Raw genomic sequence first — 144,179 nt, 5'->3', positions numbered from 1 at the left:
ATTTAAGTTGAGACAACAGTTTGTTGACATCTAATGAGACAAGTATTTTAAGCTGGGTGACTTGGCTGCCCTTGTTGACATCTTAAGTGCTTTGTACTCACCAGTCCCGCCTGAGCGAACAGTAACTGGACGGCGGTCTTGCAGGCCATTCTCCAGCTGGAAGGGCAGACCTGGTTGAGGACCTCAGTGACGGGGGAGTCGTCCCGGGGGGTCACTCCGTTCTGCCCCACTGCCTCTTTAATGAGCTGCAACATGGTGTGCTGAGGATACAAAACAGGGTGGCCGGTGTGAAAACACAAGACTTCTGCTGCAAGGCACTAATGTGGACCTGATAAAGATCCACTTTGGATTGAAACTAGAGGGCGACCGATTATGATTTTTCAATGCCGATAGCGATTATTGGAGGGCAAAAAAAAGCCGATACCGATTAAAATCGGCCAATTTTTTTTTACATTTATTTGTAATAATGACAATTACAACAATACTGAATGAGCACTTATTTTAACTTAATATAATACATCAATAAAATCAGTTTAGCCTCAAATAAATAATGAAACATGTTCAATTTGGTTTAAATAATGCAAAAACAAAGTGTTGGAGAAGAAAGTAAAAGTGCAATTAGTGCCATGTAAGAAAGCTAACGTTTAAGTTCCTTGCTCAGAACATGAGAACATGTGAAAGCTGGTGGTTCCTTTTAACATGAGTCTTCAATATTCCCAGGTAAGAAGTTTTAGGTTGTAGTTATTATAGTAATTATAGGACTATTTCTCTCTATACCATTTGTATTTCATATACCTTTGACTATTGAATGATCTTATAGGCACTTTAGTATTGCCAGTGTAACAGTATAGCTTCCGTCCCTCTCCTCGCTCCTACCTGGGCTCGAACAAGGAACACATCGACAACAGCCACCCTCGAAGCAGCGTTACCCATGCAGAGAAAGGGGAACTACTCCAAGTCTAAGAGCGAGTGACGTTTGAAACGCTATTAGCGCGCACCCCGTTAACTAGCTAGCCATTTCACATCGGTTACACCAGCCTAACCTCGGGAGTTGATAGGCTTGAAGTCATAAACAGCAGAGCTGCTGGCAAAACGCAGGAAAGTGCTGTTTGAATCAATGCTTATGAGCCTGCTGGTGCCTACCATCGCTCAGACTGCTCTATCAAATCATAGACTTAATTATAACATAACACACAGAAATACGAGACTTAGGGCATTAATATGGTCGAATCCGGAAACTATCATCTCAAACAAAAGTTTGTTCTTTCAGTGAAATACGGAACCGTTCCGTATTTTATCTAACGGGTGGCATCCATAAGTCTAAATATTCCTGTTACATTCCACAACCTTCAATGTTATGTCATAATTACGTAAAATTCTGGCAAATTAGTTCGCAACGAGCCAGGCGGCCCAAACTGTTGCATATACCCTGACTCTGCGTGCAATGAACGCAAGAGAAGTGACACAATTTCACCTGGTTAATATTGCCTGCTAACCTGGATTTCTTTTAGCTAAATATGCAGGTTTAAAAATATATACTTCTGTGTATTGATGTTTATGGTTAGGTACAGTCGTGCAATGATTGTGCTTTTTTTCCCGCAAATGCGCATTTGTTAAATCATCCCCCGTTTGGCATAGTTGGCTGTCTTTGTTAGGAAGATAGTCTTCACACAGTTCGCAACGAACCAGGCGGCCCAAACTGCTGCATATACCCTGACTCTGTTACAAGAGAAGTGACACAATTTTCCTAGTTAAAATAAATTCATGTTAGCAGGCAATAGTAACTAAATATGCAGGTTTAAAAATATATACTTGTGTATTGATTTTAAGAAAGGCATTGATGTTTATGGTTAGGTACACGTTGGAGCAACAGTCCTTTTTCGCGAATGCGCACCGCATCGATTATATGCAACGCAGGACACGCTAGATACACTAGTAATATCGTCAACCATGTGTAGTTAACTAGTGATTATGATTGATTGTTTTTTATAAGATAAGTTTAATGCTAGCTAGCAACTTACCTTGGCTTCTTACTGCATTCGCGTGACAGGCAGGTTCCTCGTGGAGTGCAAAGGCAGGTGGTTAGAGCGTTGGACTAGTTAACCGTGAGGTTGCAAGATTGAATCCCGAGCTGACAAGGTAAAAATCTGTCGTTCTGCCCCTGAAGGCAGTTAACCCACCGTTCCTAGGCCGTCATTGAAAATAAGAATGTGCTTTTAACTGACTTGCTTAGTTAAATAAAGGTGTAAAAATATATATATATATATATATTTCTTGCCAAATCGGTGTCCAAAAATACCAATTTCCGATTGTTATGAGAACTTGAAATCGGCCCTAATTAACCGGCCATTCCGATTAATTGGTCGACCTCTAATTGAAACTTTGTTAATTTTTTTGACAAATAAAGGCATGGTGGAGCAATAGTGAGTGTGGGTCCTATTCATCTCTTCTAAAACACGAACATACACCAGAACAGGAAACAGTAGCAACTACAAAGTCCAGGGACTTAGTCCCCTCTTGTTAAAGTGTCTAGGCTCTCTAGTTTAAAGGGTCCTGATGAATGTGCTGTTTATTTCTGAATTCGGTAAATGGTGAGTCAGATAACTGACAGATAGTGTGTGCAATTATCATACAAGTTAGTTTTGTCCCACAGACTGGGGGAGAATCCATCTGTAAACTAACGAAGCAGATGCTGATTCTATCCAGACCCAAGGCATCAGATGTACCATGGAATAAGTGTTAAGACATCCACGTCAAAACATTAAAGCCTTGCCAAATACAAGACTCACAGCCCACGTAAGTCATCAGTGGTTGAAATGACCGTCTAAGTGGCTCTCATTTCCTAGAGAGAGCAGAGTGATCCATTCTGGTCAGCAAGGTCGGACTATGAAAGACTTAGGAAACCACCCATCACAGTAGCCTAGCGCCAGGTTGAGAGCGAGCCAAGGCCAGGGGTGTATTCAGAATGTTGCAGATAGAAATGTAATAAATAGAGCTGAATTCGACTCCCGAGCTGATGACACCCAATTTAACATGACAGACAATCATATATGTTCTATGCAATATCTGAACATTCTATAACGTCAAGTCCTGCAGGGCATACCGTTTTCAGTTTGAGGTTGTCAGCCGCTGACTCGTTGAAGGACACTCCTTTGAGGAAGTGGGCGCCAATCTGCACAGGGATGGTGGGCAGCTCACACTGAATGGGCTGGGAGATGGTCTGCATCCTGCCAGCCTGCTGGGCCTCTGCCTCACTGCAGCAACCCTACATAGTAGAGCGAGAGACACAGGCGCAGACAAATAGGTTAGAGACAGGGTTTTGCCCTTATCACAGCCACTATAATCCAAGGCTTTACCATTCCTAATGAGCTGTAATACATCCTGTGCTTAGAGTAAACATACCTGTAAAGCTGCCTCCACAGATTTGGGATTGAGGTGAAAGCCAGCCTTCAGTGCATATTCACTGTGGCCCATACTTTCTAGTGCTGCTTTATAAGCCTGGCAAAAGAAAATATAAAATACATTTGTATAAACTCAACATGTACGTAAGTCAGGCTGGCTATTGCTTCATTCAGTCCTTTCATATCCAAGCCATCAACACATTGATTTGAAGCAGCCCTTGTGCTGTAGGGCACTATTGACCCAGTCAGAAATGGAACCCTATTTCATATATAGTGCAATACTTTTGACCAGAGCCCTGATAAAAAATATTCCACTTTACAGGGAAAATTACCAGGAATAAGGCTCTGGTCAAAAGCAGTGCACAAGCCTATATTGGGGAACAGGGTGTCATTTCAGACATTGACCAAGGCTGTGGTGGTCCTGCGGGGAGCACCATCTACCTGTAAGGCATTGTCGATCTTCATGTTGAGCTCCTTCAGATGGTGATCAGGGATGTTGGGGTTGTTGGAGCAGAAGAGCTGCTGGACCTGGATGCCTGCCAGGCAGCCATCACGTCCCCTCTCCCTCAGACGTCCCGTGGCCTGGAACACAGCACACAGTCTCAGGTCACATAGCAGTTTACACACAGCATCACATACCCTAGTACAACCCTTAGACACCCTGCATCTGCATTACAGCAATGTACACAATATGCATGAGAAAATGTGTCAGTGTTGTATTGTAAGGGAATGGTAAGTAGCTAGCTAACATCAACGTAAAGGAGTAACTAACCACCAAGTACACAGTAGATGTTAAACAAAAGGTGTGTACTAGAGTTATCAAGGCTTGGCCTCGAGTCTGACTCGAGTCACAAATTTGATGACTTGACATAAAATAACTTGACTGATTACTTGAAATTATCTAGCCGGGGGGGGGGGGGTCACGAGTGTGAAAAATACATATACCCTACCATTTGGATTTTATATACCTTCACCCATTTCATCTGGTTTCTAATATAGGCCTACGGTATTGCACTAAATTGTCATCTCAAAAACATCTCATCTGTGTTTCAGAACCAAAAAGTTGCACATATTGATTAATGACCAGACAAAAACAGAGTAGGCCTATGTTTGTATTATCCAGATAAAACACAGTTTAGAAATCTACTACGGAGGCATCTTTGCCAGAACAATAACAGGCAACCTGGAGATTTTCATATCTCAGATAGGCCTAGTTTGGGTGGCTACATGTTAAAAGATGGCTGTAACATCGCACTGCATTCAATATTATGGGATAAAGATATAACATTCTGGCAAATTAATTACGGTATTTGTGAGGAAGAAAAGGGCTACCCAGTTGGCAACTAGCAATTTAGTGCAATACCGTAGACGGCTCTCCAAAGTGATAGCGTGCAGTGCAGACAGACCATGCTTCCCATCCGATCCTGCAACCCCCGCTGTATACAGGTAGGCAGTATGATACTGCTTGCTCTGGACTCTAGAGAAGTGACATCCATACCTAGTTGATATTGGCTGCTAACAATGACTTTCAGCTGCAAATGCAAAATGTGTAAAACATAGTTTATTTCTGTATGTTGCGTTTGAAACTGCATCACCGTTTATGGCTGTAATGACAAGCTACATTGGCGCAGGCATTGTGCGTGCATGTACATGCGTGGGGTCACGAGCTTTGAACCACTGCTTTTTGGGGGTTGCGGGTCAAAGTTTGAGAACCAATGAGCCAACAAACAGATTGACGATTTGCTGTAGAGCTATAGGATTTGGTGCAGTGCAAATGTCAAACTGTATGGAGAATGGATTTCCATAAATATCCTTGATCACCAAACAATTAACTGTTTACTTTGCAGGCTTTAATTACTAGCATAGGCGTACTGGTTTTTCGGTTTGGCATGTCAAAATTGCTTGAAATGTATCATTTATTTATGAAGCTTGCATTTGGAATTTGTTCAAATTAATTGTTACATAATCAAAGTGTGTTGTAGACAAAATAATGGAAAGGGCTCTCTGGTAGCCTCGAACAGACATTTGTATTTGAACATGTATAGATTACATATTTTTACTTGACTCGCCTCGCACTTAGAACGCACGACTTGGACTTGATTTGAGACGTGACCCGTTCTAGTTGTGACTACTTGAGACTCGGATCTTGACTTTAGACTTGCTTGTGACAACAATAATAGTGACTTGGTCACACATCTGGTAGATTGTACATTTCAGAACAGTGTTGGGCCTAGATTTGTGAATAACTACTTCTATAGAGGGAGACCGACCGCCTCCCTCTATGGAAACTGCTCAACAGTGCAGTGAGGCCCGGCCTGGCCCAGCCCGGCCATATCACAGCAGCACATTCCAGCAGGATATCCAGCCCCAGTCCCTCCAGGGCTTAACAGATCAATCAGGCCACTCACTATTCTCCATTCTGGCTCCAATGTACAGAGCAAAGCTCCAAATGTGCCGGGGGGCTGTTATTAGCTACGGGATTAGCCAGCTAGCTCCGCTCACAAAACGGCCTCCATTTCAGTTATCTAAGGTTTGTTTGGGGATGTGTAGGCTTAGCTTAAAGTGGAGGAGGGAAAACTAGCAATACAGGCTCATATACTGTATATACAAACTTCTCAATGGGAAATAGGAGGAAATTGGCTGGAATGGTAGCTGACTGCATTTCATAGGACTGTATAACAGTCAGCTTGTCACGTTTTGAACACATCCTATTTCCACCAGCTAGTCACACCATGAAGCTCCTTGGTGAGTCCTGGGGGCGCCCTGGCCTCCATGTCCAAATACCTCGGCTGCACCCTTCCATGATCGTGAGGCCTCCTCCAGCTCCGTCAGGGGCCCAGGGCAGGAGCTCTGGGAGCGGACATTGCTGCGTCGCTCCTGGGCCTGGGCGAGGGCCTCTGCCAGGCACGACTGGGCCACAGGCTGCACCTTCTGCAGGGCCTGGGATAGGAACTGGAAGTGCACCTGCATCACTGTTAGGAAGCACCGACCCAGCACCTGGAGAGAACACAACATTCAAAGGTTGTGATCAGGACAACATAGAAAATCAGGAACACTAGTCTATTGGTTTGGGGGATTAGTCAAGGTCAATGATGAATGAAGTGAGACAAGGCAGAAAAGCAGGAATTCACTATAATATCAACAACAAAAAATCACACCCCTGACAAGATTACATTAGTGGGAGCCTTGATCATTCATCATTGTTTTCTAAGAACACTGGTTCTCAAAGCATATGGCCTTAGCATTCCTTGTTTTTCATTACTCAGACACTGTTACTTATGTGATGTTGGCTTCAGTGACTTGGTTGTTTAAAAGTCTCCTTAAAAACAATTACATCTTTGAGAACCCTCAGAGTCCTCTTAAATCAGTCCTAAATAGAGTCACATGTATTGCATCAATTTACTGCTTAAAGATGCTCTTGTTTGAGGAAAACCCAGCTTGAGAACATGACATTACCCACAAAAACAACTTGTAAGAAAGTACATTGAAGGGCTATAACCCAAAAACAGTTCAAGGCTGGATAAAGGCTGCATTACAGTGAGTCAGTGAAGAGAACTGTCTATTTAATAGTGCAATTTCAACTGGTTCATATCACTAGAACATTATGGAAAACATTTGACAGGCTAACATTGTACAAAAAAAAGCCACAGCTCAAGTTGTGGCAGGATGAAATAAAAAATGGCTCTATATCAAGGACATGTTCTGCTTGATAACACGTCCTCTCATTTTCCACACAACAACACCAGTCTACAGTGCAATGTTACCCCAGCAAATAACTTTCTACCATAATTGGGAAGCTCAGTTTGTGTTATAAAATCAGTCTACTCAGAGTCAAGGCCTAGCACTGTAGTCGTAAAGCACAACAAGCAATGCTTACAACTGGAAACAAAGTTTGCTCTTCTCCTTCAACTTAATAGTGAAGCAGATTTTTCCACATCATGATGGCACCGTTCCAGACCCTGTGCAATGGGTGATTCATATAAACAATAAGGTTCACATTTACATAAGTGAAGAAAATAATTGTAAAGGTGTAGGAGTCAGACATGTTTGTTTTCCAGTTAGCAAAAAGAGGAGCAAAACTAGAGCAACCGGACACCCCAGCCGGCTCACTGTGGTCACAGGGTTCTTTTCAGGTACGTGCTGAAAATATATTTTGGCTGAGTTGTTAAGGACAGAAATATGCCACCCTGTTTAAAAGCAGACAGGAACAACAAGGCTGGGCTGTCCTCATTCTTTAACACATCATGGGGGCACAGACACCGACTAGGCCTATACACTTACTGACCATTTCCAAGGCTAGGTCCAAACCCTTTAGAGCCCTCTTCAGCTCGGATTCTGAAATAGGACCAAATAACAGTTCACGTAAAGGAATTGGTCTTACATGCAGTATTAGTTCTGAACCATGAGTTATGAGGGTGTGAAACACGTACTGCTTATGTTGGACTGCTAATCACAGTATAAACACTGGTAACACCTCACTCTCAAATGACTAATGCATACCAAACACTGGCTCAATGAATAATGATATATGAGATGGTCCCTCTTCCCTCATTTTCCTAATGCAGACTATCAAACAAATTGTAGGCTGTCACGGAATTGAGTGGCGAATTGTTTAACATAAAATCTCTTAGCGGTCAAATTGAGTCCACTTGATCAGTGAATGTAACAAAAGCCCTATTATTACAGATTATGGTTAAACAATTTGAATGCTTTCTTCATTTCCAACAGATATTTTGAGAACAGTGTTTTCCCGGTGGTTTCCCGCTAATTGCATTTTGGAACATTCGCACGTAACCAAACAGCCATCTGCGCATTGTTGAGTTTATAATATGAAGAAATAAAAAGTTTACATTTTAAGCTAAAAATGGTCTGATCAGCCTCATTGCTTTTTTAAGTGCAGTGGTTGTATGGATTTTGGATGTGTCATCCCAGAACTGTCCCAGTGTCTGTTTTGAAACGTAGACATATTGATCGTCCCAGGGACACAAATGTGCCCTTAAATTACCAGCCCTGGAGGGAATTATTTTATAAAGACATAAAAAGTATTTGGTTGTAATTGTAATGTTGCAATATTTTTTAGGCTACCAAAGGTGGCCAACAATTTGAGACAGGCTTGAATATGAATAGCCAATAGAGTGTAGCCAACATTTGTCTGATTCTCTATGGTTAAAAAGATAGTAATGCATTTTATTTTGCAAAGTCATACAATGATGTACAAATGGTGTTAACCCATTTATTTATTTTAAGTGACTTACGCTTTTGGTTCAAATTTTATAAAATCAGTCCTACTTGTCCAAAGGCAAAATAGGTAATGAATAGCTCTGCATTCTGAAAAGTGATGTCAAATTGCTTATAATACCATTAATACTATTATTTTTGGACCAGCTGCACAGAACACTATAAAAGGACAGAACAGACAATCAAACTACAAAAGGACATGATTATGTAGCAAGAAAAATGTAAAGGTTGCAACAAAAGATTAGTCACACATGGGGGGATAAGATGAAATTTCAAATCGGCTCATGGAAAATATGAGTAATAAAACTACAGGGCCAAGCCAACTTTTAGCCGCATACAGGGCTGAAAGGCAGGCTTAAACAGTGAGAAGAATGAATCAAACAACTCATCTTCCCCATTAACGTGTAGTTCGAGGACACATCTATTGTCTTCTTGAAGGGGAAATCATCTATCCTAGGAGTGAGAGAATAAAAACCAGATGCCATTTCCAAAGGTAACATCGATAGACCCTTTTCCAGTACACGACACACTGACGTCACGTACAGATGCATGCGACTCTTGGCGGAGGTAAGAAAACCATCGCGATCAGTGTCCTTTCAACAGCCTAGATTTAAGGTATTTATTACTTCTAAACAAAACGTTCAGGGTTTTCATACTCTTATGACGTTTTGATTTTTGCTTGAACAGTCGCTAAGATTATATTTGGTTGTGATCTTTGCAAAATAACTGATTTTGGATGTATCAGTTTGCTATAATGCTAACACTCATTGATATAGGCTGTAGCAAAAGCTAGCCAAATAGGCATTTTACTGGTTGAAGTGCTTAAGTTTAATGTTGTCGATTTGTGATGTCTGCAAAATTAAGTAAGACATTCATACGAGCCTTAAAATCCAATCAGAATCCAAAAGTAGTTTGAAATGCACTCGTAAGCGACATGTAAACAGAGTGTTTTTTTGCCATTCTATTTTTCAGGGGTGTTTTGGGAGTGCTGCTAGTGCAGTTGTCTGCCTGGCTCTGGCCTCTGCCTGCACTATGGTTGCCTTATGTTCAGAACCAGGAGAAAATCTCAATTGCATTCTCCTCACGTCTTCTCCTCTCTCCTCCTCGAAGTGATACGATGCGAGGAGTATGCAATCGAGACCAGGACTCCTGTCTGGCTGGCCTGACCTTTGCTCCCTCTGTGGTTTCGCTCATACACTCAGTAGACTGCCCCCTAATAAACAGTGACATTTTCATGCATATTTGGCAGCTGAGACACTTTGAGCAGCCAGGGTAGCCAAGCGCCGATAAAAACACACATTTTGTTTTCCATACTGACTGGACTTTAAGATTTTTTTGGGAAAAGGGGGGGGGGGGGTATCCTGCTTCCTTCAACATTCCACAATCCCCCCCCCACTCAAAATATATATTTTTGTTCTTCATACAGACACAATTCTATCTTTTACATACAACTGCCAAGATAAATGTTCATACACACGCACAAATGGAAAAGTCCTTTCCGTCACAAATGTAGTAAATCTCTGGGGGCATGGAACTGGACAAATCTGAAGGTGTACCATGTGAAAAGCAATTTTACATAAACAATATTAGGCTGCTTATGGAGGAAATGGAGGTTGAATAAAAAGTAATGCCGTAATCTGTGGAATAGAGTGAAACTCACTGGTCTAGTAAAAATACAGTAGGCCTATGATGCACATGGCCATTTTGGACTTTGTCTGTTGATAGATTCCTTCTACTCAACCAGGTCTGAATATCTTATTCATTCCTCAATTCCTGCATATTGGCAAGAGAGGTAGAGCAAAAGCACACTTTTATTTAACAAACGCACTGTTGTTATTCACAGACGCTAGCTGAAGCCAGAGTGAGTCAGTGTGGCTGCCAGACAGTCCTGCCGCAGTCTGAACTTTCACTGAGTTGGGCTTCCCCTCCTTTAATATTTATCTGTGCATATCCAAGACCACAGAGTCAAAATTACAGATTGTGGTGCAAAAGTCTTTCCTGCTCTGGGCACAACCACATCCACTGAGGCCCTGCAGTCCCTCTCATAAAACAGCCCTGGCCTGAACATTCAGCTTATTCACTCACTGTCTGCCACTGAGTCCTTGCTCCCTAAATCTGTTTAATCTCCAGGATGAGAGCATAGACATCTCAAACATTCACTACACAAGAGGCAATTTGCTTGCTGCCTAACCAGATGTATTAAAAATAAATACATAAATTGGCATTTCTCTTGAGTACTATTTAGGAGTGAACTACCCTGGAACCTCTTCATTTCTGACTGGCTAGGCAGGAGGCACAGCTGTGGCATCAGGAGCACATAAGGCTTCTCATCCACGAATGCCAGTGAAGTCTAATTTCAGTTACTATTTTCCCAATCAAACACTCACTGCAACAAAAAAAAATACTTTAAGAGCAACATTTCACAATTGAGACGTAAGCAACTTTGCTGGCCTGTAATAGACAGACCGATCACCCTGCATGCTCAGTCAGACTGTCTCTCAGCATAAATGATGGTTCCTGCCCTCTTCTTCTCACATCCTCAGTGCTTTTCGCACCTCGCCCTCAGATCCTAGCACCCGCTTAACATTGGGCGTCAGGACCTAATTTCAGCCAAGAAATTCTGAATCAAGGAGCCATGCATTCTGAGAGACTTTAGCTGGGCATCTTAGCAGCAGCCTTGCCCTAGAAAAATGGAACATAAGAAACAAAGCAAAAAGTGCAAAAGAAATTGCATAAAATTCTAGTCTAGACCCTCATAACAAAATGTGGTATTTTTTTTAAAGTTCCCTTTTGGCAAAACATGCTTTATTGACAGCAGGTGGGAGGAGCTATAGGATGACAGGCTCATTGTAATGGCAAAAATGGAACTGTCAAACATATGGAAACCACGTTTGACATCCCAATTCCAGCCATTACAATGAACCTTTCCTCCTATAGCTCCTCCTACCAGCCTCCCCTGATTGACAGGGAAATGGAAAGGAGGGGAATGGAAAAGACTCAACATGTTATTTTACAGGTAGGCCTAATTGTCAGGATAATGTAATAACTTTACTTTGACAGGTGTTCAGTGTGTGTCCAGGTTGGTAACTGTAACCCTGGCAACCCCTTACCTCCACATCCTGCAGGCTGAAGTCATTCTGGTCTTTGAAGTTGGCAGCCCCAGCGCTCAGCTCCATCAGCATCTTGGCGATCTCTGGCTTTATTGCTGCAGTCAGCCGGCTGGCCGCCTCCATGACATGTTCCTGCACGTCCTTAAGTTGCATAGCTGCTTTCGAGTAATGGGAGTTCCTGAACACGCTGCTGAACAGGTCCGTGAGAAAGGCGCTGGCCCGGCAGAACACATTCAGTGCATCCAGGTACTTGGAGATGCCCTGCTGGATGTCGGCGACCGCAGTGGTGTTGGGGGTGGAGGGAGGTGGTTGGCAGCTGCCGGGCATGCCCACCCCGGTGGAGCCACCCATGGGGGAGCAGGTGGAGCCCAGGGGGGCACTGAGGGTCCGGCTCAGCTCAGGCATCTGGTACTGCTGGTGCTGCTGCACTTTCTGCTTGGACCCGCCGAGCAAAAAGCGCCGCTTGTAGTCCATTTTACTTTCCTGCGCACTACAACAATACATAAGTGTCAGGCTGACTCTGGAAGCTCCGGATTTCAGCCAAACAGAAGCTCTTTTTCACGCTCTTATAGAAACAACCCAATTGTCCTGGAATTTATGTAAAAAGACAACTTAAGGGCTCCATCTACCAGAAGCTCATCTCAAAATGCTTTGTAACTAACAGAGCGATGCACGGTAGAGACTTGTTGACTAAGTGTGATGTTTGTGTGCAGCCCTGCTGCAGCTCACGGTGGACAGTCCCAGCAAAAATAGAAAGGTAGAAATACACCTTCCCGAATCTGTATTTTCTGCCTCAAAAAGGAGTCAATGGTTTATGAGAGGACAGAGCAAAAAACAGAAAACACTCCACGATTCTCTCATTCCAAGACAAGATTCATGTGCATAACAATTCCTTCAAATGGAAGCAGAAAATGTCATTTTGTATAACGTATATAGTTTTTATATTTATAGATAGAAAATCTTTAAAAGCTGTAAGCAAAAAACAAAGCGAAGAATCTGAAAAGAAATGTGGCACTGGTCAACAGCAAGGAGTCTGATAATAAAAAGAGACAAAATCTGTTATCCAGTAGGACAATGGTGCCTTGTCACTTCACTTCCTCTCTGTGTGTATGGAGCAGAGCGGAGGGCAGACAACCAGTCCCTCAGAGATTCTCTTCACACCGTCTGTGGCGGTGAGCAGAAGCCAGCTGATAGGACTGCTGTTGGAAACTTTGCCGGCCTCCTCAACGTCCTCGCCGTTTCCTTCTGCTGGCTGAGGTAGTTATTAATCACTGCGGAAACAAAAATGTGCTCCCAGATCTCACCCCTTCTCCTCCACAAAATGCAGATTAGAAGAGCGACAAAAGCACAAATATATCTGTAAGGCCTCTAGGTCATTTCCTAAGGGAGGAAAAGGGAAAAACAAAAGAAAGTTACAATGATTTCAGAGGAAGGATTCAAATGTGCTCTTTTTTCCAATAAAACGTGGCAGTTGAAGCAGTTCTTGGGAAGATAAGAAAAATTATTGTGAATGCTTAGAAACTCAAGTAAGCATTTAGTCTAATGAATTACACTAGGTTTTGTGACAATATTGTGCAACTACTTACAGTAGCCCAACTCAACAGCAACAAAATCGAACAAGAGAAAACAGAAGAAAATTTAGGTGTTAATTCTTTATCCCATTATTAGACTAATTTCATATTAGCCTTCATAAATAAATGGTAGACATGACCGCACTGTAGAACCCTACATACACAATCAACACTTCTAGACTGGTACTAATGTTGTACCTCATGAAGAACAGCCCTGAAGAAGAATTCACCCTAGCACTTACTAATAACTCCTCTACAAAAGGAAATACAGCCACAGACAAATGTCTGCAAGCGGTCATTGTTGGAAAACAGTGGCGATCTGTCTTAAATGGAACACACAGTGGGAGTTAACAATATCCCCTTTCAAAATCTAAGCAGCAAATTGTCCACAGAAACCTGTTTCTCCCCTTGGTAGTTATGTAATTATGCAAATAAGCATAATCCTATTTGCATGTTTAGGAGAAACAAATGCCAGCATGTATCATTACCTAGCTTGAGAACAATGGTGATAATATGTCACAGTAGTGGAGAGATGTCCATGTCAATACTTGGAAATGTTCCTGTTTTTTTTCTAGATGTAGGCCCTAGCTAGCATAAGGCTAGGAAATTCAGACGCACACAAGCAAATTTGGCAAGTAATACTAAAACATTTGCAATTGTTATCTGGGGTGTTGCTGTACTGTTTGTTGATATTAGAATCCCCTGATGAGATCACACCTTAAATGGCAAAAATCAAAGTAAATCATACTGGATAGGCCAGTCCCACTGTGTAGGCCTATCTGTTATTAATTCTGTTGTGGAACGCTCCGAGTTATCACTCAGCCCCATGCTTACAGCTACAATGTTTTGGGATGAGGGAGCAACTCCTGGAAAAAAAAACAAGCCACAGCTTTTCCTCAGGATAACACCAAGACACCCATCAGTGTGCTGCTCAGACAGCCTGTGCATTGTCCATGGCCTTCATCAACCACACAAACATTCCACCACTGTTTGTATCTACAATGTCCCACTGACCTTACCCTCTTGCACCACAGTATCTCTACTTGCACATCTATCACTCCAGTATTAATGCTAAATTGTAATTATTAGGCCTATTTATTGCCTACCTCCCTACATTTGCACACACCGTACATAGATTTTTCTATTGTGTTATTGGCTGTACGTTTGTTTTTGTTGCACTGCTTTGCTTTATCTTGGCCAGGTCAGTTGTAAATGAGAACCTGTTCTCAACTGGCCTACCTGGTTAAATAAAGGTGAAATACAAAAATAAACCTTCAAACTTCACTGTCTTTCACAAACAGAGTGGTGTGTAGACCGAGCCTGACAGCCTACACCAAAAGAAATTACCCTGCCTTGGAGACAGAGGGGACCTGACATGCAGGGAAGCCCATGGTCCTTCCATGTCATGGGAGGCAGCAGCGGAGAGACAGACATCAAATCAAATGTATTTATAAAGCCCGTTTTACCTTAGCAGATGTAAATAGAGAAACCCAGCCTAAAACCCCAAACAGCAAGCAATGCAGATGTAGAAGCACGGTGGCAAGGGAAAAACTCTGAAAGGCAGGAACCTTGGGAGAAACCTAGAGAGGAACCAGACTGAGGGGTGGCCAGTCCTCTTCTGGCTGTGCCGGGTGGAGATTATGAGTACATGGCCATTAAGGACAGATTATTCTTCAAGCTGTTCAAACGTTCATAGATGACCAGCAGGGTCAAATAATAATCACAGAGGTTATAAAGGATGTAACAGGTCAGTACCTCAATTTCCAAGTGAGCAAACTGGTTCCAAAAACCATTAAGGCCATTACACCTAATGTCAAGTTTAACAGTTCTCATTATAACCAAAGGTAAAATTTTGCTCCTTATGTTTTCTTTTGGAAAAAAGAGATGAGCAGTCTACTTCAAACACGGTGCTTTGAGAGAGGTAGTCTAACTAGTGAAACGAGCAGTCTCTAGTGTCGCAAAATCCCATGGATTACAGTGACTGCGGTAACTGCCAGATGCCCCACACTCCCTGCTGCTTAAAATAGGGATATTAAGGCTACCGGAGGAAACAGGAATCGGACTAGCCAGGTCCAGCCCAAAAGGTCCTAAATCCTAGAAACTGCAGAACAGAAAAGGGAAGTTACGTCAGAGGTCTATGAATCCAATAAGGAAACTTGTGAAATACAGTAGGAATCAGGTCATAACAAAAGGAGGCAGAGCCAGCCAAGTATTGTGATGAATAAACAAAGCCAATATTGCCTCTGATATTCTCATTTTGACTTATCAAACCATGAAGTGTAGGCTGTCAGGTTTGTTGTTCTGACTCCAAAAGTGAGTTTGTGGGACTTGGTGTCCTGCTGACTGTATAAGACGCCCAGCCAGCCATCACACCATTAAAAACTGTTCAGTTTGTGTCCAAGTGTCCATGTGAAACACTGCTGCCCTGCCTGCCTAAGGTCTGGCTAAGATGAGCAGGCCAGGCCGGGCACTGGATCAATATTGATGTGACCCGTCCCACTATCCTCTCTATTGGCAGCCAAGCTTCTTGTTCCAATGCGGAAAGTATTAGAGCTTACACCCAAACAAACACATGTAATAGGAGGGTCCCCAGTCTGTTCTGCTGGCTCAGCGCCCGGTTTAATGTCCTTCCTTTGGCAGGGTGCACTCAGGGCTAATGTTAGTGCCGCCTCCACCCCTCACTGTGTATCTCAGCTGCTGCTACTTGGACAAGGAGCTTAGGTTTCCTGAAGCAAGCTCTGTCGCCAGATACAAAATGAGCTCCCAAGTATGATTTACCTGAGCTAGATCTTCAAGGAATTTGTCAGCACTAAAAAGTCAACTGAAATGTAAAATAATGGCACAAGCAGCATATAACAAATGTGTATGCATTACTCTTTTCAACATCAACGACTAAAGGTAGCCTCATGGTGGTGGACGGGGCAGCTGTTCCTCAAGCTGACAGCTCCTTCTGCCACTGAGGCACCAGGCCCACCGACGGCAGGGTACAACCACATGGCCACCATTAAACAACCCCTCAGTCTCCCCTCATGAGGTCTATTTCAGCCTCCTCGGCCAAACAGCTGCCCTACAGTAGACAGTACCATACCGCTTTTAGGACTCAGTCTCAGCTCAAAAATGTCCTCTACATCTGTTGCCAATGAAGCAAAGGAATGATTTTCCCCCAGAATGCTCTTATGTGGATTCAAACAAGAACACGTCAAAAACAGGTAGAGCGACCGTTTCAATCCCATCATACCCTTTTATATAGTATGTGCCCCATTTCATTGATATTCTTCAAACATTTATAGTATCTAAGGTAATGGGTATCAACCTAAATATGCAACTAATATGACAAGGAAACATCTCAAAAAAGCAATAAGCACAAATTGCTCTACAACAATTAAAATGAGCAGGAAAACCATTCAAATAGAAGATCTTACTAGTATTTTGTTGGTAAACATTCTTACATAGTCACATTGTAGATGGATGGGATATGGGGTAGCCTAGCCCCAGACACCGAGGCAGCAGACAGGTCAAATGTCAAGCCAAGTGGCAGGACAAGTGCTGCAAGCAACTGTGTGACAGGAGCAGAGCCAGGCTCTGCCTGCCCAGAAAACACAAGGAGGGCATTGTGGCAAGCACCGGCCTCCTCCATACCACCACACAGGAAAAAAAAAAAAAAAAAAAAAAAAAAAACTCAGCCAGCTGCAGCATTCTCATAGGAAAAAAGGGCAAAATATGGTCTATGATTTTAATGTTCATCTTCAAAATACGTAGTATACGGGAGAGTCTCATTCTGAAATGAGGTTGGCTAACTGGCTGTACGCTAGTAGGCCTAGATATTATAACATGTGATATAAGAAGCTTATGCCTGTAACAATAGCAGGCTGGCTGCTGAAACAAAGGAGGGGATATGCTTGGAGACCAAAAAGGTCTGAGGCTCCTAACTATGTAAGCTTACATTCCGTCGCCAACAGTGCACTTTTTTATATAGCTCGAAGGACAAAATGTTCGCCCTGGTGTTTAAATCGTTTCCTAGACCATAAGGAGATGCTTATTTTCAAATTGTTAACCAAAAAATTTCCGACTGTCTTACACATACCGGAACTTCCCTTATAGGTTTCACAATGTTGACAAACTGGTATAGGTGGCTTGAGTAACTATTTGAAGGCAAAACGCAAACCTAAAATCGTACAAGCGGTCAGCGGCAACTTCAACCCAACAACTACTTACAGGATGTATGGAGAAACTGAAATGACTTTATAAAAGGATTCCTACAGTTCACTATGACTGAGTTATAAAAATAAACAAAGATCTGAATAGAGGAATGCTCAGATAAATCTCTTACCAATGGTAGTCATGAGTAAAGCACATGAACTGTGTTGGGCATAGATAGAAGCACAACGCCCAGCCCTGCCCTGGAGACTACAGTGACCTCCTGACTCGAGCAGCTTCCTATTCAAAGCCTTCTAACTACAGCTCCGTTTCAGCAACAGGCCAATAGCGAACGCGGCTCACATTTCACAGACCTCTCACGAGGCACAGCATTGGAAGAGGGAGCTCTGCTGGCTAGCCTAGCGGATGGAGTTTGAGTTTCACTTCTACATAAGCAGCATGACATCTGTAAGCATCCTTGAATAAGGCAATGTTATTCTTTAAAAAAGGGGAATGTGTGTGATATGAAGCTACTTTTATCCCCATATGTAAAATGGCACAACTTGAAGGCTACAGAACCACAAAATTGGATGTCATATCCATTCAAGACATACCGTGGAAGATGGCAATGGCTCACTTAAAAAGAGTAAGGTCAAAAGGTTTCATGATTTGCCAAACACCATTTTATTTTTAGCCAGTACAAAATACATTTCTATTTAACTCCAGGAGTGGACAGGATATGGGGTTCCTATGGAAACAGAGCCCATTTAGTGACTTTCACAACAGATTTCCCATTGAGCAAATCTGATATCATTCCTCTTACTACACAGAATGAGAAACCTACTGCCCTTTGGTAAATAAACAGTACACTATGTAGCCAATACAACCCTTCTCACAACTGTTACCTAGTAGACTCAGTACCATGATTTACAGATGACAAACATCTGCCATTTAATTTGTACATGATGTGCATATTAAACGGTGAGTAATTTCATTGACAACACTTCCATGCATCACACTGGGGATGAAGCAAAAAACAAAACGAACATGAGTGAAACTTAAGTCGGTCTCAGATCGATTGTCTAGGACCATGTAAACCTCCCCTTTCATGTAAGGATCGGTAGGATAGTCCGTTTTACTAGGGTATGTTTGGCAGCATGAGTGAAGGATGCTTTGTTGCGAAATAGGAAGCCCGATTCTAGATTTATTTTTGGATTAGAGATGCTTAATGTGAGTCTGGAAGGAGAGTTTACAGTCTAACCAGACACCTAGGTATTTGTAGTTGTCCACATATTCTAAGTCAGAACCGTCCAGAGTAGTGATGCTGGACGGGTGGGCAGTGATCGGTTGAAGAGCATGCACTTAGTTTTACTTGCATTTAAGAGCAGTTGGAGGCCACGGAAGGAGAGTTGTATGGCATTGAAGCTTGTCTGGAGGTTAGTTAACACAGTGTCCAAAGAAGGGCCAGACGTATACAGAATGGTGTTGTCTGCGTAGAGGTGGATCAAAGAATCACCAGCAGCAAGAGCGACGTCATTGATGTATACAGAGAAAAGAGTCGGCCCGAGAATTGAACCCTGTGGCATCCCCATAGAGACTGCCAGAGGTCCGGACAACAGGCCCTCCGATTTGACACACTGAACTCTATCTGAGAAGTAGTTAGTGAACCAGGTGAGGCAGTCATTTGAGAAACCAAGGCTGTTGAGTCTGCCAATAAGAATGTGGTGATTGACAGAGTCGAAAGCCTTGGTCATTTAAGAATGATGGAGGTGACTGTGTTCTCAGGGATCTTCAACGCTGTAGAAATGTTGTTTTGGTACCCTTCCCCAGATCTGTGTCGAGACACAAACCTGTCAGAGCTGTACAGACAATTCCTTCGACCTCACGGCATGGTTTTTACTCTGACATGCACTGTCAACTGTGGGACCTTTATATAGACAGGTGCGCCTTTCCAAATCAGGTCCAATCAATTGAATTTACCACAGGTGGACTCCAATCAAGTTGTAGAAACATCACGGATGAGCAATGGAAACAGGATACACCTGAGCTCAATTTCAAGGTCCATAGGAAAGGGCCTGAATACTTACAGTACCAGTCAAAAGTTTAGACACACGTACTCATTCAAGGGTTTTTCTTTATTTGTACAATTTTATATATTGTAGAATAGTGAAGACATTAAAACTATGGAGAAAATAAATACATATTTGGAATCATGTAGCAACCCCCGCCTTGACAGCTTTGCACACACTTGGCATTCTCTCAACCAGCTTCATGGAGGTAGTCACCTGAAATGCATTTCAATTAACAGCTGCACCTTGTTAAAATGTTTGTTGTATTTCTTTCCTTCATAATGCGTTTGAGACAAATCAGTTGTGTTGTGACAAGGTAGGGGTGGTATACAGAAGATACAAATTGGGCTAAAAGACCAAGGAAATATTATGTCAAGAAAAGCTCAAATAAGCAAAGAGAAACGACAGTCCATCATTACTTTAAGACACGAAGGTCAGTCAAGCCGGGAAGAATAAACATTCGAAGTAGTTGAAATTAAGTGCAATTGCAAAAACCATCAAACGCTATGATGAAACTGGTTCTCATGAGGACCGCCAATGGAATGGAAGACGCAGAGTTACCTCTGCTGCAGAGGATACGTTCATTAGAGTTACCAGCTTTAGATATTGCAGCCCAAATAAATGCTCCATAGAGCTCAAGCAACAGACATCAACATCAACTGTTCAGAGGAGACTGAAATCAGCCCTTCATGGTTGAATTGCTGCAAAGAAACCACTACTAAAAGGACACCAATAAGAAGACACTTGCTTGGGCCAAGAAACCGGAGCAATGGACATTAGACAAGTTGAAATCTGTCCTTTGGTCTGATGAGCCCAAATTTGAGATTTTTGGTTCCAACCGGCATGTCTTTGTGAGACGCAGAGTAGGTTAACGGATTATCTCCGCATGTGTGGTTCCCACCGTGAAACATGGTGGTGTGATGGTGCCATGCTGGTGACATGGTCAGTGATTTATTTAGAATTCAAGGTACACTTAACCAGCATGGCTACCACAGCATTCTGCAGCCATACACCATCCCATCTTGTTTGCGCTTAGTGGGACTATCATTTATTTTTCAACAGAACAATGACCCAACACACCTCCAGGCTGTGTAAGACGCTAACGGAGTCGGTGCAGCCAGCTGGTTTCTTCATGCATCGCGCCGACAGAAACAAACATCTTTCTGGTAAGAAGAGGGGCGGGGGGGTATGCCTTATGATTAACGAGACGTGGTGTGATCATCATAACAACACACAGGAACTCAAGTCATTCTGTTCACCTGATCTAGAACTCCTCACAATAAAATGTCGACCGCATTATCTACCAAGGGAATTCTCTTCAATCATAATCACAGCCGTATATATTCCCCCCCAAGCAGACACATCGATGGCCCTGAACGAACTTTATCTGACTCTTTGTAAACTGGAAACCACACACCCTGAGGCTGCATTCATCGTAGCTGGGGATTTTAACAAGGCTAATCTAAAAACAAAACTCCCTAAATTCTATCAGCATATCGATTGTGCTACCAGGGCTGGAAAAACCCTAGATCATTGTTATACTAATTTCCGCGACGCATATAAGGCCCTCCCCCGCCCCCCTTTCGGAAAAGCTGACCACGACTCCATTTTGTTGATTCCAGCCTACAAACAGAAACTAAAACAACAAGCTCCCGCGCTCAGGTCTGTTCAACGCTGGTCCGACCAATCTGATTCCACTCTTCAAGACTGCTTCGATCACGCGGATTGGAATATGTTCCGCATTGCGTCCAACAACAATATGGACGAATATGCTGATTCGGTGAGCGAGTTCATTAGGAAGTGCATTGACGATGTCGTACCCACAGCAACGATTAAAACATTCCCAAACCAGAAACCGTGGATTGACGGCAGCATTCGCGTGAAACTGAAAGCGCGAACCACTGCTTTTAACCAGGGCAAGGTGACCGGAAGCATGACCGAATACAAACAGTGTAGCTATTCTCTCCGCAAGGCAATCAAACAGGCTAAGTCCCAGTACAGAGACAAAATCGAGTCGCAATTCAACAGCTCAGACACAAGAGGTATGTGGCAGGGTCTACAGTCAATCACGGATTACAAAAAGAAAACCAGCCCCGTCGCGGACCAGGATGTCTTGCTCCCAGACAGGCTAAACAACTTTTTTGCCCGCTTTGAGGACAATACAGTGCCACTGACACGGCCCCCTACCAAAACCTGCGGGCTCTCCTTCACTGCAGCCGAGGTGAGTAAAACATTTAAACGTGTTAACCCTCGCAAGGCTGCAGGCCCAGACGGCATTCCCAGCCGCGTCCTCAGAGCATGCGCAGACCAGCTGGCTGGTGTGTTTACGGACATATTCAATCAATCCTTATCCCAGTCTGCTGTTCCCACATGCTTCAAGAGGGCCACCATTGTTCCTGTTCCCAAGAAAGCTAAGGTAACTGAGCTAAACGACTACCGCCCCGTAGCACTCACTTCCGTCATCATGAAGTGCTTTGAGAGACTAGTCAAGGACCATATCACCTCCACCCTACCGGACACCCTAGACCCACTCCAATTTGCTTACCGACCCAATAGGTCCACAGACGACGCAATCGCAACCACACTGCACACTGCCCTAACCCATCTGGACAAGAGGAATACCCATGTGAGAATGCTGTTCATCGATTACAGCTCAGCATTTAACACCATAGTACCCTCCAAACTCGTCATCAAGCTCGAGACCCTGGGTCTCGACCCCGCCCTGTGCAACTGGGTCCTGGACTTCCTGACGGGCCGCCCCCAGGTGGTGAGGGTAGGTAACAACATCTCCACCCCGCTGATCCTCAACACTGGGGCCCCACAAGGGTGCGTTCTGAGCCCTCTCCTGTACTCCCTGTTCACCCACGACTGCGTGGCCATGCACGCCTCCAACTCAATCATCAAGTTTGCGGATGACACTACAGTGGTAGGCTTGATTACCAACAACGACGAGACGGCCTACAGGGAGGAGGTGAGGGCCCTCGGAGTGTGGTGTCAGGAAAATAACCTCACACTCAACGTCAACAAAACAAAGGAGATGATTGTGGACTTCAGGAAACAGCAGAGGGAGCACCCCCCTATCCACATCGACGGGTCAGTAGTGGAGAAGGTGGAAAGTTTTAAGTTCCTCGGTGTACACATCACGGACAAACTGAATTGGTCCACCCACACAGACAGCGTCGTGAAGAAGGCGCAGCAGCGCCTCTTCAACCTCAGGAGGCTGAAGAAATTCGGCTTGTCACCAAAAGCACTCACAAACTTCTACAGATGCACAATCGAGAGCATCCTGTCGGGCTGTATCACCGCCTGGTACGGCAACTGCTCCGCCCACAACCGTAAGGCTCTCCAGAGGGTAGTGAGGTCTGCAGAACGCATCACCGGGGGCAAACTACCTGCCCTCCAGGACACCTACACCACCCGATGTCACAGGAAGGCCATAAAGATCATCAAGGACAACAACCACCCAAGCCACTGCCTGTTCACCCCGCTATCATCCAGAAGGCGAGGTCAGTACAGGTGCATCAAAGCAGGGACCGAGAGACTGAAAAACAGCTTCTATCTCAAGGCCATCAGACTGTTAAACAGCCACCACTAACATTTAGCGGCCGCTGCCAACATACTGACTCAACTCCAGCCACTTTAAAAATGGGAATTGATGGAAATTATGTAAAAATGTACCACTAGCCACTTTAAACAATGCCACTTAATATAATGTTTACATACCCTACATTACCCATCTCATATGTATATACTGTACTCTATATCATCTACTGCATCTTGCCATCTTTATGTAATACATGTACCACTAGCCACTTTAAACTATGCCACTTTATGTTTACATACCCTACAGTACTCATCTCATATGTATATACCGTACTCTATACCATCTACTGCATCTTGCCTATGCCGTTCTGTACCACCACTCATTCATATATCTTTATGTACATATTCTTTATCCCTTTACACTTGTGTGTGTATAAGGTAGTAGTTGTGGAATTGTTAGGTTAGATTACTTGTTGGTTATTACTGCATTGTCGGAACTAGAAGCACAAGCATTTCGCTACACTCGCATTAACATCTGCTAACCATGTGTATGTGACTAATAAAATTTGATTTGATTTGATTTGATTTGACCAAGAAGGAGAGCTGCATCAGATGACCTGGCCTCCTCAAATCAACCCAATTGAGATGGTTTGGGATAAGTTGGACCGCAGAGTTAAGGAAAAGCCAACAAGTGCTCAGCATATCTGGGAACTCCTTCAAGAATGTTGGAAAAGCATTCCAGGTGAAGCTGGTTGAGAAAATGCCAAGAGTGTGCAAAGCTGTCAAGGCAAAGGGTGGCTACTTTGAAGAATATAAATATATTGATTTGCTTAACACTTTTTTGGTTACGCCATGATTCCATGTGTGCTATTTCATAGTTTTGATGTCTTCACTATTATTATATAATGTAAAAAATAAAATTAAAAAAAACATTGAATGAGTAGGTGTACAAACATTTGACTGGTACTGAGGTAAATAAGGTATCTGTACTTTCTTTTTAATAAATTCGCAAAACCTGTTCTCACTTTATCATTATGGGGTATTGAGTGTAGATTGCTGAGAAAATTGTTTTATTTAATCCGTTTTAGAATAAGGCTGTAACATGACAAAATGTGGGATAAGTCAAGCGGTCTGAATACTTTCGGAAAGCACTGTATATCCATGTGAATTCACAAGGCAGCTGTGCTGCTGCAAACGGTTTGGATCTAACGGAGATTCCCTTTCAGATGGTTAAGCGTTTCACCTGTACTACCATTACTGTATCTCAATTCCAACTCCGCAAAGTTTGCATTTCCTTCTCAAAGTATTGCCATACAGGACTTCGCTGCTGTTGCTTGCCTTTCATTGCTATTTTTCCCAACTGTTAACGACGACGACGTAGTGGTGGAGAGTCGACCACAAAAATAAAAATGTATTCCTTGACTCCTTGTACGTCGACTCCCATTTCCACTAGGAATCGACTCCTAAGACACTGTTTTTGGAAAGGAGGAGACTGAATATGATATTCTACACACAACAGACCGAAGACTGAACACAGACTTGCATCATCAGCGAAGAGAAAGAGCAGGGGTGTAATCATTCGGTTTTGGCCTTTCTAGGGAGTTTTTCCTAGACACCGTGCTTCTACACCTGCATTGCTTGCTATTTGGGGTTTTAGGCTGGGTTTCTGTACAGCACTGAGATATCAGCTGATGTAAAGGGCTATATAAATACATTTGATTAGTCCAAACAGTTGCAACATTTTGCAAATAAAACAGGTTTCTATTGGACAAATTCAGGTAGATCCCTTCCCATTTCATTCTGTTTTCTTACATATAAGTAACGTAATGAATACGCCCCAGGCAAGCCAGCGAGAGAGTGAGAGAGGGCAGGCAGAAAACAGTGGTACACAGAGGTCGACCGATACCGATTTAATCGGTCGATATATATATATTTACATATATTTATATATGTGTGTGTATATATAAATAAATAAATAAATAATACACACATTTTTGTAATAATGACAATTGCAACAAAACTGAATGAACAATTATTTTAACTTAATATGATACATAAATAAAATCAATGTCTCAAATAACATGAGAACATATGTTAAAACGAACAACCAGCTTTCATTGGTCTTCAATATTCCCAGTTAAGAAGTTTTAGGTTGTAGTGCAGAAAGCAGAGCTTGTCTGCATGGTCCCCTGTCAGTCTGCTCCTCCGCGAAACACAGACCTTATTTGAAGTAGATCAAGACATTCTCTATGAAGACATGAACGGTAAAATAACGAAGGAACCCCTTTCAAGTTCAGCCGCAAGTTATTACAACGCGTCGACTATTTCTCTAAACCATATACAGAAATCTTGCTTGTTTGTAGGTGACCAAATACTTATTTTCCACCATAATTTGCAAATAAATTCATCACAAATCCTACAATGTGATTTTCTGGATTTTTTTTCTTCTCATTTTGTCTGTCATAGTTGAAGTGTACCTATGATGAAAATTACAGGCCTCATCTTTTTAAGTGGGAGAACTTGCACAATTGGTGGCTGACTAAATACTTTTTTGCCCCACTGTACCTTTGACTAATCCGGAAACTATCACCTCAAAAACAAAACGTTTATTCCGTTTCGTATTTTATCTAACTGGTGGCATCCATGAGTCTAAATATTCCTGTTACATTGCACAACCTTCAATGTTATGTCATTATTACGTAAAGTTCTGGCAAATTAGTTCGCAACGAGCCAGGCGGCCCAAACTGTTGCATATACCCTGACTCTGCGTGCAATGAACACAAGAGAAATTACACAATTTCACCTGGTTAATATTGCCTGCTAACCTGGATTTCTTTTAGCTAAATATGCAGGTTAAAAAAGATATACTTGTGTATTGATTTTAAGAAAGGCATTGATGTTTATGGTTAAGTACACATTGGAGCAATGACAGTCATTGATTGATTGTTTTTTATAAGATAAGTTTAATGCTAGCTAGCAACTTACCTTAGCTTACTGCATTCGCGTAACAGTCCTCAAATTTCCCCAGGCCTTTATAGCCTATCGTTTAGTTATCAAAAAACATATTTTCCATGTTAGTCTAACTACACTGCAATTTAAATTAATAATAAAAACATTATTTCAGTTTGGGATTTTTAACGTTAAGGGTCCCAATTTCCTTTTAACGTTCACACCCATAGTAGCAAATGGGATCCCCCTCTTTTTTAACAAAGGCCAAAACTGCTTCAAAAGTGTCTTCCCGCAATTGCATTAAGAACTGTTGTGCAATGACTGCTTGTCAGAATACATGTTTCCCTCCCTATGGCTCCCGCAAATTGAACGCACCTCAAGAATAATATTTCTAGAACACACAAGCAGACTACGTAAATAGGTCAACTGTTCTATGGGGTTGTCGGATTTTGTTTTAATAACATAACATGGTAAAAACAGGAGCAATGGAAAGTCACATCCTGAGCTTTGAATTACATCACCAGCAAGTACAGTAGGCTACACAGCGCTGTTTGAGTTGAGCATTTTAGACAATTTAATAACCCTTCATCTGAACAATGGAGTGTCAGAAACAATCATGCATGTCAGTTCAGCGCACACAGCGTTGAAAATACAATTGCATAGCTTAATACATACTGAAGCATGGTTGTTCTATGTCATCTACAAAAGAAATGAACTCTCCAGAATCCATATGAAGGAAATCAGTCGCAGTGCCGAAGAACTTTAGCCCCTCTGACAGACTCACAGGGAGGAAAATAGCTGAGAGCAGGCTTGCACTGGTTTCCCAGGATACAGCAGGTTGAGATTTCCCCTCTGGAAGCCCCTTATGACAGTCCATTACCCTCAGTTCACCATCCCCCATACTAGAGACTGACTGCGCAGCCTGGATTTATGGGGTGTCCATCTGAGACGTATTACAATGCTACAGTGGCAAGAAAATGGAGGTGAACCCTTTGGAATTACCTTGATTTCTGCATAAATTGGTCATAAAATTTGATCAGCTCTTCATCTAAGCCACAATAGATAAACACAGTCTGCTTAAACTAATAACACAAACAATTATACGTTTTCATGTCTTTAATGAACACACAGTGTAAACATTCACAGTGCAGGGTGGAAAAAGTATGTGAAGCCTTTGATTTAATAACTGGTTGACCCTCCTTTTTGCAGCAATCACCTCAACCAAACTCGAGGTCGACCAATTAAATCGGAATGGCCGATTAATTAGGGCCGGTTTCAAGTTCTCATAACAATCGGAAATCGGTATTTTTGGACACCGATTTGGCCGATTATTATTTATTTATTTTTTTACACCTTTATTTAATCTTTATTTAACTAGTCAGTTAAGAACACATTCTTATTTTCAATGACGGCCTAGGAACGGTGGGTTAACTGCCTCGTTCAGGGGCAGAATGTCAGATTTTTAACCTTGTCAGCTCGGGGGATTCAATCTTGCAACCTTACGGTTAACTAGTCCAATGCTCTAACACCTGATTACATTGCACTCCACGAGGAGCCTGCCTGTTACGCGAATGCAGTAAGAAGCCAAGGTAAGTTGCTAGCTAGCATTAAACTTATCTTATAAAAAACAATCAATCATAATCACTAGTTAACTACACATGGTTGAGGATATTACTAGTTTATCTAGCGTGTCCTGCATTGCATATAATTGATGCGGTGCATATCGTTGCTCCAACCATAAACATCAATGCCTTTCTTAAAATCAATACACAGAAGTATATATTTTTAAACCTGCATATTTAGCTAAAAGAAATCCAGGTTTGCAGGCAATATTAACCAGGTGAAATTGTGTCACTTCTCTTGCGTTCATTGCACGCAGAGTCAGTGTATATGCAACAGTTTGGGCCGTCTAATTTGCCCAAATTTTACGTAATTATGACATAACATTGAAGGTTGTGCAATGTAACAGGAATATTTAGACTTACGGATGCCACCCGTTAGATAAAATACGGAACTGTTCTGTATTTCACTGAAAGAATAAACGTCTTGTTTTTCGAGATGATAGTTTCCGGATTCGACCATATTAATGGCCTAAGGCTCGTATTTCTGTGTGTTATTATGTTATAATTAAGTCTATGATTTGATAGAGCAGTCTGACTGAGCGATGGTAGACACCAGCAGGCTCGTAAGCATTGATTCAAACAACACTTTCCTGCATTTTGCCAGAAGCTCTTCGCTGTGCTTCAAGCCTATCAACTCCCGAGATTAGGCTGGTGTAACCGATGTGAAATGGCTGGCTAGTTAGCGGGGTGCGCGCTAATAGCGTTTCAAACATCACTCACTCTGAGACTTGGAGTAGTTGTTCCCCTTGCTCTGCATGGGTAACGCTGCTTCGAGGGTGGCTGTTGTCGATGTGTTCCTCGTTCGAGCGAGGAGAGGGACGGAAGCTATACTGTTACACTGGCAATAAAGTGCCTATAAGAACATTCAATAGTCAAAAGGTATATGAAATACAAATGGTAGAGAGAGAAATAGTCCTATAATTCCTACAACTTCTTACCTGGGAATATTGAAGACTCATGTTAAAAAGGAACCACCAGCTTTCATATGTTCTCATGTTCTGAGCAAGGAACTTAAACGTTAGCTTTCTTACATGGCACATATTGCACTTTTACTTTCTTCTCCAACACTTTGTTTTTGCATAATTTAAACCAAATTGAACATGTTTCATTATTTATTTGAGGCTAAACAGATTTTATTGATGTATTATATTAAGTTAAAATAAGTGCCCATTCAGTATTGTTGTAATTGTCATTATTACAAATATAATATAAAAATTTAAAAAATTAGCCGACTGACTCAAGTTAGCTATTGGAGAAGTCATTAGCCTAGGGGTTCACATACTTTTTCCAACCTACACTGTGAATGTTTAAATTATGTATTTTTCTTGTCTACATTGAATACAATAATTTGTGCGTTATTAGTTTAACCTCTAGGATAGAGGGCGGTATTTTCCACGTCCGAATGAAGGGCGTGCCCAAAGTAAACTGCCTGCCAGTCAGGCCCAGAAGCTAGGCTATGCATATTATTAGTAGATTTGGATAGAAAACACTGACGTTTCTAAAACTGTTTGAATGATGTCTGAGTATAATAGAACTTATTTGGCAGGCGAAACCCCGGGGACAAACCAACCAGGATTTTTTGTTGTTGTTGAGGTGACTTTTCAATGGGTTTTCTATGTGGATCTAGATTTCTAAGGCACTTGCTTGCCGTTCCTATCGCTTCCACTGGATGTCAAGTCTTTAGAAATTGGTTGATGTTTTTCCTTTGTGTAATGAAGAAGTAGGGCTGTTCAGAACGAGGGTCGAGTCTAGTGTACTGTTGTGGTTGGGGCGCACGACCTGAAAGCTCGCTCCACTTTGTTTTTATCTGCTATTGAACGCAGTTTATCCCGTCTTAAATTTTTACGATTATTTACGTAAAAAATACCTAAAGTTGTATTAGGAAAGTTGTTTGAAATGTTTGGACAAAGATTACAGGTAACTTATTAGATATTTTGTAGTCATGTTGAGCGAGTTGGAACTGGTGTTTTTCTGGATCAAACGCGCCAAATAAATGGACATTTTGAAGATATAAACGACGGACCATTTGTGATGTTTAAAAAAGGACCATTTGTGATGTTTATGGGACATATTGGAGTGCCAACAGAAGAAGCTCTTCAAAGGCATGAATTATAGCGTTATTTCTGAGTTTTGTGTCGCGCCTGGTGGGATGAAATATGATTGTCTGTGTTTGTTTGATGGGGTGCTGTCCTCAGATAATAGCATGGTTTGCTATCGCCGTAAAGCCTTTTTGAAATCTGACACAGTGGCTGGATTAACAAGAAGTAAAGCTTTAATTAGGTGCATTGCACTTGTGATTGTATGAAAGTTAAATATTTCTAATAATTTAATTTGAATTTGGCGCTCTGCCATTTCACCGGATGTTGTCAAATTGATCCCGTTAACGGGATTTGATCCCTAAGAATTAAGCACACTAGGTTTGTCTATTGTTGTGACTTAAATGATCAGATCAAATTTGATGTAATCCAGGTAATTCCAAAGGGTTCATATACTTTTTGTTGCCACTGTATATTTGTGTTATGTAACCATCTTAAGTATGTGTAACTACAAAAAAAAGGTCATTGGGGAATCATGAATTTTGCTTGATATGAACCTACAGGAAATTGCTTGTGCATTCTGAAAGATTCCCTGCTGCTAGCTAGGCTAACTTATCAAAACATCGTCAATGAATGATCAATTCCCAAGAATACTATATTTTTAAGACCAAGAACGCTATGAGGTCAAGACTAGCTATGTGTCTGACAAATGGAATTGCCTCCTGAGAAACAAATGTTGTACCTTCTATTTGGCCTAGATTTGAGCAGTCCATGGGTAAGTCAAAGGGGAAAAATAGCCTTGTAACATCTTGTACTAAGCCTGACCTGAAAATGAATGACAGCTCTAGCCTTTGATTTTCAATAGCTGGAATGATGCCCAGACACACATGAAGTAGGATTTATTGTTCAAAAGGTATCAGTAAGTATAAGCTGTTTAGGAATAGGCCTAATTCATCTGTATTGGTATCAGGAAACTGTTAATATCCTAGGAAGAGATGTTGTTGACACTTACTCTGCCTACGTATAAGCTCCACAAAAAGACAGAGTCCTAGGACTTCTCTTTCAGACATTTTGAAAGTTGTTATTGGCACTACCACTGTCAGAGCCTAGGCAATGTGGCATGCATGAGGCCTATTCATCAATGTGATTTTTCTGCCAATAAACAGAAAAGCCACAAATGTACAGTACCATGTATATGCCATGCCTAACATTTACTTTCTACAAATATGAAGCACAGATAATGTATGGAAATCATTCTCCTGACATAAAAAAATACTATTGCTGTTTAATTTGATGTAGTCTACTTAGCCTACTGTATGGGAATAGAGCAAGAATGAATTGTTTGGTCTCGAGAGAAATCTCATTTAGGGTTAGCACTGATTAGAGGGCACAGAGGTTTAAATATATGTTATTGAGAAATACAGGATGAGGCAAGTGAGGATAACTTCCACGGCTTCATTTCTGACCCAGTAGCCCCAGCCTGCACATGTCTGAAAGACATTGGTAGTTGAAGGATTATGTCAGACCCTCAACCTAGCTGATTGGAGGGACTAGATGGAACGAATCATCTATCAAGCTATTTCAGATCTGTGAACACCCAAGGGGAAGGGAATACGGTTTGAAATGTGACCTGGTTACTGTCTTTCTAGGGGTAGTTTTCAAGAGGTTCAAACCTGGGTAACATTAGGCGTTCCTTCCTGCTACACCTGTTTTTTCTATGACATTCTTGAGAGTGCTGCTTCCCTCAGGATCTAGGAATTCATCTGAGAAACTAGCCCTCGGGGGCCACCAATCAGACACACAATTGCAAAACAAAAGTCCTGCCACTTTGCTAAAAGCTGCCATCAAAAAAATAAATAAAAAAACACTTCATGCTTACCTTACATTGTAGTGGTAGTCCTATATTTCATAGCCAGAATTAGGTGAAAACAAAAAAAACATGGAACACTAGAATCATTCCTGTTCATCTGGGATTCATTACACCCCCCTCCCCCTAACCACCATCAAAGATTCCATTGTGACATTCTAAACTCTGATGAGTCTGAGAGAACAGCATATTCTAAGCATTGCAGCATGAGCAACACTAGAATGCTTTGTTAATGGAAATATCACTCTGGTTCGTCCAGTTAGTTGAAAGAATAGACAAAGCCATGAGACAAAAGGCAAAAATAGATATCTTGTGACTATTGGGCTCATGAGCTGACTCTCTCACACGTAACAGGAAACAAAATTAAAAAGGGATCTGCTGATCAATACATTAGTTACACTGACAACAAAAACTAACAACTGGTCCATGGTCTGGGACACGGCTAGTCAGGCGTTGGATCAGTGGTCAGGAAGAGTGTACACAGACAAAGAAATCTGCAGAGCAATGCATTTATTTCCATAGCAACAGAGCTGTGACATAAATCAACAGGGATATCTGCAATAAGAGGGTTTATCTATGTCGAACATGATGCAACAAACCAGAGCTTCTCAGTAAGTGTTAGAAAGACGCAGTCTGACAAAGTCCTCTCTCTACAGGCAAACAAATCCAGGTGAAAATTAGGCTAGTATTAAGACCCCTTCACTTTCACATTTTGTTACGTTACAGCCTTATTCTAAAATTTATGAAATAAAATATCCTCAGCAATGACAAAGCAAAAACAGGTTTAGATTTGTTTGCAAATGTATTAAAAATAAAACTGAAATACCTTATTTACATAATTACTCAGACACTTTGCTATGAGACTCAAAATTAAGCTCAGGTGCATCCTGTTTCCATTGATCATCCTTGAGATGTTTCTACAACTTGGGAGTCCACCTGTGGTAAATTAAATTGATTGGACATGATTTGGAAAGGCACACAGCTGTCTATATAAGGTTCCACAGCTGACAGTGCATGTCAGAGCAAAAACCAAGCCATGAGGTCAAAGAAATTGTCCATAGAGTACCGAGACAGGATTGTGTCGAGGCACAGATCTGAGGAAGGGTACCAAAACATTTCTGCAGTATTGAAGGTCCAAGAACACCGTGGCCTCCATCATTATTCAATGGAAGAAGTTTGGAACCACCAAGACACTTCCTAGAGCTGGCCGCCCGGCCAAACTGAGCAATCGGGGGAGAAGGGCCTTGGTCAGGGAGGTGACCAAGAACCCGATCGTCACTCTGACAGAGCTCCAGAGTTCCTCTGTGGAGATGGGAGAACCTTCCACAAGGACAACCATCTCTGTAGCACTCCACCAATCAGGCCTTCATGGTAGAGTGGCCAGATGGAAGCCACTCCTCAGTAAAAGGCACATGACAGCCCACTTGGAGTTGGCCAAAAGGCACCTAAAGGACTCAGACCATGAGAAACAAGATCTGGTCTAATGAAACCAAGATTAAACTATTTGGCCTGAATGCCAAGCGTCACGTCTGAAGGAAACCTGGCACCATCCCTACGGTGAAGCATGGTGGTGGCACCAACATGCTGTGGGGATGTTTTCAGCGGCAAGGACTGAGACACTAGTCAGGATCGAGGCAAAGACAAACAGAGCAAAGTACTGAGAGAACCTTGATGAAGAGCGCTCAGGTTCTCAGACTGGGGCGAAGGTTCACCTTCCAACAGGACAATAACCCTAAGCACACAGCCAAGACAATGCAGGAGTGGCTTCAGGGCAAGTCTCTGAACGTCCTTGAGTGGCCCAGCAAGAGACCGGACTTGAACCTGATCGAACATCAGACCTGAAAAATCGCTGTGCAGCAACACTCCCCATCCAACCTAGCAGAGCTTGAGGAATGAGAGCAACTCCCCAAATACAGTTGTGCCAACCTTACAGCGTCATGTCACCATTTCAAACAATTTTACCTAATTTTCCTGTTTCCATCACAGCTGTTATGATTTTATTTATTTATTATACAGTATGACTTTACTTGCATAAAAACATGGTTAAAGTCAAGTCAATCTCCATAGAGGATGATTTCTTCAATCTGCATGCAGTAAAACAAACTACTGTTAAGTTGAATATCTCATCAAGCTTTGGATGACAGCCAATAATGCAATGTCTTAAAATGTGACAAGCTCAACGCAAACAGAAACCCAAGGGTAAAGAGGGGGCTGTGACAAATATGTGTGTTGGAAATGTTGGTTTACTAGAGGAGCTGAGATGCCCAACAACTGGTCTATACTCAAACTCAGTGACAGATTTAGGCCAATAACAGTGTAGTTGGCCTAGTTTTAAAAAATATATAATCAAAACCAGAGACAGCAGCATTGACAACCTGATTACACAATGATAAAATGGCCCAAAAATGAGATGTTTATATTGATAAAAACTTCCCCCTTCTTCAGATCACTTGTGGAGCAACAAGATAGTCGGTAGAAGGTCACACGTTCCCCCCACCCCTCTCTCCAAACAGGAAATACATTCCACATGACCACAGAAGGCAGACATAGCAATAGAAGCTGCCTTTAGCTCAACAACAATACCAAAGACCTCTGTGTTGTAGTAGCACATGAAGGGATTATTCAAATCCTTTAATAAGATAGTCAGTTGAGTTGGACAGTACTGATTGAATGTGTCTTGTGTGTGTAACATTCAGCCACACAAAGGTGGGGAAATAACTGTGAGAACGCTGTTCATGGACTAGCCAATAGCAGTTAAGTTTTACATGAAGTGGGTAAAATTGGTAATCATTTTACGAGCAAAATGGCACAGTCGGAAGGAGAAGCTTAATTTCCAAAAGTCCCAAGCAGTCAAAACCATTCATTTTTTAAATCTGGTGTGACCAAAGCTGTGTTTTATTCATTACGTATGTCGTAGATCATTTTCAAAGCGGCATTATAAGCTCAAAACATTTAAAATGACAATTAAAAGTGCATATTTGCATAACAATTACCTAAAATTCCATAATCGTCATAGCGCTAGCAACAACACCTCAGAAACGCTGACCCTCAACACGGGGGCCCCTCAGGGGGTTTGTGCTTAGTGCCCTCCCTGTTTACCCAAAACTGCGTGGCCACGCACAACTCCAACACCATCATCAAGTTTGCCGACAACACGTGGTAGGTCTGATCACCGGCGGCGATGAGTCAGCCTATAAGAAGGAGATCAGAGACTTAGCAGTGTGGCGCAAAGACAACAACCTCAATAAGACCAAGGCGATGATCGTGCACTATAGGAGAAAGTTAAATCCACGATAATCGAGAATTTCAGTAAGCATCTCTACGGCTGGCCATGCTTTCACCTGGCTATCCCAACCCCGGCCAACAGCTCTGCACCCCAAAAGCAACTGGCCCAAGACCCCCCCTGCTTCTCCTTCACCCAAATCCAGACAGCTGATGTTCTGAAAGAGCTGCAAATTCTGGACCCCTACAAATCAGCTGGGCTAGACAATCTGGACCCTCTCTTCCTAAAATTATCCACCGCCATTGTTGCAACACCTATTACTATTCTGTTCAACCTCTCTCATATCGTCTGAGATTCCTAAAGATTGGAAAGCGGCCGCGGTCATCCCCCTCTTCAAAGGGGAGACACTCTAGACCCAAACTGTTACAGACCTATATCCATCCTGCCCTGCCTTTCTAAAGTCTTCGAAAGCCAAGTGAACAAACAGATCACTGACCATTTCAAATCCCACCGTACCTTCTCCGCTATGCAATCTGGTTTCCGAGCTGGTCACAGGTGCACCTCAGCCACACTCAAGGTCCTAAACGATATCATAACCGCCATCGATAAAAGACAGTACTGTGCAGCCGTCTTCATCGACCTGGCCAAGGCTTTCGACTGTCAATCACCGCATTCTTATCGGCAGACTCAACAACCTTGGTTTCTCTAATGGCTGCCTCGCCTGGTTCACCAACTACTTCTCAGATAGAGCTCAGTGTGTCAAATCGGAGGGCCTGTTGTCCGGACCTCTGGCAGTCTCTATGGGGGTCCCACAGGGTTCAATTCTCGGGCCGACTCTTCTCTGTATATCAAAGATGTCGCTCTTGCTGCTGGTGATTCTCTGATCCACCTCTACGCAGATAACACCATTCTGTATACATCTTGCCCTTCTTTGGACACTTAACTAACCTCCAAACGAGCTTCAATGCCATACAACTCTCCTTCCGTGGCCTCCAACTGCTCTTAAATGCTAGTAAAAACGAAATACATGCTCTTCAACCGATTGTTGCCTGCACCCGCCAGCCCGACTAGCATCACTACTCTGGACGGTTCTGACTTAGGTATTTGTAGTTGCCCACATATTCTAGGTGTCTGGCTAGACTGTAAACTCTCCTTCCAGACTCACATTAAGCATCTCCAATCCAAAGTTAAATCTAGAATTGGATTCCTATTTCGCAACAAAGCATCCTTCACTCATGCTGCCAAACATACCCTAGTAAAACTGACTATCTTACCGATCCTTGACTTCGGCGCCGTCATTTACAAAATAGCCTCCATCACTCTACTCAGCAAATTGGATGCAGTCTATCACAGTGCCATCCGTTCTGTCACCAAAGCCCCATTTACTACCCACCACTGCGACCTGTATGCTCTCGTTGGCTGGTCCTCGCTACATATTCGTCGCCAAACACCCTGGCTCCAGGTCGTCTATAAGTCTTTACCTAGCAAAGTGCCGCCTTATCTCAGCTCACTGGACACCATAGCAACACCCACCCATAGCACGCACTCCAGCAGGTATATTTCACTGGTCATCCCCAAAGCCAACACCTCCTTTGGCCGCCTTTCCTTACAGTTCTCTGCTGCCTATGACTGGAATGAATTGCAATTAAAAATATATACACACATCCCTGTTTTTTTTGTTTTGTTTTTTTACTCAAGTTGGACGTACATCTCCCTCACTAACTAAGCATCAGCTGTCAGAGCAGCTTACCGATCGCTGCAGCTGTACACAGCCCCTCTGTAAATATCCCATCCAACCAATTTTTCTGCTCGTTTGCACACCGGTATTTTTCGACTTGCACATTCTCATCTGCACATATCACTCGTGTAAATTGCTAAATTGTAATTACTTCGCCACTATTGGCCTATTTATTGCCTTACTTCATTTGCACACACTGTACACAGGTTTTTCTATTGTGTTATTGACTGTACGTTTGTTACACATGGGATAAACTCTGTTGTTTATGTCGCACTGCTCTATCTTGGCCAGGTCGCAGGTGTAAATGAGAACTTGTTCTCAACTGGCCTACCCGGTTAACTTCTTTCAGCTAGGGGGCAGAATTTTTATGTTTGGAAAAATAACGTTCCCAAGGTAAACGGACTATTTCTCAGGTCCAGATGCTAGAATATGCATATAATTGACAGAGTAGGATAGAAAACACTCTAAAGTTTCCAAAACTGTCAAAATATTGCCTGTGAGTATAACAGAACTGATTTTGCAGGCGAAAACCTGAGGAAATCCAACCCGGAATTGCCTTTTATTTGGAAAAATCCCTGTTCCGTTGCCTGCCCCTCCATTTAAAGGGGTATCAACCAGATTCCTTTTCCAATGGCTTCCTCAGGCTGTGACCAGGCTTTAGACATAGTTTCAAGCTTTTATTTGGAAAAATTAGCGATATTTTTCAAAACGCGTCAGGTGTCCTTTGATTAGTTCCTGCGCGTGAGAGATGTAGCTCGACATTTTCTTTCTCTGTAGTATTGAATAGGTTACCATCCGGTTGAAATATTATCGATTATGTATGTTAAAAACAACCTAAGGATTGATTATAAAAAAACGTTTGACATGTTTCTACGAACATTACGGATACTTTTTGGAATTTATCTGCCTTTCAGGACCAGAACGAGGCTGTGGTTTTCTGAACATAACGCGCAAACCAAATGGCGTTTTTGGTTACAAAACTAATCTTTATCTTACAAAAATAACATTTGTTGTGTAACTGGGAGTCTCGTGAGTGCAAACATCCGAAGATTATCAAAGGTAAGCGATTAATTTGATTGCTTTTCTGACTTTCGTGACCATGCTAATTTGAGGCTAGCTGTTCTTACTGTTTTGTCTAGTGATTGATAAACTCACAAACGCTTGGATTGCTTTCGCTGTAAAGCCTTTTTTCAAAACCTGACACAATAGGTGGATTAACAACAAGCTACGCTATATTTTGGTATATTTCACTTGTGATTTCATGATTATAATTTTTTATTTGGCGCTCTGCAATTCAGCGGTTGTTTACGAAAATGATCCAGCTAAAGGGATCCGTGCGGCAAGAAGTTAAATAAAGGTGAAATAAATACATAAAAAGAGGGGAGAGCATGCCCCCATGAACATCGACGGGGCTGTTGTGGAGCGGGTTGAGAGCTTCAAGTTCCTTGGCGTCCACATCACTAAGGATGGTCCACACACACCCACAGTAATGAAGAGGGCAAGGCAGCGCCCCTTTCCCCTCGGGCTGAAAGGTTTTGGCATGGGCCCTCGGGTCCTTCGACAACGGCACCAACGAGAGCATCTTGACTGGCTGCATCACCACTCTGTATGGCAAATGCACCACCCTTGACATCAAAAAGCTACAGAGGGTGGTGCGGACAGCCCAGTACATCACTGGGGCCGAGCTTCCTGCCATCCAGGACCACTATATCAGGAATGCCAAATTGGCAAAGACTCCAGCCACCAAAGCCACAGACTGTTCACTCTTCTACTGTTGGGCAAATGGTACCGGAGCAAAGACAGCTTCTACCCTCTGGCCATAAGACTGCTAAATAGCCAACTAATGGTACCCGAACTAACTGCACTGACCCTATGCACAAGCACGCACACTACATTGACACTCCCACAAACCCCCCCCCCCCCACACACACTTTAACACTCATAATTTGCTGCTGCTCTGTTCTTTACTCTTATTATTATCCATCCTGATGCCTAGTCACTTTACCCTGCCTTCATGTACATATCTACCAAAAGTACCTCTCTGCACATTGATCTGGTACTCCCTGTATATATTGTATCGCCATTCTTGTGTATTCTATTCCTAGTTATCATTTTATTATTAAACTGCATCGTTGGGAAGGACTCCTAAGCCAGCAAGTATTTCACGGTAAAGTCGTATTTGGCACGTGACAAATACAATTTGATTCGAGTTGTTCGATACTGTACTACTGGCCCATATCTTAGCAAAATTTGTCAAATTCTCAATCCAACATTACCACCCAAGCAAAAATCTATAACATTAAACAAATCATACAATACCCAGATCAATGTAGAATATCGAAAACGGTGCAGCATTATTGATGTTATCTATCAAGCAAGCTACCAACTGCAACGGATAGTAAGGGCTACTCCCGTCCTGAGGATGCAGCAAGCTTGCTCCGGCTGTCCCTCACTGGTTAGCTTGCTATAACACACAAGCAAATGTTGGTGAAAGCGAAACATAATGCAACCTAGATATACTAGCACGGCTAAATACCTTTAGTTATCTACTGACTTTACGCTCGTGATCTAACTACAGTAAGCAGATATGAGCTCGGAAGACCAGTTGTGGGGAGGTTGATTTTTCTTTCAAGTAAAGAGTTCGCAAAATTGCCCATCCGGCTCGCTAGTTGTTATAAAAAGCCACACTAGAATGTACCTACTATAAATCGGTGATCCTCTTTCAAATCCGACCAGCTTGGTACTAGTCGGTTGTGTGGTCAGTTCAAGTGAGCCGAGTTAACACCTTTGAAGCATAGAAAAATGCATAGACGTAGCTCGTAGGCTAGTATTTATGAATCTGTTCACTATTTAGCAGGAAGGTGCAACATAATCTCCGCAAGCGCAGTACGCCGGTTTCATCGAAACTCACACCGGGCACTATGTTGCAAGCTATTAATACGGCCTTTTAACGCCCTAAACTAACGTTTCAACGAAATCCCCTGTCAGGCTCGAGTGGAGAAAAAGTTCGGCAACATAATAGTTACACAAAATACATAAGAAAATATCACTGTAACCAACCCCAACCCGTTTGGAAAAGCATGTTTTATTTTACCTTTATTTAACTAGGCAAGTCAGTTAAGAACAAATTCTTATTTACAATGACCGCCTACCGGGGAACAGTGGGTTAAGTGCCTTGTTCAGGGGCAGAACGGGAGATTTTTACCCTGTCAGCTCGGGGATTCGATCCAGCAACCTTTCGGTTACTGGCCCAACGCTTTAACCACTAGCCCCCATAAGCCACACCCAAAGATCTAACGTTAGCAGCCAAGTAACTAGTAGGCTGTAAATTGGCAGAATATCATTGACTATTAGAAGGGTTCCATACCTATTGTAAACATGTTTGCCCTTTCCGTAGACAAGTTTACCTAGCTTAGTTACCTAGCGTTAGCTGGCTAGCTAGCTACCTTCCCTGACCCTCGAAATACACTCCTTGAAATTGCCTCGCTGGAAGGGCAAAGACAACATATTTGCAAAAATAATGTCTCAAAACCAATCAATCAAATCACACTAGCTAACGTTAGCTAGTGCACATTTACATTATATCAGAGATATCTTAAAATAAATACTAAAAGCCAGCTCACTACCAAGCATTCATAGTTTGAATGTCTTAGAACTTCTTGCAACTCATGCTAAATTGTAGGTTTTTGGTTAGTAGCTACTGAACGGCCACATAACTCCCAAAGGCCACAGCTAACTAGCTAGTTATCGACAACTAATGTTAGCATTAGCTATCTAGGTAACGTTACTGTAGCTGGCGCTCTGCGACACGATAAAAAAAAAAAAAAGCTAGAACACAAAAAACAAACCTAATACAATTGGGACACTAGGGTACTATTCCTTGTTACAACAACTGTTATTTGTAACGGGAGTAAATTTGTTAAGAGCTTTCAGATAAAACGTTTTTAATCAAAGTACAGTTGATAAGCGCATCACTTACCAGCTAGCTAGGCATCCACCCTCTTGACAGCGAATGAAGTCTGTATACAACGGATGTGACGTTTCTCTATATAAACCAGAGCGCGTGAGCTAAATTACAAACATCGCTTGATCACACGGATCAGACACACTCAAAACCTCGAATTCGAACTGAAGTGAATGCAAAGATGAAAGCTTCAGATATAAACATATTTTTAGAACATCATTACTTCATCACAAAGATGATGTTTTATGTAGATATTATGGCATGACATTAGTTACAAATTCAAGTGTGGAAGAACAATACATTACGCTTTTCATAACTAATTTGATCATTATTTGAATCGTTTAGGTGTATTTATAAACAATCCCACTGAAACAGTAAAAAATGTTTTTGCTACAAGAATCGAATTGTCGCACAAGGGTAATTTATGTATATTCCGTGGAGTTATCCGCCCTCTAGTGGTCTTTTTAAACTGAATAGGTGAAGTAGGATTGCCAGGTCAGTTTAGTAGTGAGCTTGTGCTAGATGTGGCTAGTTAGCGTTAGCTAGCTTGCTAACCTAGCCAATGAGGTGTGTGTGTGAAAGAAATAGTCAAATAAATCATGCTAGTTACTACCCCTGATAACTTTACCAAATAATCATGTTTGAAAGAGTGTGAGTGTATGCTAGATAAATAGTAATAGAAATGGTAGATACTACTGTACCCCTGATAATTTGGTCAGATAACCGTGTGTGTGTATGTGTGTCTGTGTGTCTATGTGTACAGTAGGTGACATGTCCATGATAGCTATCTAATAACTATAGTTATGCTAGGTAATGGTTTGGCTTATCATGTTCATGTCTATGTAGAAGAAGACTGTAGGGGGAAGTGGATAGGACTCAGGGACAGGTATCAGAGAGAGAGAAGGGCAGAGAAAGAGAAGAAGAGGTCTGGGTCAGCAGCTTCAGGCCAGCAGCCTTGGCGCTTCTGCCACATTCTTTATTTTCTGGATCCATTTATTGTGCCTAGGGCAATGAGTGGCAATTTTACAGCCATACCCTCTACTATGTCATCCACAAGTGTTGTCCCCACCGGTGCATCAAGACCCTCTACAACGTCTACATCATCCACGAGTATGACCACCACCGGTGCAGCCATGGAAGATGATGAAATGGAGGAAGCACCTCTGGATCTAGGACCACCTGAGATTATTATGAACCTCACGGAAGTGACCACTGAGGACCTCGTTGAACAGCATGTGGCCCGTGGAGAGAAACGAAGAGGAACAACGTCACACCAGGCGTCATCGGCGGTACCAGCCCCCAGATCCACTCAACTAATTTCAGCAGAGGCTCCTCCAAGCCGTCGAGAGGGATGCAGCCCAACCTGATGCTCACAGGAAGGAGGATGAAGAGACCCTCTTTGCCATGAACCTGGTGCCAACACTGAAGAGGCTGCCTCAGCAAAGAAAAGCAGCAGTCAAGGTTAAAATGTATCAGCTGCTTTTCGATGACAAGTTCAAGGGTACGTTTTTTTTCTCTCTCCACATCACAGGTAGTGTCATTAAGTGTTGCGACAGTAAAGTAAAGTAGGTCATTTTTACAGTATACTCATGTAGGTTAATTGGTATTTCAGATCAAAGTATAAATATGAGGAACAGGTATAGCTGTTGTTTCTGGGTTAGAAAATATCCTAAAACAACAGTTTGCTGTCTAAATATTTGCCTGTCACATTCATCTTTTGATCTGAAATACAAATTCCATGAGTAAACAGCAAGTATTACCAACTTTACTGTAACGTCCTGACCAGAGTTATTATGTGTTTTGCTTGTTTAGTGTTGGTCAGGACGTGAGCTGGGTGGGAATTCTATGTTGTGTGTCTAGTTTGTCTGTTTCTATGTCCAGCCTAATATGGTTCTCAATCAGAGGCAGATGGTAATCGTTGTCCCTGATTGAGAATCATATATAGGAGGCTTGTTTTGTGTTGGGATTTTGTGGGTGTTTGTTTCCTGTCTCTGTGATTGTCTGCACCAGATAGGTCTGTCTCGGTTTTTGCACATTTGTTATTTTGTATTGTTGTTTGTAGTGTTTCACTTGTTCTTTATTAAACATGTTTAACACTAGCCGCGCTGCACTTTGGTCCTCTCCTTCACCCCTGGAAGAAAACCGTTACATTTACCACACTGTTACTATATTTATGCCACTAACTACACTATACAAGCAGTATTTAGTTAACATAAATCTCACCTTTTATGGTGTCATTATGTTAAGCTTGTATGTGTTGTTTTTCTCTTCCCTTTCAGAAATGGAGTCAATTTAGCCGGCCAGCTCACAGGAAGGACAGGAAGAGGAGAGGAGTTGTCTGGTTGTTGTTTTGACCTCCCTCATTGTACCTTTCTTTTCACACACGTAAGTTCCGTTTAAATTCAGTCAATTCATAAAGTCATTTGTTTATAAAGTCTTAGGATAGCATTCATTATTAGTGTTACATAGATTTCTGAATTGACAGAATTGAAACTCACACACCGGAGAATTCACAGATGCTCTTGTTGGTCTCTTACGAGACTAAAGGTGAATATATTTCTTTCATTTAAAACCACTTGAAAACCAGAGTGTTGAAACTGTTTGTGAAGTTATGTTCCATCGACTGGTCCATGACGTCCAAGGGCCATTTGTTTGTTTAGCTGTGTTATGGTTACACATTATTTTATTTTTTACAGAGACACACACCTCTTCTCCACTCCTCTCTGTACATCAGATCTCCAGTGCCCTGCCCTCTCTTTATGGCCATGTCTGAAGTTCCCCTACTACGTCTAGGCTTTATGAGTAGTCCCTGTATCGGTCTGCAGTTGTGCCAAAAATACATGCTCTTGTTGTTCTCTTACAGATTACAGGCTCCACATTCATTTTATTAATTTTTTACACGCACATACACACCTCTTTTAATAGTTCTATTTTTATTTTTATTTTTACAACACACATAGCTGTCATGTCCTTTCCTGTACTTGAATACTAATTAAATAATGTTTTCATAGTCAGTTGTTTCAGTTGTTTCAGTTGTTTATTAATATCTCATTTAGACTTAATCTGCTTATTTCTTGATGAAAGTAAAAACATTCTCTTCCTAATTTGTTTTTTTTCCACCTGTATTTTGTCAGGCCAGTGAACATGGTGGTAAACTGTACTATTTGTATGGACCCTAGGTTACCCTTTCCCTTTGTTATCATACTAACTGTATGTCGTATAACCTTAAGTGCTCCTGCTCACCTGATGTACCATGCCAGGTGTGTATAATACTGACGTTAATGGGAGAGGGAAGGGGTTATTAAGGTGTGGTCTTTACTCCCAAATTTCACTTAAATATAACTTCCAAAGGAAGAGAGACAATGATACATAAAGTAATCTGGGGGAAAAATGCAACTTTATGGACAACGGTGGATGGTTCTTAAAATAACCTTTGTGTTAGGGGGCTCTTAAAAGAGCAGTTTCACTCCACGGCATACTGCCATGGGACTTCACCTGCTGGCGATGAGAAGTAGGTGGTCAGCTTCTCCCTCACCTGGAGTGCCTGTCTGGGGGCGTTGTTGGCACCTGCCCTGGTGACATCAGGTAGGTGACCATTTGGCGTGCCCATCTCCATCCGGAGCGGCTCCTGGAATGACCTCCGCGGGTAGTTATAGAGAACACATGTAGCCTTCACGCAGGCATTGACATTTGAGGGGCTGAGACCAAGCACTCTCCAATACATTCTCCACCGGGCTGCCAGAATCCCAAAGGTGCATTCAACAACTAACCTTGCCCTGGACAATCGTTTGTTAAAGATCCTTACAGGCTTTGGCAATGGCAGCTGGCGTCCAGCGTAGGGCCTCATGAGGTTGGGTCTTAAAGGGAAGGCCTCGTCGCCGACGAAGATGTGGGGAACAGGTCCCAGGTCTTCAGCTCCAGGGAGTGATGCAGGTGGTGGAATCTCCAGGGTGCCATCCTGAAGTGCCTGGCCGAAGGCAGAGTCCCGGAGGGTCCCGCCATCACTTCCCTTGCCGTAAGCACCAACATCGACAACATGGAAACAGTAGATGGCATCTACTACAGCCAAGAGTATAACTGAATATGTACCCTTGTAGTTGTAGAATTGCGAACCTGAGCACGGTGGAGCCTGGATTACTACATGTTTCCCGTCAATGGAGCCAAGACAGTTGGGGAAATTCCACCTCTCCAGGAACTCGGCAGCGATGGCCCTCCAGTCTTCCTCCTTGGGGACAGGCATGTATTCACCAACCAGACAGTCCCAAATGGCTTGTGCCACAGAGAGGACAATGCCTGCCACCGTGGACTGTCCAACTCGGAAGCTGAATCCAATGGTCCTGTAGGATTCCCCTGTCGCCAAGAATCTAAAATATAATTATCAATATTGTGTGTAAATTGAATTCCACCCACATTATATCTACTCATATCTACCTCATTACAGTATATTATGCTCTACTAATTATATTGTAATACTCATCAACCATCATTAACAATGCCTTGAAACACTACAATTCAGTCTATGACTATATCAATAAACTGTAGCCCATGCCAACTCTACTCTTAGAAAGAATGGTACTATCTACTTAAGGGTTCTCCGGCTGTCCCCATAGGAGATCCCTTTTTGGTTCCAGGTAGTACCCCTTTTGGTTCCATGTATAACATTTCCCCCAAAGGGTTATACCTGGAACCAAAAATGGTTATCCTATGGAGAAAGCAGAAGGACACTTTTTCTCTAAGAGTATGTGAGTCCAATAAGAATGTAATGAATGACTGTAACTGTCTTGAACAACAATGGGTCCTGGAGAAGACTAGCCTACCTTCATCAGGGCAGAAGGCACCTCAACTTTATTTTCATTTGGTAACATTGCATAATTAAAAAAGGATTATAGACCAACTTTGGGAAAAGTTATAGTCCTAATGAACATTCTGTAAAAGTACATCTGATATCAAATAGGGACTATTAACTAGAGAGCCCTTTAGCTAGCTAGGTTGCACATAAAAATAATGTATCAATCAATGATGGTATCAAAGGCTTTAAAAATGTACTAGAATGTAGCTTACCGGAGACAAATCGCCAGGCGTTCAACTGGGCTGATGGACTCCCGGTAGTTGGTATCCATCCGGGCGATCCTGGCTCCAACCATCTGGAGCAGGTGATCAAACTGGCTTCGGTCCAGACGAAAGTAACTTCGGAATTCCTCTCCAAACATTCAAAGCTCTTGAATGAGACGGTGGAGTCTGCTTTCGGGACTTGAACCATCTCTGGAACCACACAGACCTGCTCTTTCGGCGGGGCTGGTCCCGGCCCAACAGCGTGATCAAGACCACCTTCCTCAAAGTTGGTCTCATTGTTGAAAGAGCCTACGCTGCTATCTTGACTATTTGTTATTGCATTTCGCTCCAAAACTGCATTTGAGGGAAATTATATTATAGGCTCTCACAATTAATTTGTGGATGTCATCGAATAAATAATATACTTGGCAAATAAATGAATAAAAAATGTAAAGAAATTCTCCAGTCAAACTGTTTTTATTTTTTTACTGGATATGTGTGCAACAAAAATTAAACATTCACATTTTGCTACTTTCTGTCAAGTAAGTCTACGCATACAATTTCCGATACACACGGAACGCACTGCTACTGCCTCTGCAACGCAATGCTGCAAGGCAAACGCAGCGTTCCATTGGAAATGAATGTACTTCTGGTGTATCGAAACGCAATGAAGCAGTCGGTGTGTTCGAAGCGTAACATGTCTCCCACTGGACGAGACGCACTTAGGTGGTCCACACATTGATGCTGTTCTAATAATATAATTATCATCCGGAGCTACAATATTCAGCATGATTTGATATTTCCCTTGTTCCTATGTTTAAAAACATAATTTCAAAAAAAAATTATCAAATCTGGAGGCAATTAGAGTTTATTAATTAGATTTTAATGGTGTGCACTGACGTTTATGTAACTTTAGAAGTTGTATTCAATTATTCAATGATACTGTTGTCACTCCATTTTATAATTGACAGTGTGACTTTTTTTTGTCATCGCTGCATTACTGATACAGTATTTGTGGCTGTGCTGCATGACCCGAAGTATCGTGTTATTATAGGAGGGGCGAGTGTAGCGGGTTGGTTGCCCTTCAAAAGCCTCTCCTCTTCACTCAGCCAGGGTGGTTGAGCTGAAAGGACCGCGCCCAACACATCTCGACACCATGGGACTCACACACGACCCAACCTTCCAGAAACTGGAGAAATGGTACCATGAACATGCTCTGCACCTCAACATGAGGAAGATGTTTGAGGAAGACAAGGAGAGATTCCACAAATTCAGGTATCTTTATGGTTGGCATTTATTTTGAAATTGTCAGTGTTAATTTGTTGAAGATACACACAGTATCCTTATTCTCAAAAACATTATTACATCACCAGTATATAATGTGATTTTAATTAAAATGCTGTCCATCAGAAAATGTTGTCTTCACTTCAGGCTATTACCTTTAGACATAGGCTAAAAGCACATAATGTGTCATCATGAACAGATGCCACTGCCAATAAAAAACGACCATACAATTTGAGATCTTTGCAATTGCATCAGTGACATAATTCATTCATTCCCCAAAATATGAAGTAGTGCCTTTTATCAGAGTAGCTTATGGGCTTCCACACCATAAAAAATGCACAGCACTGCCACTGTATGTAGACTTGTGAACTCTGAACTCTCTTCATGTACTGCTAGTGATGTGCGGGTTTGTTGTCTGTCTGTATTGCTGTCTGTATTGTAATAACCCTAACCTTAAGTGCATTACAAGCACTTCCACATACACAAGCAAACAGTAGAATTGGGATACCCTGCTTGCCTTGGAATTAGAAATAAGTGGCTTCAGGTTTCGATTGGGCTACCCCTCAAATTCACTACAAAATGCTTGTGGTGAAACATAACAGATTTATATTTGTTTCATAGTAAAGGGCTGTTTGATTTTGTAACTTGTGGGCAAAAGGTTATTGAGCTAATTGCCTATATCCAGAAACAGACATAGAATTACATATAGAATCCCTCATTTAATAGGATCTCTGTGGAAACAGATCACTCACTCTGTCAAATGTTCTGTGTCTGAATAGCACAACACTGAAGACAGATCATGGAGACATTCTGATTGATTACTCTAAGAATCTCATCACTGAGGATGTCATGAAGATGTTGGTCGAACTGGTAAATGGCTGCTTCTCTATCATAATGATTCAAATAACACAACAATTACAAATAGCCATACTGTATTTGGCATTTACCTACAGTCATAACAAAAACAGTCTTCTTCTGCTGTGCGTCCAGTACCCTATCAACCTTTCTGACATGGAAGGCCCATTTGCCCACCAATAGATGTATACAGTATATGTTTTCTCTAGGGCAAGTCCAGGGGGATTGAGGCCACCAGGGACAAGATGTTCCATGGAGACAAGATCAACTTCACTGAGGTGCGTATCTGAGCGTGGTTTATTATCAATGTTATTATCATTGTGATAATGAATGGCCTAATGTAACACACCTGACACCTCCTCAGAAATTGGCTTGAAACAAATCAATGGCACTACATACATTTGCTGTAATTCGTATATCAGTGTGTGTGTCCTTACTGTATCTTCTCCTCCTCCTGTCTGGTTAGGGTCGTGCCGTGCTCCACGTGGCTCTGAGGAACCGCTCCAACCATCCCATCATGGTTGACGGACATGATGTGATGCCTGAGGTCAACAAAGTCCTGGAGAAGATGAAGGGCTTCTGCCACGTGAGTGGGAGCTGACCCAAGGGTCTCAATTTCGTAGCAATCCCCCAAATCGCTTAGTGAGACCGTTTGTATTTCCAATTTGAATAGTTACAGTACCATTTATACATAGAATTGCTAGCTATCTCCCTGTGGCATTCAAGGCATAACAAATTCAATTTGACTGAATTGTGTAGGCACTTTTTTTAATGGTCTACTCGTTTGTGTCTGGTGTAGAAAGTTCGCAGTGGGGAGTGGAAGGGCTGGACTGGAAAGTCCATCACAGACGTTGTTAACGTCGGCATTGGTGGATCTGACCTGGTAAGTAACAAATGATATGTTAAGAATTTTAAAGTGTCAATTTTTAATTTTTAATTTAACCTTTATTTACCTAGGCAATATTCACTATTAGGTGTGAAAGCTGCCTCTGCCATCACTGTGTATTTGTTGTGTCTTCTTTGCCAGGGTCCTCTAATGGTGACTGAGGCTCTGAAGAACTACTCCAAGGGAGGTCCCCGTGTGCATTTTGTCTCCAACATTGACGGCACACACATCTCCAAAACCCTGGCTGAGCTCAATGCTGAGACCACCCTGTTCATTGTGGCCTCCAAGGTGCCCGCTTTTGGTTGTCTTTACCGTACCAGTGCATTCACTGGTTTTATTGTTTTGTCTGAACACTTGAGAGAGAGATTCTTCTTCAAAATTGGCCTAAAAAATTGACAAGAAAGACATACAAAAAGACATTGACAAAGAGCAAAATAAACTGTGCATCTGATAATATGGAAACTCATAAAGTTCCACTCAGCTTTAGCAGCAACAGTTGTTTGATACAATGGACGTTTCCATTGAAACAAAGGGATCAGTTGGTGCTGCATGCCACGTTGTACCTTCTCTCCTATGCCTCTGTAGAGTTGCAGCCAAAATTGTGTCTGAATGGCTTTCCTACTGTCACCCAGCTCTGATAATTGATGAAGAGATTAGCATGAACTGCTAGTGGTTTAGTACTGTACACAGTAGCCTAAACACACGTTAGAAATGCAATGTCTTTGGTGTTACTGTAGTGATCTAACTGCCTTGTCCCTTTTCAGACTTTCACCACCCAAGAGACCATCACCAACGCAGAGTCTGCCAAGGAATGGTTCATTGAGCACGCTAAAGATGTGGGTAGCCTTTTTACCTTTAGAAAAATACAGGGAAATTGGTTGAATTCTATTACCGAAGATGAATGCAAAGTATGTTAAATTAAACATTGTCTTCTTTACAGAAATCTGCTGTTGCCAAGCACTTTGTGGCGCTCTCCACTGCCGGCGTAAGTTCTTATTTTTGCAACACACCATCATAAATGCAGTGATATGCTCTGCATGTGTTGCTGTAAAATAAAATAACATTCTCATTCTGTTCTTTATATCTCCTCTCTTCTGCAGCCCTTAGTGAAGGCCTTTGGCATTGATCCTGACAACATGTTTGGCTTCTGGGATGTGAGTGCATGTTATCTGATGATGCAGAATATGTCATGTGTGCAGTGCATTTGGGGTAGTATAGTGCTCTTCCTGCAATCACAGGCTTTTGACGGGACTTAGGCAACAACTATAAATAGCATAGACTTCTGACCTGTGAAGTAGGTGCCTGGGCTCACAGGCTGGCAGCTGTGGGGTAATCAGAAGCCGCCCTCTCCAGCTCTGCCCTCAAAGAGTATTATATTATTGGTAGCGACCTTCTCCCTTGGAGAGGTTACTGTAAAGGCTGGGTCACATCAAAGGTCAGAAAGCTACATTTAGTTACATTGTTGGTATTTAAAGGGTAACAGCTCTAACATGCCATGCCCTTTCACGTCGGAGCAAAAATAGCTGCTTGCTCTCAGAAGTAATATGTATAAAAGGCAGCGGTGTGTATTCATGGAGGCCAAGGGAAGCCAGGCTTCCCCAAAAATGGACCAAGAAAAAAGATTTACTCTACTCTGTGTTTCATAAATTTCCTTCAATTCGCAAGAGGCTGAGAAAGCATCCGAGCGAACGAAACAGCGCCCCTCTGTCTCAGTATGTGTAGCGCATATCTGAAAAAGCCTTGAATTGTGGCATCTCGTTGTCCTGTTGTCCTCTGGTGGCTAGATAGCTAGGTAAAATCATCCCTTTCCTAAATTAGCCATCGATGGAGATAGGGATTTGGACTTGTGGTTTTACTTAATTTTACGTTCTGGTCAATGACTATAACGGCGATTCTGACCCAATCATAAATCCATACATTGTTCCCCTGGCCTGAGAGGATGGAAGTTCAACATGTAACGTTAGCTAGATGTAGTATGGTAATGTTAACTAGCTGGCCTGGCATATCGTTGCCCATGAAAGGAAGTTAGGCTAGCGAGCAAGTATGTTAGCTAGGTAGCCTAGGACAACAAAAACTAAAAGCGTGTACTGTCATAGACCGTTTTGGCAACATAAAAGAGGAGGATGGCATTAGCGTTTCTCAACACGTTGGGTGAGTCAACATGTTTTTTATACTTACACACACACACAGATAAATCATTACCATGGACAGCCACATCATATTTAACGTACGTTGATTGTACTAAATCGTTTTTTGTATATTTTAGTTGTCACTGTACTATACTAAGAATAGGTGATTCGATGATGTTGAAATGTTGAAGTTGAAATGGTGCTGGAATAGTGGAGGCAGCTCCTGTTTTCTTTACGACTTGCGGTAACTCTGTGTTCTAAATCAATAGTTGTTTAGTAGTCCAAAAATGTTGGAAACATTACCTTGCTTGACCATGCTGTAGGTAGGTCAACTAAGTGTTTGTTACATGCAACATGTTTTGTGGACTTGACCGGACAGATGTTTCTCTTTGTTTTTGTAATGAAACAAATGTGTGTTTGAATTTATTCTGCCACTCGGCTTTAGGCCTATATAGTGTATCATGGTGTCATAGCGTATGAACTACCAGATTATAGAGCAAACAACGCAATTATCACAACACATAGATTGTAATATGGATTTTTTTCTGGATTGGCTTCCCCAGTGATTTTACCCACGCACCACTACTGATAAAAGGTGGCATTCACATTGAAAATAATTATGAGAAGTGAGAATATTTAGAAGTTGGGGTCTGCCTTTTCATATATAGGCCTACCTGGCTATTTGTGACTTATTACACACTTTTTATTATATTATTACCCAAATTAAGTGCTGTGTAATATGGGGGATTTATTCTCTGCAGTGGGCTGAAATGTGTCACCACAGATAGATAAGGGTTAATGGTAAGGAATTTCAAGACAATGGTATGGAATTTTTAGAGGCAGGGGGCCTCTTTCTGGGCCAAGCTGTAGGGCCAAGTGAGTTTGGGCACAGTTCCCCATCTCTGTGTCACATTCAATTACGTAAGCTTCAGAGTGCTCTGAGGTTTCTGAATCCTCTCAGGACACCACCAGACACCAATTAATATAAAATACATAGACCCGAATGCACAGCACTGAAATAGTAAAGTAATTTGAGTAAGAGTCACGTTTCTCAGGTACATAAGATTGGTGTTAGGGTCACTACATTTCGGGGGGGGGGGGGAATACATGTTGCATATTCAAAGTTGTACTGTGAAAATTATGATTAAGCTCAAGAAATGTTTGTTGATATTGTGCACATTTCTAACCAGATTGTTGCTGTGTTTTAGTGGGTTGGTGGACGTTATTCCCTGTGGTCTTGTATTGGATTGTCCATTGCTCTGCACATCGGTATGTACATTATGTTGTAGGTTGATTCTCCCGGTCTAGATATTCGGATGCTTTGATCAGCTGCCTGTACTCTACCTGAGTAGAATAACCTTTGTAATCAGTTGTTAAAAGGAGATATTTGAAGTATAACTCAAAGTCTCTGGTCTTTTCTTTCTTCCCAGGCTATGACAACTTTGAGAAGCTTCTAGAAGGGGCTCACTGGATGGTAAGTACAGCCAATTATTCTCACTGTCCAAAGACTTGGAACCTTTTCTATTGGTCAGATGAATTTGTGTGAGTTGACCCCCTCTTGTTCCTGTAGGACAACCATTTCAAAACAGCCCCTGTGGAGCAGAACGCTCCCATGCTCCTGGCTCTGCTGGGTGTCTGGTACATCAACTTCTTCCAGGCCGAGACCCACGCCATGCTGCCTTATGACCAGTACATGCACCGATTCGCTGCCTATTTCCAGCAGGTCCGTCAGTCACTACCAGGGTTAAGAGCCTTTACCAGGGTTAAGAGTCATTACCACAGTTAAGACATGACTGAGTGTAAAATAAGTAAACAGCCAAAGCAAAACACAGTGAAGAATGTGTCAGTCTACTTTGGCAATTTACTATAAATACTATAAAAATGTATACACCCACTCCTTGCCCTGAAGGTAGGCTGTGGTCGGATATATTGTCAGATTTGTATTGATCAAATGGAAATGTGTTTTACTGTGCATACTAAGTCAAGGTTAAATAGCCTGATGATAATGTTGTTTTAGTATTAGTTTAAATTTAACTGAAACCGAACACCGAAGATGTTCAATTCATGTGATGTCTATAGGGTGACATGGAGTCCAATGGAAAGTACATCACTATCCATGGCAAACGTGTCAACTACCATACCGGCCCCATCGTATGGGGAGAGCCTGGCACCAATGGACAGCACGCCTTCTACCAGCTCATTCACCAAGGTACTGCCTCCTTAAAGTAACTGTCCAGTTAAAATCTGACTTTTAAAAGTTCATATTCTCTTAACTCATACCCAAATAATGTTGCTGACTGGTCCATAAGCTCTTCAACATATTGATTAATGGTCAGCTGAAATGGATGAGTATGTATGTTATGGAAGAGTAATATGTTATATTAGTCACAGATGCAGTGTGACTGCTGTGTCCTCCACAGGAACTCGCATGGTCCCCGCTGACTTCCTCATCCCTGCCCAGACACAGCACCCCATCAGGGAAAGTAAGCACCATAAGGTAGGCTACCCCTACAGGACACATCTCCCAGCACTACCAACCCACTGGGAACAAACTGGTTAAATCAACATTGTTTCAACGTAATTTGTCAATTTGTCAACGTATTGTGATGTGTAATCTACGTGTAAAATACATTGGATCTAAAATATGTTGAATTTGTACCTTTTAAAACAATGTCAGATCTTCAAAAGAATAGGCTGGGCAGCTCCTCCTAATGGAGAATGTATCTATCTGCAGCTACCCTGTCACGTTCTGACCTTTATTTCCTTTGTTTTGTCTTTATTTAGTATGGTCAGGGCGTGAGTTGGGGTGGGCAGTCTATGTTTGTATTTCTATGTTTTGCTATTTCTGTGTTTGGCCTGATATGGTTCTCAATCAGAGGCAGCTGTCAATCGTTGTCCCTGATTGGGAACCATATTTAGGTAGCCTGTTTTGTGTTGGGTTTTGTGGGTGGTTGTTTTCAGTCTTTGTGTGTCTGCACCAGATAGAACTGTTTCGGTTGTCACTTTTGTTGTTTTGTATTTTGAGTGTTCACCTTTATTAAAGTAAGATGAACAATTACCACGCTGCGCATTGGTCCTCCGATCCTTCTAACTTATCCTCCTCAGACGAGGAAGACGACAGCCGTTACAAGAACAGAGAGTAAAAGGAGCAGATTTCTGGGCACGGTAGAATAGATTCATGGCATAATGTACAGACAAAGGTATGGTAGGATTTGAATACAGTGGGGGTAAACCTGTGCATAGAGTAACGATGAAAGAGATATTGTATCTAGAAATATAATTTAAACCAGGTGATGTCACCGCATGTGTGGGAGGTGGAACTAAAGTGTTAACTAAGGCGTATTGAGCAGGGCTAGAGGCTCTATAGTGAAATAAGGCAATAATTACTAACCAAAACAGCAATGGACAAGGCATATTGACGTTAGGGATAGGCATGCGTAGCTGAGTGATCATAGGAGTCCAATGAGTGGCTTCAGGCAGCTAGCGGGCCGGGGCTAGCAAGCTAGCAGAAGGGCCTTTGAGGGACGTCGTGATGGAAGAAAGTCTGTGGCCCCCTCGTGCTGTTACGTCGGCAGACGGATCAGCAGGGCTCCGTGTCGTAAACCAGGCCAATTGGCAAAATAGGTATAGTGGCCAAAGAATTTGTCCGATGGGCCTCTTAAGCTAACAGTCCGATGTGCTCTAGACAGCTAGCAGGCCGCGGCTAGCAGGCTAGCGGATGGGCATTCAGAGGACGTCGCGACGGAGGAGCCAGTTGAGAGACCCCCTCGGGCGAATCACGTCGGTAGTCCAGTCGTGATGGGTCGGTGGAGGTCCATGCCAATCGGCAAAATAGGTATTGAAGCCCAAGGAGTGGCTGATGGACTTCTTCGGCTAGCCGGGAATTGGGCCTAGCAAGGCTAGCTCCAGGCTAATTGGTTCTTGCTTCGGGACAGAGGCGTATGAAATGTGACCATACTTTACCACTCATATATCATCAATGATGCTATTTAGGACTATATAGCATTCTCAAAAATAATAAACAGCTATTGTTTTAATTCAACCCAGAATTCAACTAAAAATAGACCATACAATAGGCCTTGGGTTTCAAGCTGTGGTTGATTTCAAATGTAATGATATTTAGTGATATTGAATTGTGTTTGGTTGTCAACGCTTCCAACATTTGAAGGAGATGTACCTTCTGCTTGGATAGTTCCACCTGTGCCATTGACTTAGTCTGGCTTGTCTACAAATGAATAATTGATATGTTGGATTCACATCTCCATCTCAACCAAAAGTCTAAGTTAAAGAATAGGACTACATCAAATCAAACTTTATTTCAAGAGCATTAAAAGTTTGAATTTATTTGATTTAGTCCTATTCATTAGTCCTATTTTGATTTAGTCCTATTCATTAGTCCTATTCATTCATTTAGATTTTTGGTTGAGATGGAGATGTAATCCAGCATATCAATTATTCATTTGTAGACAAACTAAAATTAAAGCCTTGACAACCAAACACAATTCAATATCACTTTTTACATACAATAAATACTGTAGCCTATTATTAACTTGTCGACAAGTTAACAAATTATATGTTGCATTCACGTCTCCAACTCAGCCAAAAAGTTAAAGAATGGGATTAAGACAGTGGCTCAGATGGAGCTATCCAGGCAGTAGATACATCTCATTTTAAATGTTGATATTTGGTTGCGTTGTCAACCAAACAAAATTCCATACTACTTTTGTAATATATAGTAAATAGCGTAAAGTTAAGGCTTTTTTACAAACTAATGTACCATTCAACCTTAAAATGAGTAACACATCCACATTTCTTCTTACTGTATGTAATCATATAAAACGTGCATGTTGCTGTAATAATCTATACAGAATCTCAAACCGCATTGATCACTTGCACCATGTACTTTTAAAATAGTCTCAACTTCCATCCAGGTCATTTGGTTCAGCTATTAGATGAAGCACAGTAATAACACATTAATCTGTTGTATAAATAAACAAAATACCTGACAGTGTATTCCTATTTGAACTTTCCTGTGCTTTTAAATGGATGAAAGCGCAATGACAGACATTTGGGTGACAACTAAACCAAAAATCAGATATTGTTTTTCCATTGGAATTTGGTTAAGCTTTTCTATAGACGGTTGAAAGCATAGTGATAACACTTTGGAAATTCAACAAACTTCTGGCTGTCTTTTTGAGTGGGTGAATATAGGTTGTAATCTAATTGATCAACATCTCAACCGAATATTACCCAATTATCCACATTGAAATGATGTGGTGTATGTGGGAATGATCTGGGAGTAAATAGCTTCCCATTCAGTGACTGAACTAATCTATCAGTTATTCAAGCGATACCTACTTTTACTGTTTATCTGACAAAAGAGCCTATGCAGTGTTCATGCTGTGTGATACCAGGGATAATGTCATAATGGGATAATGCCTTACCTGTTGTATCCTCTGTGTCTGTAGATCCTGATGGCCAACTTCCTGGCTCAGACTGAGGCTCTGATGAAAGGAAAGACCACAGAGGAGGCTAAGAAGGAACTGGAGGCCGGCGGCCTGACAGGAGAGGCCCTGGAAACCATTCTGCCACACAAAGTTAGTGAGAGCAGATCCCTCATGGCGCAAGTCCACTGCAGCCACAGTCTGGCCTAAGACTTTCTATGGGCTTAAACCCTGTTATTATACTGGGGAGATTGTGTGTCTATTGCTAGGGCAGACACTGTCGCTATGATAGGGACGTGCGTCCTCCTAGTGGACAAAATAAGTTATGCATCAGGATGGAAGAAGCTTCAAACGGGGTGCAACACTGTATAATTACAAGTATGCAACAACTGTCTTAAAACAGGTTGTGTGATATAAAATGTTTCCTCTTGTTCTGCTGTAAGGTATTCCAAGGAAACAAGCCAACCAACTCTATTGTCTTCAAGAAGCTGAACCCATTCACACTGGGAGCACTTATTGGTAAGAGCTGAATATGGACCTGTGAACCAACAACCAATGATATTTGAAATATTGATCAAAATAATGTATTTACTTGTTATGCTCCCAGTAACAATGTATGGTGTTGTTTGTTTCACAGCCATGTATGAACACAAGATCTTTGTCCAGGGTGTTATGTGGGAGATCAACAGTTTTGACCAGTGGGGGTAAGTGTGACTATTTGAAACCAAGCTCCTCGATAATGTGTAGTCTATGACAGATTACACACAGAGCCTTTATCCAATGAAATTATACGAAAAAATGTTTCATTGATATTCTATTCTGTCCACTCTGGTGAGTTTTCTGGTGACATTCTATTCCGTCCATTATTATGTCTCTATATCTATCTATCTCAGAGTTGAGCTGGGTAAGGCTTTGTGTAAGAAGATCGAGCCTGAGCTACATGGCTCCAACGAGGTCCACTCTCACGACTCCTCCACCAACGGGCTCATTAACTTTATCAAGAAGAACCACGCCTAACCTGCCCACCACCGTCATCCATCCTCCCTGTCCTGCCCCCCTGCTGACGGGGGTGTCTGGGCTGTAGTGAAGGTAGACTCACTGCAGCATCAGTCACCGTGCAGAGGAGTAGAAGCACTTTCTATGTCTGTAATCATCTGTCTGCGTCCTCTCTGTTTGTTGTGACATCGGACTGTATTTTACGTACTGTTGTATGTTTAAGCAATAAGGTCCGAGTCGGTGTGGTATATGGCCAATATACCACGGCTAAGGGCTCTTCTTAGGCAATACGCAACGCGGAGTGCCTGGACACAGCCCTTAGTCGTGGTTTATTGGTCATATACCACAAATCCCTGAGGTGCCTTATTGCTATTATAAACTGGTTACCAATGTAATTAGAAGGGTAAAAATAAATGTTTTGTCATACCCGTGGTATACTATCTGATATATCACGGCTGTCAGCCAATCAGCATTCAGGGTTTGAACCACCCAGTTTATAGTTATGGGTTTACCACTGTAAAGGGGAACGCTACTGTAGAGTGAGCCTGTGGAGGGGTGTGTAAAACTACATCCCAGACTATCCCACTCCACTTATGGGGAGTAAAGCTTTTAATAAACATCTTTACACCAATCTATTGTCTGTGTCCTTAGTTGAATCTAGCCTGCATTCTGTTCAGAAGTTTGCAGATGTCGTGTCTTTGGCTATGCTGGATTAAGTGATATGACATGCTATTCTATAAAATCCTTTCTCTGTAATTAATATTACCTGATTGATCGGGGCACCACAAAATAATATTTATAGAGCAGTTATCTTCCGAATAAACTCTTAAAGACCTAGTAATATTTTACATCAATAGCAGTCAATATTAATCGTCCTTATTTCAGTCTCATCTGAAAGTTGTAAATTCTTGGTTATCTTCACGAACCCTGGCTAACAAGTTGAATCAGCAATACAAAATTGGGTTTAATTATTTATTTACTAAATACCTAACTAATCACACAGAATTACATATACACAGAATGAATCATACCTTGATTACAAATTATGTCATAAAGGAAAACGTCCCTAGTGGACGGAACAGATATGACAGCTGGTTACACAAAGGAAAGTGGGTTGGGTTTGAGTGAAAGAGCGGGAAGACTGAAGAACAAAGGGAGAAGCGATGTCTCTATCGTAAATACAGAATCTTATGCATTCTAAATTACCGCCCATTTGGAAAAGGAAAATGCAATAAATATTTACTCTGAGCTGCGCTTCGGTAGGTTGGTCGTAGATGCTGGTCGTGTTGGCCAACAGAGATCTTCCTGTCCTCGGAAGAATGTCTCTGGTGGTAAATTGGATACGTTGTAGTAAAGTCGTTGTTTGGTAGACGGGATACTCTGTCTGTTCTTTCCTAGCCCACGTTTGCAGCTGCTGTTGCTAACTCAACGGCTAGGAGGTATCCCTTCTGTAGCGATTAAGAGTTCAAAGTTCAAACCATTCGCAACCAAAGCACACGCTGAGGTTGGCTTCGTTCTGTAGTTATTATCTGAACCCTTCTGACATCGGATCGTCATCCTAATGTACCCGGAACAGGAAGTTATATTGTCGACAAGGCTTTATATAGGAAGGGAGAGGAGGGTGTGTTTCATAGTATATAACCAATGTCTCTTCACGTGGGCGGGCCACTGAGTCGGGCCTAATTCACTCATGAAAACCCAATTCTCACATTTTAGAAGCTAAAATCACATTTCATCCCCTCACAAATAATTTCATATTCAAACATTTAAATTCCACAACAATTCCATGTGAATCTGATAACTATAATGTGTAGACTTTCACTGTACCGTTTATGTCATCCTATCATTGATGAGAATGTCTCAGATGACAACCGAACTGACAACATATTCCTTAAGTACCAACGCATATGTTCAACTGGTTGGATTACCAAAATATGGTTAATTTCCCCCCACCTTCGGATGTTCCCAGAATCTCTATGTTAACCAAGGGATTTTCAATAGTCACATCAGTAGGGTAGAGAGAGGAACAAAGGGGGGAGAGGTATTTATGACTGTCATAAACCTACCCCCAGGCCAGCATCATGACACAGACAACCCTCAAGGATAATGATGCATTTATGTATGAATAATGGAAACCACTTTCAAAATTATAGAATGTGTCATTCACACTCAATAAATCCAATGAGTTTTACTCATAGGGGAATGAAAGTGTTCCTTTATGTCCAAACCATCACTAGATGGCATTAGAGGACCCCATATTTGGCCCAGTGTAAACCAAACCAGCCTCAGAGCAAATCACTGCTGTGCTTATTCCCTGGAACACAGGGTCAGAGGTCAATCTATCTCCTATATTTTCCATCCCCACAAATCCCCAGACATCACACTGTTAAGTAGCATCCATACTCAGAGAAAAACAAACAGCAGGCAGAAATACATCTGGAAAACATCATGTGATATGCAGGCCCCTCAATATGAGACAGTTTAATCATCATTAAGCTCTGTGATATGTGGCTAAAACTCCATTAAACAAAATACTCTGTGAATTTCAAACAAACCATGTCTCATCATAATTTCTGCTTGTACATTACAGATTACTTTGCTGTGCAATGCACGAATATGTCTCATCATAAATCCAGCAAGTACATTACCATGATGTTGTATGCAAGAATACAGTGTACAAACGATTAAGAACACCTTCCTAATATTGAGTTGCACCCCCTTTAGCCCTCAGAACAGCCTCAATTCATCGGACATGGACTCTACAAGGTGTCGAAAGTGTTCCACGCGGATGCTGGCCCATGTTGACTCAAATGCTTCCCACAGTTGTGTCAAGTTGGCTGGATGTCCTTTGGGTGGTGGACCATTTTTGATACACACAGGAAACTGTTAAGTGTGAAAAACCCAGCAGTTTTACAGTTCTTGACACACTGAAATCGGTGTGCCTGGCACCTACTAACATACCCCGTTCAAAGGCACTTACATATTTTGTCTTGCCAATTCAAGTGTTACTAATGTTCCTAATGTTTTGTACACTCAGTGTATGTCTCATCATAAGACCAGCAAGTACATTACAGATGACTTTGCTGCGCACATGCTTTTTCCATAATACTGTATGCAAGAATATGTGATGTTTGTTTCAACCAACCTAGAAGTACTATTTTTCTCTGTACCAAACTGCTCCTGGTTATAATTTATTGAGTGCCAAAGAGCACAAAGAGAAAAACCAAGGGACCCAAGACACTGTGATGGGCTAAGCAATCCTGTTGCTTGGCAACAACTCTATACTTCAATCATAACTTAGCCTGAGTTATTTCAGGCTCAGTGGCACAGAATATAACAAGCGAGTTTTGATATCATTTTGGAGTTTGAGAGAGAGAAAAAAGAGAAAAAATGTTTCTGATTTATATTTGCACCTGCTTGTTCAGGGAGAAAAGTATTTGAGTAAGTAGTCTGCCGAATAGCCTACCAACCCATTCTAGGACCCATGCACTTTTCAAGTTACATTCAGGAATGCAGCTCAAACTGTTCCATTGAAACCATGAATTTTGAACATGAATACGACTGCCAGTTCAGAGCATGTTCCTGAGATGTTTCAAGAACAATGCCTACTGCATTCCCCCACATTCCCCCTGCATGCTTTATTGGTTGACCTGTCAGTCATTCTCACCGAGGCCTGTTTAAGAGCTGCCCCTCAACCTCCCCAACACCACGGTCGCCAAGGCAACGTCACTCCTCCAGTCTGTACACACATTCCCAAGTTCACAGAGGTGACAGAAAGTAGGACCTGGGAGTGGATCTGTGTTAACTGGCTATTAGCCAGCTGGGGTTCGTGTTTGTCTATACCTCATCATCACTTGAGAGATTAGTTGAATTCCTGTTGTTAAGCTATGTGCTTAACAATGAGGGCCAGAACAAACCTGGAATATTTTGAAGTCAATACTGTATGTACGACACATTTCTGCATGTGTAACACGTACCATGAAAACTTAATTCTGAGGAGAAGTTCACCCTGCAGTTCGACAGTTATGTTTGCTAGTCACTTGAACTTTGCAGGAATGCCATTGATCAAATATGATCTCATATCTCAACACACTTTCCATGGGATATTTAATTTCTAAGGCAAATATTACTCCTGAAATATTTGCAAAGCAAACTCACAGATTGCCCTCTTATAACCTAGATGTTGGCCCTCTCATTTTCTCAGTTGGTCTCCAGTCTGAATCTGCTATTGACATCCCTCACATGGCGGACCCTCGGCCTACAGCTGTAAAAAGGGGCCATTTAGTCAGGCCCTGTTCCATATTTCCCATGGCTACTAGAGTTATATAAAGGTTAGTCTAAGTGCGTGGGCAGGCATTGCTCCTCGTCATCATACTGCTGACTAGTATAAAAGCTAGGGGGACAGTGGGAACAGTGGGGCTGGGGGCCTGAGGCTCTGGGTGGTCCCTGGCATTGTGGATCCCAGTCTGCCAGGGGTGGCAGTGATATTGTCAGTCACATCTCTGAGACATCCAGGCCTGGTTTTTCTGACCCCCACGACAATCAACTTTTTGACTTGATTTCTGCCAAACTACCAGACAGACAGCTGTGGCTTGTTTAGTCTCACGGGCCCGTGGCCGCCTCTCTGTCATTTATTCAAGCCATGTGATTTTGAAGTGAAGAGTAAATCGACTTGAGCCTTCAGTTGGCGTTCTATCGCTCCAGCACGGTGACGTTGTTGATGGTCTTAGAGGGCAGTTATGCAAATTGATTTTAACAGGTCAGAGGTCACACCCTGATATTTAACTAGTTAACTATTTAACATCTAACACATTTCATTGGTTCACTTTTAGATATAACACCACAGACTAACGTGTCTGTAACCATAGAATCATGTTGGGTATGAGGTCATTCTGTTGTGTGCATATTTCAGCCTGGGCTCCTGGTGGTGGAGGGATCTCTGTGCTCCAGAGGGAAGGCTTCCTTTGTATGGTGTAACAGATCTCACCTCACAGTGTGTCCCTGGGGCTCCAGCTATACCGCACACACAGAGCTCCCTGAGTAACAGGGCGGTACCCTCACACACACACATAAAGAGTGCTTTGTGCCCCAACTCCTGGAGCTGTCAACCAACACCAGAGTTCTTCCTCACGAAGACTGAACTGAACATGACTGTTCAGAAGCGCTCAGCTCGGCTGCCCAGTTGGGGACAGACTGTTCTGCTGTTTATGCCTACACATATACAGTACAGTACACATCCAAACTGAATTATACCTGAGCATGTCTCAGTTAGTCATAACAGATTACAATGACATTGAGTGTGATTTATCTGGATGGGTTGAGGTGTATTTTAGGAGGCTTGGTAAGAACCTCACACGTCCTCCTCCGCGTCTGACCCTGGATGAGCTTTATTGTAAGTACATATTTTACCAGTGAAATCTACCTGCCCACTCATTCACCAATACAGTCTGAAAGAGAGATGGCCTGAGGGGATAACAGTAGTTAAATTATCTACTTCCAGTTCCTGAAATCCTGCCCAATGCAATGCCTATCCATTATCCATTACACAGAACAACCAACCAGCAGAAGTAAATACATTTTGGTGAGTATACATCTTTTAAATTATATTAAGGTGGTCTCTGCCACTGAACCTGTCCTTGGAACCATCCCAACACTCTAGTCCAGCAGGTCAGTTTGTATGCTTTCTATCTCAACCCTGTGCTGACCTTCATTTTCTGCACTGGCCCTGATAAACATTTTCCCAATCCATGTTAGCTCGAGGCTCTGTTCTGTCACAACCAACCGCTCCTGAATTCCAGGCCTGCTGACTGACCAACCTCAGGCCTTCACAGCCTTTGTTCTGGACTTCAGAGGGGGAATACCTCAAAATCAAAAGCAGCACATTTCCTGTTCAACAATGATTCTGTTCACTACTTTAAAAGCAAAGTCAGGCAATTCAGTTTGTATGACAAATATAAACCTCTCTACACTCAGAATAGCATTAATTGTGTATGCTGATGTTATTCTCTGTACACTTGACAGAGAATCAAGGCATTGTTGCCATGGCGCCCTTATGGCAGCCTAGGCTGATTACTCTGCTATTTTCGTTGTAATTTATTGTTTTAAGTGTTTTTTAACGTGCATTTTTCTTTTGAGTAGCTAATCAGGTATTGATATTTTTTATCCAATAATTTTTTACCTCAATGTTGAAATCAGACAAAAAATTGCATCAACAAAGTAAAGCTAGCTGATTGTTTTCTTTTGAATACCTGCATTGAAGAGTTTCACCTATTATCTCCTGGATGACTACAAAGGACTACAAAGTACAGGAATGGGGCACATTGGCATATTTTACTTAGGAAGATTCCTTCATAGTTTGAAGAAGATTAAACAAATCCTGAGTAACGAACTCAAAAAAGGACCTCTTCAACTTGGAATCCTATGGAAAAGCTCAAACATCGAGGATGGAGAGGTGGTAGGAAATGCATTCATGAGCCAAAATAGTCCATACAGAACTGTACGCCTCCCTCTCTTCCCCCTCTATGCAGTGCAGATTCTGACCTTCTGCAGACAGTTAAAAAAAGTCCATATTCTGCCTCTCACTCTAGCCCCTTTAAGACTGGCACAGTTTAATGCGCATTCTGTAACAAACAAGACTTTACTCGTACAAGAGTTCATCAGTAACAATGGCTTGGGACTACTATGCTTGACGGCAGGGGCGCAACGTTGGATTTAGAAGTGGGGGGGACATAATATTTTTTATTAAAAAAATATATACAGTACCAGTCAAAAGTTTGGACACACCTACTCATTCAATGGTTTTCCTTTATTTTTTAAAAACTATTTTCTACATTGTAGAATAATAATGAAGACATCAAAACTAGGAAATAACACATATGGAATCATGTAATAACCAAAAAAGTGTTAAACAAATCAAAATATATTTTATATTTGAGATTCTTCAAAGTAGCCACCCTTTGCCTTGATGACAAGCTTTGCACACTCTTGGCATTCTCTCAACCAGCTTCGCGAGGTAGTCACCTGGAATGCATTTCAATTAACAGGTGTGCCTTGTTAAAACTTCATTTGTGTAATTTATTTTATGTGTTTGAGACAATCAGTTGTGCTATGACAAGGTAGAGATGGTGTGCAGAAGATAGCCTTATTTGGTAAAATGCCAAGTTCATATTATGGCAAGAACAGCTCAAATAAGCAAAGAGAAACGACAGTCCATCATTACTTTAAGACATGAAGGTCAGTCAATGCGGAAAATTAAGACATTTTTACGTTTCTTCAAGTGCAGTCGTAAAATCCATCAAGCGCCATAATGAAACTGGCTCTCATGAGGACCATCACAGGAAAGGAAGACCCAGAGTTACCTCTGCTGCAGAGGATAAATTCATTAGAATAACTGCACCTCTGATTAAAGCCCAAATAAATGCTTCACAGAGTTCAAGTAACAAACACAACTCATCTTCTGCACATCACCCTAGTGTTTAATTTTCCATACTGTAATAATGCCGCCACTATGGCCTATTTATTGCCTCACCCCCCTTATCCTACCTCATTTGCACACACTGTATATAGACTTTCTCTATTGTATTATTGACTGTATATTTTTTTATTCCATGTATAACCCTGTGTTGTTGTTTGTGTCGCACTGCTTTGCTTTATCTTGGCCAGGTCGCAGTTGTAAAACTTTTCACCTAAATCCAGTGACATGGAGAAATGTTTTGTTGATGTCATGTTGAATTCACATTAGTTGACAACTCAACCAAATGTAAACTAAAACTAGACATTGAAATGACATGTGTGTCCAGTGGGTAGCTCATTTACAACGGGCAAAAAGTTCCATGCAACTCGCGCTGCCGTGTCACAATACCTGGTACTCTAGTCCTGGATCTTGGAACTGCTACTCACGCAGGTCCTGAATTTGTTTCAGACAGGGTTAGTTTGCGTTTCGCATGTGCTTAATAGCACAGATTAGGGTACCAAACGCTCTAAGATCCATACAGTCATACTGTATGTGAAAGGACCCTAAATCTCCCAATCCCCCCAGTGTGATACTAATCTATCGCCCCCTTAAAACCAACACAGTCTCTTTTAATACAGTTGTCTGAGCTGATCACCTCTCTGTGTTCTACCCTCTTCAATGTTGTTATCCAAGTTGATTTCAACATTCACGTTGATTCAAGAAAATGTTGACATCCACATTAATATAGAAGTGTTTGGAAACATATTATATTCTTATTTACAATTAAAGTGACTCCAAAATGACACAATACATTATTTACCATTCATTTCTATTGGGCACAAAATAATCTGAAACACAACCAAAACAAACAGCAAATGAATCCAACAAATTTGTTGTCACAAGGTTGATGTAGTCATTGTGTGCTAGGAATATGGGACCAAATACTAAACTTTTGACTTCTTCAATACACATACTGTATAAGTGAATTTGTCCCAATACTTTTGGTCCCATTAAATAGGGACTATGTACAAAAGAACTGTAATTTCTAAACGGTTCACCCGATATGGATGACAATATCTTTAAATTAAAGCTGACAGTCTGCACTTTAACCTCATAGTCATTGTATTATTTATATTTTATATTTTATTTTATGCACTTTGAGATTTTTCATCTATAATGAAAAGTTCTTTACAAATGTAAAAGTATTATTACTTCTCTATAAACATCTAATCATGAGCATGACATGACCCAAATGAAGGAATACAAGTCATCTCAGAGAATCTCATGCTGCAATCTCAGCAAATAGTGATTTTTTTTTTTTAAGTATCTGCTTATGTGATTATTTCTGACCTAATGTGATGCCAAAAGATCAATGATAAATTGTCAAGTGGGATGACACACACTTAACAACCTCAGAGACTGTCACAAAGACAAATATATCAAACACCACTTATTTTTGCAAACCAAATCTCCATAGGCCAAATGTGTGACTGTGTGGTATTTGTACAGTGTACTTGAGGGTCCTCCTCCAGGCGTGTGGTTATTGTGAGGTATTATAGAGCTGGGGGATTCATTCACTTAAAGAGTTTAAGAGGAGCATTACAGTAATCATCCTACTTTATGCTCCAATTGGCACAAATGTAGTCCAACAGGACGCTAATTTAAGAGTCTTAAATCCTCTCACTTGTACAATAGGAAACCGTGGGGGTGCCATCTTCTTGTTCATCTAGACAGTTTGCTAATTTGATTCGGTTTATAATCCCTGTCGTGTTATTTAAACCTGATTATAGACAGAAAACAAAGGGTAAATGAGCAGAAACAGACCCAGAGCCGATTGTCTGTGTTAGATGCTTCTATCTCGTTTTATGATTCAGAACTTGTTGAGTGAGTTGATGGTCAACCCCAACTCATCATAACTAAAACTTAGTAACCATGACAAGCCCAGTAGTGTGGGTCTGGGGCTGTAATTATCAAGCGTCTCAGAATAGGAGTGCTGATTTAGGATCCGTTTTGCCTTATAGATCACAATGGGCAAATGGGAAAATGATGTCACCAATCGCAGTCTGAGATGCTTGATACATATGGCCTCTGATTCCAGTAAAGTGCAGATGGACTGTTTACTTCCAGAGCCAACAATACCCCAGAGACTGCCCTATCGGTGATGACTGTCAGGAGCAGAGCTATCATACTGTACATACCACGGTGGGGGCTGCTCTCTGCTCTGCTCTCTGAGGGATCCTCCATCACACCACTTGCTGGAGAGACTTGCGTGCGGGGATGTAATTACACACCACAATTGCAGTAGCTCTGATCTGACGATGATATCTTTCTAGAACAAACATCTCTGAGTACACAGAGGTAACTGGAAGGCATGAACAACAGCATGGGACTTTCATCCAGAGCTGGGATTTTTCATCTTTGTAAGCATCCATCTTCTCCACAGGGAGACAAGGCACGGCCACGGGAAAGTCAGTTGTCCATATCACTCCCAAGTTCAGGCTAAATCATTCCCATATCCTTCCCAGGTTTACCACATTTCGTTGTTGATTTATGTCCAATGGTAGCACTACATTACAGCATGCAATAAAATGGTAATAACATGGTAATAGTATGGTAACAAGGTATTTGTGTTGTAGTTCAACAAAGTGCCATCATTTGGATAGAAATTATCATATGACTTCACATTCAACAACAAAAATACATCATCATTTGGTTTAAGTTAGCTACAAAACCACTTTATTTAAAAAGCAGATTATATCATCTACAGTTAAATGATACGTCCCAATTTTTAATACATTAAATAACTTTTGACTTTTTCATGTTTAGATAAATAAATCTAGTTTCCTTTTTTATGAACCATCTAGGTAATCAAACACTTATACAAAAGTGATACAAAAGTGATGTGACAGAGGTGTCATATGTGCTTATTGAAAACTACTGGTAGGAGAGAGAAGACTTCACTTTCAGAGTGATTTATGATGAAAGAATAACTAGCCTCTTTATGCACAGGTATGGGGAAACTAGCTGTGTGCTATGCAATAGAAATGGAATTGAAGTAGTATTTTTAAAAAGAGGTGTATTAAGACATCGTTAAAGGGGATCAACTCTTGTCAAGTTTAAAAATGTTCTGCTTTAATGAAAAATGATTTGAGATTGATATGAGTGGGTCTTATTGTACTATTCAAACTACAGTTCAGAAAATGCCATTGCCTCATTCTTCAAGTATATTACACATTCCTTGACTAGGAGTCTCATCATACTATGCTGAGATTCAGTTTATCTACCATCAAAGGGAATTTCCCAGCAAAAACATGTACTCCAGGGATACTAGCCTTTTCACTTTTGCAAATGTATAACTGGGAGCAGAGCAAAAAATAAACAACAGTTTGCCAAACATACACTAATAATTACATTCCAAAGAATCTCATCGAGGGATACATCAGAAAGCACATGATGCCTGTGTCGGCCCCTCCTCTCCGTAATCTCTACGTCAGCCTCCTTGTCTGTTAGATTCAGTAGTATGAGAGGACAGTTCCTCTGACTAGGCTACTGTGAGCAGGTACTGGGTAGGCCTGAGTCAGAACCTTAACCCATCCTTTCTGTTGGAGAGAGATTGAGAGAGCATGGGTCGTTTTGTGGAGCTGGGTGGCCGTTGTCCTGCTCACTCAACAAGGTACATGCACCATGGCACTGCCACTGGTGCACACACACACACACACACACACACACTTCTGTACACACTGAGTATACCAAACATTAAGAACACCTTCCTAATATTGAGTTACACCCCGTTTGCACTCAGAACAGCCTCAATTCATCGGGGCATGGACTCTACAAGGTGTCAAAAGTGTTCTGCAGGGATGCTGGTCCATGTTGGCTCTAATGCTTCCCACAGTTGTGTCAAGTTGGCTGGATGTCCTTTGGCTGGTGGACCATTCTTGATATACACGGGAAAAACCCAGCACCATTACAGTCTTTGACACAAACCGGTGCGCCTGACACCTACACCATAACCCGTTCAAAGGCACTTAAATATTTTGTCTTGCCCATTCACCCTCTGAATGGCACATATACACAATCCATGTCTCAATTGTCTCAAGGCTTAAAAATCCAGTTTAACCTGTCTTCAACTACACTGATTGAAGTGTATTTAACAAGTGACATCACCTGGATTCACCTGGTCAGTCTATGTCATGGAAAGAGCAGTTCTTAATGTTTTGTACACTCAGTGTCTATAGACCAACAGACTAACACACACACACACACACACAGACGCACACAACAACACAACCAGCGAGGGAAAACACGGGGGATGGATTCTCCAGGGACACGGTTTGGACCAGCAACTCCCACAACCAACCAGACAATCAGATCAACCAGTAGGTATGACACAGTAACGTCTGCATGAGGAGGATATGTGGGGACTCTCGATGGTCAGACACTCACTTACTCAGTGCTACCATATGGGTCAAATAACCAGTGTGTGGAACTGTACATGTTAACAGGTCTGTGGATCGCATGACCAAGCAGAGCGAGAACACAGGGGCCTCTAGGACGTGTCCTTGAGGAGAAATTAAACAACGGACCAATACCCTTCAGAGGACCGTTAAGACTGTGACAGCTCGTTTGGCCTCCGATTCCATTTGATAATAATGCAGCAAAAAAATACACTACACTTCTAGTGGAAAATGTCTGCAAAATATATAGGCATGTATAAAAGACAATCTACGTGCTTCTAACTTTTTTTCTCATTATATAATCGTTGAGACACTGCTTGTGAATCTCTCGAGGTCACGTCTTCTAAGACTGCTAAGTGGAATGAGTGCCAGCCCAGGCTAGCGCTGTGGCTACTGACAGCGCATGCGGTGCCACAAACATCCGCTATGCCAAGTAGCACTGGAGCAAAGGGATGGTACAGGAGAGTGTGTCACAGAGTCACATGAAGGAGCTCGGGTTGTTGCTGGTAGACTCGGTACCCTTGCATAGCCAAAAGGAGCCGTAGCTAGCTGGACTGTGGCATTGTCACTGTCACCATGCGGTGAGGTTTCTCAGTGGAAGGCCACTCTGAAGGCACAGCATGTCCAACCCTCTAACCCTGCCAGACAGTGCTGGAATGTTATGTAGCGGCCTGTTTCATGGCCTCCCAGCCTCCTAGCAGAGACGCTGTCCTGCTCTCTCTCTCTCTCTCTCTCTCTCTCTGACAGAGGAGCAGTAAATGCATCATGGCATTGGGCTTCAGTGCGAAGGAATGAAGAAAACAGAAAGGGAGGAAAAAAGAGATCGATGGAGAGAGGGATAGAGAGAGAGTGGCCCCCTCCCTCCATCCAGGCCAGTCCCCACTGTGATGAATGTGCAGGGGTCACGGTGCTGACGTCAGCCAGGGCATCTGGGTGGGCTGGGGCCTCGGCCTGCTTCACTGTTCACAGACCAAAAGGAGGAAGGAGGGAGAAAAAAACTGATGAGAGAGAGAGAGAGAGAGACGTGGACTCTCTCCCAGCCCGGTCTTGTGACTTGTCCATTGCCCTGTATATCTCCTCTCCCCAGGGCACGGCCGGCAAGTAGAGAGCGAAGTCTCCCAGGGTCTGTCTGTTCCGAAGTTCCCGGGATTCCGTGGGCGGGGGATTCCTTCTTCTTTGTTGTCTCAGGTCACCTGGGAGGCGGGTCAGCGGTGGGTTGGGGTTGGTTCCTCGCCGACCCTGCCCTCTCACAGCTCAGTGACGTGTAGTGGGTAGCTGGGGGGCGGGTGGGCGGGCACCGGGACCTTTAGCCTGCGGATGTGGCAGCCGTGACAGAGCAGGTGGCAATCCAGGGGGTAACAGCGGTGACCCTCCTCGTCGTTTAGCTGGAGGCCACAGTCCTACAACACCGAGGGAGAGAGATAGACTCAGTGAACTGCAGTAGCTGGACATTTGTGAAGGAAAATATTATATACACCCATCTAGGGTTGGGCGATATGACGATATATATCGTGTGATGATAGATAAACATCTATCGCTTCATATTATGCTCTATCGTTTATTTCGTTGTGTCGCAAATCACACTCTTTACGGCAATATCTTTTGTCAATTGGACGACACTTTGCGTTCTTCCACACGGAAAAAATTGTAACACAAACAAACACGGAGGAGAGTGAACGTGACACAGAGCACAGAGACACGGAGCTCGTACCTAAAAGCGGAGCTACTTCGGTCGCATGGACGTCGTTTGGGTATGAAAAGTCTGACACAGACCAGAAAACCGTCCTCTGCAAAATATGCCGCAGGCCGGTCCCGACAACAGGCTCAAACACCACTAACCTCTTTTACCACCTACGCAAGAATCATGTGAAACAGTACGGAGAGAGTCTACAGATGAGACCCAAACAAGTACAGTCGAGTGCTCAAAACAAACCCCCGACTCAGACGTTGCAAGAGGCGTTTGCCCGCGGCACACCATGGCAAAGAATCACGAAGATGGAAGGAGATAACTGCTGCCGTTACAACTTACATCTGCAAAGACATGGCCCCAATTTACACGGTCGCGAAACAGGAGTTTCGTGAGTTGGTGCTAACACTTGACCCAAGGTACCAAATACAAATTGATATGTAACATGTATTAATGCCAAAATAACATGCAAAACAGGCAAGCCCCCCAATATATATATATATATTAGACCTATTTTTATTTTGTTTGCAACTATAGTTGAAGTGTATTCTATTTACCTTTTAAGATTTTATACATTTATATTTTAGTTGAAACTTTGCACAAAGGTTCTAAATAAAAGGAGAAATAATCAAATATGAGTAAGTACCATTTATTTGTTGAGTATAATTCAAAATGTAAACAGAAATAGGCCTTTACATGTGGTCATTTAATATAAGCTATTTATTTATTACAGAAAATATGCTATATCATGATGTGTATCGTTATCGGGATATGAAATTACCTATATCGGGATATGAGATTTTGGCCCTATTGCCCAGCCCTACACCCATCCAATGCCTTTGAGCAGGTGCTGGATATCAAAACTATCCATATTTCAGATATGTACTGTACTACCTTTTTCTACCTTTTCTACCTCTCGACTGATATGAGAGGCCGCTGGTGGGTATTCCTGTCAAGTTAACGAAGAGGCGGAGTAGCCTAGAGGTTAGAGCGTTGGTGTAACGGAATTACACCAACTTCATACGAAGAGGAGGAGTAGTGATTCGACCAAGGCGCAGCGTTGTGATATGACATAATGAATTTATTTACAAGCGACGAACACTGACACGAACTATACTTGAAATAATCAAAATAACAAACGACGTAGACGAAACCTGAACATGGAACTTACATACAGACACGAAAGAACTCACGAACAGGAATAGACTACATAAAACGAACAAACCGAAAACAGCCCCGTGTGGTGCACAGACACAGACACGGAAGACAATCACCCACAAACAAACAGTGTGAAACAGCCAACCTATATATGGTTCTCAATCAGAGGAAAACGTCAAACACCTGTCTCTGATTGAGAACCATATAAGGCTAATTACAAGTGACCTAAACAATGAAACACAAAACATATAATGCCCACCCCAACTCACGCCCTGACCCTCTAAACCTATACAAAAATAACATAAAATAGGTCAGGAACGTGACAGTTGGGCCAGTAACCGAAAGGTTGCTAGATTGAATCCCCGAGCTGACAAGGTAAAAATCTGTCGTTCTTCCCCTGAACAAGGCAGTTAACCCACTGTTCCTAGGCCGTCATTGTAAAATATGTGATGAATTTTCCATCCACTGCCGACCTGGACTTTAGACCCCTGTAATGACTATCAACCCCACAGAGGCTGCTGAATGATTACCTATTGTCTACATAATACCTTTATCACTCACCTAGATGGGATATGAGCTATTCCCTGGAATGTGTGATAATGAAATGAGTCAACCAGCTTTTGCCATTAAACATGGAATTCTTGATCAAACTCACACACACTTACAATCACACACTTTATTTGAGCCCTGGTTACAATGACTCACACTTGACAGAGCTATCATTAAACTGCTGTGTTAATGAATGCACTGTCAGGAATTCAATTTGGCTGACTTGACTAATTACTTTGATTACACTGAGGTTTGTAGGTCACGTGGGATGATTTCCTGTACATGTGTCTGAGTGAGTAAGTGGTCTGAACGGTCTCTCAGAGTGCTGAGATTCCAGGGTAGTCAAACAACAACCCCTGGTCTGATGTCCAGTTGAGTCCAGCGCTATCACCCTACCCTCTCCTCTCCCACAGCTCAACTCTGGAATGTGCCTGGACAATGAGTCACCACAGTGGTTTGCCCCTCACTCAGGTTCAGTTTGTGTGTGTAGTGCACACACCCACAGCAACATAGACCCACACTGCCATAGCATTTACACTAAAATGGATTAATGATCATAGTCAATGTGCTGGCTACGTTCAAAACATAAATAAGACAAGACACACAAACAGGGTGGTAATGACATTGTCTCACCTCGCAGTGATAGCACTCCACATGGTAGTCCTTGTCCATGGACACCACCCGGATGGTCTCCTCAGAGCCCTGTTAGGAAACACACACAGTCAATCAGACCCTCCCGTTTCCACCACTCCACTGGCACCAACAATCAGAGCTGAATATTAAGAGAGTTGGGTCAGAACGGATGCCATTGGTTTTAGAAGGGACGCCATGTTAGTGCCTTTATTCTCAAAATTTGGGAGTTGTAACAATACGAGAGCGCCTCCGACAATTCCCTATGAAATGACCCTCTGTAAACAAGCAAAACAGAGCAGCGAATTTAACAGACGTTTTTATTGATTATCATTCGGGATAAGGTGTATCCATGTAGGTACTGTGTTGTGGTGTCAACTAATTGCTCATCTGCCTTCACTGGACATCTTCATAGATTTGGAAAACTATCAGAAATAAACAGCACAGCGCGGAAGCGCCAATTATCACTTAGCAACGGCTATGGAGGAGATAATAGCAATCTCGGAACGTTCAGACAGAAACCGCATTGGCCCAACCCTCGACAGTATATACTGTATATGACTCTGACAACTAGTGCCAGGAGATAAGAGGATACAAGCAGTCATTGGCTCATCATTACCTGAGCAGGGAGGATTGGTTGGTTGCATGAGGCACATTTTGGGGCAAAGACCCTGTGGGGGAAACAGAGTAGAAGTTAAGTCTTGGTACATGCTGTATAATTCATCTCAGTCTCAGCACAAACCAGGATTTAAAGAGTACTGCGGAATGAAGAAACTCTTGCATGCTGACTTCATCACGTTGGCATTATCTATGAGAGACACATGTCCTTACGTGTGGTAGTCTTTAACACAGTAGATGTTGTTCTCCACGTCCACAGTGAAAGGCACTCCGTCCAGACCCTCTGTGCAGACCACACAGCGGAAGCAGCCAGGGTGGTAGGACTTGCCCAGTGCCTGCAGGATCTACACACACACGCACAGAGATAACAGTAAGGCTAGAGATTGAGGCCTCTCAGTAGGAGTCAATCACACCAGCCCGTTGGCATTCAGATACAGAAGCAAAACTAAACTAGGAGGTATGATGCCACATGTCAAGAAGAGATACATTACTGCTGAAGAGAAATCCCAGAGAGGGACAGGCATACTGTTCTGCTGATTGTCTTGTATCCCTATCTAGCAGGCCCTCCTACAGTATTAGGTTATTTCTTACCATTTCCATGATGAGGTGACCACATACAAAGCACTTCTCTGCCGTCTGCTGAAAGCCAGAGTACTGTGGGAGATAAAAAAAGAGACTTATCACTGGGCTTGTTAATATTCTAACATGTAGCAATGGAAACTGTTACATGGTGACTGTTAACTGTGTATGGTTGAGACTTGGGAGTGCAGCATTACAAAAGAGAGGATGGCTAAATTTGACACCTTTAAGTGTTTGAGACAGGGTTGGGGTTAATTCCACAAACTAAATTCTAATTTCCTTCTCCCTGTAAATTCAATTAAATCCGTTTTAATTGTATATCAGTCTTTGAATTCAAAGATAATTCAATTCCTCTCAATTCCAATGTTAAGTCAATTCCAATAATTCAATTCCCAATTCAATATTTTCCTGAACAATTCCACAAATATTCAATTCCATTTCAATTCAAACAGTTCAAATAGTCTAATTCCAAGTCAATTCCAATTTAATTTGAATTGATTTCAATGTAAATTCTCCACTTCTTAAGTGATTTCAAGAATTGAATTGGAATTTCAAATTCAATTGGAATTGACCCCAACCCTGGTTTGAGAACCCCTAACACTTATGACCAAAATGTAAATGTAGGGAACCAGAGTACAGCCTAAATGACACCATCTATAGGGGGTGCTGCTGCTCTCTTTATATTGATGTGAAAGGAGTTGGTCCTTTTTCCTTTGTCTCCTCTCTTTGTTGAGATGTATATGAGAAACCAGTGGCATTGCTGTAACGATACTGTCCTAAACCAAACCCATCAGAGCACTCTACTAACAGGAGAGCACACATCCAGTCCTCAGCTCTCTACTATTGGTGGTCTCCTAAAGTCTGGACCACAGTCACACAAACACAAGGAGATGTACCCGAACTTGAGGTAAGACGTGTAACTTGAACATAAGATATCACATTGAAGTCAATGAGGGATTTAAATGTGAGTTATACATGCATTACCATCGTTATGTTTGTCCCATAGTGACCATCTGCAAAGCACATGACCCTGGGGGCATGACCTGATGAGAGGAGGGTAATGGTGGGACAGGGGTAGCAGGTGGAGATGGGGTGGTGAGGGGTGCATGGGGAGGGTGACTCCAGATTTCCACTTTAACCCCACAAGACAGACCATCTGCCCCGATGACAGGGCAGAGCTGGTGGTCAATACTCTGAGGAAGCTAGGGACTTTATCACATCCACCATCTGATCCCTTTAGGGTCTATTCTTTACATCTATAGTATGAGGAGACCCAATACCACTCTTAGCACTCATCCTCTCCTCTTGAAAGTCTGTTTTAGGGGCCAATGGGCAATGTCTATGTGTAATGGAGTGAATCATTTACATTAAGTAAGTAAATGGCAACCTAACAACCTAATTCAGTAGTAATAAGGTCTGTATCTTTTTGGAAGACAAAAACGACTGCTATAAAACACCTGGTTCCCATTGATTATAGATTGACGGACGTCTATAAGAGATCAATACAATGTGTCCAACCTGGGCAGATGGATACATCATACAGGAGGCAGTCTGAGGCCTGCAGCTGCCCACAGCCACTCCGCCTCCCTCTATAATTCTAAGTGCTGGGGAGTAATGGGATGAGAGCAGTGGGGTAATTGTGCTCCTTGGGGAAATTTGGGGGAAATTAGTGGGAATTGGAGGGGTTGTGCTTAACTTTAATTGTAGCAGTGAAACATCTGTTTCCTCTGGAGGGTTTTGGAATGTGCAACCGCTCCTCTCCCAAGTCTGTCATCGAGGGGTGAGTGTGTATGAAGGACATGGAGAACTCAACCTCTGAACATCTGCATAATGAACATAACATAAACATAAATGCATGTGCATTAGGAGGCACGCAGGGACAACAAATGTTGTAACTCACCAGGAAGTCCTCTTCACAGTAGACCTTGCCGTGGACGTTGTAGAAAGCTTTCCCTCTCAGCCTCCTCCCTGAAGAAGAGAAGTAGGTGTGTGAGCTGGGATATTGAAGTGTTCCTGTATCAGACTCTGTCAAAGTGAAAACTGTAAAAGTGTTGCTACGTATGTGATTTTACCCAACCCGTAGGCTATAAGAAAGTTAATACATCAAGGAAATAGTGATTCCAGCCTTTTGAACAATGCTGAAATGCTCCAGGGGTTCTCCTGATGATATTTTAAATACATTATACAAAAATGTATTGTTGAGAATAAATAGAAATGGGAGTTGACTTTCTGCCTCCTACTCCCCTGACTCCTTTCTGTTCCATTAAAGCCACAACAATAACAGATGTCAACAGGAAACACCAGTGACCAAAGCAGATGATAGTAACATAATGTAGGTTTACTCGTTTGAGGTCCACACTACTGTTTCAATACTCTGGTCATCCATTGATCCCCACGGGACTCCTTCTACTTAGAACCAGCAAACAATCAATACAGCCCCATCATCCAGACCAGGCCTAAACTGCTTTACGAACTCCCCCTCCTCCTCCTCACCCCTACCCCTGCCATTGTGTACAGCTCTCACACACACCACCACAGCCCAAATATAGGAGCCTGAGCAAAGGATTTCCCCATGTCTGGTACTAACAGGCAGTCCCTCCCCAAAGTCACCATTTTGGGGCTCCATGAGCACAGTAGCACTAAATTCCACAGGATAAAAGGGAATTCCACCTAAAAGGAAAGATCTCCTCAATGCTCACTCCCACTGGCCCTGGCCTTTGCGCCCCCTGCGATGCTTCTCTTAATGCATGCCCATTCAAATACACTAAATGGCAGCAGCAGTCTTCTCTTTCTGGCAGTGCAGTGACTTCAACCCAGCCCAGCCTGGCAGACAGAGCGCATAGAGCTCATAAATCTGCAGGATTAGTCAGATTTAATTGCCGTCCTGAGCTGCCATTGATTTTATGGGTGTCCTGGCTTGGGAAAGACATGTCCCCCTTTTTACACCCAAATGAATGCAATCACTGTATTTCACACACAGTGTCACATTGCTGGGAGATAGCAATACATTAACACCCACATAAATGGCTATAGCAGCCGAAGAATGCTGTTCACACAATAGGTGAGACTTAAGACTGAAAGCGAGGAACTATTAGCATTTAGAGTTGGAGGCTGGACGAGAGAGAAAAAACATATTTCATGTTGACTACAAAGGAGGAGCTCTTTTAATTCAGAGTGACTAAACTTATAAAAACCATTACATTCAAATGAACAACACACCAGTGAGCCGGAGCTGGGGCATGTTGCTGTGTGTCTGTCTGGTGACCTTTGCTCTGGCGAGTGCATCTGGAAGGTGAAACACAAAGCCCTCGGCGCTCGCTGACTGTGGTGCTCTGCTAAGGGAGCGGGCTGCCTGAGCAAACGGGGACATTCTTTCTGCCTGAGGTCACTAGTTGGTCCCATTCAACCCCCCCCCCCCCCCCACCCCCCCTCCCTCATAGAGAGGGGGAGGGCTCCCTGCCTCCCTCTCTCTCCCTCTAGCCTTTGTCACAGGAGAGGAAAGTGCTGGGCTGGCTGCAGTGGGCTGGGGCTCAGGGCTCCTCTCCTCTTCTCCTCAGCTCACAGCCCCTGAGCACGGTGGGACATGTGACATTTTCCATGGAGTTCAGGACCAAATGGCTGCCTGATTGGGATTTCACACTCAAGATACTGTACTTAGTTTTTATAGCTCCAACATTGGTTTCCCATGACTCAGTGCTGCGTTTCACAGACATGCACATAAAGGGCCATGCATCTTGAAATAATGGGAGCGATTCTCTCAGCTAGATATTTAACCCATCAGAAATAATTTTAGAGCACTACAACAAACTGCAGTGAACTGGTCAAATAAAATAATTATGTGAGGAAAAATAAAATCCTTAGTGAGTCATACTGCAGCAATCAAAGTTTTGTGATCATGTGGTCAGTGTGGTAGATTGTGGACCAGTCATGGATGCCTGGTTGCGGTAGCCTGGTGGCGGTACTGTAGCACTGCTGACTGCTACTCCTAGTGCCAACCAGCCCGGCATCTGGACATGTCATTGGACCTGTGTCATTTATAAAATCCCTATGCTACTGTGTTGACTTTTAATGACCTGGCTGTTGGCCATAGGCAACTCTTTTTTTAAACTATAGTTGCTAAGCCAAGACATGAGATCACAATAAATACTGAATGAATATCTCCTTATGTAAATAATCTGAATAATGCCCTAGATTACCATCTTTTAAATGTTCAGTATCCCCATATTCTTCCTGTAGGGGGGAAACATCAAGCATGTTGCACCCTCTCAGTTTCTACCCCACCCACTCTCCCCTCTCCTTTCCTCCCACTCTCTCCTCTCAGAACAAGTGGGCCTTTATCACCTGCAGGCAGGCAGTGGGGATCTGAGGGGGAGGAGGCAGAGAGGGAGAGGCGGAGGGAGGGCCTGCCCAGTGCCGTGGTAAGTAAAAGAAGGATGCTGGAGGTAGTGACTCACTCAGATTGCTTGGGACTTCAGACAGGAATGTTTCGATCCCGGCAACGTGAGCATGTGCTGACCTGCTGCTGCTTCCAAATAGTTTTTAAGTAAGTCTCTCTTTAAAGAGAACAGCCAAGTTAAGACACCAACAGAGCCACAAGCACATCTCTCAAATAGAAAACCCAGAAGCTACAGAATCTCCCAGTCTCTCTAATATCATTAACCTTTCTAGGACACAAGTTCCGCTAGCGGAACCCCTCGACAACATTCCACTGAAAAGGCAGCGCGGGAAATTAAAAAATATTTTTTAGAAATATGTAACTTTCACAAATTAACAAGTCCAATACAGCAAATGAAAGATAAACATCTTGTTAATCTACCCATCGTGTCCGATTTAAAAAATGCTTTACAGCGAAAACACAACATATGATTATGTTAGATCACCACCAAGTCCAAAAAACACAGCCATTTTCCCAGCCAAAGATAGGAGTCACAAAAAGCAGAAATAGAGATATAATTAATCACTAACCTTTGATGATCTTCATCAGATGACACTCATAGGACATCATGTTACACAATACATTTATGTTTTGTTCGATAATGTGCATATTTATATCCAAAAATCTCAGTTTACATTGGCGCCATGTTCAGAAATGCCTCCAAAATAGCCGGAGAAATTGCAGAGAGCCACATCAAATAACAGAAATACTCATCATAAACTTTGATGAAAGATACATGTTTTACATATAATTAAAGATACACTTGTTCTTAATGCAACCGCTGTGTCAGATTTCAAAAAAACTTTACGGAAAAAGCACAATATTCAATAATCTGAGACAGCGCTCAGATAGAAACAAAATTTCTCCGCCATGTTGGAGTCAACAGAAATACGAAATTACATTATAAATATTCCCTTACCTTTGATGATCTTCATCAGAATGCACTCCCAGGAATCCTAGTTTCACAATAAATTGTTGTTTTGTTCGATAATGTCCATTATTTATTTCCAAGTTGCTACTTTTGTAAGCTCGTTTAGTACACATATCCAAACGCTCGTGCAGGTCCAGGCGAACTTCGGATGAAAACTTCAAAACGTTATATTACAGGTCGAATAAACTTCTCAAACTAAGTATAGAATCAATCTTTAGGATGTTGTTATCATAAATATTCAATAACGTTCCAACCGGAGAATTCCTTTGTGTCTATAGAAGTAATGGAACGCAAGTCGATATCATGTGGAATGCACGTGTCCAGGACCTGGCTCTCTGCCAGACCACTGACTCAAACAGCTCCCATCCGGCTCAACATCACAGTAGAAGCTTCATTCAACATTCTACAGACTGTTGACATCTAGTGGAAGCCGTAGGAAGTGCAAACAGATCCATATCCCACTGGGATTTCTATAGGCGATGAGTTGAAAATCGACCAGCCTCAGAATTCCCACTTCCTGTTTGGATTTTTTCTCAGGTTTTTGCCTGCCATATGAGTTCTGTTATACTCACAGACATCATTCAAATCGTTTTAGAAACTTCAGAGTGTTTTCTATCCAATAGTAATAATAATATGCATATATTAGCATCTGGGACAGAGTAGGAGGCAGTTCACTCTGGGCACGCTATTCATCAAAAGTGAAAAAAACATGACCCACTCAGTCTCTCAGAAACTCCCCCACAACTAAATCACAGCGAAAGTCATGATCAAGTAGTCAAACCATCGCCAAAGGCAGCATGGGTTACACTACCAAGTTGTTGTACATAATTTAAAACCTTGGCCAGATCCCACAATTTACACTCAGATGAGGGAGTAGCATAGTAATAGAATGACTAGATTCTATTTATATGGGGAGTAGCCAGGCTAACTCTACTTAGTGCAGCCATCTACCATACCCCAGCCAGATCCCCATAGCAGACAGCACAACATTGAGATGTGTGCCCTGTGCCAGCCAGCCAGTCAGGTGCAGCTGGTGAGTGACTGAGGAAACCACAATGCATCATAAACAGGTTTCAGAAATACAAGGCCCTTGGCTGTTTTCTCCTGGCTGGTGTGAGAGGCACTAGCAGGATGTGTTACAGTAACACAGATGTAACTAGTTAATCACTAGCGTGCCCCATTATAGGCATGGATACATGTGAGCTAGCAGACAAAAGGCATGTGGAAGGAGGAAGTGGGTGGTGATCCAGTCAGGAGCTGGGCGTCAACACCAGTACAGGAAATAAACAGGAGACTGGTCACAGAGGTATGTCTTATGACTGTATAGTTGAGACGAGTAAATAATGAGGAGTGTGTGTGGGTATGTTTGGGCGGGTGGGGGGTGTTTGTGTGTGTGCGTGCGTGATGTGTGAGCGTATAATTACTCGCGCACACATTTTTCTGTGTGTGTGTGTGTGTTTATCAGTGTGTGTGTGTTTATGTGTGTGTTGTTTGCTCAGAGCCCATGCCAGGCCGGCCCCCTCTGATAAGCAGGCCTGGTACACTTTGTGACTGTCTGATTGAGGTCCTCATGGGAAGGCCGGCTGAAGTGGAGGGGGGTAGTTTGCATTCCTGGCCATTTCATGAAAAAAGGGTGCAACCATAGGAGCAAGCCAAGAGGAGGCCTCAATTATGCATGGTTAAACAAAGCCCAAGGCTACCAGCCAGCAATGTCTCAGAGAACTGAACTCTCTCTGCTATGGAGCTCCTGACTCTTACAGAATAACATTTGTGGCATTTTAGTCAAAAAGTAAAACAAAAACAGTTTGTCAACAAATAAGTTGATACATCATTAGGTGTGTTTTAAGATCTACAGGCACTTTAAAACTAAACTTCTAAGAGGTGTTGAAAACACTCTTAAAAAAGCAAACATTCCCATTTATAAGCGACCCAATAATACATCACAGAGTTTACGTTAGGAATAAACCATTGCAAGAGTCAAGATGGGCCTGTTATCATCTATATACAGAGACCACTAGAATAATAAGGGGAAGACCTGCTTCACTTCTGGATAGATTTCACCAAACTAATTTAAATTCTGAATAACAGAGAAGTGTAGATTCTCTTTTTCTGTACTGTTTAAACCACTATAGATGGGCAATAATGTCTGACCAATGGAAACAGACTACAGTATATCTCTCTGGTCTGACTCAAGTACACTTTTCAAAGCAGGTCAAAAGGAATCTGTAGAGAAACCTCAGGATTAGAGACACTGCCCCTCATTCTTCAACCACACAATACATCTGAAAGTATATGTATTCAATTACATGTCAATTATATGCATTTCTTCCAAAGCCAAGGGATCAGCATCCATGTACATCAGTGCATGAATGAAAGCAACCTTGCTCCAAACTCTCTCCGACTTCACCCTCGTCTCCACTTGAAACTAGAGAGGACAATTGGAGTCAGGTGACCGGGCAGCACTACACACACAAATACACACGCGCGCACGCACACGCACGTATACACACAACATGCATAAACAATTTTTTTTCAGGTTGACTGCAGATTCAACATCCGTCTCTACAACCCACTCGTTCCAATATATCATCCGTGTTCCTGTCAAATAGATAATAGAGCATTCTGCTGATAACTCCCAAAGACACTCTGGCAACCAACATCAATGTTGTGCTAAGAAATGAAAATACAGGACATCTGTGATGCCAGCCAATGATGCAGGTGCTGAGTAGGAGTAGTGGACAAAGGCTATATACACCTACCACAGGAGCAACAGGTGAAGCAGTTGGTATGGTACAGATTCCCCATGGCCTGACAGGCTTGGCTGGCTCCATACACACCCTTCCCACACTTGATACAGATACCTGGAGGAGGGAAGAGACACAGGTTAACATCTGTAGACATAATCATCATTATTTTACATTGACATTTTAGTCATTAGGCAGAGCAACTTACAGGCTGACCACACCGCTCGCGTATGTGAGCGTTGCAAAATAAATGTTGAAATCTATGTTATTCAATTATTGCACCCAAACTGCTTGCACGCGCCAACGAGCGTCTGCGTTGCCAAGGGATAAAATAGAAATCAGTTCTATTTCTGACGCAGATCACGCTGAAAGTCCTGCCTCTCCCATCTCCTCATTGGTTTATAGAAGCAGGTACACACGTGCCATCTCCTCATTGGTTATACCCACATGGGTGACAAAGACGAACGAGGTCAGTGACGGTAATGCACCTAATTTATGAAAGTTGCCAATCGCAATATAAAGTCAAGAGAAGAACATGAAGGAAGGAAGATAGATGACTAGAAACGATTCAGTTGACCGTTTTATGTGTGGATTAATTGTCGGAGTAAAGGACCTTGTGCATTTCAGGTAAAATAACAACTCAATTTTTATATCCCAGGACAAATTAGCTAGCAACAGCAAGCTAGCTAAATAGGACAAATTAGCTAGCAAGTGCAAGCTAACTAGCTAAATTGACATAAATGTTTAATGCTTTTCGACCTGTCCCCAAATTAATATAATTGGTTCAGAGTTTGTTTTGATATTTTAACCTGCGTGTCGTGATTGCGTTTGGTGTGGGCGGACAAAATACATTTATGCACGATGGAGCACGCGCGCAGCCGGTTTGGGTTCCGTGTTACAGGAAAAATTAGGGTTAAGTGCCTTGCTCAAGGACACATTGACAGATGTTTCACCTAATCGGCACGGGGATTCGAACCAGCAACTTTTCGGTTACTGGCCCAACATTCTTAACCGCTAGGCTACCTGCCAACCATTATCATCAACATATTCAATCTGAATCCTACTTAAGCTTTCATACAGCAGTAAAGTACACGTCATTGTAACTGCTTTAGCTAGTAACTTCCATGTTCCATCAATGATCTATAAAGGGTGTATATACAGTACTTGGACCAAACTAATGTGTCTCTGTGAGGTTCATTGATCTATGTTGTATCTAAATTAAAAATACATTAACCAGAGGTGTTAGGGGTTGGCAGGAAGCATTCTCTTAATGTGGCACAATAACAAAAGTGATTCAGCAAAAGTTAGTGGGCTATGTCCCAATGGACGACCACTGACCTGGAAACACTAGACAATTTAGAGGAAAAAAAGGTGATTTACCCACAGGTGTGGACTACAAACTTTCATCTATGTGGTTCTTTTTAGGTTGATGGTAAACCCTTACTAAGGAAGGAGAGAAGGAAGGCACCCAGCCGGTGACAACTATTTGGACATAGCATTGGACTAATGATTCCCCTGCTTTCCTCTCACGCACAAGATGGCCTCCGCGCCAGGGTCACATTCCACAGCGAGTGCAGGGTCAAAGCCTGGGTAGGGTGAGTCCAGGGTCACTACGCCTACAGGACACAACATCCCTACAGGGGGCTGACCCCCCCAACTTCCTCCCATGTTGACAGTAATGAAGAAAGAGTGTCATCATCTAGTCCTCTCTCTAACAATTTATTCTGACAGTATTTCAAGGCAATGATACTTTCTAGAGCCAGGCCAATTTAAAATATGTGCTGGACTTATACTGCTATAGATGCAGGATGTCTCTTTGACAGGTCTTAACCCCTTAGATTCATAATTGGCCTATATGGATAGGGCTAATATGGAAAGCATATGCGCAACCATGGTAGCAATTAAAAGGGAACATTTAGGAGATTATGGGGAAATTATTAGACTAAAGATGAGGACACGACAGCTCACCTGACAAGACTGAATCCAAACATCACACTGTTGACACTGTAAATTACATGAGTTTCATCAGGGGCGTAACTTTCACTGGGGACAGGTGGGACATGTCCCCCCCACATTCTAAAATTGCATTTCCCCCCCAGTTTTATTATTGGAATGTGATATAAAACGAGGCAACTGTGTGACGTTAGCTAATGTTTCATCCCCTCTCGACTGAGGTGAATGAAAAAGCTATGCTAGTGAGTAGCTACCACAGCCAGGTCTGCTCTAGCCTCTAGTTATCTGTCAGATAATGATATGAGGTGGCTATTATTACTATCTAACAGCAGTTGTATGTATAGAAATTTTTGTAGCCTTTGTTTTGTCATGTTTAAAAATTAACTTGGCAAGCTTTTGCCAGTTTATGTACCGTCAGAGAGAGCTGGCCAAAAGTTGAATTACATTTGCTATTATTTTTGCCTCAATCAAACTAGACCTCAATCAAACGATGAAACCATCGGCCAAGCAATTGAAGTTGTATTAGTTGTATTAGTCAGTTGTCAATGTAACATTATCTGTAAGTTTCTCAAGCTAATTCTCGATTTTTCACACTGACACAGTAATAAACAGCCCTAAAGTTACAGGCTTCACTGTCATGTTGCACAGTAGAGGTCTGCGTGGGACCGATTTTTATCATCTCGCTTCTGCCCGCACCCGCCGGCTTTCTGTCCAGCTCCAACCCGCTACAGCAAGAACTGGTCCCAAAACCAACCGCAGTCCCGCAATGTTATTTTAGGCGTATGTGACACAGATCACTTGCCAGGCATGGTCCCAGCAATTTTGCACCCTATAGGCTATATCAGACTGAGGAATATGGGTGATAAATATGTAGGCCTATTCTAGGCAATGTAGCAAACTATAGCCTAGTCATAGACCTATTTAGGAAGTACATTTCCTTGGAAAGATAACTGCTCCGTGCTTCTCCGCTCATGTACACATAGGCTATAGCCTACTCTATTTAATTGAGACCACACAGGCACCTGATCTCGCTGGTATGGCTACTGAACTGGAAGCAGCAAGAATGATGACAGTCACACTTGCTACGTTTTGCATAGTCCTATTGGATATAGCCTACCTTTAAGGAGGACGATTTGCAGGCAGAGACAAATAAATGAGTAATCCTTTTCAATGATGATTACATTTTTTGATTATCAATATTTATTTACATATTTAAGTTTTAAAGACCGTATCAAAAAAAATAATAATCCCAAAGTCGTCTGTCTGAACACCTGCTCCCGCCTGTGAATGACAAAGTTTCATCTTGAATTGATGGGTAGACCTCCAGTAGCTACAGGACAGCAGCTTAAAGCTACAGTCTGGGACCTGGGAATAATGGTCATTTCAATTATTGAACCATTGATTCTATTCTTGGATGATATAATGAATAAATGTACACCAAGTTATTCTTTCTCATGCCTCATTTTAGTAGGATTAGATGGTGACATGGGTCTCAGCAGGGTCAGGCAGCCAGGGAAGATCAGTCTGGGACAGAGGTGATGTGAATTTTTGCAGATACAACACTTTATTCTCTCTGTCCAGCAAACACTGGACAAGCCAGATGCTATTTTAAGGCAGTCTGACAAACCTCCAAAGGTGATTTCCAAACCGTATCAAGAGTTGATAGAGGCTTTTCCCGATGACACAAAACATGTATAACAAAAATGTGAGGAAGACCTGGGAGACACGATTGATGATGATGAATGGATACAGATATGTTAGAATGCCCAGTCATGTTCATATACAGTACTAGTCCAAAGTTTGGACACACCTACTCATTCAATGGTTTTTCTTTATTTTAACTTTTTTCTACATTGTAGAATAATAGTGAAGACATCAAAACTATAAAATAACACATATGGAATCATGTAGTAACCAAAAAAGTGTTAAACAAATCAAAATATATTTTATATTTGCGATTCTTCAAAGTAGTAGTTGTCTGGTGTGTCCAAACTTTTGACTGGTATATTTTTTTAAGTGATGTCCCCCCCACTTCTAAAACCAAAGTTGCACCCCTGAGTTTTATGATATGTAAATGTGAAGTGCACATTTGGACTCACGTTTGCTTGGCTTGCAAAACCCATACAGAGCCTAATTGAAGAGACCCTGAGCTCTGACGTCAAGTATAGCATATTACAGTACAGCCACTACGTTCCAATTCAGGTGCTTATCAGTGTCCAAGTCTTCCATTTTCAACCCGTATACGGGTACAAGTCTAAAGGGCTACCTGTGTTGGGGTCAATTCTGTATAGAGTTGCGAATTGTTTTTAATTCCAATTCAATTCTTGAATTTGAATTAGCCACACCCCAATTAAATGAGACTTTCATGTTTCACTTCTCTGTTGAATTGCTTTGAATTCCATTCTACTTCCTTCAAATCAAATTCTATTCAAATTCTGCTTCCTGTGGGGTGTGGCCAATTCAAATTCAATTCAAATTCATTGTTTGAATTTAATTAAATTCCCCAAATTCCGAATTGACCCCTTCCCTGCTTTTTACATCTATGACATCAGAGTGCGAATTGTACCGTGACATTCTTGGGAGCCTCGTGCATGCACATTTTTTTTTATGGGCCTAATAGTAAAGACAAAAATGCATTACATTTTAATGGGGCATGAAGACACCCAGTAATGATGTTTAAATCTGATTCTCAAACAAATCACTTCAAAAAGTAGGCTAACTGTACGTTCTTCCACTCTAAAATAATTCCAGCATCCAAACAGTGCACGGTGCACGCGTCATTTCATGAAAGGGAAGAGACATCTGTTAAAAACACCATAATGACATTCAGCGATTGTCATTAGGCCTACTACAGTGGTGTGTGTATTCATGGATGCCAATGGACGCCATACTTCCCCAAAAATGTGAACAATAAAAAAAGAAAAAGCATATGAAATAATGAAATGAAATAATGAAATAATAAACGATGCGTTTCGGCTGCATGGCCTTCGTCATGCAGCCGAAACGCGTCGGTTTAAAAAAAACTTTGTTTCTATTGAACATGCCATACTAATAAAGGCATTTTAATTAATTATATGAAGAGTGCCTTGGTCCTCCTTTCTTTTTGATAACCAATTTACCCCTTTTACCAAAGAGCACCTTCTATCTACCAAAATGTACTATTGTGTACCTTAGTAGCGCTTCCCTTCCTCCTCTTTATACTAAAGGTTTCATAATTGGTCAATTCGCAAGTGGTTGAATCTATCTCACCGGAGAAAGCATCCGAGTGATCGAAACTGTGGCCCTCTGTCTCAGTATGTGTATCATATGTATCTGATGCTGTCTGGCCAAAAAGAGTATGACAGGCGCTGTTTCGCTCGCTTGGATGCTTTCTCCGGTGAGATTGATGCGTCTTGCCGTTGGCGCGCATCTCGTCAAATTATAAATATTTAATGACCCTCCCAAAGGTGAACTTTTGTTGCCTTTAGAGGAGCTCATGTCTCATTCATCCTCTGTAATTCGCACTCTGTATGACATTTTTTTTAAATGAAGGACTACGGTAACCTAAGGCTATCCAAAGGTTAGGCCCACATGCTTTCCTGTCAGCAAGAGTCATTCAGCTGGACCAAAGTCAAATATTGGTATTTCCTATTCCAACTTAAACTCATGACACTGTTCCTGCACTCAGAAAAGATAAGAGGAGAAATTAGGGCTATTCTCTCTGATAAGGTTAAAGAGCCAAACTATGAATCATCTTAATCACAACAGCTTGGCCAAGATAAATATCTAGAATAGCCATTGGCAAGAAAATAAAATATTACTGTCCAGATTTGATAGATCCCATATTACCTCTATATTCCCTTTAACGAAACACCCAGAAGACTGGAAAGTGTAGTTATGTAACTACCTAAAAGTGAACATGAAAAAGATGCCAGTGGTGTCGAAATGTTGTCTGTTTTGTACGTCTCAATAAACTACTGTGGGAGTTGAAGACTTTTTTATTTGTATCTGTCCAGCACCTGAACTAGTTAGATTTACTAAAAGTGAACAAGATTGCTAATTTACCCAAGGACGGTGAAAATATTTTAAAAAATGTAGATTGGGGAAAAAAGTTTGTACACCTAATTTAGATATTTTTCTGCTTATAATTTCCGACATTAGGAAGGCTATTTGTTCATCAACTTTGTTAGTCTATAATTATATACACACAGCTTCTCTTCTGTCATTCCTTGTTGCTCTACAACACTAAATAAAGCCTTGCTCACCAGAATGTCATTCATCGATAGAATGAAACCGTTATCAATAATGTAGTTGACATTGGTAGCGTTCTCTTTCATTCCTGCTTCTCTCACGCAGCAAAGACATTTAGGGACTGAGGAGATTTTCCGTTCAAAATTAACATCAGTTTGTTGACCGGTTTTAACTTGTTAGGGCTAGGGTCCTTTTTTCTCGATTTTCGGATTCCTATCTTGGCATGTTGAACGAGTGGATTACACAAATCGATGGCGCCAACTAAACAGACCTTTTGGGATATAAAGAAGGATTTTATCTAACAAAACAACACTACATGGTATAGCTGGGACCCTTTGGATGACAAATCAGAGGAAGATTTTCAAAAAGTAAGGGAATTTTTCATCGCTATTTGTGAATTTATGAAACCTGTGCCGGTGGAAAAATATTTTGATGTGGGGCGCCGTCCTCAAACAATCGCATGGCATGCTTTCGCTGTAAAGCCTACTATAAATCGGACAGTGCAGTTAGATTAACAAGAATTTAAGCTTTCAACCGATATAAGACACTTGTATGTACATAAATGTTTAATATCCAGCATTTTTATAATTATTTATTTGAATTGGGCGCCCTCCAGTTTCGGGATGCTAGCGGGACATCTAGCCCAAAGAGTTTTTTTAAGGAAATGAAAATCTGTGAAAACAATCCAACATGTTTCTGACAGTAATTCAGTTTGCCTTGGAAGCATATTTTATATGACTGAAAGTGAGATACTGGCAGCTTTTATGTCGCAGAAAAAAAATGCACGTTTAGGCTGCACAACAGGTCCCAAAGCGCGCATTCACATTTTCTCAAGATGTAAGAAAGAAATCATATTTCTCCACTCCTGTTCCCAAGACAAAATGAACATTTGGTCTATCATTTTACTGCAAGAAACAATTAATTCTGCATGAGTTAATGTTATAATAGGCTACATGTGAGGCCTACAGTCAGTGTCCAGACTTCAGTTACTATTCCAACTATTACTTTTCCCATCTGAACTTCAAAGCTGATACTATGTGAAACGGAGTCTGCTCAGTTTAAACAACAGTAAATCGGAAAATATGTTTACATGCCACAGTATCCCGTCTAAGATCAGCATATCCCAGGCATCTTATCTGGGTTTCTTAAAACCAGGATAGGAGCTTATTTGGGTTATTGTAAACGGATATGATGTTTACATGCGTCAACTCAAAAACAGGGATATTGGTGTGCATGTAGGGCTGCAGGTAGCCTAGCGGTTAGAGCATTGGGCTAGTAGCCTTCAGCAAGGATCTTAACCGTACTACTATGTGTATGTGACAATAAAACATATATAGCCTATTTATGTGTAAATATGGTCATTGATTATAATCTGCCTTGCCTCAGCTGACAGCAGTTAGACTCTCTTGATTACGCCAAGGCTGCTGGCCAATCTGTACTACCTCCAAACTCAAAGCCCAGCATACTACTCTAGTCTGGTCTGGTCTGCTAATGTTCCTGGTCCGCCAATCTCACTGCTAATTGTCTTTAAATACTCCCCCACTGTTCCAGAACTTCCAGGAATATTTCTGAACATGTTTTAGTTTTTTTCCATAATTGGGGCATTGGCATAGAACAATTCCATGAACAAACTGTTGGCTGCCATACAATTTAAACACATGGATCTGCACTGATAATGGCAGGTCCTGAAAATGTAATGGCACCTCTATTATACCATCTGTACCACACTTGCACCTCTTCTTCTCTGCTTTGAAAAGATGGCTGTTCCTAGGAGATACAAGGTGGAGAAATGTGAAGCTAGCAATGACAAGTCTTCACAAGGTTTGCAAGGCAAAGGCTATCTGTGGTCTCTGATCTTGGAGTGTCTGAACTTTGAGTGCAAGGACCAAGTGCTCCCGGGGAGTAGAGCTGAAATGTGTTATAGTGAGGTGGGGAAGGTAGGGGGGAGTCTGCACTCCAGGGTGGTTGATTTTTGGAGGGAGTATGGACTCCCACCACTTGACGATATCTCTGCTAAGCAGGTCATTATCACAACCCCCCTACACACACACACAGTTTATTGTGCATTCTCCAGACCAAGGTCTCCTCCAGCTATCTAAGTCCCATTCTGCTGCATTCCAGACGCATGCACTTGCCTGAAGCCTCCACTGTCTACTACGGTATCTGACTACGAGATAGATAGCGGTGCTGAGATGTTTGCAGGGAAATATGCTGACAATGAGGTGGGGTAGAGCAACATTCTTAGAGGCTTTGTTGAGCTGATATCTTCTGAATACTCATAGGAGCAACTGCCCCAATACTGTCCTCTTTCTCTGCCTTTGTTTATTTTCCACTATACTTTATTTCCACTGTAGTTTAAGCCTTTGCTTATTTCCACTGTACTTCTATAGTACAGTCCTGCTGGAGCTTCAGGCAGAATTGTAAACAAAACAATGGACCATGTCCATGTGTACACCTCCAGGTACATGTCCATTTCATCTCCCAAGGTGGAAGCCTTGCCCTGAGGAAGGAAAGCTTGACAGGAAAAACTGAACAGAATAGGGAACTTGCTACAAGCTAAGGAAAAGTTCATGGCATTTTGAGCCAAGTTGACTTGAGATGATTTCCCATAAATGTTGCTGTTAAGCCTAAAAGGCCCTCAAACGGATGTGGACAGTGTTTTACATGACTGAAGGGACTAGGGAGAGGGTTAGGGAGAGAGAGGGACTGAGCAGGAAAAGTCTAATTTGTTCTTAATTTAAATCATGTCCAGTGTGATCAGGACAGGACAATACCACTTGACACACGTGGTGAAGAAAGAACATTGCCCTTCATCGTCAGTAGCACACTCAGTAACTCAGAGTTCCACACCTTTGGGGACCAGGGATGTAGTGCTGCCGGAGCGTGAAGGAGTGGTGCTCCCTCACTTTTTTCAATTTGAGAATATACGCAGCTGGTAAAACTATTTCTGGATAGAATGACAAATCAAATAAGTATGTATAGCAGCCTAGAGGTAGGTAAATGGTGGTTTGTTCCCTTTCTTCTCTCTGGTGGTGAGAATGATGAAGAACTATAAGCTGTGTGTGTGCACTGTGGAAGACCGTCGGAGGATGGACCACAATGGCCAATGAAAACGTTGAAAAACTAAATTTCCCTGTGTGTGTCTGCCTTGATGTTCATAAAACTCCACGGACCCCTCTGCGCAGTGGAACCCAGAACGAAATGTGACCACTTGGTTAGAGCAACATCGTTCTGCCGAGGACACCCAAACCAGAGTGGCCACCGCAAAGCCTGAGAGCCTGACCTTCTCTGGAAGTTGCAGTAGCCCTGCTTGGGATATTTAGCCTACATTGGCTATTAGTTGAGACGCAGGGCCTGTTCTAGCTTGGTATGTTAGGATGGGAAATTGGAACTGTGAATTGGGTCAGGTTTGAGGTAATAATGCATTTAGGTTATAGTTTATTGTGATGCATGAATACATCACACTAAAAGCTTGATTTTATGGTGGTTTAAAAAAAACATTTCCTGCAATTCTACATGGTAATGATTTATGTTCACTACTTGGTCAATTGTTTTGATAATATCTATGCAAATAAATTACATTAATTGATAGTTCACCTCTCTGTTTTCTTTTATTCTGTAATAGGGTATATTGTATTGTGTTCAAGCAAATCAACGTTTATTTATAATAGAGCATGTAAGCTACACAATACAATGAAATGCCTACTTGCAATAAAGCTCTCCCCGCAAGCAGTGCAATGATATTAAGCTAAGTATTTGTTTTACATTAGGCTATAATCAAATAGCAATACCACGTAGTTGTTTGTTCCTGAACTGGCCAAATGGCAGAGCTATCCTTCAGCACCACAAGTTGGTTTAACTACTTTAAGATCATTGTGCGATCCTGGCGTTGTCCTTTCAACACTACGAAGGGCGCTCCAATTGCTTAAAATTAAATCTCATCAAGATCTGTTGCCTACACCAAATAGTCATCACTTATTACTATCATTACAAATAGAAGACTATCACTTCACACAACAAGTTTTAAAAAATCCACATGCGCCAACTCAAAAGCGCGGGCCACTAGGCCCGCGCTGATTGAAACAAAATACAAGGCTAATAGTTTGTTAACACAATCTACTCTAATTTGCTCATAAAACAGTAGGCAAATAGTTTGTTATCACAATCTACTCTAATTCGCTCATAAAACAGTAGGCGAATAGTTTGTTATCACAATCTACTCTAATTTGCTCATAAAACAGTAGGCTAATAGTTTGTTAACACAATCTACTCTAATTGGCTCATAAAACAGTAGGCTAATTCAAGAAGCTGTAATTGCATATTCCCATGAAACTGATTGAGATCAAACAAATGATTGGCATGGAGATGCAGTTTGGACGTTTCAGCTGTAAAATGTGAAGAATAATAATTCACGATGGACAGTGATGATGGCCTATTTGAAAGTAGATTGTGATAACAAACTATTCGCCTACTGTTTTATGAGCAAATTAGAGTAGATTGTGTTAACAAAATATTAGCCTACTGTTTTATGAGTGAATTAGAGTAGATTGTGTTAACAAACTATGCCTAACTTGGTGTTTGAGGGTATTAAAAATAGAACATTTTCTTTGGACAATATGGTTAGGCAAAGGCAGATGTTGCAATTGGAGAATGCATTTTATGCATATTCTATAATGATAGGCCATTAAATTGGCTACATCTGTCAGTACAAACTTTGATTGAGTAAATAATGTCATTTACATCATTTTTTTGCGCTCCCTCACCTAAAGAAATAGCAGTACACCACTGTTGGGGACATATGAAATACACTATTAGGCTACATAAGCAAGAATGGAACTAATAAGAAATAGTAACATTCAATTTGTGTGTGTACTTGAAATCATTATTTTGATGTACAGCTGCCTGCAATGTTTGTCCAAAACCTAGATGTTTGAGAAATGGCATAAAACTGGAAATGAGGCAGAAACTCTGTCTGAAAATCTCTCACAATATTTAAGCGATTATGCTGTGTTCTGTTGTTGTTCAGACAGGCCAGGGACAGTGTGTTCTCTCTACTCATGGTCTATTGTTGGAAGGGTAATGGCAGCACTCTAAACACTTCCCATATTCATGATAGGGAGCTAAAATACTCATACTTTCACTAATGAGAGTGAATTTGTGATTAAGCTAATGCATCATGAACATGTATCATTAATGTGAGCTATGTTCACGTTTCAACTGACACAAGAGTTACGAATGACCCTAAAACATTTGGCTGCCTATGTGTTTTGTGTATTCATAAGTGTATTTGTCAAAAGAGCAACTGTATCTGCTCCATTTAGCTCTAAGCCACACATTGTAGCTCAGACTGCCCTGCAGAGCGGCTGCAGTGAGAGTTGGGGTGACTGACACCACCACCAACACAGTAAAAGTTGACCAAACCCTTTCTGAGTCAACCATGTAACATTACTATACCGTCATTATTATTCTGAGCAGGTGATCAGACTTGACCCCCGACCGCCATGTCTGGCCCGCGAGCCAAGATCGTGTGCCAAGTGTCTGGTGCTGCCCGACTCCCCACTGGCTGGTTAATGAAGGGCTTCGCGGGGGGGTCTGGGCGGGGGCGAGCAGGGGGCTGGGCGGCTCTGCTCTGGAAGCCTCAATGCTGGTCTGTCCCGGGCCAGCTGTTGATTCACAGCTCCTTCGCCACCACAACAAACAGAGGCCACACAGGGGCCTGCAGCGAGGCAGAGCACAGAGCAGAGCAACGCAGTGTGACAGCACAGACCTCAAAGCCTGGGCGATCAATTTCTCCACCGTCGCCACGGAAACAGAGCTGTGTGTGTGTGTGTGTGTGTGTGTCTCTCTCTCTCTCGGCCCAGCGTACTGTGAGGAGCTTCTGTCTGCTACATTCTACAGCTCTCACCTGCTCCTCTGTGACAAATGAACAGCCGTCTCAGCGTCACTCTGAGCCAGCCAGCGCACTGGAGGAAAACAAAATCAAACCACTGTTCTGTTCTCAGACCGCAGCCATTTGTCCATCAGCACATTCAAAAGGTGGATAGATTCTCCCTTCTTTTCCTGTGGGAGGAGAGAGTTTACCCCTTCAAAAACAATGATTTCAAGTCTCAGAGAGGGAATATGTTGCAAAACAGTTACAGCTCAGAGCACTCATGGAGAAAAAAAATGCATCTTGAGGAAAGCACAGAGAGAAATGGCAGAGAGAAGTCTTCCAGAGAATGCCCGCTGCATTGGCCGTATGGCTGGGCGTTTTCACCAAGCAGCAAGACCACTGAATCACTGAAGGGTATCTACTCGCTCCCTGGGACAGAACAGAAGGTTCCATTCAGCCCTACTCAGCGCTGTGTAAACGTTAGCTCTGCCAAAACAGAAATGTGTATTTCCCTGTAAAAGCCACTCTTATCTGCCACAGAGGGAGTCGTTGTTGGCATTATAGAATACATGTTAGTTGTTAAGGTTGCAACCAGCCACTAGATGAGATGACAACAAAGCTCAGTGAAGCTAGGCTGAAGTCGTGTTCAACGCACCCTTTTAACTACAGCATGACAATTAAACAGACAAACTTTACAAGCTCCACAACTACACTGGAATTGTAAACAATGGAATTACTTAGCACTACAAAATATCTGCTTTGTAGTAACATGAGTAACAATTAATAACAACTGACTTGTTACACATAAGAAAATCCCTCAGTTATGTCAATATGTAATGTAGTTAGGCTGTTATTACTATGTTCTTACACTATTGTTATTACACTTGCTGTGCAAGGTACGGAGATGGTGATCAGGACTGTGATTTTATAATGAAAAGGATCCCCAGTTGCTCTCTGGACAACATTCCCCCAACCCCCACCTCACCTCACAAAACACCCAAGGATTTGAGGCAAAGGGCTACCTCAGGCGTCACCAGCCAGTTCTGATTGATCAGTGGCAGGGCTGCTGTGGCCAGGCCACAACACTGTTTGACCAATCAGCTGGCTCCATGGACAAAATGGGCCTGATCACTCAGTTAATGCTCCAGTTAGCCTAACGCCGCCTCAGCCTCCCACGATACCAAACACTATCAAACACACAAAATATTATGACAACACAAAATGTAATGTGAAGATAATATTCTTAAACTTGAAAAATGTATGTTAGTTTTTGCACTGCGCTCATTAAAACCCATGCTTCAAATAAACTCAAATTATCCTCAGTGTAAACACATTATCACAGGGAAAATATTTATTAGGTAAATCAACTAGAACAGGTGATGAGATGTTTTTGTCTAGCAATAAAATGAGAGGTGTTATGATTGAAAATGTTTCCAAATTTCCATGGCCTGACCTGTGTTGTGCCAATGAACATGTGCTCAGCTATAATGAGGTTAGTGACCCAGCTGAAGATGAAGTAACCCAGTGAAGCCCATCAATTTACTTATCTTCCACACATGTATGGACCACAGGGCACCAGAGTTCAAGTTCATAACCATGAGGGTTATTATCAGACCACCAAACACATGGAACGTGGAGGATGTAGTCTGGCCCTTTTACATTTTTACATGACTAATTAATTTGACTTTGTGTAAGAATAGCCTAATTCTTATTGAGACATGTTTAGGGAGCTGTCATACGTTTACAAGTAGTCTAAAAAAAGATATGCCAAGATCAATCAAAATATTGTTTCATTTCATTTTTTGTTTTTCTACTTTAAAGCTTTATTCTCACTTCATTGCACTCTCATAGTGTTCCTTATAATAAACAGTGTTCATAGGAGGAGTTACACTTACCAAAGTATTCTTTTTTCATGTGCATTTCTAACTCCTTCTCCAGCTCCAAGGTGAGTGCTTCCAGACTCCTTTCTGCTTGGCTTGGGCCACTTTCCCGGCATGGGGTCACCTGGTAAGGTAGTTTAAACCTCTGCCCTGAGGCTGGAGTTTTCGTATGGAGCCCATAAGAAGATGATGGTGATCCAGCGGTCACCTCTGTATTCATCCCTGCCTGGGTTGACTGTTGTGGTGCATGCTGTGGCAGGGCCTCTGGCATCCCAGAGAGCGCTTGGAGATGGATACGACTATGAACACCGTTGGTATCGCCACAGTCTTGTATTAGTATGTCCTCCTGCAAACCAGTCCCCAGCATTGAGGACCTGGGTGAAGGCAGTTGGAGATCAGGGTAGGTGCTCATAGATCCCCTGGAGCTCCGGGAACTTCTGGAACTGTGACTGGAGATACTGGACCGGGGACTAACGACACAATTAGCTATTGTCCCGGGTCTTGCGCACCCGTCCTGGCTGCAGATGCTTGACCGGGGACTGGCCACCGGCATGCCATGCAAAACTGCACCCTCCAGATCATGGTTCCCAACAGGCATGTAACGCGAATCTGAATAGCTAGAGCGTGGACTGGTGGTACAAGAATACTGGCTCGCTGTGCTGGACCTGGGGCTGATGTGCCTTTGGTCGTAGCCCATACTGATGCCGCTGGTGCGGTTACTGCTGGGTTTACTGCAGCAGTCATAGCTGTTCAGACTGGCCCTTGGGCTGGAATGTTTACTTGTGTCGCTGGCTGTACTTGCATAGCTAGACCGGGGGCTGAGGGCACTGCTCCCTTCGCAGTGTACCAGACTGGACCTGGGACTAGTGTACTTGTCTTGCCCGGGTACCACCAGACTCGTGCGCGGGCTACTGATGCTCGACCTCGGGCTTGCATGTTTGCTTTGCTCCTGGGAGGAGAGGGAGCTTGCGAAACTGGACCGCGGGCTGGTTGCATTGTATCTGCCGTCGTGGTTGGTGGTAACACAGATACTGTTGCATCTGTTGCCAGGTGAGTGTACTGGCTTGTTCAAAACCACTCCATCGTACGCGCTACCAGTGCTGTACCTATGCCCCTGCACCTCCAATGAGTACCTCCTGTGCCGCTCGGACGCGCCGCTATAACACGGCAAAGCAATTTCGGATTTGGTGCAATAGCTGTCTTCATTAGGATAAACTGTGTCTCTTTGAGGGGTGCAATAATCCACAGGAACGGCTCTGTTGCCATACACGGGGCGCACGGGAGCCGCAGTGTACACTTTATTCCCAGACATGTAATTCTCAACGCTGTGTATCTGTTGGTGAGGCGCAGAGCTGCCATTCATTGTCTTACTTTTCTGCTCGGGTATCGTTGGAGACGAAAATTCCAAATCGGGGTTGATAACCATGTCTCTCCTTGAACTGTACATTCCATCCTTGTATGCTTCATATAAGGAAAGGTCCTCCATTAATTTACTCGCCCGGAGTCCCAAATCTTCCTCATAGTGATCCATGGTTTGCTCCCTTGGCGACAAACAAGTTCAGAGAAAAAGCGCACTAGTCCACAAACCGACTACCGAGTGAGAGATAGCAGTAATTGCATTTCACTTGGAAATCATAACAAAACGCAGGCTCAATCCAGGCATCGTCGCCTATTTGCTGAACGGCCAGTGTGCTTGGAAATCCCGGAGCAGTGCATGATCTTTTTCTTCGAAAACATAAACCCTTACAACAAAGTTTCAACGTCAGGATACGTTTGTCAACTTCAGTTTTTGTTAAGTTGAAAGGTCTTTACAGTCAATGGCGCGCTGCGCGGAGGAATTTTCCCTTGTCAGTTTTTATCCAGTTTTCCAAAAGAGTCTCAAATGTAAATTTGAGGTTGAGAAAATATTGCAATACACCACTAACAGCCATATCTTGCATATTAAAAGACACAGAGTGCGCCAAAACACGTTTTAAACACAATTTAGCGCAAGGGACTCGTTTGTGGAGAAGGAATGCGAGGAAGTGGACGGGGTGCACTCCGCCTCTCTGGAATGTGGTTAATGCTGGAGCGAAACAATGATTGCGACCAACTCAGCAAGGGGGTGCCTGAGTTTGAAAAAGAGTAGTCCCTAGAGAGTACGGCTGTATTCATCTCAGCCTTAAAAAAACTGCACAAAGGACCAGTCTCACCTGGCCCAATTTCATTTGCCCTTTTCGGTTTCGGGACAGAAACAGCTTCACTGAATTTAGAATGGATTGTTTCTAGAGCATGCTGAACACAATGTATTACAGTTTAGATGTCGAATGCAGGGAAGGCTTCTCTTCTGTCTATCAACAAAGGGCTTTTGCCACCAAGATTATGCAGATCTCATTTGTCGCATGACTCGCATCTATGATTTTAATTCTTGACAGCAAAATATTGCATTGTCTCAAAAACATTGATGTTTTATAAGATACAAAAAAGTTTCTATAATGTGTGATGATTAAGCTAAGACTTGTCCCAAACGTATAATGAAGTTAGCCTATTACTTTGTGCAACTCATTAGAAACACAAATCACAGGCTGGTCAGTCATGTCATTTTATTCAATAATATTATGAGAACATTATACAACTAAAATAAAAATATCCCTTATAGGAAATGTTATTACAAATACCAACAAATTATTGATCCCCACTAGGATCTGGTCACAAAACAACCAGAAAGGTTAGGAATTCAGCAGCAGGCCTGATAAAAGATATCACACATTGACAAAAAATCTGTCGGCCATCATGAAACATTTCAGTTATACAGTATAAATAAAAACATAAAATCTTATCTGTTAAACATTACAATACATTGTCCGTCATATTTCTTATTACCATCTTCAATTGAGATGTAAAAACAAAACCGATGTAAATGTTGGTTCACACTTTAAATGAAGTACAACTTATAAAGGGTTTTATATAGCATACATAAAGGCTTCATAAGCACTACATAAATGCGTCACAAATCATCTATAAGCGTATGCCATCAGGGCGGTTAGAGCGTTGAGCCAGTAACTGAAAGGTTTCTGGATCGAATCCCTGAGCAGACAAGCCCCTGAACAAAACAGTTAACCCATTGTTCCCTGGTAGGCCATCATTGTCAATAAGAATTTGTTCTTAACTGACCTGCCTAGTTAAATAAAGGTTAAATAAAAAAATACTGATTAAATGGTATATAAACATAAGTGTGTTAAATTTGGTAATTCACCCTACAGTGGGAATTATGTCACCCTTTATGACATATGCTTATAGATGATTTTTGAAGCATTTATGTAGTGCTTATGACGTCTTTATGTATGCTTTATAAAGCCTTTATAAGTTGTACTTAATTTAAAGTGTGACCAAATTTTGTTTGTACCAACAGACATCGTCACCAAGAGATATCTCTTATACATAATCAAATTTAGAGAATCCTTATGTAAATACTGCATTTGGCTAGTGGACTATGGTCAGGTACTTCCATGGACAGGCACAAATTAAAACAAACATTCCATTCTGGCTTTAAAAACCCTGCCAAAAACAAAATGCATTGTGTCCAACAATTGTCAATATAATACAAAAGTTAGCTATACTATATCTAACTAGGTATATCTATTGTTGGAATTTACACAAAACACATTCATGGACATTTATTAAGGGAATGTGGTCTTTATTTTGAACAGGTCTAATTCTGGTTAATAATATTATTTTGTTTTATTACAAACTGCCAACATTGTAATTGATAAAAGGAGAACCAAACAATCCATCACCACTAGTATAGCACAAGTTTCAATATTTAAATGTGCCATTGATATGTATCACTTTATTACTGCCTGCTGATTAACTGCCAACCACTGGGAGGTATGAGCGTGCCAGAGCTACTAGAGCTGCTAATAGAAGATCATCTAGTATCAGTCGCTGGAGAAGTGAACCCCTAGGTTTTCTTCATTGACCTCTACTCTTGAACCACTACACAAGCTCCTCCAGGTTATACTCCTAGGGCTCATAACCCAGCTCGGCCTTGGCCTTAGTCATGCGTCACGACGGTCTTATACACCTCTGTGCGTGTGAGCAGAGGCTGGAAGTTATAGATCGGGCCGAAGAGATGGTGAATCATCTCAGTGAGGAATGCAACAAAGTAAATGAGAGAGAGTGGTAGACGTAGTTTGGGGAAAGAGTAACCCAAACCCTCCACCAGAGGTCTGAAGAACTCAAAGTTGTTGACAGGTCTTCCGTCTGAGATGAAGTATGCCTGTCCAGCAGAGCGGTGCTGGTGCTCTGACGTCAGAGCCTCTGCAGCCAGTTCGTGTGCAGACACCAGGATGTCTACATGGACAAACTCCACTAAACTTCTCGGATCGCCATACACAAACCTGAATATCCCCTTCTCTATGTACCTAACGATCCTGGGCAGGTGCCTCTGCTTGCCAGGCTCGTATATACTGGCTGGACGCAGAGCACAGGCCCTCAACACACCTGTCCCGTCCTTCAGCTCTGTACCACTGGCTTTCATCACGGCTATCTCAGCTACCGACTTGGTTCTGGAGTAGTGGTCAGGGTGGAGATGGAGAGGTAGGTAGGGGAGGCTTTCGTCACCACCCTCAATGTCTTGGCCTCCTAACACTAAGTTGATGGTGCTGGTGTAGACAAGCCTGGAGACTCCAGCCTCTACACAGGCCCTGAGGACATGCTCTGTGCCCTGGACATTCACCTCCTCAATCAGCTTCCTGTTCAGCTGCTCCCTGACAGACAGGCCGTAGGAGGAGCTGTGGAAAACACAGTCCATGCCAGTGACCGCCTTCTCCACCTGAGCATATTCACGAATCTCTCCCTTTAGGAACACAATGCCCTTTGGAACCTCTAGGCTGGGCGGGCTCATATCAAACAGAATGACTTCAGCTTCCTTTTTATGTAGTGAGCAGGAAAGGCTGTAAGAAATGAAGAATAGAGTGATCCTGTTTTTTATTTTTATTTTACCTTTATTTAACCAGTTAGGCTAGTTGAGAACAAGTTGTCCTTTACAACTGCAACCTGGCCAAGATAGAGCAAAGCAGTGCAACACAAACAACAACAGAGTTACACATGGAATAAACAAGCGTACAGTCAATAACACAATAGAAAAAAAGAAAGTCTATATACAGTGTGTGCAAATGGCATGAGGAGGTAAGGCAATAAATAGGCCATAGTAGCGAAGTAATTACAATTTAGCAAATTAACACTGGAGTGATAGATGTGCAGATGAAGATGTGCAAGTAGAAATACTGGTGTGCAAATGCTAATCTGGAATATTGGGTATAGGGAAACCTTACACATGTAATGAGGGATATTCTAGGAATGTTCAGTTCAACACTAAAACACGAAATAGGAAAGTCATTAGCCTACTTATGAACAGTGCTTGATTTGGACTGAAATAGGTGCAGGTACTCATTTTGGGTGCCAATACTGTTTATATTTAAGTGCAGGAGCTCCACAATACTTTTGAGCTCATATTCTATAAAAGGAACAGGAGCTTAAGCAGTAGAACATTTGAGGTGCCGGTACTCAGCTCCGGTGAGCTCCTGTCCAAGTTAAGCACTGCTTATGAAGCTACCATTAGTAAGTCACAACAATATGTTGTAAGCAGGGATTCAATTGATGGGGTGATACGGTTCTGCCACTTTAGTATGTAACACAGAATAAATAGACTACAGTGAATAACAGCATTATAATAACTGGTATGATAACTCCCCCTAGTGGGGTTTAGGAGTACCGTTAGCGAATAATTTTGCACATTCACTTGGTAATGTACAAGTTCTCTTCTGTATTGATAAGATGAAGACTATGTACAGGCAACAAATAATGTAAAATATTTATATTTTGATGGGCTTACCGGAAACCAAAGTATCCACTGCCACCGGTAATCAAAAACGCGCATATTCGCGCCTTCTCCATTTCACTGAAAAGAAAACTTGAAGTTCAATATGCTTGAAATAACACCACACAGTACCTTGAGAGAGAGCATGAATTAAAGTATTAAAGTATTGAATTTGTAAAAGAGACAGTGCCGAAATGTATAACAACCAACAACCTGCAACCTCATCACGTCTACTGTAGCCATACTTGTAAGATTGTGGCCTATTACTTGACGTTTGGCTACATTTGGGTCATGAACGCAACATTTGATGCAAACTAGTTTAGCTACATAAGAGTACGACAATGACAGTTGTGTAAACCTGTACTGTATCAATCAGATCGCTGACATATTATACTAGTCTACAGGCTGTTATCTAGGCTATTGAACAGCAAACACTTTAATTTCAATTGAAAACTGGATTTTACCTTGCCGTTTTAACTTAGCAACCTTATCGTTTGTCCAGCACCAATGCTTGAATTAATTAATCGGTGTGACAGGCTGTTACTATTTTACAAACAACTTCCTTGGGCGGAGATAGTGAAATACTTGAAGGGAACTGCTAGCGGTTTCATGACTTGTCAGTGCATGGGCTACGCGAACTTCCTACTTTACACTTTTGACGTGGTAGGTACCTACTCCTCTTTATTGACAGGGTAGAAAATGTTTTTATTTTTTTATTTGACCTTTATTTAACTAGGCAAGTCAGTTAAGAACAAATTCTTATTCACAATGACGTCCAAGCCCGGTCAAACCGTAACCCGGCGACGCTGGGCCAATTGTGCACCGCCCTATGGGACTTCCAATCACGGCCAGTTGTGATACAGCCTGGAATCAAACCAGGGTCTGTAGTGACGCCTCTGGCACTGAAAGGCAGTGCCTTAGACTGCTGCGCCACTCGGGAGCCCATATAGCAAGGATTGTATATGTTGTCCCAGCCAGCACCAGGGACCTCATTCAGGATGTTGTCACAGGAACATCCCATTGTCACTCTTCAAAGGGGGAGACACTCTAGACCCAAACTGTTACAGACCTATATCTATCCTACCCTGCCTTTCTAAGGTCTTCGAAAACCAAGTTAACAAACAGATCACCGACCATTTCGAATCCCACCGTACCTTCTCCGCTATGCAATCTGGTTTCCGAGCTGGTCATGGGTGCACCTCAGCCGTGCTCAGGGTCCTAAACAATATCATAACCGCCATCGATAAAAGACAATACCGTGCAGCCGTATTCATCGACCTAGCCAAGGCTTTGACTCTGTCAATCACCACATTCTTATTGGCAGACTCAACAGCCAAGGTTTCTCTAATGACTGCCTCGCATGGTTCATCAACTACTTCTCAGATAGAGCTCAGTGTGTCAAATTGGAGGGCCTGTTGTACGGACCTCTGGCAGTCTCTGGGGGTGCCACAGGGTTCAAATCTCGGGCCGACTCTTTTCTCTGTATACATCAATGACCTCGTTCTTGCTGCTGATTATTCTCTGTTCCACCTCTACGCAGATAACACCATTCTGTATACTTCTGGCCCTTCTTTGGACACTGTGTTAACTAACCTCCAGACAAGCTTCAATGCCATACAACTCTCCTGATTGGCCTCCAACTGCTCTTAAATACAAGAAAACTAAGTGCATGCTCTTCAACCGATTGCTGCCCGCACCCTCCCGCCCGACTACCATCACTACTCTGGACGGTTCTGACTTAGAATATGTGGACAACTACAAATACCTAGGTGTCTGGTTAGACTGTAAACTCTCCTTCCAGACTCACATTAAGCATCTCCAATCCAAAATTAAATCTAGAATCTGCTTCCTATTTTGCAACAAAGCTTCCTTCACTCATGCTGCCTAACATACCCTAGTAAAACTGACTATCCCACCAATCCTTGACTCCGGCGATGTCATTTACAAAATAGCCTCCATCACTCTACTCAGCAAATTGGATGCAGTCTATCACAGTGCCATCTGTTTTGTCACCAAAGCCCCATATACTACCCACCACTGCGACCTGTATGCTCTCGTTGGCTGGCCCTCGCTTCATATTCGTCGCCAAACCCAATGGCTCCAGGTCATCTATAAGTCTTTGCTAGGTAAAGCATGCCTTATCTCAGCTCACTGGTCACCATAGCAGCACCCACCCGTAGCACGCGCTCCAGCAGTTATAGTTCACTGATCACCCCCAAAGCCAACTCCTCATTTGGCCACCTTTCCTTCCAGTTCTCTGCTGCCAATGACTGGAACGAATTGCAAATATCACTGAAGCTGGAGACTCATATCTCCCTCTCTAACTTTAAACATCAGCTGTCAGAGCAGCTTACAGATCATTGCACCTGTACAAAGCCCATCTGTAAATAGCCCATTCAAATACCTCATCCCCATATTGTTATATTTATTTTTTGCTCCTTTACACCCCAGTATCTCTACTTGCACATTCATCTTCTGCACATCTATCACTCCAGTGATTCATTTCTAAATTGTAATTATTTCGCAACTATGGCCTATTTATTGCCTTACCTCCTTAATCTTACCTCATTTGCACACACTGTATATAGACTTTTCTATTGTGTTATTGACTGTATGTTTGTTTATTCCATGTGTAACTCTGTGTTGTTGTTTGTGTCGCACTGCTTTGCTTTATCTTGGCCAGGTCGCAGTTGTAAAGGAGAACTTGTTCTCAACTAGCCTACCTGGTTAAATAAAGGTGAAATAAAAATAAAATAAATATGTCAGTGTATCTGAAATGTACAACACTTCCCATACACACCACAAGGCTCCAGTGTTTTACAAGTGAGGACCCTTATGCAAGGCTCACTCGTGAACTTTAGTTTTGCTTTCCAGTACATGAGCAAAGTCTAGGGTGCTCAGTTGTTTTGTCATGCAAGAGCCATTCTTATCTCTTTTAATGCACAACTGCTTTGCCCTTCTTGCCCTGAAGAACTCTGAACAGCAAGCAATACTTTGAGAAGCTACTTTTTCACTGCCTTTGAAAGTAAGTAATCATCAAATGGAAATGAAAAATAGCTGCCTGTGCCTCCATGTAGTATCCTTGTGTATCCCAAGTTTTTGTCTATTCTTTAATCTTTTATCCTTCAATTCAAGGATAATGCCTACATGGTGGTGTTTCAATTGCAAAGAGGATGTGAAAAACAAATTGTGAATGAGACATTAACGGATGTCAGTTTCTGTATATGTAGTCGTAAATCATGCAAAAGCAGAAACTCATGCAGTGTCTTTGTTTTGTTAACTCTTAGGACAAAATGAATCTGGAAGAGTACTTCAAGAGGATCGGGTTCTACGGCCCATTTTCTAAACCAGACCTTGAAACACTGAACCAGGTCCACAAACACCATGTGATGTCAATACCATTTGAAAACCTCAGCATTCACTGTGGTGAGAAGATCACTATGGACCATGAGTTGATTTTCAATAAGATTGTGAGGAGCAATCGGGGGGGTTGGTGTTGTGAGAATAACCTCCTCTTTGCTTGGGTACTAAAAGAGATGGGTTATAATCCAGTAACACTGGGTTCAAGAGTCTACAACAACACCATAAACCAGTTCGGGCCAATAGACTCTCACCTCATCAACAAGGTGGTCATTGATGGGACTGCTTACATTGCAGACGTGAGCTTTGGGGTATCCTCCCAAATATGGCACCCTCTTGAGCTCGTCTCCGGGAAGGACCAGCCACAATCTCCTGGTGTCTTCCGTCTCATACAAGATGGAGACCTGTGGACCCTGGAGAAGACTGGTCGAAAGCCTCTGGTTCTCAATGAGGCCTTTACCAACTCGCCTCTGGTAGACAAGAGCCCAACCAAGAAGATCTACGGCTTCACCCTGGTTCCCCGTGGGGTTGATCATTTCCTAGAGACTTCCCACTGCCTTCAGACAGATCCAAAGTCTCTATTCACCAACAAGTCCATCTGCTCACTGCAGACGGCTACAGGATTCAGAGCTCTAATTGGCTGGACCTTCAGTGAGGTCACCTACAACAACCAGGATGGTTTTGATGTTTTGGATATGAAAGACATATCTGATGATGATGTGGATAAAGTGCTGAAGGAAATGTTTAATGTGTTGTTAGCAAACAAGCTGGTTCCCAAAAACAACAAAGCTGGCTACACTATTTAAGAATTTGATTGCCTGTACCATTTAATATTTAATGTGATGTAATTGTAATGTAGCCTTGGCAAATCTAGGTGCTGCTACATTGAGCAAAGATTCCTCACAACGAGATCAGTGAGATTTACAAAACACATTTTGTATTGTAACGACCCTGGGTTTATACTCGCGGAAATCGACACTGCCGTTCGAGCATACTTTTGCGGCACAGTCGATAGCGCGCCGGACCTCGGGCTCGAAGGTCGAGGGTTCGAGACCTGCTCCCTGCCTGTTTCATTACAGTATTTTCTGTCAATATTAAAAATTTATTTCACCAGAGCTGATTGTGCGGCCTTTGAACACTCAATAAACATGCTTTTAAACAAATATATATTCATTGGTTATTTGGTCTCTGCGACCTACTTTTAGATAATATCTGAAGAGTGGATGAGTAGGTGCTAGGGTTTGCGCCGTAGCAGTTACTTGTTTAAACCAATCACCGTACATTTCTCGAAATCGTCCAATCCACGTTAAGGTTTTCGCCCTTTCCCAATTGCCCAGGAGAACTAGCTAGCACGTCCACCAGCCGGAGAGAAGAGCAATGAATTCCTTGGAACAGGCCGAAGGTAGTCAACATGGCAAGCAAATTCTTTTTTTTTTTCCACAAATCATGATGCATGTTATTATAAGTAAAGTTTCGCTTTGAAGTAAAACGCACGGTGACAAACGTGCCTTTGCAATTCACTTGAGTCATTTGTTAGCTTGATTAGCCAGCCGCGATGACCTAGCTAGCTAGCTAGGCTAACCTTTTAAAGGACATTAATTGGTAAATGTCAAAATACCAAACTCAAGCTAATTACATTTTTGCTTATTTCCCTCCTCGGGGGTTCGACATTAACTTGTACAAAAAAAATCCACCCAAAGGCTTGTTAGCTACACTATCTTATTAGCCGGCTAACTAGTTATGCTATAAATAGTTAGCATACCGGTAGTTGTTAGCCCCAGAAGACCACCGCTGTACGCTCACCAGAACTGTTAACCAATGCAAACATATACGCACACTTTAGCCCATTTGATTGATTCTATTCATAACCTGGATATCTCAGAAGGTCGTTAACTATAGGCTTGTTTTGCCAGTCCAAGCTAAACATAATTCAGTCGTTTATTTACTTTTGGATTACTCCATCGGTTCCAAACCAATCAAGCACAGCACAAAAAAAGAATATTGTATGTTCCTTCTGTATGGTTTTGTTCAAGAACATCAAAAACTGCTTTTGTTTTTGCAGACCTAAAAGCTTTTGAGAGAAGATTGACAGAATACGTCTCCTGTTTGCAACCTGCAACCGGGAGGTGGCGAAGTAAGTATTTGTAGTTCCAACTCTGTCTAATCAATGACTACATTGCGACTGTCAAACCATAATCAGTAACATTTCAAGAGTAAATGGCCTCCGAGCCTGAGTATTTTGAATTTTATTGTAAAGGATTCAGGCCTACATTATTCTGCCACTTGTTTTCAGGGGATATACATCAATATCTCACATTTGTTTCAGTGATTCTAATAGTGGTCTCAGTTTGTACGGCGACTGGAGCCTGGAACTGGTTGATAGACCCTGACACACAGAAGGTCAGTGTGTGTGTGATGACAGCTTGATTGTGTATGTGATAAAGTAGGATACCTTTCACACAGATCAGTGTGTTTGTGATTTTAGTTTGGTTGTGTGTGTTTGCCTGTCTAATCTCTCTGTACCTCTGGCTGTCTTTCTCAGGTGTCTTTCTTCTCATCGTTGTGGAACCATCCGTTCTTCACCATCAGCTGCATCACTTTGATCGCTCTGTTCTTTGCTGGAATACACAAACGAGTCGTTGCACCATCAATGTATCCTTCCTCTTGTTTAAAGTTCCACACTTAATTTACTCAGGACTATGAAGAAGGCCACCAGGTCCATAGCTGTCATTTACAATCCAAACAGTGTCACTACTTCCTTAAAGGAGAATTTTCAGTGTAGTGATGCAGGTCTTTAGATATTGTACACATGCAATTGTGTCATTCCAAACTTGATCCGCAACGTTATATTCCATTTTGTGCAACTCGATAGTTTCTTCTACCAGTAGTGCTGTACGGGCTATGTCTATGTACTCTCTCGGCCTGCATAGCTGCGTGGGGGAAACAGCGCTACTTGACCAAAATGGATTGTAACGTTGCAGATAAAGTTTGTATTTACACAATTTCATGTGTACAATATCTAAAGACCTACATCATTGCACTGAAAATAATCCATTAAGGAAGTAGTGATACTGTTTGGATGGTAAATGACAGCTAGGGACCTGGTGGCCTTAGTAATCCTATATATCGCTATACTGAGAGTGTGTTTGTTTCCAAAAGGATGTTTTTTTTGGGAATATTTTGTTCATGTCTGCCCTGATACTGCACAACAAGCAATGAGAAATCACTTTTTTGGTTAGTTTCTCAAAAACAGGCCAAATCACAAGAAAAGTGTCTGGACCCTTCTATAACATACCATTTACATATGTTTTATTTATTTAGATTTACTTCAGTAATAGGACAATTCTCCATTAACTCACTCTCTTCAAGTATTGCAGCTCGCTGTCGGACAGTTTTAGCAGAATACAACATGTCCTGCGATGATGTAAGTTGCATAAGTCATCTTCTTTGAGGTTAACTTAATTCATAATCAATTCAATCCAGCTGTCTTGTTTTTGGCCATCCCTTACATAATTTAAAAGTATGATTTGGAATTATTGCCTGTACATCTATGCATTGTATTGACTTTGATGTTTTTGTCTCTTTTACAGACGGGGAAACTAATTCTCAAACCACGGCCACACATCCAATAACCACAAACTCTTGGGGGGGTGGGAAATTAAATGTTCTTAATGACTATGTTGATTGCCACTGAAAAACAGACTGACACAAGGACCAGAATCCTGTTTGGAGGATCTGAAACAATGTAAGAAGGAAGGAGATTGGGGAAATACTGAGGGGTGTTTATGTTGATGTGCTCCATTATGTATTAATGAAGGATTGTGAGGGGAGAGGACATCAACTGCCTTTTTAACAGCATCTCAGTCAGTGTTACGGTCTCCCTTAAAGCTGCTTCTGTACTCACACACCCTTTGACATAACTCATTCGCCATGAGTTCAGATGTTCATTTCTAATGATGACATGCATTTTGTTTTAGATATCTTTCTATTTTTAAACAAATTGTTATATACCTAATAAATACTTGTGTGAAGATGTGTTTCCTGTGATTTACTGTAGTATATGGTTGCAACCTGTAGACAGTAAATGCTTTTGCTCCAGATTGTGAATGTCTATACAACTTGTTTGAAAGTAAATGTCAATGTGTAATTTGATCTTTACAGTTTTTATTGTATTCAAACGTTTAAGCATTGTTTGATAACACTATTCGCTACAAATTAGTTTGTGGTTTTCCAGCAATGTTAGACCGATCATTATTTCAAAGAAGGGAGTAGAATGATTTATCTATGAAGCGTAAAAACGGGGCCCTGGTCTCGTCTTTGCGACATAAATACGACACCCCTTCTGCATTGCGAGAGTAAGCACCATTTTACGGCACCCCGACGAATCTCCACCGATGTTCCACATGGCTTAAAATGATGCGAAACGTGAGAGTGTGACAGCCAACTACATGATAGATTAAGTGAGACGCGATATTGATCGAAATAAACTATGGGTAAAAGTAAGACTAACAAATTTAGACGTCCGCAGTTCAACGCAGAGGGACTGTCGGTAACTGCTGTAAAGGAAGTGGAAGAGGACTACGATGAAGTCTGTGATGGAGTCGACTCTCCAGCTGGGGAGTTATTGGAGAAAGTAAGAGCCCCAAGATCTGACCACAGTACTTTTATTTCGGTCTAATGGATGTTGCACTCTATTTTACAAAAGCTTGCAGGTCAGTTCTGCTTTTCATAAGCATGTCAATGTTTCCATAGGACAAATTAAATGTCTTCCTAAGGACCTTCCCGCAGATGCAAAAAACAGGCAAACACGTGTTATTACATTTTTATAATCATGCTCAAATGTGCCCTCCCCCCCCAAAAAATAATATTAATTAATATTTCACAGAACTACACCGAACAAAAATATAAACACAACATGTAAAGTGTTGGTCATGTTTCATGAGCTGATACAAAATATCCCAGAAGTTTTGCATATGCACAAAAAGTGTATTTCACAAATTGTGTGCACAAATTGTTTAAACCCATGTTAGTGAGCATTTCTCCTTTGCCAAAATAACTCATAATCCATCCACAGGTGTGGCATATCAAGAAGATTAAACAGCATGATCATTAAACAGGTGCACCTTGTGCTGGGGACAATAAAAGGCCTCTAAAAATGTGCAGTTTTGTCACAGCACAATGCCACAGATATATCAAGTTTTGAGGAACTGTGCAATTGGCATGCTGACTGCAGGAATGTCCACCAGAACTGTTGCCAGAGAATTGAATGTTAATTTATCTACCGTAAGCCGCCTCCAACATCGTTTTTAGAGAATTTGGCAGAACGTCAAACCGGCCTCAACCGCAGATGACGTGAAACCACACCAGCCCAGGACCTCCACATCCGGCTTCTAAACCTGCGGGATCGTTTGAGATCAGCCACATGGACAGCGGATGAAACTGAAGAGTATTTCTGTCTCTAATAAAGCCCTTTTGTGGAGAAAAACTCATTCTCCCAGGCCAACCCATGGCTGCTCCCCTGCCCAGTCATGTGAAATCCATAGATTAGGCCGGGCCTAATGAATTTATTTCAGCTGACTGATTTTCTTATATGAACTGTAACTCAGTAAACTTGTTGCATTTTATATTTTTGTTCTGTACATTGTAAAATCTAGTTCAGTGCCACTAAACAGTGTTTCCCACATATACAACTGGAGATAAAAGAACACAGATGGTATGAAAAGTGAATATCCAAATAACCCCTGTTTATACTGTATGTGTTTAGTTGCAGAGTCCCAGTGCCGATGTGCGTGAGTTTGCTTGTGCCAACATATCACGCGTGGTGCAGCAGAGCCAGACCATCCCAGGCTTCCTCCAGCGGGATGCGGTGAGACGTCTCGGGCCCTTACTGCTGGACCGCAGCCTGGCCGTCAGGGAGACTGCCACAGGGGCACTCAGGTGAGCCCTCAGCCTCCCACAGGGAGGTTCACTACCCAGTACTAGCCACTTAACAGAACCCCTTAGAGATGTGAGAGGGATGGTGTGGAGTCTGGACTGAGAATCAAGCCTATCAGATATTGCTAGATTGTTCAGAGAGTGTGCTAAATGTCAGATTTGAATGTAGATGGTTGTTGAAGCCATTATGTGCTGTATGACAGAAGTTGGTTCGTGAAGGATGCTTTGGCTTGCTAAACAGACACTGAGAGAGTCCTCTTGAAATACCACACCCTCAATTAACTGTTAGCACTGATGTGATAGTTATCGTTCAGCGACTGAGTGATGTGTTCTTCTCACATCAGGAACCTGAGTGCCTGTGGGGGTCATGAGGTGTGTGAGGACATGGTGAAACAGGACGTCATGACTCCTCTGACTGCTCTGCTTCGAGAGGTGAGGCCTTGCCTCATTAATCATTATCATGTTAGACACCTTAAAATGAATGTATTAATGGGTTTGGCCCTGCAGCGCAAATGTTATGTTTTTTCACATTTTGAACAACATGTTTCATGGTGTGCATGTCTGAAAAGTGAAGCATCTACATACCTCCATTCCTTGATGGTTAGTCACATCAATGCATAGCTATTTTATAGGGCTGTATGTTTTCCAGACCTGGGTTCAAATACTACTTCAAATATCTCAATTACTTTCACATACATTCAAAGTAAGTATTAAGATAGCTAGGCCTATATTTTATTTGAAAGACAAGTATTTGAATATTTTAATGTATTTGGAAATACACTTGGAAACAGTATTGAAAATACTCAAATAAAGGTACTTGTTCTGGGCTGTGTATTTGAAAATACTCACTGAAAAAAGTATATTAGATACTCATATACACATGTATTTGAACCCAGGTCTGGTGTTTTCATAGTGTCTGAACCCCAGTACTGTTTCTCCACAGTGCTGTGCTGGGTTTGAGACCAATGATGCCCTCTTGTTAAAAGGGCAGAAAAACACAGTGGAAGATGTAGCCAATGAAGCAGTTAACTTGCTGTGGAATCTCTGGTAAGAAAAAAGTAGTAAATGTCACAGTAGTAGTAACACAAATGTCAGCTGGTCGGTCAACCTACTTTCATAGTTCCACCTAGTGATCTGAACATGCGTCGAGAAGCCTTCCCGTAGAGATCCAAAATTCAATTCAATTCTGTTAGCTTGCCAATGTTTCTATGGTTCTTTCACACCATACTCTCCTGTTGTATCATCACCCTGTCTGTCAGTGAGAGCAGTAGCCAGGCACTCTCTGTGTTCAACAAAGCAGGCATTCTGGATGTTATCCTACAGTGTCTAGAGCGACACACTCACAACATCAAGCTGGCTTTGTCTGCAGGTTAGTCTCATCAAACCAATTTTCACACGACTTTAATGAGCATTTTCACCATTTAAATATTTGACTTGATTATGTATTTTGTAGTAAGTCCCTGCTCCCTCTTTGTCTTTAGCCCACTGTTTGCACACAGTGACTGAGGACAACGCAGAGTTGCTGTGTAGTATGAACAATGCTGTATTAGGGACTCTAGAGAGTGTGTTGCTATCCTCACAGGCGGACATGGCTCACACACTGCTCAGGACACTGGCTGCAGGTATGGCTACAACATCTTTATTGTCATATTATTTACAATTTTTTTTTTACCTCACAATGTCAACCGGTCATTCACTCTGCATTCATTCTCTGACTAAAGTCAGAGTCAGGGTTTGGAATAGAGGTCGGCCGATTATTATTTTTCAACGCCGATACCGATTATTGGAGGACCAAAAAAAGCCGATACCGATTAATCGGCCGATTTTTAATTATATTTTTATTTTTATATTTATATATTTGTAATAATGACAATTACAACAATACTGAATGAACACTTATTTTAACTTAATATAATACAATAATAAAATCAATTTAGTCTCAAATAAATAATGAAACATTCAATTTGGTTTAAATAATGCAAAAACAAAGTGTTGGAGAAGAAAGTAAAAGTGCAATATGTGCCATGTAAAAAAGCTAAAGTTTAAGTTCCTTGCTCAGAACATGAGAACATATGAAAGCTGGTGGTTCCTTTTAACATGAGTCTTCAATATTCCCAGGTAAGACGTTTTAGGTTGTAGTTATTATAGGACTATTTCTCTCTATACCATTTGTATTTCATATACCTTTGACTATTGGATGTTCTAATAGGTACTTTAGTATTGCCAGCCTAATCTCGGGAGTTGATAGGCTTGAAGTTATAAACAGCGCAATGCTTGAAGCACAGCGAAGAGCTGCTGGCAAATGCAGCAGACTGCTCTATCAAATCATAGACTTAATTATAATATAATAACACACAGAAATACAAGCTTTAGGTCATTAATATGGTCAAATCCGGAAACTATCATTTCGAAAACAAACCGTTTATTCTTTCAGTGAAATATGGAACCGTTCCGTATTTTATCTAACGGGTGGCATCCCTAAGTCTAAATATTGCTGTTACATTGCACAACCTTCAATGTTATGTCATAATTATGTATAATACTGGCAAATTAATTACGGTCTTTGTTAGGAAGAAATGGTCTTCACACAGTTCGCTACGAGCCAGGCAGCCCAAACTGCTGCATATTTCCTGACTCTGCTTGCACAGAACGCAAGAGAAGTGACACAATTTCCCTAGTTAAAAGAAAATCATGTTAGCAGGCAATATTAACTAAATATGCATGTTTAGAAATATATACTTGTGTATTGATTTTAAGAAAGGCATTGATGTTTATGGTTAGGTACACATTGGTGCAGCGACAGTGCTTTTTTCGCGAATGCGCTTGTTAAATTACCCGTTTGGCGAAGTAGGCTGTGATTCAATGATAAATTAACAGGCACCGCATCGATTATATGCAACACAGGACAAGCTAGAATAACTAGTAATATCATCAACCATGTGTAGTTAACTAGTGATTATGTTAGGATTGATTGTTTTTTATAAGATTAATGCTAGCTAGCACCTTACCTTGGGTCCTTGCTGCACTCGCATAACAGGTAGTCAGCCTGCCACGCAGTCTCCTCGTGGAGTGCAATGTAATCGGCCATAATCGGTGTCCAAAAATGCCGATTACCGATTGTTATGAAAACTTGAAATCGGCCCTAATTAATCGGCCATTCCGATTAATCGGTCGACCTCTAGTTTGGAAGCGGTTTGTTAATAGCCTAACTAAATAACTAGTCTGTTTCCAGTGCTCATTGTGTGCTTTGTGCTCCGTCCATTGACAGGGTCAGTGTGGAACCTGAAGAGCAGCCTGCCCACGGCCCGCCAGGCCCAGACCCTCAACGCCTTGATGGCCACCCTGTCCAAGTGCTTGGAGCTGGATGCTGGCACGCTGATACCCCAGCTCCGCCAGGCTGAGGTGGCCCGAAGTGCCACTGCAGGGAACATGGAGGACCACCAGGCAGCTGCAGGGAATATGGCTGTAGAGGAGATGGATGATGATGAGGAGGAGGGGGTTGGACCGAGGACAAATGGAAAGGCAACCAAGATAGATGAAGACTTCTCTGACCTCCTGCCTGTAAGTCCTGTCCTTTTTCACTCAGAAACAAACCCATCAAACCCTTTTGAGTTATGGTTATAGAGATCCAAAGTGATAGGGTTAAGTAAAGAGTATTGCATTTTCAGTTTTTAATATTCAGCGTATGTACCTGACTCCTCACTGTTGAATGCTGTGAAACAGCTGAATATTGATAAAGTAGCACAGAGTATTGCAGTTGGTATTCAGAGCTGTAGTGGCCCTCCTCAGGGAGATACTGCTTTGTTCACCAGACAGGAAAAGAGGGACACACATAGCAGGGTTTCCTCAGGGACGTAGGAGGTGGCTGTGTCCTTGCTGCAGTGTCAATAGTCTGCTTTTCTTTCTCCAGAGGGGCAAGGAGGAGCTGAGGGAGGCGACGGCCTTGCTGACAGCCCAGCAGACGTCCTTGGAGATCATCGTCAACATGTGCTGCTCTGATGGTGAGTGCTGTGGGCAGCAGTGTTTGGGCAGCAGAGTAGTACTGACCTGGGGAGGTTTGTTTTCATTACTGTTTGACACAGCTGTCTGGAGCATGTTCATAGATAAGAGGACAGTATTTTTATTTGTGTCTGATGCTCAAATGCATATTTAGGATTTAAAATTAGCTTTTGTTGCTCTTGAGGTGTACGTCGGTTGTTGTGACTCATTGTGTGTTTGTTTTTGTAGACCCGTCAGACGATGAGTGGGAGGAGGCGTCGAGCAGCGACGAGAGTGAGATGTGTCCTGACGGCCTCTCTGAAGGGAACACCAGCCTCCTGTCCCCACTGTGTCTGTCTGCTGAGGTCCACGGGGCCCTGATCAACCACAATATCCCAGAGAAGGTGTGGGGGATTTCTTTCCTCAACTAGCATAATTGTTTCACTTCACTTCTCATGTTTGTCTTTTTTGATGTTCCCTCTGTTTTCACATGCAAAATATAAAATAAGTAATGTCATGGTACTAGGCTAATGTGTGTTCCTACTGTCTCTGTTATAGCCACTACACTGTATGAAGGTGATAAGCATCCATGTCTCTATATGTTCAAGGTTCTCAAGAAGACCCAGTTCCCCAGCAGCGAGGCCATGGATGTATGTCGTCACAATCCCACCTGGAAAATCTTGACGAAAAAGTAATTATCTGTCAAGCATGGTGTCATTTTCTTTGCCCTTAAAGAATGAGACACTAGATATTCTGTGATATAGTAGTTCACGAGATAATTTGAGAGGTTTGTCATGATCCTAGTAACCCTGAATCAATATGCATCATGTACACTCATTTGATTGAGGTACTCTATTTTTCTGGCTTATAATGGCATTACTGGTGTACTCTTTGTTTACCACACCGCTACCTGCCTTTAGGAGTTGACTGAAATCAATTTCCCCCCAGGATGCATCGGGTGCAGTACAGGGCCCTGACGTGCCTTCACAACATGCTGTCTACTATGGACGCTGAGTCCCTAGGGGGAGCAGCCGCTCTTCAGGCTGTTGCACAACACCTGTCCACGCTGGTCTTCAGTCCTCCTGGTTAGATCTACATGTCGTACTATCTCTTCATTATTTGTATTAAATCCTAATTTTACTAGATAGGTTGATTCACTTTTACAACAATGACCTTAACAAAAAGGAGAGTAATTGTCTCTTTCATAATTTATTTTTGGTTAATTTGCTGACTCAGAGATCCCTAAGGAGGAGGAATTCCTTGAGGCAGTTACCAGTGCCATGCGATCCCTCTTACAGATCATAGCCTATATGAAAATCCCACAGGTAAGACAGCTGACTGAAGCGGAGGAGAATTTCCCTCTGAAGTACATTTTACCTAGCCTTACTGTCATCTGTCTGTTAGTTTATACAATACCATAACACTATCCCGATGTGTCTCTTGGATGACTCATTGTTTATGTCTGTGTTTGTGTGTGTGTTGCCAGTGTATGACTCCCCAGCAGCTGATGAGCCTGAGCGAGGCGGCGACCCACTGTGACGTGGTCAGTGTGAGTGTGAATGCTCTGGCCATCCTAGGCATCACAGGAAGCACACTGGCTAAAGAGAAGGGGACAGCTGAAACTCTGCAGGTGCTTTATTATTTTCATCCCTAGTTTTTGATTAGTATGAAATGTATTTTAGATAGCTTATGATTTCTTCTGAATTAACTATTTTTGTTCTTCTTTTCTTTCTTTTTTTAATGTTTTATTAACCCATCTTGACTTTGTGACCATGATGTAAAAACACTGCAATATCTTTTTACAGATGATTGGCAATGCCTTACTCCAAGTTGCTACAAAGGATGCCAACCTTGTGGTTTGTGGAGAGGCCCTGGATGCTCTGTTTGATGTTTTTGCAGATGGAGACGAGGCAGAGAGAGCAGCTAAAAACATCAACTTACTGTCTGCTCTGAAGGCACTTCAACCCGTCTTCAAGGCTAAGGTAATAGAGCTGCAGCCCATCACTAGGAACAGTTTGTATGCATTCTTTATGCAACTCACTGTTATCATCTGTTTAATTGCTGTTTCCTGTCCTCTATTATATGTCCTCTGTGTGCAGATTCGTAAAGAGGGGAAGGGAAAGTACAGCCCTGAGCAGCTGTGTGTGCTGGACAACATCAAAGTCAACCTAAGAAGGTTTATTGGCTACCTGGAGACTGTGGTGAAAAAATGACAGCAGCCTGACACTACGACACCATCTGACTGACTGGCTGACATAAGATGAAATTACTCATAATATACAGTACAATGGACCCAGAGTTGCCCATAGAGCCTTGGGACAGAACAGAGGGAATGGGGTTGAGGGGAATTCCCTAATAGACCCTCATTAAAGGGACAGTTCATTCCAAAATCATTGTTTTGGAGTGAGCTATCCCTTTAACATCTATATAACTGATTTTCATGTTGGTTATCTTTTTGTTTTAACGTTCTGACTGAAATGCATAACTATTTTCCTTGGTGGGTGAGTGTTTACATAATTATGTGTACAAAAATTTTAAAAAACGTGCGCTATTTTGAATTAATGTTGCAGTACATAGTGACACATTGTTTTACTTTATGTATAAAAGTACATTTCAATGTGCTCTATTTTAAAGAAATTGACAGAACATTTTATGGTTTATTTTACACATCTTTATCAACCAACTCTCACGTCACACACTATCATACTGTAGCCCTCCATGTTAGGAATGACCAATTGTAGTATTCATGTGCTTCTCACCCAAGAATCCGCTATCTGACCCATGTCATGACTCTGGTGTCATGGAAAATGAGATGGACAGGCCCAGTGTTTCCTGACCTTTGGTTTGCTATGGCTCTACTGCCTGCCGGCATTTGCCATTGTATGACAAGGCCATCTGTTTATTCCCCCCAGTGTCTACTGATCATGTGAGATGTCATGAATAAAGCAGAACTCACCATCCATTTACAAGGTGATTTATTTAACATGATTTGGGTTGCTGGAAGTACATTGATTACCTTGTTCTGATACTGGGGAGGATATAATATATTTTATTTGATGTGTTTTTCACGACACCCAAAGTCACTTTATATACGATAAAAAGCAACAAAATCACAAAAATAATGTAAAAATACCGTTACACTAAACATAAGGACAGACTAACCATGGAGAACACTAAACATGATGACAGACTAACCATGGAGAACACTGAACATGTTGACAGATTAACCATGGAGAACACAAAACATAAGGACAGACTAACCATGGAGAACACTAAACATGATGACAGACTAACCATGGAGAACACTAAACATGATGACAGATTAACCATGGAGAACACTGAACATGATGACAGATTAACCATGGAGAACACTGAACATGATGACAGATTAACCATGGAGAACACTAAACATTATGACAGATTAACCATGGAGAACACTAAACATGATGACAGATTAACCATGGAGAACACTACACATGATGACAGACTAACCATGGAGAACACTACACATGATGACAGATTACCCATGGAGAACACTAAACATGATGACAGACTAACCATGGAGAACACTAAACATGATGACAGACTAACCATGTAGAACACTAAACATGATGACAGATTAACCATGGAGAACACTGAACATGACAGATTAACCATGGAGAACACTAAACATGATGACAGACTAACCATGGAGAACACTACACATGATGACAGATTAACCATGGAGAACACTAAACATGATGACATATTAACCATGGAGAACACTAAACATGATGACAGACTAACCATGGAGAACACTACACATGATTACAGATTAACCATGGAGAACACTAAACATGATGACATATTAACCATGGAGAACACTAAACATGATGACATATTAACCATGGAGAACACTAAACATGACAGATTAACCATGGAGAACACTAAACATGATGACAGACTAACCATGGAGAACACTGAACATGACAGACTAGCCATGTAGAACACTAAACATGATGACTGACTAGCCATGGAGAACACTGAACATGACAGACTAGCCATGTAGAACACTAAACATGATGACTGACTAGCCATGGAGAACACTAAACATGACAAACCAATCAAGGAAGTGAGCTAGAAAATATAACAACTAAAACAACAGAGACTACGGATAAGCCTGTGTGAAGAGGTCTGTCTAGTGTGGACTTGAATATGTGTATGCATTGTGAGTTTCTGACATGGAGTGGAGGGAGTTCCGGAGTTGGGGACCTGCACTGCTAAAATCCTCGTCTTCAATGGAGCGGAGCCTGGTGTGAGGGATGGTGAGCAGGCCAGTGTCTGATGAGCGCAGTGAACAGGTAGGGGTGGAGGAGGTCAGTAAGTTATGTGGGTGCCAGTAGGTCAGTAAGTTATGTGGGTGCCAGTCCAGTGTGTGCTTTATTGAACTGGGAGCTGGTGGAGTTTGATGAGTATGGGGGTGATGTGGTCCCAAGGTCTGGTGTGTGTGTATGAGGACTTGTGCAGCTGAATTTTTTTATATGTTGAAGTCTGTCCAGTGTTTTGGCGGGGAGACTAGAGAATGGCGTTGCAGTAGTCCAGGCTTGATAAAACAAAGGCGTGAATGAGGTTTTCAGCATTGAGGTCAGTGAGAGAAGGTCTGAGTTGTGAGTTGTTTTTGAGGTGGAAGAAGGCTGACTTGGTGATGTTTCGCATGTGGGGTTCAACGACAGAGTGGGGTCAAATGTAACACCAAGGTTCCTGACTGTGGAGTTGGAGTGGATGGTGCAGCTGTAGATTTTCATGTTGAGTTGACCCAGTTTATTGATGAGGGATATTGGGCCCATGATATCTGTTTTGTCATCGTTTAGTTGAAAAAATGTATTGCTCATCCATGTTTTCAGTTCACGGACACAGGCAATGACAGAGTGGGGTAGCAGAGTGGAGTTGGGTTTTGTGTGGATGTACACTACCGTTCAAAAGTTTGGGGTCACTAAGAAATGTCCTTGTTTAGGAAAAAAAGGAAAAAAAATTGTCCATTAAATAACATCAAATTGATCAGATATACAGTGTAGACACTGTTAATGTTGTAAATTACTTTTGTTGCTGGAAACGGCTGATTTTTAATGGGATATCTACATAGGCGTACAGAGGACCATTATCAGCAACCATCACTCCTGTGTTCCAATGGCACGTTGTGTTAGCTAATCTAAGTTTATAATTTTAAAAGGCTAATTGATCATTAGAAAACCCTTTTGCAATTATGTTAGCACAGCTGAAAACTGTTGTACTGATTAAAGAAGCAATAAAACTGGCCTTCTTTAGACCAGTTGAGTATCTGGAGCATCAGCATTTGTGAGTTTGATTACAGGCTCAAAATGGCCAGAAACAAAGAACTTTCTTCTGAAACTCGTCAGTCTGTTCATGTTCTGAGAAATGAAGGATATTCCATGTGAGAAATTGCCAAGAAATTTTAGATCTAGTACAACGCTGTGTACAACTCCCTTCACAGAACAGCACAAACTGTCTCTAACCAGAATAGAAAGAGGAGTCGGAGGCCCCAGTGCATAACTGAGCAAACACCAGTCTCAATGTAAACAGTGAAGAGGCGACTCCGGGATGCTGGCCTTCTAGGCAGAGTGGCAAAGAAAAAGCCATATCTCAGACTGGCCAATAAAAAGAAAAGATTAAGATGGGCAAAATAACACAGACACTGGACAGAGAAACTCTACCTAGAAGGCCAGCATCCCGGAGTCGCCTCTTCACTGTTGACGTTGAGACTGTTTTTTTGCGGGTACTATTTAATGAAGCTGCCAGTTGAGGACTTGTGAGGGGTCTGTTTCTCAAACTAGACACTCTAATGTGTGCATTTACAATCTTGACCACCAGGAGGCAGAGAACAGGGAGGCATGCCTTAACTAAGGCAGTGGTCAATGGAGCAAGTTGTGGTTTTGGATTTAGAAAATAGTTCAGCAATGGTGGTTTCATTGACGGGAGAAGACACTGCTGTTGGTATATAGCCTCCACTTTGATATGCTGCTTTCATACTTTGAAATAATGGAAATGTAATTTATCAGCCTGATGGATATAATATCCTGTCATGACATGAAGTAACCATTTAAGTTCGGTCTATCTTGGCATTTTTTTATTTTATTACAAACCTCCCACAGACTTATTTCAGTGTGTGTACCTCATGTTCACATGTGAAAATAATTCATCAATCGCCCATTGTTACGCAACAGGTAACATGTTCTGCTCTTGCGTAAGAACGACACTTTCTCCGCCCTTTTCGAATCACCATTTCACTCTGTGCGAATCTGCGGCTGCGCAGTGTCCGCCATTGAGGACCCACAATCAGAAGGAAAGGGTCAGAAATCGCTTCGATAGGCAATGGTTGCACGTTTCCTTCATTCTTGAATCCAAACTTTGCCAACATTCTTTCATTAAACACGACACCTACTGTCTAATAATAATAGTATCTAATAGTCGTTTTAATTCATGGATAGCAGATTTAGATATTTTATAGCAATTTGAAGTAACCTTCATATCTAACGTTAGTCCGCTGTTAAGCTTACGAGTGAGGTTAGCTAGCTAGCTACCTGGCTAGCTTTAGCTACACGAACTGAGCCTTGCTCTGGGGCAGTGTGTCTGCAGTGTCGTTTGATGGATCCAAGAATCGCTTGGTTTCAGCCAGAACAACGAGGGCCAGCCAACAGCCTGTGGATGCAGATTTGGGAAACAACACAAGGTCTGGGGAATCTGTACTTCAATAACAACTGTAACACGGGTAGTTTGTCTAGCACGTCAAGCCTCAGTACGAAATCGAACATCAACGGGACATTGGGTAACGTGATCTCGAACAAGAACGGAGCTGTCACTAACAGCGAACCCAGGAACAAGGGAATGTCCAACTCAACGAAAGACATAGATGTGGTCGAACAACGAGACTTTATTCCGTTGGAAGCTAATAACAACCACAACAACCGTTCATCGTTGGGGAGGGGCAGCGGAGGGGGGCAAGTGGGCTCTGGGGTCTCAGGACACCCCAACAAAAGGAAAAGAGACAACAAGGCTAGCACTTATGGATTCAACAGTAGCCTCGAGACCGGAGGCTGTGGTTACACGGGAACACCATGGAAAGTCAAGAACTACTCTGAAGGAATCTTGGGGTAAGAAACAAAATGACACATCAAAACTAGCTACTAGTAACGTTAGCTAGCTCATATAACGTTACAAGTTAATCATAAATCACGTGTTATCTAGCTAACGTTATATATCTCTGCCACACTAACGTTAGTTGGTTAGACAACTAGCCAGCCAGCTAACTTGGCTGGTGAAGTGAGCGCACATATTCCTATGGTTAGACATCATAGCCATATTTAGGCGTGCCGATTTGACCGTCAAGCGTCATAATCCATTATGTTGGGGGACGTTCCTAACCAGCTAAGGTCAGTCGAAAGCAATGGGACAGTCAATGTTAACTAGCTAGTTAGTTAGCTACATCCAGCTTGTTTTATTACCTTGGTAGCTAGCTACCTCGTGGTTGCCAACATCTGCATGTGTTCACTACACTGACGAGCTAAACAAAAAAAATCTAATCCGAATGACATTTAGTTGAAAGCACGAGTACTGAGCAGTAACCATAGTCAAGTCAATGCAGAACTCTTTTCTTGATAGTTGACATGTGACTGACTGTCAGGCTAAGCCTATCTAACTAATTCTGGTATTTCTCGTCTGTTTCACTGTTGCCTATTTGCAGCAATTAAAACCGAAAAAACAACTTCTATGGTGGATATAAATCAGAAGCATCTATTCTAATTCCAAAATGTACTAAAAGGTGTAAATAGGATACTTTTGGTCAGTCAGTATTTTCCCAAATTGAGATTTGCGAGATTGAAGAAACCCATCAATTTCTTTAGACAGCAGATCTACTCATTAGCATGCATCGCCTCTGACTTCTTTACGTGAAACAACACTACTACATCGTAGCCAATGTTATGTTGAAGGAACAATACTTGTTCTTTATTAAACAGCGTGTTTTTTTCTCTCCAAATCACACATCCTCAGAGCTAATTTAGGTATCACAAACACAATTTAATCCTTTAGCCAAAGTCATAATAGGGTGGCTGTTTGGGATACCTTAGCTACTGTGAGTGAATAGGAACAAACAACGATAACTGTCAGAGTACATATAGCAAACATAACAGGCCCACATCAAACCACAACCCCAAGTTGCAATTCGGGAATGGTGTCTATTTCTTAATGACTGTGGAAAAGCGAGGTGACATCAGTGAGTTCTGCCCCCCTTTAAAGGGGAGCGACTGGGCAGATGCAAATGCACAACATGTATCTTAAAGGGTCAGCAATCTTGGCCAGAAGCCGTTGTACACAACATGTGTAGGCTGAACTATTTCCCTTCTCTCGAAGTGTTACGTAAGTAAAGGCCTGAGAGTTGACAGATTGTCCCACTTCTGACACAAATGTAGTTATCAGGGACAGTCAGGGGGGCTTGTGGCCGTGTAGCTACAGGGCAAGTATACCCTCCCAGCCGTAAAGGTCCAGACCTCTTAGTAGAGTCTCTTAGTATAGTATTTTTATTTAATCCTTATTTAACTAGGTGAGTCAGTTAAGAACAAATTCTTATTTACAACGGCCTACCCCGGTCAAACCCTAACCTGGACGACACTGAGCGAATTGTGCGCCGCCCTATGGGACTCCGAATCATGGCCGGTTGTGATTCAGCCTGGAATCGAACCAGGGTCTGTAGTGACGCCTCTAGCACTGAGATGCAGTGCCTTAGAACGCTGCGCCACTCAGGAGCCCCGAGTACACTCTGTCTTTCATATAGGTTGGCTATACTAGCTTACTGATTATGATATGTCAGGTTGGTACAAAGCAGATATAGAGGTTAGGTTACTGTAACCATTTTCTCTGTAATGACAGAGGGTATTTCCCCAGACACTGCTGAAATGAAATGTGCTGCTTTACAACCATCCAAATGCCTTATCTTATCACTGTTGTTTTGCCTGAGTCCCCCCTCTGTTTATTCGTCCAAGTATAAAGGACCAGGTCTGTCTTGAAAAAACACATTGACCAATTAGTTTATATAATCTTAGTGTTACAGAAATTTTGTGTGACAGCTATTTCAGAAATGCAGTTCTTACTAGTTTAAACTAGAGAAAAGTCCTGAGGTGGGTGGGGTGTTGTTTTAAAGGCTGAGGTGTAGAGGCGTGTTGTTTTTCTCTTCTACGTGCCTGACAAGCGTAGGCTAGCAACATGCAAGAGCCCAGAGCAAAGTCTTAGCTAAGCTGATCCTCATTTATAGTAATATGAAGCACACTGTTTGCATAAGGACATTCCTTAGTGATTACTCTAATACCCCAACCTTTACTGTACAGCCTGGATCACAGTCACAACCAGGCTCTGTCTCCCACACTCCTGGTTCTTATTCTGCTCACAATGCTTAGTTACTGAGTTGCATCATGAACATATATTTCACAATATATACATGTAAAGCCTAAATATCTGCCAATTGATAGTGTTGCTTTCAGAGAGTGTTTTTCAGGCTTGTAATCTCTGTTTGTGGAAACGTTTCATTAGCTTTCTTCCCCAAGTCCCTGACTGGGAAGTGATTCACATTCAGGTGCATTTTCCTGTGCTTGTGATACCTGAGGGATCGCCTATTCAGGCTCGCATTAGTCAAGAGGTTGATTTTGCATTAGTTACACAATTTGATGGGGAGGGGAAAGAAACGGGTGGGAGAAGAGTAACGATTTTCCTTGGACGAGTAAGGCACTGTTGTTGGTTGCGGGGGTGGGGATAGGGCGGGTAGGGGTGTAGGTGTGTGTATGCGTGCAGAGTTGTTGGACTGCATGATTGAGCCCAGAAGGTCCAGCCGCTCTGTATAAGGGGTGCTGTGTTTACATGCAGCACACGCTGAGCATGTCCTGAATTCGCTCTCCCAAAACAAACCCGCCCCTCCAGGAGAGAAACCTGAGCTCTTTCTCTGATGTCACAGAGCCCTCTATCCAATGAGCTCTGGAACAGCAATGGCGTTGTGCCACCTCTAATTCACTGAAACAAAAGTTGTTGTGAAAGACCCAGAAATGTTATTGGTGTGTGAGTGGAGTGGACTGCCTAAAATAGTATTTGTATGGCTGCACTGTGCTGTCACACACAACTAGCTGTGGAAAAACCTGGGTTGTGTTCACTAGGCACAAAACAGAAGAAAACTTCCCAAAATGGAGTGAAACAGGGAGAGACTATTTGAACTTGACCAATAAGAAATGTTTGTTTCATTACCTTTTGCTACAGTGTGCCCAACTTGTGTGCTATTGAACACAACCCTGGCCTTGGTCCTATATGTTGAGGTCAGGGGTCACACAGTGCCAGATTAGTTTTGTACAATGTTGACCCCATGGGCCATCTAAATGTGCTGCTAATCTCTCGGTGACTATCAGTATAGGCACATTATTGTTTTTATAACCATCTCTGAGATTTATGATCCAAGTCCCACAGCTCCAGCTTTCAGATATCACCTCTTGTTACCCCAACACAGCACCACTCATAGAGCTATGGCTCGGTCTGTACTGTACTGGCTGTTAGAGATATCAATGGCGTTTTCTCGTTTGGGCAAATGTTCGTCCTCCATCTTTTTTCTCCGTGACCCGGAAACCGGTAAGCGGTCATTGAGTTTGTCATTTCGTTAGTAGGCAAACGGAAGATGGTCCTCCTCGATAGCCTCCTTTAGGCGAGGAAACAAACACAAGTGTATCCTACCCGAGTCTTTCACGGAAGAGTTTTGAAATCTGCCACACCCCCTTTGAATCAGCTATTGTTTTCTTGAAGGAGAAAAGCATGCAAACATTTTAAAATGACATGCTACTTATAATTTTGTCTTTGACATGTCTTGCAAATCTAATTGAGAAAAGGCATTTGTACCCCCCCCCCCCTTCTGGCATACAGCCAGGTGGTGAGGTGAGGACTTGCAGAGAGCTATACATGCTGCTGGTCCTTTAGACTGTGGGTAATATACCCTTTTCTCTACCAGCACGTGTGGGAAACCCTCTGTATCTCAGCCATCCCATGTGCTTAAAGAGGAATGTTTTTTAATTGATATGTTCTCCCCTTCTGGCCAATTTGAAAGCCGTTGAGTTAATGTAATCTGAACAGCATATGCGGTAGCTAGTTAGGTAGATTGTTTCTCGTTTTAGTACAGCCCAGACAAATTCAATACTGAAAGACAATCATATTTATTTTGTGAATGTCGTACTGTTTGACAATAAGTTTGGAGACTGCTGTGTTTTTTGAGGCCGTTTCTGTTGTACGAATTATGGTAATTGGATGTTTGAAATCTCTTTTCACGGTCAGTATTTAAACATTTCTGGCAATTGCATTTTCATAAGCCTGTATAAATGCCTTTCAACCAGGCAGATTAAGAGAAACCTACCTAGGTACAGGTCACTTCATGCCATGTGACTAATGATGAAAAGCACACCGTGTGCTCTTTTCTCTACTCCAGTCTTGATGAACTCAATATGCAACCTGTATACCACAGATCTCTATGCTTGTCTGATAGGTTGCCACTCACATGTTGCATCCTGACTCTTTTTTAAAAGGCCTCACACAGTGGGAGGAGCCATGAGGACTTTGTTGACAGGCAGACTAGGGTCATGCAGTGATTGGAGTCTAGCCTGTGAGCTCAGAGATGGAGTGGTAATTGTCACGGCGATCAGAGGACATGACATGCAGTACGTTTACACCAAACACACGAGTTTGAGTAGACTAGACTCTTGTTGCTAATGTTTAGCCTAGTGCTAATGGCTCAAATCTGTTAGCAGTGTGTCTGCAGATTGTATTTGGGGTAGCCCAAGATCTAGCAGCCTAATTAATAAAGATCATATTGTTCTTTTGATGTCTGTGTCTGTCCATGGGTCTCTGTACTGCTGAATATAGGCCTAGATGTTATGGTGGATCGAGCCTTAGGGCTTTAATTGAAGAGGATGGTGTAATGTAAGTGTAGTCTAGTGTTTATGGCAGCACGCCAGATGTTTTGGAGCCTGTGGTGCAGGGAGCTTTTTTTTCAGCACTAAATACATGGTTTCAACCGCAGCTAGTGTGTGCCAGATAACTCCACTGAGGTCAAGCAGGTCACTAACGATCAGGGACAACTGGGGTCCTCGTAGCCATCGCTTGTCTTCAACTCAAATCCTCTGGTTATGGTAGCAAGTCTGAGCCACTGTAGTGCTGCTGGAGGATAAGTCAGGCATTGATGAAAGCTTAATGAACTGGCCACCTTATGTTCAGTGTATGGTTTGGGTTGACATCCTTTCCTCTGTGTGTGTGTGTGTGTGTGTGTGTGTGTGTGACTATGCGTATTGCTGGCCCTGTCACTCATAGGCTAGCCTATTCATGTTTTTGTGTGAGCGGCATATTTACACATGTAGCACTGCCAACAGAGGGACTGCCTAATAAGCAGTGAGTGAGGAAAGTTTTTGCAGGTTCACGTGAAGAGAATGCCTGCTGGATGACATGTCTCTCACTGTTTCTGGCAGCGCTATGAAACATGGGCATGGTACAGTACCCTGTTATTTCTGTCCCTGGTCCTTCTGCAGTATTTATAGCTGGTTGCTCTAATGCTGTTCGGTGGAGGCCATTCTAAACCAGGGGGCTGGCCTTGCACATCCGAAAAGCCATCTGCCAGCGAACCCTCTCCTTTCTCAAAGGCACTTTGGCAGCCAGTTAGATTTCCCTCCTCTGTCTTTTACTGCCTGTGTCTGAACTCAAGACACATGCCCTGCCCTCTGACTCTCACACACCTTTATACTGTCAGTCCATCTGAGCAGCTGGTCAATAAGCAGTACCAGTCTGCCACTGCAACAGTGAACTTGCAGATGAGACCCTGATGTTATGGTCCTCCCCCTCTTTCATATGAAGACATATTTCCTCCACCACACCTACTCTGCTGCCTCAGAAACCTACTGGCACTTGCTGCTCAGTTGTACACTACAGTATCTATATCTTGGAAAAGATGTTGCCTGTTTCCGTTGCAAAGCCATTCCTCCAAACCCAGGGCTCCCAAATGGGTTTGCCTAGTTTTGCTCTTTGCTTGTCACATGCTCCAGAGGCACTGGGCTGCTCCCCCTGGTCTAAGCCGGTTCCCTGGGTGACGAGGCGATGTGGCTTAACCCTGAAACGAAAACCATTCTCCTCACACACGGACAGCCAGTCAGACACTGCTGCTGTGAAATGAAACTTAGCAGCACCACTGGTCTGAGCTGGAATAGAGAGCCTATACTTAGGCTGACTCTCTGAAATGAAACTGACTCTTAGCACAGCTTTTTGTTTGTTATAAGCACAGTGTAGGAGGCCGGCAGTGTGAGACAACTACATTTGCTAGGAGACTGGCAGACACACAATACAATGTGCTCACATATTCTTTTAAAAGACCTTTGCTTGAAAAGCAAACGGCAATAGTACTGTTTGGTCATGTTGAGACACTGTAGCCAGTATACACTTCCTCAAAATAGTCAGAATTAAATCTGTCATTAATTTAGACGTTTTTCTATAGATTTTTTCCCCCATCACTAGTTCCCACTATAGTCATACCTTGCTATGTTGACTCTAGGTGTGTTCACGGTGCAGTCTTTGTTGCAGTGACTGGCTGGGCGTGATGAATGCTGTCAGCCAGGTTGCCTCTGCAGAGTGTATCTGTGGGCCTGTTGCTGCCTGTGTGTGTTATGTGTTGAAGGTACTAAACTCCTGTTCTCATGTCAGTCTGACCAACACCAGAAATGAAGAGACAAATAGAAAGAGAAGGAAGGAATCCCCTGCATAGTGCTCCGCTTCAGTCACCTCAGAATACACTGTAATGTGAGGCCCTGGCCCGTCCAGAAAAACAGCTCATGGTACCTCAGGATAGGGAACCTCATGGTGGGCATCTTCACACACAATTACCGGGCCTGCCCTGAGGCGTTAGCTTGGCCTACTTAAAATGGGAGAGGCTGGTGCTTGGGTGAGGAAAGGTGTAGAAGTTAGATTAGTTTAGCAGCCTATTGTTTATATTACAAGCTGTGTGATACACTCCTCTGTGTGAATATAAAGGGATCATTGTTTGAGGATGAACACCTGCAGTGATGTAGCTTGAAAGGCCTGGTATCATCACATCAGGGAGGAGTACTTCTACCCAGGGACTGATGGCATTGAACTGGCATGACTGTCTGGCTGGCTGGACTGCTGTGTAGATTGGGCCAACAGACAGGCTGGTGATTGGGGCGGCTGTCGGCTGGGGTTTAACCGGGTCAGGGCCCTTCAGTTGGACTCCTGGCTGCTACACCAGGAATGTCTGTCTGGGTGTCGATGAGGATTAGGCGAAACACAGACTACTGTAAGCGCCAGGGAAGACTGTTATCTAAAACGCAGCGCTCCATAGAGCGCTACCTAAATGAGAAGCAGGCTGAATCCTCTACAGTAGCTACTAGTGTTTCTCACAGCTAAGCCCTCTCGGGTACACAGGCTCAGAAGTAGCTACCATTTCTTTCCCACTCTCTCTTTGATTTTCCTGCCAAAGGAAGCTGTGCTGCAGGCCTGTCATTGGCTGGGTACTGTGTTGTGTTTACATGGCCCTGTGGGTGACTGGGATTGTGTGTGTGTGAGCAGACCCAGTAAAGGGGCAGCCAGGGCAGAGTGACCTGCTCCAATCCCAGTCCACGACAGCCCCAGCCCAGCCCTCTGGTGTCCTGGCCTCTAGTACACCCCCTCCAGTATGTGGTGCTCACTCACATTACAGCTGCTCACACAACAGGACTGCTGCCTCTGCTCTACTCACAATCATAATGCTGTTTGTGCAGCTTGCTATTCAACTCAAGCTAGTAGAGTTTCCTTTGTAAGATAAGGAAAGAGAATAAATATTTTATCCTCCGATGACTGAGTTTCCCTACGGCCTTACTGTGTTGGTTGGTCACTGAGTGTTAGACCTAGTGTCCACGTGTTGTCTGCTCCGATCCCCTTTGACTGGCTTGATTTCTCTCCATTCTGTTCCTGCTCCGCTTCCTGTCCCCACACTAAGCACTGGCCAGAACATACAAGAGCTAACCAGTAGAGTTTGGAACAACAAGGACGTGTGTTGGTTGGGTCAAAGGTTGAGGTGGCAGCTGGCTTAGGCCGCACTGTGTGTGTGTGGGCGGCAATCAGTACCACGTGTGAATGTTTGTGTGACCCAGTCTTTAGTGTTATTGATATAGCCTCTGATCTAGGCCCTGTGGGTGGGTGTGTTGGTCAATCTGCAGCTTTAATAATAGTCAGACAGCAGGGTGAATTGCAGGCAGAAATAACCCCAGTCAGTCAATTACTGGCCCAGTCACGGTCTTGTCTCTGTGCCATTGTGTAATGTATCTGACAGTTGGCACAGTTTCTGGTCTCCCTAAACGAGCCCTGGCATTCATACCCACCCAGTCAAGGACCAAGTTTACCTGACTGACTTATCGGGGCCAAGGTGAAGGGAAGCGGCCCTGTTTATTGTTTAGTAAAGTCGATTTGTTGATTTAAGCACCCATTTTTAACTCAAGGACAGCAACACTTGTACTTATTAGCATTGTCCTCCCAAACGATTTAATCAGGCAAGGGACATTACATTTATGCCAACTGCTTTGGTACCAGTGAAGAACTGGTCCATACCCCTAACAGTGGGAATATGCCCTATGATTTGTACCAAAGGTGTAGATGTATTGCATTATGGTGGCTTTGTGATCTTTTCTCACACGTCAGCCTGTCTGTCATAATGTTGTAGTTAATGCATTTCTTCCCGTCTTCAGTAGATGCTACTTGATTACAGTTTGTTGGCACACAGGTGTTGGCAGTTAGCCTTTAACATAACACGCCTCCAGTAAAGAAGCCAGTTTATGTAATGATGATGCTTTGCAATTAACTCCTCACGAACGCCTAGTGTGTTTGAGGAAGTGTCATTTCTGTTTTCACTATTTCATTAGATTGTAGGGCAGGGTAATTGTCTCTGGTGGCTGTTCAGTGAGCTACCTGTGAAAGTTGTTAACAAATTGCGTTGACTGGCATAATAAAATATGTATTGTAGACCCCATCAATTGTATTGTAGACTTGTTATTTAGATTATTCTCTTACTATATATTCTGCCTTCAATCAATATATTCTGCTTTCAATCTTTGTCAGTGTATTTTGATCTGTTTCAGACTCTATCCTACTATCCCCATGACCATGCTACTTTCACCCTTTCTCTCGCTCAGTCTCTGTCTCCCTCCCTAACACTGTTTTCTTTCTGTGTTCTGCAGGCTCCATGAGGAGATCAATGACTTCTACAAGCACATGTCTCCTCGGGCAGAGGAGGAGAGAATGAGGATGGAGGTGGTGGACAGGATCGAGAGGGTCATCAAAGACCTGTGGCCCACTGCTGACGTAAGAGATCACTCGCATCGCTACAGTTCCAGTCCTAAGCCCATACAGGTCTATCCAGGTCCCAGATCTGTTTGACCATTATTGGTGTTCAGCAAACTCCTCTGGTTGTTGAAAATTTAACATAGTTGAAAAGATCTGGGCCCAGGCTAATACGGGTCATCGTTCAAATAAATATTGCAACCATGTAGAGTTCATGCTTTCATAAAAGCCAACACCAACTACTAGAAGTGACAGGCAGAGCAAAAGTTTGGAATTGAAGTGGTTTCTAGCTACACAGACAGGTCTCACCCACACAGCAGGCTGCTTGAGATTCTCACAATCTCCTGTTCCCTCATTTTACAAATTCCCTTCATTGCTAGAGACAGCATGAGAACTTGCTGCTCTATGTAGAAATGCTGTCTTTACATCTTTCTAGTCTTTCTCTGGCTGGCTCTATAGCTGTCTGAAAGGAGTCGTGACTCTGTAGGAGAGAGTGATTTTCTCTCCCTATAGGCTGAGCTGTAATGACGATGAAAAACAGGCCGTATATGGTGGGGCGTGTGACCAGCAGCCATTTGTGAAAGCACCTGGTCGGTCCGCTCTTATCTCCCTGCTGTGTTATATTTTGGCCTGTAATCTACAGTGCTCCAGGTGTCCTTATTCCTGCTGACTTTGAGCCTGCTGATAGAGCTGTGTGTGTCTGCTCTCAGCTTTACAAGCTATACCAGGGATGGACAACTGCTGTTTTGTAGGCCCGCGGATCACTTTTTTAGTTTAGGAACTCAGTCTGGGTCTCAATTTACTGTTGAGTTGGAATAGTAGAAAACACAAGGTGCAATTTCTAAATGTGGTTTTACATCAGCAGTTCTCTTATGTCTCACTGACAGTAACTCAATTAGCCCATGTCAGCTAAAATGTCTAGTGGCCTGCTATCTTGTAGTAATCATGGTCGAATTACCAACCGGGGGGCCCCCATGGATTTTGTTAGTCACTTTCACTCAGACATCATATAAAAACATTTAATTTCTTCACCCTATGGCAAAATATGTAGAATTACAGGGAATTTGCTGTGAAACTGCACATTTTTCTCTGTCCCATGGCAAATTGTGTAGTATCACAGGAATTGATCTAAAGAAATGTAAAACAGTTGCCCATCCCTGAGCTAGACAGAAAAGCCCACTGCTGTTCCTGGTACCTCTCCTACCTCTTACTCTATCCACTGAGGCAGGAGAGCAGTTAATATCCTGTCCACAACAAGATCAGGACTAAGACTCCCAGCAATCACCTGACCTCTTACACACACTCAATATGAGACCTGTCTGTGACTGGGTGAACTGAACAACTGTGAACCCACCAGATAGCTGAATAATTAGTCTAGGAGGCGGCCACCATGTCTTTCTCTCCCTCTCTAACTTCACTCCGTCTCTCGATAATGTAAGTGACAACCACTAGCTCTTAATACAGTAGAGCCGAGCCATGAGTTAAGTTCACCTTGGGGACCTGTGTGGATGTGTGTTCCCCCTCACTGGAATTGGAACTCGTCCACACAGTGGCAATCCATCACCCCTCTCATTTCCACCCACATCACAATCACATGTCCTGCCTCTAGTTAGCAGATTGGAGCCCAGGCTTTAAACTCCTTGGTCGGTTCAGGCAGGAGCTCAGCCCAGGAGGGAATAATGGCTGGTTTAAGGCTTAAGCAAAGGCTATTTTTGAGCCCTCAGAACCAATGTGAAATACTGTTATGTGATGTGACATTGGTTAATGCCCACAAAGCTCAGATAAAGCGGGATATTTGTCTGGAATCTGGACGCATTAAATTAAATGCTTATTTCATTTATTTTTGTCCAAACCGTTGGGGTTTAAAGCATAATTTTATCCTTGTTCTCATAACTACAGTAGTATGGTTTGTTCAATTCCCATTTTTTGCCCCCAAGAACATTGCATGGTTGTCAGATAATGATTGTGCACCGACTTGCATAAAAGGTGAAATAAGTTGATGCATGTTAGACTCCCTCCCCACTTAGCATAAATATTATATTTTTATTGCTTTAGTTGACACCTGTCTCCAAGTATCAGACTGTTGTCACAGGCAAGCAGCATATCATGTGACATGACAGACATCAAATCACTTTTCTTTATTTTCTAACTAAATACCTGCCATTGTATCAGTTCAAAGCTAATGTATAGCTCGGCTTATCTGATTGATAAGTGAAATCAATGAATAACACATTTGACTTTGTGTTACAGGTTCAAGTGTTTGGGAGTTTCAGCACGGGCCTCTATCTGCCAACCAGGTAAGCTATTTGATTCAGGTAATGGAGTACATAATCGCCTTCCTATCGTAATCTCTCTTATAGTGTGTTGGTGATATGCGGGTTGACTCATAACCTGCAGACCCTGCGGGTATAACCGCGGGGCGGTCGGGTTTAGGGTTATGAAATATTGTGTGGATGAAGGGCGGGTGGGTGGCGGGTTGAATAAAGAGGAAACAACACCTTAATAAATCCGGGTTAGGGCCGGTTGCGGGCCTCAGATTCACTTTTTCACATACTTGGGCGGTTGTGGATGGGTTATTAGCAATAGCGGGCGGGTGCGGGTGAACAAACAGCTGACCCGCGCAACATTAGTAAGTGTAAACTGAACCATAACCCAATGAGTCCCACCTTATCGCTGGTGTGTTTTGGACTTCTAACCACTTTTAAACAGTGTTTGTTTGAGCTACGGACTTCTGGGTTGTACCATTTGATTTCGTCTGTTCTACCGAAATGTCTTGAGTCCAAATGGTTTGAGCTACAAACTATTAAAAGCCATCTATGTTTTTCTCTGACGCTCATAAGCGCCGTTAGAAGGTAAGGGGTTCTTCTGCATAGAAGATCATAGGAAATCCCAGGACATAGTTTCTATAATACTGTAATAAACTCAGTTGCGGTCACAAACTCCACACAGTTGTCACTGACTAGTTAGATATTCATTTCCCAGTGAAAAAACAATTTCTATACTTACTGCATTCATATAATTTTTTTAATCAGGTTTTTACTTTGGCAGATTTTGTTTATTTTTAAACAGTTGTCGATTAAACTCAGATGCAACGGTTTTGTCATTGTTTTATCCTCACAATAAAACACTTCATTGTGAGGCTAAATACAGTACCTTCGGGAAAATATTCAGACCACTTGACTTTTTCCACATTTTGTTAGGTCGCAGCCTTATTCTAAAGGACGTTCAGAGACTTGTCCCGAAGCCACTCCTGCGTTGTCTTGACTGTGTGCTTAGGGTCGTGGTCCTGTTGGAAGGTGAACCTTTGCACCTGTCTGAGGTTGTGAGCAATCTGGAGCAGGTTTTCATCAAGGATCGCTCTGTAATTTGCTCTGTTCATCTTTGTCTCGATCCTGACTAGTCTCCCAGTCCCTGCCACTGAAAAACATCCCCACAACATGATGCTGCCACCACCATGCTTCACCGTAGGGAGGGTACCAGGTTTCCTTCAGACGTGACGCTTGGCATTCAGGCCAAAGAGTTTAATCGTAGTTACATCAGACCAGAGAATCTTGTTTCTTATGGTCTGAGAGTCCTTTGGTGCCTTTTGGCAAACTCCAAGCGGGCTTTCATGTGCCTTTCATAAAGGCCTGACTGGTGGAGTGCTGCAGAGATGGTTGTCCTTCTCGAAGGTTCTCCCATCTCCACAGAGGAACTTTGACGCTCTGTCAGAGTGACTATCGGGTTCTTGGTCACCTCCCTGACCAAGGCCCTTCTCCCCCGATTGCTCAGTTTGGCCGGGCGGCCAGCTCTAGGAAGAGTCTTGGTGGTTCCAAACTACTTCCGTTTAAGAATGATGGAGGCCGCTGTGTTCTTGGGGACCTTCAATGCTGCAGAAATGTTGTGGTACCCTTCCCCAGATCTGTGTCTAGACACAATCCTGTCTCGGAGCTCTATGTACTATTCATTCAACCTCGTTTGGTTTTTGCTCTGACATGCACTGTCAACTGTGGGACCTTATATAGACAGGTGTGTGCCTTTCCAAATCATGTCCAATCAATTGAATTTACCACAGGTGGACTTCCAAGTTGTAGAAACATCTCAATATGATCAATGGAAACAGGATGCACCTGAATTCAATCCCAAGTCTCATAGCCAAGGGTCTGAATAGTTAAGTAAACAAGGTATTTTAGTTTTTAATTTAAGACATTTGTAAACATGTCTAAATACCTGTTTTCCCATTGTCAATATGGGGTATTGTGTGTAGATTGCTGAGGATTTTTTTCAAATGTAATCCATTTTAGAAAAGGCTGTAACGTAACATAAAGTGGGAAAAAGTTAAGGGTTCTCAATACTTTCAAAAGGCATTGTATAAGGGCTGGACATGCAGATAAATGAAAGTATGATAAATGAAAAGCAGATTTTTGCTGGGCTCTCGGGACTGATGGGGTTAAACTACAAAAATTACCCACTGGGCAAAAACGTGTTTAATCAATATTGTTTCCACGTAATTTCAACAAACATTTCATTTGATTTTGAAAAAGTAATCAACGTAAAGGAATTTCTTTTTTAACCTAAATCCAATGACAGGTGATTGTTTTTGTTCATTTCACTTATTTAATTTATGCTAGGTGACAACTCAACCACATGTAAATCAAAACCAGATGTTTAACTGACGTCTGTTCCAAGTGGATAAGCTCTTAGGCCTTTCCTACACACTAATCAGTATTTGGTATTCAGACTTGCCTTATTCAGTTGCGTAACGTCAATATGATGCATTTTGCATCATATGATGCTGTGTTTGCATCATATAAGGCAAAATGCATCATACCGGCTAAATGTTTGTATTTTTTAAGTTATACATCTTAAACTTGATTGCTGACATGCTAAACATTTTGGGACTATAACAGCAATGGACTAATGAAACTAATACCAAAATATCGTTTTTGGGTGGAGTTTTCCTTTAAGTTCAAGGTCAGAATACATAGGCATAGAGAGAAGTGCATAAAAAGGGAATAATGTTACATTTCCGCACGTTTAACTCTGTTCAGAATTCACTCCTTTGTGAGTGGTTATATGGAGAATGTGGCTGGCCATTGTGTAATTATTTGCCTTTGTTTTTTGGGATTATGGCTGTGGTAATTTTAGCACTGCTGATCCAAAGCCTTTTTTAACCTTGTTTCTTGACGAGCCAGACTGCTCTCTGCTCCGACGTCTCACACACACACACACACACACACACACACACACACACACACACACACACACACACACACACACACACACACACACACTGTAACTGGGGACTCTGGATTAGTGACAATAAGCTGTGTGTGAAAGTGAACTGGAGAGTCCTCTCTTCAGATCCGAATGTGATGTTGCTCTGACTTCTACTACTTACTCCACTTCCTAGTGACATCGATCTGGTGGTGTTTGGGAACTGGGAAAACCTGCCCCTTTGGACCCTGGAAGAGGCCCTGCGGAAGAAAAACGTGACTGACGAGAACTCCATCAAAGTGCTGGACAAGGCCACGGTATGTTTGTATTTGTATTTATGGCAGCAGCTACTCTTTCTGGGGTCCAGCAAAATTAAGGCAGTTATACATTTTTTATTTTTAACATTACAATACATTTACACCAGATTTCACAACATATTAAGTGTGTGCCCTCAGGCCCCTACTCTACCACATATCTACAACACAAAATCCTTGTGTAAGTGTGTGTATAGTGTGTACGTTATCGTGTTTGTATGCATGTGTCTGTGCCTTTTGTTTGTGTTGCTTCAGTCCCCGCTGTTCCATAAGGTGTATTTTTGTTTTTTTAAGTGTAATTTTACTGCTTGCATAAGTTACTTGATGTGGAATAGAGTACCGTGTAGCTATGGCTCTATGTAGTACTGTGTGCCTCCCATAGTCTGTTCTGGACTTGGGGACTGTAAAGAGAGCTCTTGTGGCATGTCTTGTGGGGTATGCATGGGATTCCGAGCTGTGTGCCAGTAGTTTAGACAGACAGCTCGGTCCATTCAATATGTCAATACTTATCACAAATACAAGTAGTGATGAAGTCAATCTCTCCTCCACTTTCAGCCAGGAGACATGCATATTATTAATATAAGCTCTCTGTGTACATCCAAGGGCCAGCCATGCTGCCCTGTTCTGAGCCAATTGCAATTTTCCTAAGTCCCTTTTTGTGGTACCTGACCACACGACTGAACAGTAGTCCAGGTGTGACCAAACTAGGACCTGTATGACCTGCCTTGTTGATAGTGCTGTTAAGAAGGCAGAGCATCGCTTTATGGACAGACTTCTCCCCATCCTAGCTACTGCTGTGTCAATATGTTTTGACCATGACAGTTTACAATCCAGGGTTACTCCAAGCAGTTTAGTTTCCTCAACTTGCTCATTACCATATGATTCATTACAAGATTTAGTTGAGGTTTAGGGTTTAATGAATGATTTGTCCCAAATACAATGCTTTTAGTTTTGGAAATATTTAGGACTAACTTATTCATTGCCACCCATTATGAAACTAACTGCAGCTCTTTGTTAAGTGTTGCAGTCATTTCAGTTGCTGTGGTAGCTGACGTGTATAGTGTTGAGTCATCCGCATGTTGTGCATGCATACTAACCGTGCAGTGTGTCATTGCCTCGGGTGACCGTGTGTGTAAATCCATCCTCATCACTATGTTCCATTGTTCCAGGTACCCATCATCAAGCTGACAGACTTCCGCACAGAGGTGAAGGTGGACATCAGCTTCAATGTGAAGAACGGAGTTAACGCTGCCCTTCTCATCAAAGACTACAAAAAGGTAAGTGAAGCAGGCATCTCTTATTCAGGGTACATTGCTTTTACCTAATGCAGTCCGGTAAAAGAGCTAGCTGATGAAACAGGCTTGAAAGTTAGCACGCATAGATTGTTGTATATTTGTCAGGTTCTGACGGAGGTGTTGGTAGCTAATACACTTAACTACGTCTCCTCAGTCCCTCAATCCAGCCATACCCAATGTCCTAGTTTGAAACTTTCCCCGCTAGAGGGCACTATAACCATAACCATGGGTTTAACCATAACCACATGTTTCTTTTATCCATAAGAAATACCCAGTGCTTCCGAAGTTGGTTCTGGTGCTGAAGCAGTTCCTTCTCCAGAGGGATCTGAACGAGGTTTTCACTGGAGGGATCGGCTCCTACAGCCTCTTCCTTATGGCTGTCAGCTTCCTGCAGGTGAGAGACTTCTGCTCTTATCTTCTGCTATTCTCTCAAGTAGCCCACACACACAGTGCAGGATAGATTGCATCTAACATTAGACTAATTTACTGTCTATAATAGACTTTTGACACATTTTAAGTCTTTCTCATGCAGTAAACTAAGATGATTTGGCTTGTTCCTCTATGCAATTGACCTCTTATCCTCTGCCCTTGTATTTCAGCTTCACTACAGAGAAGATGCGTGCAGCCCCAATGCCAACGTGGGCGTTCTCCTTATAGAGTTCTTTGAGCTCTATGGGCGCCACTTCAACTACCTGAAGACGGGCATCCGGATCAAAGATGGCGGCAGCTACGTGGCCAAAGACGAGGTTCAGAAGAGCACTGACCTCTACAGGCCCTCCATGCTCTTCATTGAGGACCCCCTAGCCCCAGGTAACAAGGCCTTCCATTCAGCATGGGTGCACTTGCCCAGGTGATACCTCATTTTAGCACTGTGATGCTCAAGATCTGTAACATCAGTCAACTACTGATGACACTAAACCTAAGAATCACACACTTTAACGGGCATGAATAAGACGGCTAGAGGTCCCAGGTGCCCATAGCAAAGGCTAAAAAGTCAGCTCAATATCAGACAATGTCTGAAATCTGTCACTCTTTCCAAATAGAGATGATCTAAGCATGCCTCTTGCCTCCTGCAGATAACGACGTTGGCCGCAGCTCATACGGTGTGTTGCAGGTGAAGCAGGCCTTTGACTATGCCTACATAGTGCTCAACCACGCCGTATCGCCCATCGCCAAGTACTACCCCAACAACGAGTCTGAGAGGTGAGGAGATGGTGAGCTAGGGCTCGCTTTAACCAACGACCGCTCTCACATTCCTTGGCTGCTATCTTAAAAAATGTTAAGTTATTTACTAAATACTCTATTTGAACTACTGCAAACAATTTCTTCTAATCAGATATGTCCTATTTTCTTTCCTCCAGTATACTCGGCAGAATAATTCGGGTGACCCAGGAAGTGGCTGAATACAGGGACTGGATCACCAAGCTCTGGGGACCACAGTCTCAGAATGAACCTGCCCTGAATGGTATGTTTTCACAGTACTACTGTGAGTCTAGACACGGTCACAGATCTACCGAGTTGATAGTCAGTGTGTTTGAAGGGATCAGTTTCAGTAAGACAAGGTGCAAAATTGGTAATCTTAATTACGTTTTAAGTAGTTTGGGATCCAAGGTGATTTGTAGATCAGTGAAGTCCGACTGCTATTTAGTCGATCTAAAACACACACTGTCTTACCACTGTTTGTCCATGTGCTGTTGCTGTAGGAAATGATGTCACACTGTTAGTGAAGCCTCAGCGGCTGGACGAGTGCAACAACAACCTGACGGAGGAGGTGACTGCATCTCGCAGCAAGACCTCCTCCAACTCCTCCTCATTAGCGTCATCCTCATCCTCCACGGTATCCAGTTCCAGCGACGTTGTGAGTTTTGTTACTCAAACACACCATGTGTGCACACTAAAACCACAATACCTGAGGAAATCAACTCTTAACTCTACATTTAATGTGAACCACCCATTTGTTGCTGACCTGATTTACTGAGTTGTGATTGGTTGTCCCCAGGATTCTGACGGGACGCCCTGTAAGACAGTGAAGCAACTGCCTGGGCGGGGCTCCAGCGCCCACAGAGAATCCTCAGGTGGCGTGACCAATCACAGAACACAGAGGCACACCACCAGCACTCCTACTGACAACAAGGGGGGCAAGGTAGGGTCAGCTTGAAGAAACCTAAGTCAACCACTGAAAAACTCTGTTACTGTACCTACAAATGCCTTGAACTTTTATGACCTGAGCGTTACAACACACTGTCGGTACATAGATAACCATTTCAATTTTACATTTCAATGGCACATATAGGCCTACCAGTGATCTGTTTACTGATCTAACTAGGTGTGTGTCTGTCTTGTTTCCCAGGCCAGGTTGTTCCGCTCGTCCAGTAAAAACACCCACCACGCCCAGCAGAACTCGTCCTCATCCAACATCAAGAGCCACTCAAGCAGCAAGCCACACTACCAGGGCAACAGCAAGAAGAGGAAACCTCAGCAGCACTCCGAGGCCCAGGACCTCTGCAGATAGGGCCGTCTTGGTCTGCTCTGCAACAGACTGACAGCCTGACTGTCCCACTTCTGCTGCCATACCACATACTGACTGAGGAGTAGTATTAAGGATCTTCCTTCTCTCAAGCGACACGCATCTTTTTATAGCTGAAAAATAACCCAAAAAAAGAAATGGGAAATGTTGGGGCTTAGTTCTTCAAAGAAATGCTCATTTTCTTCCTTGACATAAACATGTTCTACAGTGGAGCTACACACCACATCCAGTACCTACAAATCTTGCCTTTTACCATAGCACCATCTGGTGTTTTGGAGGAATAAGTGTCTGGAAAGTAATGTAGATTTTGACAAGCAATACCTGGAACTTGGCTGGTGAACGAACTTCAGCAAGAAAAGTTTTAAAAAAAGAATAAAATACACAAATAACAAATGTACAAAATGTTATATTGAAGAAGAAAAAAAATTCACAGATTGAAAGACTAAAACCCAAAATGCAATCTGTAAGTGGATACGATAATTTTGTTTTTTTTGATGGGCGGTTATTTTTTGGTTGTGTAATCAGATTATACAAAGATTTGTACAAAAAAAGACAAACATGCGGAAATCTTTTGAGAAAAAATTATCATAAAAATTGTTTGACTTTTTACCGGATAATAGTGATTCAAGGCAAATGTAGATGTGCACATTTGCCTGCTAATCTGAGTAGTGGCAGGTTTGGGTTCCATTGCCAACATAAATCATCAGCATTCTATTTCTACGTGGCTGCTCTCTCAATGTGTTGACAGGCTTCTTTCCAAATTGTACCCCCTTTCCTATATAGTGCACTACTTTCACTAAATAGGGAATAGGGTGCCATTTGGGATGCACTAACAGTGTTAGCAGTATGCCTTAGTCAGGTAACGTGCACACACACAGCCCTATAGATTACTGGCTGGCTGGGGACAAATCACTCATTCATACATACAGCTCTATACAACAACAGCGATGGTTTTTAGAGGTTCTCCCAGACTCATAGAATTACAGTTAGAGGACATAATGATTTTTGAAAAATTCTCCCCTTGAAATATGTCAAAGATCCATAGGTGTGGGAGGTAATCTTTTCCCTTTGGTAATTTACCCATTATGAAAATTTGTATTTGTTCATGTATTTTCTATTAATGATATAAATATATAGTACTATACATGTTATATGTATTAACACTAGAGACCATATTCTTGTATCTTATATTTGGATGGGACTAGTGGGATATTGGGGAAGTATAATTGGTCAGGTGCAGTACCAATGTTGCTGTTTTGTGGCATTTTGTTTTAATATGTGGCTGGTCTACTTTAAAAGGGAGCTGAGTTTTTGTTCAGAATATAATGCAAACAAACACCTCTTTGGTAATGTGTCAACAACCCCTCGCTGAAATGTCCGGTATGTCAACATCTGATTGCAGTTCCACAACTAACCTGTAGATGGTGGCATTACTCGACTCTTCACAGCTGGCACCTGCATTTAGACCTTTTCTTCAGCGTCATAGTCAATGTATTCAGACCCCTTGACTTTATCCACATTGTTACATTACAGCCTGATTCTAAAATTTATTAAATTGTCATCCCCCCCTCAATCTACACACAATACCCCATAATGACAAAGCAGAAACTGAAATTACATTTACATACATAAGTATTCAGACCCTTTACTCGGTACTTTGTTGAAGCACCTTTGGCAGCGATTTACAGCCTAGAGTCTGCTTGGGTATGACGCTACAAGCTTAGCACACCTGTATTTGGGTAGTTTCTCCCATATTCTCTGCAGATCCTCTCAAGCTCTGTCAAGTTGGATGGGGAAAGTCTCTGCACAGCTATTTTCAGGTCTGTGCAGAGCTTTTTGATCGGGTTCAAGTATGGGCTCTGGCTGGGCCACTCAAGGACTTTGAGACTTGTCCCGAAGCCACTTCTATGTTGTTTTGGCTGTGTGCTTAGGGACGTTGTCCTGTTGGAAGGAACCTTCGTCCCTATCTGGCGTCCTGAGCGTTCTGGAGCAGGTTTTCATCAAGGATCTCTGTTATTTGCTCTTCATCTTTCCCTCGATCCTGAGTAGTATCCCAGTCCCTGCCACTGAAAAACATCCCCACAACATGATGCTGCCACCACCATGCTTCCCCGTAGGGAGGGTAACAGGTTTCCTTCAGACGTGACGCTTAGCATTCAGGCCAAAGAGTTCAATCTTGGTTTCATCAGACCAGAGAATCTTGTTTCTCATGGTCAGAGTACTTTAGGTGCCTTTTGGCAAACTCCAAGCGGGCTGTCATGTGCCTTTTACTGAGTGGCTTCCGTCTGGCCACTACCATGAAGGCCTGATTGGTGGAGTGCTGCAGAGATGGTTGTCCTTATGGAAGGTTCTCTCATCTCCACAGAGGAACTCTGGAGCTCTGTCAGAGTGACCATTGGGTTCTTGGTCACCTCCCTGACCAAGGCCCTTCTCCCCCGATTGCTCCGTTTGGCTGGACGGCCAGCTCTTGGAAGAGACTTCTTCCATATAATGATGGAGACCACTGTGTTCTTGGGGACATTCAATGCTGCAAAAATGTTTTTGTAACCTTCTCCAGATCTGTGCCTTGACACAATCCTGTCTTGGAGCTCTACGGACAATTCCTTCGACCTCATGGCTTGGCTTTTGCTCTGACTTGCTGTCAAATGGTATGTGCCTGGTATGACAGGTGTGTGCCTTTCCAATCAATTGAATTTATCTCAGGTGGACTCCCAAGTTGTAGAAACATAAAGGGTGATCAATGGAAACAGGATGCACCTGAGCTCAATTTCGAGTCTCGTAGCAAAGGGTCTGAATACTTATGTAAATAAGGTATTTGTTTTATTTTTTTGTAAATTAGCAAACATTTCTAAAACAAAAATTTTGCTTTGATAATATGGGGTATTGTGTGTCGATTTTTCTTTTAAACATCCATTTTAGAATAAGGCTGACTTAAGAAAATGTGGAAAAAGTAATTTCCGAATGCACTGTCTGCGCACTAGATAATCACTGTTTCCCAACCTCGGTCCTCGAGGATCCCCAACAGTACACAGGTTTGTTGTT

The 144,179-nt window shown here is 42.4% G+C and overlaps 8 protein-coding genes across 13 annotated transcripts in view; 5 read left to right on the top strand and 3 right to left on the bottom strand.

The window, feature by feature from the left end:
- Window positions 1–40,526, bottom strand: part of LOC139575845 (granule associated Rac and RHOG effector protein 1-like) — a 47,432-nt gene extending 6,906 nt beyond the window's left edge. The window contains exons 1-7 of one of the 5 annotated variants that reach the window (XM_071401202.1): window positions 40,484–40,526; window positions 11,750–13,129; window positions 6,186–6,398; window positions 3,843–3,983; window positions 3,403–3,498; window positions 3,104–3,265; window positions 102–260 (exon numbers count right to left, since the gene is read on the bottom strand). In XM_071401202.1, coding sequence (XP_071257303.1) covers window positions 102–260; window positions 3,104–3,265; window positions 3,403–3,498; window positions 3,843–3,983; window positions 6,186–6,398; window positions 11,750–12,253 — 1,275 coding nt within the window. In that variant the 5' untranslated portion in view covers window positions 12,254–13,129; window positions 40,484–40,526. Of the gene's footprint in view, window positions 1–101; window positions 261–3,103; window positions 3,266–3,402; window positions 3,499–3,842; window positions 3,984–6,185; window positions 6,399–7,686; window positions 9,044–11,749; window positions 13,130–31,555; window positions 31,670–39,206; window positions 39,352–40,483 lie in introns of those variants that run through there. The other 4 variants (XM_071401203.1, XM_071401204.1, XM_071401206.1 and 1 more) reach the window with 4 other exon arrangements.
- Window positions 40,527–46,629: 6,103 nt separating this feature from the next.
- On the top strand, window positions 46,630–57,745 carry LOC139575846 (glucose-6-phosphate isomerase-like). The gene is made up of 18 exons (XM_071401207.1): window positions 46,630–46,795; window positions 47,584–47,674; window positions 47,869–47,937; window positions 48,126–48,245; window positions 48,459–48,542; window positions 48,687–48,833; window positions 49,310–49,381; window positions 49,486–49,530; window positions 49,646–49,699; window positions 51,883–51,943; window positions 52,105–52,148; window positions 52,245–52,397; window positions 52,754–52,883; window positions 53,095–53,171; window positions 56,143–56,271; window positions 56,562–56,637; window positions 56,756–56,822; window positions 57,012–57,745. Exons 1-18 carry the CDS (start codon window positions 46,677–46,679, stop codon window positions 57,133–57,135), a joined length of 1,662 nt encoding a protein of 553 aa, XP_071257308.1. The 5' UTR covers window positions 46,630–46,676; the 3' UTR covers window positions 57,136–57,745.
- Window positions 57,746–67,275: 9,530 nt separating this feature from the next.
- LOC139575844 (Wilms tumor protein 1-interacting protein homolog) lies at window positions 67,276–98,366 on the bottom strand. Its single transcript, XM_071401201.1, has 8 exons — window positions 96,306–98,366; window positions 82,371–82,472; window positions 76,146–76,213; window positions 74,258–74,320; window positions 73,880–74,010; window positions 73,668–73,719; window positions 73,052–73,120; window positions 67,276–70,424 (listed from the first exon to the last, which is right to left on the bottom strand). Exons 1-8 carry the CDS (start codon window positions 97,819–97,821, stop codon window positions 70,272–70,274), a joined length of 2,154 nt encoding a protein of 717 aa, XP_071257302.1. The 5' UTR covers window positions 97,822–98,366; the 3' UTR covers window positions 67,276–70,271.
- Window positions 98,367–100,235: 1,869 nt separating this feature from the next.
- On the bottom strand, window positions 100,236–102,737 carry LOC139575841 (short-chain dehydrogenase/reductase family 42E member 1-like). Its single transcript, XM_071401196.1, has 3 exons — window positions 102,615–102,737; window positions 102,166–102,231; window positions 100,236–101,224 (listed from the first exon to the last, which is right to left on the bottom strand). The coding sequence occupies exons 2-3, from the start codon at window positions 102,225–102,227 to the stop codon at window positions 100,324–100,326; spliced, it is 963 nt and encodes a 320-aa protein (XP_071257297.1). The 5' UTR covers window positions 102,228–102,231; window positions 102,615–102,737; the 3' UTR covers window positions 100,236–100,323.
- Window positions 102,738–105,050: 2,313 nt separating this feature from the next.
- On the top strand, window positions 105,051–106,673 carry LOC139575842 (arylamine N-acetyltransferase, pineal gland isozyme NAT-10-like). The gene is made up of 2 exons (XM_071401197.1): window positions 105,051–105,175; window positions 105,438–106,673. Exon 2 carries the CDS (start codon window positions 105,444–105,446, stop codon window positions 106,314–106,316), a length of 873 nt encoding a protein of 290 aa, XP_071257298.1. The 5' UTR covers window positions 105,051–105,175; window positions 105,438–105,443; the 3' UTR covers window positions 106,317–106,673.
- A 32-nt stretch (window positions 106,674–106,705) lies between these two features.
- LOC139575843 (nuclear envelope phosphatase-regulatory subunit 1) lies at window positions 106,706–109,541 on the top strand. 2 transcript variants are annotated; one of them, XM_071401199.1, is made up of 6 exons: window positions 106,706–106,912; window positions 107,573–107,644; window positions 107,837–107,910; window positions 108,053–108,162; window positions 108,880–108,934; window positions 109,101–109,541. In XM_071401199.1, the coding sequence occupies exons 1-6, from the start codon at window positions 106,888–106,890 to the stop codon at window positions 109,140–109,142; spliced, it is 378 nt and encodes a 125-aa protein (XP_071257300.1). In that variant the 5' UTR covers window positions 106,706–106,887; the 3' UTR covers window positions 109,143–109,541. The 2 variants fall into 2 exon arrangements, with proteins under 2 accessions (XP_071257300.1, XP_071257299.1); XM_071401198.1 differs by having other exon boundaries at window positions 106,791–106,924.
- A 334-nt stretch (window positions 109,542–109,875) lies between these two features.
- On the top strand, window positions 109,876–118,384 carry LOC139575839 (HEAT repeat-containing protein 3-like). Its single transcript, XM_071401195.1, has 15 exons — window positions 109,876–110,143; window positions 111,275–111,447; window positions 111,789–111,876; window positions 112,388–112,491; window positions 112,704–112,813; window positions 112,926–113,066; window positions 114,713–115,005; window positions 115,355–115,445; window positions 115,672–115,826; window positions 116,031–116,113; window positions 116,371–116,507; window positions 116,659–116,747; window positions 116,909–117,052; window positions 117,228–117,404; window positions 117,522–118,384. Exons 1-15 carry the CDS (start codon window positions 110,000–110,002, stop codon window positions 117,633–117,635), a joined length of 2,043 nt encoding a protein of 680 aa, XP_071257296.1. The 5' UTR covers window positions 109,876–109,999; the 3' UTR covers window positions 117,636–118,384.
- A 3,350-nt stretch (window positions 118,385–121,734) lies between these two features.
- LOC139575838 (terminal nucleotidyltransferase 4B-like) lies at window positions 121,735–141,539 on the top strand. The gene is made up of 12 exons (XM_071401194.1): window positions 121,735–122,570; window positions 131,703–131,826; window positions 134,056–134,102; window positions 137,198–137,318; window positions 138,485–138,592; window positions 138,876–139,004; window positions 139,210–139,420; window positions 139,687–139,813; window positions 139,972–140,075; window positions 140,314–140,468; window positions 140,610–140,753; window positions 140,961–141,539. The coding sequence occupies exons 1-12, from the start codon at window positions 122,065–122,067 to the stop codon at window positions 141,120–141,122; spliced, it is 1,938 nt and encodes a 645-aa protein (XP_071257295.1). The 5' UTR covers window positions 121,735–122,064; the 3' UTR covers window positions 141,123–141,539.
- Window positions 141,540–144,179: the final 2,640 nt, after the last annotated feature.

The sequence above is a fragment of the Salvelinus alpinus genome, chromosome 5 (assembly GCF_045679555.1).
Source record: "Salvelinus alpinus chromosome 5, SLU_Salpinus.1, whole genome shotgun sequence".
Taxonomy (NCBI): Eukaryota; Metazoa; Chordata; class Actinopteri; order Salmoniformes; family Salmonidae; genus Salvelinus; species Salvelinus alpinus.
The sequence above is the reverse complement of the archived record's forward strand: the minus strand, read 5'-3'. Positions and strand labels throughout refer to the sequence as shown.

Excerpts from the sequence above, each read along its gene's own strand:
- LOC139575841 (XM_071401196.1), bottom strand. The coding sequence starts at position 102,227 with ATGGAGAAGGCGCGAATATGCGCGTTTTTGATTACCGGTGGCAGTGGA. Across the intron at positions 101,225-102,165 it reads AGTGGATACTTTGGTTTCCG|CCTTTCCTGCTCACTACATA; the intron begins GTAAGCCCATCA and ends CATTTCTTACAG.
- LOC139575844 (XM_071401201.1), bottom strand. The coding sequence starts at position 97,821 with ATGGATCACTATGAGGAAGATTTGGGACTCCGGGCGAGTAAATTAATG. Across the intron at positions 82,473-96,305 it reads CATGAAAAAAGAATACTTTG|GTATCTGTATCAAGTGTGGG; the intron begins GTAAGTGTAACT and ends TCCCTCCTCCAG. Across the intron at positions 76,214-82,370 it reads CTTCACCTGTTGCTCCTGTG|GGAGGAGGCTGAGAGGGAAA; the intron begins GTAGGTGTATAT and ends TCTCTTCTTCAG.
- LOC139575838 (XM_071401194.1), top strand. The coding sequence starts at position 122,065 with ATGGATCCAAGAATCGCTTGGTTTCAGCCAGAACAACGAGGGCCAGCC. Across the intron at positions 134,103-137,197 it reads GGCCTCTATCTGCCAACCAG|TGACATCGATCTGGTGGTGT; the intron begins GTAAGCTATTTG and ends TCCACTTCCTAG. Across the intron at positions 140,076-140,313 it reads GAATGAACCTGCCCTGAATG|GAAATGATGTCACACTGTTA; the intron begins GTATGTTTTCAC and ends CTGTTGCTGTAG.
- LOC139575843 (XM_071401198.1), top strand. The coding sequence starts at position 106,888 with ATGAATTCCTTGGAACAGGCCGAAGGTAGTCAACATG. Across the intron at positions 108,163-108,879 it reads CGAGTCGTTGCACCATCAAT|TATTGCAGCTCGCTGTCGGA; the intron begins GTATCCTTCCTC and ends ACTCTCTTCAAG. Across the intron at positions 108,935-109,100 it reads ACAACATGTCCTGCGATGAT|ACGGGGAAACTAATTCTCAA; the intron begins GTAAGTTGCATA and ends TCTCTTTTACAG.
- LOC139575846 (XM_071401207.1), top strand. The coding sequence starts at position 46,677 with ATGGGACTCACACACGACCCAACCTTCCAGAAACTGGAGAAATGGTAC. Across the intron at positions 48,246-48,458 it reads AGATGAAGGGCTTCTGCCAC|AAAGTTCGCAGTGGGGAGTG; the intron begins GTGAGTGGGAGC and ends TGTCTGGTGTAG. Across the intron at positions 56,823-57,011 it reads AACAGTTTTGACCAGTGGGG|AGTTGAGCTGGGTAAGGCTT; the intron begins GTAAGTGTGACT and ends TATCTATCTCAG.
- LOC139575839 (XM_071401195.1), top strand. The coding sequence starts at position 110,000 with ATGGGTAAAAGTAAGACTAACAAATTTAGACGTCCGCAGTTCAACGCA. Across the intron at positions 111,448-111,788 it reads ACTGCCACAGGGGCACTCAG|GAACCTGAGTGCCTGTGGGG; the intron begins GTGAGCCCTCAG and ends TTCTCACATCAG. Across the intron at positions 117,053-117,227 it reads GGACAGCTGAAACTCTGCAG|ATGATTGGCAATGCCTTACT; the intron begins GTGCTTTATTAT and ends ATCTTTTTACAG.
- LOC139575842 (XM_071401197.1), top strand. The coding sequence starts at position 105,444 with ATGAATCTGGAAGAGTACTTCAAGAGGATCGGGTTCTACGGCCCATTT.